At 42.9% G+C, this 112,846-nt stretch overlaps 2 protein-coding genes across 6 annotated transcripts; one reads left to right on the forward strand and one right to left on the reverse strand.

Moving 5' to 3' along the window:
- Nucleotides 1–5,322: 5,322 nt before the first annotated feature.
- nbr1a (NBR1 autophagy cargo receptor a) lies at nucleotides 5,323–67,421 on the reverse strand. 5 transcript variants are annotated; one of them, XM_028818543.2, is made up of 22 exons: nucleotides 67,128–67,421; nucleotides 56,730–56,792; nucleotides 55,831–55,849; nucleotides 54,747–54,769; nucleotides 53,428–53,625; nucleotides 51,274–51,348; nucleotides 47,179–47,387; nucleotides 46,892–47,053; nucleotides 43,615–43,818; nucleotides 37,831–37,990; nucleotides 34,997–35,284; nucleotides 34,099–34,248; nucleotides 33,787–33,862; nucleotides 31,382–31,492; nucleotides 30,099–30,254; nucleotides 27,547–27,669; nucleotides 23,446–23,842; nucleotides 19,769–19,875; nucleotides 12,626–12,704; nucleotides 10,265–10,297; nucleotides 8,512–8,602; nucleotides 5,323–8,116 (listed from the first exon to the last, which is right to left on the reverse strand). In XM_028818543.2, the coding sequence occupies exons 1-22, from the start codon at nucleotides 67,233–67,235 to the stop codon at nucleotides 7,943–7,945; spliced, it is 3,006 nt and encodes a 1,001-aa protein (XP_028674376.2). In that variant the 5' UTR covers nucleotides 67,236–67,421; the 3' UTR covers nucleotides 5,323–7,942. The 5 variants fall into 5 exon arrangements, with proteins under 5 accessions (XP_028674376.2, XP_028674375.2, XP_028674379.2 ...); XM_028818542.2 differs by having other exon boundaries at nucleotides 5,323–8,119; nucleotides 67,128–67,420; XM_028818546.2 differs by lacking the exon at nucleotides 34,099–34,248 and having other exon boundaries at nucleotides 5,323–8,119; nucleotides 67,128–67,420.
- Nucleotides 67,422–84,793: 17,372 nt separating this feature from the next.
- On the forward strand, nucleotides 84,794–111,881 carry psme3 (proteasome activator subunit 3). The gene is made up of 11 exons (XM_028818796.2): nucleotides 84,794–84,962; nucleotides 87,180–87,212; nucleotides 97,618–97,680; nucleotides 99,912–100,016; nucleotides 100,458–100,509; nucleotides 102,039–102,151; nucleotides 103,708–103,776; nucleotides 104,187–104,254; nucleotides 105,423–105,477; nucleotides 109,070–109,156; nucleotides 109,340–111,881. The coding sequence occupies exons 1-11, from the start codon at nucleotides 84,921–84,923 to the stop codon at nucleotides 109,418–109,420; spliced, it is 768 nt and encodes a 255-aa protein (XP_028674629.1). The 5' UTR covers nucleotides 84,794–84,920; the 3' UTR covers nucleotides 109,421–111,881.
- Nucleotides 111,882–112,846: the final 965 nt, after the last annotated feature.

Raw genomic sequence — 112,846 nt, forward strand, 5'->3', positions numbered from 1 at the left:
TGGCTCTGCTGTCCGTAGTATGCCTTTAGTTTTCTGTCACAACAGTGGGCAATCACCAGATTCTCCCCAGCAACTGATGTAATGTGCGCGAAAATAAATCTACTTTTATTTTACACTTTACCGGGCCAAGCTTCTTAATCGCAAATCTGACATCCTCAGAGTGAACACTTGCACAACAATGGGGAAGCTGGTCTCCGCGTCTCAGTACCCGATTGGATTTTTCGTGTTTTCTATTTTAGGTCTTACCTCATTTACCAAAATCTGGTTGGATCTGCCGCACGATATTTTATAGGTTCCGCCCTCTCTGTCTTGTGTGATGCGTCAGGCGGCCTTTGAAGCATGTGCTTTGAAGCGTCACACCGTGCCCCGCGCATGCGCACTTCACCAGAAGATACACGCGGACACTGGACGCACACAGGAGTTTTATTAAAGAGGATGGGTGCAAAAAATATAAGGTAGCTGTTGATTACATTGTGTATGGAAGGATTTTAATATAGCAACTTTAGCACAGTATATATATATTAGGTAAATTAATGTGATGTTTTAATAGCCCTAATAATATACAGTCTGAATGAACTAAGCCGCGCTAATTCCGTGTATTGATAGAAATTATAATGATTTACTTCATGAGGTAATTGCAACACAGACACTGCCTTAATCAGTTTTAATACGAAAAGATGCCGACGGAAGAAGAGAAGAAGCGGGCCGCTAGGGTGCAGAACAGAAGAGCTGCTCAGGACGCATCGACCTCTGAGCAAACGAATGATAAACGTACAGAGAAATAAAGAGGAGGATGAAAACTACAAGTCAAGTGTGTGGAGTGCGCCGTTAACTGGTCTTATATACTGTAAAGCAGACTGTAACAATCCTGCGCTCTTGTATGTCTGTTATCATCCAGTTGACGCTTAGTAACCACAAGGGGGCGCCAGACACAGCGATACAGTCCACAATAAAAAGACAATAAAGAGTTTTTATTCCACAAAGCACCTTCCAATGAACTCCTCTCCAACAATTAGCCACAATCTTATATATAAAGCGAACTGTCACAATCTTGTGGCCTTGTTATCATCCAGTTGGCGTTCGGAACATTTCTGCTGTGCTCCGTAAAAGCAACCGACAGTTTTATTATAGAAAATCCATTGTATTATTAGTTTGTCGTTTAATGTTTGTTTTTGTTAACTCTATTTTCATTTTGCATTATTCTCATCATAACAGTATTGTAGTAGGAGGAGAGAGGTTAGAAGCGGGCGCTGATTCAGCGCATTGTCACATATGACAAACCACCTGAGGATCCCAGATTAGGACCCGAGTGCAGCCCTGCGACGGGTGACACCTCAGCGCCACGCTAGTTCAGTTCAGTTCAGTGCGAGGTTTTTTTTTTATGGTGGCTGGAGGGTTCAGTAGCAATGAATTCAATCATCAATCCATCATCCAACCCGCTATAGCCCTAACACAGGGTCACGGGGGTCTGCTGGAGCACAGGGCACAAGGCAGGAAACAAACCCTGGGCAGGGTGCCAGCCCACTGCAGGGCACACACACGGGACATGCACCTGACCTGCATGTCTTTGGACTGTGGGAGGAAACAGAACATGCCAAAATCACTTCCCGGGTCCTCCCTGCGTGGAGTTTGCATGTTCTGCCAGTGTCTGCGTGAGGTCAGGTGCATTGGCGATCCTAATTTGTCCCATGTGTGTATGTGTGCTTGGTGTGTGTGTGTGTGCCCTGTGGTGGGCTGGCGCCCCGTCCGGGGTTTGTTTCCTGCCTTGCGCCCTGTGTTGGCTGGGATTGGCTCCAGCAGACCCCCGTGACCCTGTAGTTAGGATACAGCGGGTTGGATGATGGATGGATGGGTGGAGGACTATAAAGCAGCACTTCTCACTGTCTCATTGCCTCTCCCTCCTCTTACCTGTAAACGACAAACTTCTTACAGAAACCTTAAAAATTACCTGTCCCTCTACCCTTCCTGGATCCATTTCTGATCTTTTACTATCTTCACCTATTCCATCACCACTAGATAGTCTTGCTGACTGCTATAACTCAGCCCTTCATTCAGCGTTAGATAAAACAGCTCCTTTAAAACCTAAGAAGGTTTCCTTTAAGCGTTCAGCTCCTTGGTATAACTCAGAATTGTGATCTATGAAAGCAGCTGGCCGACGCCTTGAGAGAATGTCACGTAAGTCTGGCCTCACCGTGGACATCCAGGCTTTCTCTGACCACCAAAGAGCTTACAGAGAAGCACTAACTGCTGCCAAGAACACCCAATACGGCAGAATAATAGAAAGTGGCCATGATAGCCCAAGGGTTCTGTTTTCTGTAGTTAATAAACTACTCGAACCCGCATCTGGCCCAACTACCTCTTCTACTGAAGTCTGTGAGGAATTCCTCCACGTTTTCCGTAACAAAATTAAAGATCTAAATAATTCAACTAACATAAATACATCATCTGTTTATATCTCTTCCTGTTCTCCCACTCCATCCAGCTCCTTCTCGAAGTTCTCACCAGTCACACCTGCGGCCGACTACTTGTGTACTGGACCCCATCCCCAGCACACTACTTCAATCCTGCCTTCACGCCTTAATCCTGACTGTTACAACAATAATAAACTCATCCCTTGACACTGGCTCTGTGCTGCTCACTTTTAAAATGGCTTCTGTAACCCCAGTGTTAAGAAAGCCTGGTGTTGATGCTGACAATCTTAACAACTTTCGGCCTATTTCCCACTTACCTTTTCTGTCAAAAGTTCTTGAGCGTGTTGTAGCCTCCCAAATCCCCAGTTACTTAACATCTAATAATTTGATGGAACCCTTTCGGTCGGATTTCAGGGCGCAGCACAACTGTGAAACTGCTCTGCTATGGGTAACCAATGATTTGCTTATGGCAGCAGACTCTGGACAGACCAGCATATTAATTCTGTTAGACCTCAGTGCAGCATTTGACACTCCGGTCAGACGTGACATTCTACTGTCCAGAATGGAGAGCATGCTGGGTATCTCTGGCACTGCCCTCCAGTGGTTCAAGTCCTATCTGACTGATAGCCCAGAGTTTGTTAGTGTTGGCAACAGCAGGTCCAGTTCAGTGCCAGTCACACAAGGAGCTCCTCAGAGTTCTGTCCTCGGCCCTCTTCTCTTCTGTATTTACCTGCTTCCCCTTGGCCATATTATACGTAGCTATGGACTGGGTTATCATTTTTATGCAGATGATACTCAGCTCTATTTCAATGTTAAAAGTGGAACTTCATCAGAGTTTTGTCAGCTCACAACCTGCCTCAGTGAAATGAATACCTGGATGGAGCAGAACTCTTTAAAATTAAATTACAACAAAACTGACCTCCTGCAAATTGGGACCAAAGTGCAACTTAATAAAATGAGCTCCTTCCCAGTCCATCTTATCAGACCTGCCTCTACTGCAAAGAATCTTGGTGTCATTTTTGATTCCTCCCTTTCTTATTCCGCCCACATAAATCACATTAAGAAACGTTCTTACTTTCACCTCCGTCACATATCCTGTGTTCGCTCCTTCCTCTCCTTTTCTAATGCTGAGACACTTGTCCCTACTTTTATCACATCCCACATCGATTATTGTAACTCGCTGCTGGCAGGTGTCCATTCTAATCTTATATCTCAGCTCCAGCTTCTTCAAAACTCGGCTGTAAGAGTCCTGACACCGACCAGCAGCAGCCAGCACATCACAGCCATCCTGCTCCACCTTCACTGGCTCCCTGTGTCCTACAGGATTGAATATCAAATAACCTACAAAGCCTTAAAACGACCTCACGCCAAACTACAGTGCATCCAGAAAGTATTCCCAGCGCTTCATCACTTTTTCCACATGTTGTTATGTTACAGCCTTATTCCAAAATGGATTAAATTCATTTTTTTCCCTCAGAATTCTACACACAACACCCCATAATGACAACGTGAAAAAAGTTTACTTGAGGTTTTTGCAAATTTATTAAAAATAAAAAAACTGTGGTGCACCAGGAGGAACCAGCATAGGGTCTGATGATGGGTCCAAGGAGTTCATTCTGATCCCTAATGACAGTCAAAGTGCCCACCACTGTCTCGCCTGTAGAGGTCTGTGTGTCCCTCCATGGATATGCCTCCCCAGACTGACCATCACTGACTCCCCACCAAACCGGTCATACATAATGATGTCACAGGCAGCATAACGTTCTCCACGGCTTCTCCAGACCCCCACGTCTGTCATGTGTGCTCAGGGTGCACCTGCTCTCGTCTGTAAAAAGCACAGGGCGCCAATTCTGGTATTCTATGGCAAATGCCAATCGAGCTCCACGGTGCCCACTAGAGGATGTCGGGCACCTCAGGCCACCCTCGTGAAGTCTGATTGTTTGAGATGCCAGAGACATTCACACCAGTGGCCTGCCTGCCTGCTGGAGGTCATTTTGGAGGCTCTGCCAGTGCTCATCCTGCTCCTCCGGTGGGTCCTGCTGATGGGTTAAGGACCTTCTAAGGCCCCCCCTGTCGAGCTCTCCTCGAGGAACTGCCTGTCTGTCTGCTGGAATCTCCTCCATGCCCTTGAGACTGTGCTGGGAAACACAGCAAACCTTCTGGCAATGGGACATATTGATGGAGAAGTTGGACTATCTGTGCCAGCTCTCTACCTCATGAGACCAGTAGTGACACTGAGCGTAGACAAATGCAAAACGAGTGAAAAAACAGATGAGGAGGGAAAAATGTCAGTGGCTTCCCTCCACCTGTTAACCCATTCATTCCTGTTTTGGGGGTCTCTCATTGATGCCCCCCACTCTAGTGTACCAAAGCAGCTGAAACTGATGAACAAGCCCCTCTGCTACTTCACTGACCTGATCAACAGCCCCCAAGTGTCATTGACTTGACGCTCTCCTCTCTTCCTTTCATTTTTTGAGCAGTTTATTTTATGAAAACGCTGGTCCAGACTTTGTCCCGATAGTAAGCAAGAAAAGCCCTCACGTTTGGTTAGCGACTTCCCGTTGCAGGACCTTGTACAGTTTCTAGATTACATGCACATTTTAATCCAGCTGCCCACGGGGGCCTGGGTGGGCTCTTGTCTTGAGCCCAATGCTGTGCCTGTGTTCCCAGTGAATGTAAATGGGGGCTTTAGTTTATTTATTTTTATGGCGCTCTCAATAAAAATGTGAGCAGAAAAAGATACAAAGGAAAGAGCGATGGCAGAGCAGGCCGAGGATGAGCTCTGCGCCCGCTGTACTGTACCTACCATACCTCATCGTCTGCCACCCACCTGAATGACCTCACTGTTCAACTCGGCAATATTAGCTCAGCTCTGTAAAAACAAACACAAAAACTCAACAGAAAACTCAAATTCAAATAATCACTTTTTATTAAATCATTTAAGTAACAACCATTCTTCTCTCACATTTGTTGTATCTATAAAGTGCTTTTCCTATATAACATACAAAGAAAATGCTTCATATTTAATGCAATATGTTGATTATTCCATGCAAAAGAAGACATTTCTAAACAGATATTGCTAAAACAAGCACTCGGCATCTTTATATGAAACAAAGTTGAAATCTGTGCTCACTGACAAAAAAAAAGGCATCCCAAAATTTAACGTCTTAGGCCTCCCTATCAGGAGAGAGAATACATTGCCATTAAAAAATGACAGACCTGAAACAGCAAACACACACACACGCACCCATCCCAACGTGTATATCACACACATGGACACTGACGTAACCAAGAGGAAGTGAAATTTTGGATGAATTGGTACTTTTCCTAACCAAATGTTTTCGGTCCCCGTCCTCGTTTACAGGATGGCTGTTATGCCACCCTGTTTACTGTCATCAACAGCCACCAAGGCTGATAAACGCTCGTCTTTCTATCTGGTAGAACGGTGACAATTTCCCTAGTGTTGGTAAAGCTGGGTTGTCCCTGGTTCAGTCGACTGGTGAACCATAATGCATACGCTAAGAGGTTCAAAAGAGCCAAATTATAAAGTCAACATAACCAAATCCGAGCAAGCAGAATGTAAAACGTTTCCGAACACGAACAGTTTGGGGTGCCTTTAGGAAACATAAGGGCCATAACTCAACCACAAAATACAGGAAGGAAAAAGGAAAACAAACAATCAAAACACATGCAGGCCCAGAGAAAATGAAATCAAAACTGGAAATATGGAACACAGCTGCACCTTTACCCAAAACCACAAAGATTATCAGCAAAAAAAAAAAAAAAAGAGAGGCGCAGCGTGTGCACTGAAGTGGGATCAACGGGACAACCTCACCACAAGCTCTCCTTAGGCGTGTAACGTTAACCTGCGGTCATCAAAGCACGTCTGCTGTCTAAAAAAAATCCATCCATCCATTATCCAGCCCGCTATATCCTAACTACAGGGTCACGGGGGTCTGCTGGAGCCAATCCCAGCCAACACAGGGCACAAGGCAGGAGACAAACTATGAAAACGCGGTTTAAAAATAAAATAAAAAGCAGAGTTGAGTTTCTCGTGTTCATCAACTACAAGAAGAAATCTGCTTGAGGGCCCCAAAGAAGACGACAGGCCCTGTATGGAGACATGAGAAGTGATGGGACGCCTCTGTCTAATATTTGAATTGAACACAAAAAAAAAAAAAAGGGAAGAGACAAACGGGGCCCGAACATCACAGGCTGCACTGCAAGCTTTGGTTACCACCACGTTATGACTGAAGTCAGGCGAGGAAAAGAAAGGAAAAAGAAAAATCAGGAGCTCAAAGTCACATTCACTTTCAAGGACTGCGCACTTGGGGACGCCGAGGTCTAGCGAGACATTTAATATGCTCTTATCCTTCCATAATGGATGTTAACCTTCAAAAGTTAAAAAAGCAAATCAATCAGTTTTCTACTTCTGTGTTCCCCGCATACCAGTGTAACACGAGAAACCAAACACACACACAGAATTCCAGTTCAAGGGCAATGAATAAAAGAAGGAGACCCACAGGTGCAGCCATTGAATGAAATGACATTCACTTAGTGAACTACTGAAAGGCAGCACATGGACAGTCAGGGGAGCAAACTACAGGAGGTCAAATGACGGGGCAGAAAGCACAAGAGTGCTGGGAAGGAACGTTAAGCCCAAAACCTAACATGACACAAAAACAGGCTTCCTGACGTGAAAGAAAGACCCGACATACACCCCCGTCTCCAAACACAGACACTCGCACAGACGTCAGTGAATAAAGCTTCTGAATGCTGCACGCCTGGCGCTCCGCCGCTTTTAGCTCTCCAATGAGAAAGTCGGAATGTGTCGAATACTTGAGTGATCCACCCAGCAAAATGCCGACTGGCCAATTTAACATTTTGGATCCCAATGTGCAATAATCAATTATGCTTGAATAGCACTCTATATATTCAAATTGAATCTGTCAAGTAATGTACCCAACAAGAGACGGAGTACCAGGATGAATTAAACATGCATAGTAACGTGTCACTTTATCTAGAGCTATCGCTTAAAAAGAAAAAAGGCCCAGGGCGTCTATGAAAAAACAGATTCAAACAATTGGGTTTCTACAATTCTGTGTCCCAGAGACAGAAAGACAAACAAAAAAAAAAAGACAATCTCTTTACCAGCCCACCGGGTCACTCAGCAGGATGATGCGGGCTGGAATGTTAACCTCAAAGAAGCTCGGCTGGATCTGCAGAAATCGATTAAAAGCAGCATGTGAGTCCCACTGTAAAGACAGAGACGCGCTCTCATCTAAGAAGTCGTCCCCAGATTCTCCTCTAGCCTCAAAGTGCCGTGCGCTGTTGGTGTATTGGGGGGTGTTATACATTATCAGGAGGGGTAGACACAGACACACACACTCACGCTAACAAACACGTACTTCTGCAAATTCAAGAAAGTGCCTCCGCTATTTATCCTATTGTTTATGTCCTTTATATTAAGTCCAGTTACTGTATAGTAGGATATGGCAAGCTGATTAAGAGTTAGCAGCTCTGCAGTGGGGTCAGTACCTATTCGAATACCAGTCACCGTCACTCATCTGAACCAGTTCATTGACTACATCCATGATGTTATAATTATGCTTCTTCAGAAGCCGCTGGTTTAAGTGTCGATCTCCAAACCCCATCTCTAACAACACCGCCATCATGGCTCTGTCCTGGCTTGGACTGTTCACAGCCTGCTGAAGGAGAGGAAGAACAAATAATAATAATTCTTTGCATTTATATAGCGCTTTTCTAACTACTCAAAGCGCTGAGCAATTGCAGATTAAGGGCTTTGCTCAAGGGTCCAACAGAGCAGAGTCCCTATTGGCATTTACGGGATTCGAACCGGCAACCTTCCGATTTCCAGTGCAGATCCCCAGCCTCAGAGACACCACAATAAACCTCTGAACAGAAACGCGGCATCACGTCACTACCCTGTTGAGTGTTGGGGTGGCCGCCTGTGAAGTGCTTGTTTCATGGACAACCTCTCACTCAAGTGGAGCCTACAACGCTTTTCAGCAAAATCAATCTGCTCATAAAGCCAACTACGTCTTAGAATCGTTTCAAAGGCTGCCAAATGGTAACCTACCTGAGCTGGAATTTGCTGACCCGTAAAAAGAGCCTTGTAAGCTGAGGCAGCAACAGACAGAGCACCTTTTACCAGACCCCCTGCAATCCCCCTGTTAGAAAAATTGGGAAAAAAAAAAGATGCAATAAAAAAAAATACATTATACTTTTTTAAAAACAATGAATTGATTCTTAGGATTCCATTATCATGAACACATTGTGAACCAGTAAGACGTGCAGAACTACAGCTTTTCCAAATCAGATCAGAAATCCCCTCCTCAACCCAACTAGAGAGTCAGGAGTAACAAGATTTAGTAAGAAGTAATCGCTCGGATATTGAGTGGTGATGCGTCAGCATGTTCGATTATTTGAGGGCAGCACATATAAATGTCTGCCAGATACAAGAAATTTCAAACTTCTCCTCCCAAAGTTAACAGACTGTTTTCTGATTTTAAGTTGAAGTATCACCAGGATGGAGAAGGAGGAGGTAGAAAGTGGTCCAGAGAAGCCTTTTCTTCACAAAGACCACTAAGGTGGTCTCTAATACCGTGGACCCAAAAGTTAAATCAAGGGATGCCGTACTGACGATGCAGGGGCCACATTCCACCACCAGGGACTGTATTAGGCAGCCAGTGATGGTGTCGGAGCCAAGCTCTAAATAGCACCACAGGACTTTATTAACCCACATCCCCTTCAAGCTGTACAGGGAGACAGAGGCAGAGGGAAGGGATGATCGCAGTCTTGTACAAAATGAAAGGGAAAGATGCAATTTGAAAAAGCTGTCGTCTTATTACCCTCCTGAATGTCAATTACTAGCCAACCAGCTAAATCCGACCATCAGATGGATCATCCAATCAGAGCAGAATCACAAGACAGCCTGGCCATGATGAGATTCTGAGGTCCACTACAATAAACAGGACTGTGTCCACAGCCCTGGAAAGCTCAGACCAGGAGAAAGAGAAGGAGGCCTGCAAAGACTTCTACCAAACTTCAGGGGCAAAGACCATGTGTGGGAAGCCAGGAGCAAAGCTCTTCATGGACTGGCATCTTTCACTCACTGATCTTTTTAACCCACACCATTATATTGGACTTCATTAAGATCCTGGCTGGTTGGTGTGTGTGTTTGTGAGAATATATATATTTCAAATTTTTATTTATGTAAAGAAAATATTGTGTCCAACTATATTCATATATACATGATTTATTATATACATCTTATGCAAATACCCAATTTTATATTTATTTACATATGTACAGTATATATATATATATATATATATATATATAAATATAAAATATAAAATATAGAGTAAGAGACGTGACGCCCCTGCAATGTAAGGATGAGGGAAGGCAGCTTTTCAACTGCCTCCCCCAAAACACTAGATGGCAGCTACTACATGTCCCATAGTGCCCCAGATTCCGCAAGGCATTATGGGACATGTAGTGTAATTCCACAGCCCTGCTGAGCACCATGGGTGCCACCAGGGGACGCTGCAAGAGGACCGGAGGAGTTGTATTTCATCCATAGCCCGGAAGTACTCCCAAGTCACGAGGACGGAAGCTCCAAAGTACATCCGGGCTGAAGAAAACTTAAGTCCTCCATCTGACCCAGACGTGCTGGCAAGTCATGTGGGAGGAAGAACAGAAGTACTTCCGGGTCAAGGACTATATAAAGGACTGCTGTGAACCCAGCAAACGAGCTGAAGTCGGGAGGAGGTGGACAACACTTGCAGAGAGGTGTGGAGGAGAGAGAACTGTGATTATTGAGGACTTACTTGTGTTTATTGTGGCTGTGGTGCTTGGAGGCACTGAAAAGGAGGAAAACAGAATTAAAATACTTCTGAGTGCTTTTACCCAGTGTCCTGCGTGTCTGTCTGTGTGTTGGGTTTAAGGAGGCAACAGTGCCACCTAGCGTATATATACACATACTGGGTGTCCCAAAAGTCACTATACACTTATAATGTGTATAGTAATAATAATACTGTAAATTCCTAAAAATTGCACAAGAAACTGAGTTTATTAATATTTCTAGCACCAACACAGGAGTCGTTGCAGTTTTACTTGCTAGGCTTGCCATCATGTTCCAACGTCTTGAAGACTAGTTGTATACCTGCACATGCGCGCCTCCATTTACGACAACCTTCGGACGCAAGCCTCTCCGACGTTTTGCAGCATCTTTTCCCCGACCTCGCTGCAGGCCGTGCGGATTCTTTGCTCAAGCTGTGACAGGTTAAGGGGCTTAGTGCCATACGCCTTGCTTTTGATATAGCCCCACAAAAAAAAAAAGTCACAAGCTGTGAGGTTGGGGAAGCGCGGAGCCCATTCGAAGGAACGAAGTAGAAAAAAGGAAGTGTATAGTGACTTTGGGGACACCCTGTATATCCTTATATACAGTATCTCACAAAAGTGAGTACACCCCTCACATTTTTGTAAATATTTTATTATATTCTTTCATGGGACAACACTGAAGATATGACACTTTGATCCAATGTAAAGTAGTCCGTGTACAGCTTGTATTACAGTGTAAATAACTCAACGCACAGCCATTAATGTCTAAACCGCTGGCAACAAAAGTGAGTACACCCCTAAGTGAAAAATGTCCAATTGTGCCCAATTAGCCATTTTCCCTCCCCAGTGTCATGTGACTTGTTCATGTTACAAGGTCTCAGGTGTGTTACATTTGGTGTTCTCGCTCTCACACTCTCTCATACTGGTCACTGGAAGTTCAACATGGCACCTCATGGCAAAGAACTCTCTGAGGATCTGAAAAAAAGAACTGTTGCTCTACATAAAGATGGCCTCGGCTATAAGAAGATTGCCAACACCCTGAAACTGAGCTGCAGCACGGTGGCCAAGACCATACAGCGGTTTAACAGGACAGGTTCCACTCAGAACAGGCCTCGCCATGGTCAACCAAAGAAGTTGAGTGCCCGTGCTCAGCGTCATATCCAGAGGTTGTCTTTTGAAAATAGACATATGAGTGCTGCCAGCATTGCTACAGAGGGGGGTCAGCCTGTCAGTGCTCAGACCATACGCCCGCCGCACACTGCATCAAATTGGTCTGCATGGCTGTCGTCCCAGAAGGAAGCCTCTTCTAAAGATGATGCACAAGAAAGCCCACAAAGTTTGCTGAAGACAAGCAGATTAAGGACATGGATTACTGGAACCATGTCCTGTGGTGTGATGAGACCAAGATAAACTTATTTGGTTCAGATGGTGTCAAGCATGTGAGGTGGCAACCAGGTGAGGAGTACAAAGACAAGTGTACCTTGCCTACAGTCAAGCATGGTGGTGGGAGTGTCATGGTTTGGGGCTGCATGAGTGCTGCTGGAGCTACAGTTCATTGAGGGAACCATGAATGCCAACATGTACTGTGACATACTGAAGCAGAGCATGATCCCCTCCCTTCGGAAACTGAACATGGTAACGACCCCAAACACACCTCCAAGATGTCCACTGCCTTGCTAAAGAAACTGAGGGTAAAGATGCTGGACTGGCCAAGCATGTCTCCAGACCTAAACCCTACTGAGCATCTGTGGGGAAGATGGAGGAGCGCAAGGTCTCTAACATCCACCATCTACGTGATGTCGTCATGGAAGAGGATTCCAGTGGAAACCTGTGAAGCTTGTGTGAACTCCATGCCCAAAAGAGTTAAGGCAGTGCTGGAAAATAATGGAGGCCACACAAAATATTGACACTTTGGGCACAATTTGGACATTTACCACTTAGGGGTGTACTCAGTTTTGTTGCTGGCAGTTTAGACATTAATGGCTGTGTGTTGAGTTATTTTGAGGGGACAGCAGATTTACACTGTTATACAAGCCGTACACGGACTACTTTACATTGGATCAAAGTGTCATATCTTGAGTGTTGTCCCATGAAAAGATAGAATAAAATATTTACAAAAATGTGAGAGGTGTACTCACTTTTGTGAGATACTGTACATACATCTATACATATGTATGTATATACATATATATATATTTTAATATTATATATTTTTTATTTTTTTGGCAGTAAGAATGTCATCTTCTATTATATTACTGTTACAAGTGTGTAGGAGACATCTAAGCAGCGTATAACCTCAACAGGACACTTGAGCTTGAAGACAATACTAACTGCAGCACAGCCAGTACCTGTTTTGCTGGTCCCATTCTTGCCTGGTATCTCCATGTCCCGAGAACTCTGCATGGTACTGATGAACACTGGCAGAGCCTGTAATACAGAAAAAACTCTGACCATCCTAATCACTGAATTTAACAAATATATAAATATTAACAGGATATACAGTAATCCCTCGCTATATCGCGCTTCGCCTTTCGCGGCTTCACTCCATCGCGGATTTTATATGTAAGCATATTTAAATATATATCGCGGATTTTTCGCTGCTTCGCGGGTTTCTGCAGACAATGGGTCTTTTAATTTCTGGTACATGCTTCCTCAGTTGGTTTGCCCAGTTGATTTCATACAAGGGACGCTATTGGCAGATGGCTGACAAGCTACCCAGCTTACTTTTCTCTTTCTCTCTCTTGCGCTTTCTCTGATTCGGACTTAGGTGGATTGAGCAGGGGGGCTGTTCGCACACCTAGACGATACGGACGCTCGTCTAAAAATGCTGAAAGATTATCTTCACGTTACTATCTTTTGTGCAGCTGCTTCCTGAAACGACATGCTGCACAGTGCTTCGCATACTTAAAAGCACGAAGGGCACGTATTGATTTTTTTATCTCTCTCTCTCTCTCTCTCTCTCCCTGCTCCTGACGGAGGGGGTGTGAGCTGCCGCCTTCAACAGCTTTGTGCCGCGGTGCTTCGCATACTTAAAAGCCAAACAGCCCTATTGATTTGTTTGCTAGAGATTGTTTTCTCTATCTATGTGACATTCTGTGCTCCTGACAAGCACTCCTTTGAAGAGGAAGATATGTTTGCATTCTTTTAATTGTGAGACAGAACTGTCATCTCGGTCTTGTCATGGAGCACAGTTTAAACTTTTGAAAAAGAGACAAATGTTTGTTTGCAGTGTTTGAATAACGTTCCTGTCTCTCTACAACCTCCTGTGTTTCTGCGCAAATCTGTGACCCAAGCATGACAATATAAAAATAACCATATAAACATATGGTTTCTACTTCGCGGATTTTCTTATTTCGCGGGTGGCTCTGGAACGCAACCCCCGCGATGGAGGAGGGATTACTGTACACCTCAACAAAACTTAACACTTATGAATTAAAAAAACAAAAAGGAAATTCTCATCCCAAAATGTTCACTACTTTACACATGGCTTTGTAAAGAATTCCCTGAAAACACAAAACTACTTTATGCTGTAGAAATGTCTAATGAAGCAGTCGTCACCAGCAGTGCCTGCAAAGCCTCTAGAAGCAGGAATGACCTGCCTGTGCGTTCCTAGTGGCAGTTCTGGTTTTCCCCTTTTGTTTTTGTGCCTGTGTTTTGCATGTAATATTATTCCAACCCAAGAAGCTTCTGGTAAGAGGCTAAAGGCAGTTTCACATTAAAATTACAAGGTCAATGCTAATACAGTAAACTCTTTGAGAGAGAAAAAAAAAAAAACACAGAACTTTAAACCTAATTACTAAATACTTGGTTTAAGTTATACTGGAATGGCACCTTGTCCTTATCCAAGGCAAACGGCATGCAGATGCTACACTCCCATTCTCTGCACACGTTTTTGGTTTGTCTGTAGCACTGATGTTGTGATGAGCAGACAGAACAGGTCAACGCTGAACTGAAAAACACAGAAAAACGCTGCTGCCACAATAAAGCGATGTCTTCATTTGGTGTTCTCTGTTGGGGCAGACTGATTTAACACCAGTGATTCTTGGTCAGGTAATTCTTGCTGTTAACTGAACATTTCTTTTCATTAGACGCACATCTCAGCTGACAGTGTTAGTAGTCAGGGTTTAAATGTTAATCAACTTCACAATTACAGGAATTGAAACAGTTTTTAACAGTTCATTATTTTTTCCCTTTATCCTTTATTGCTCGACACATTGGTGCATTAGTTAGTGCTGCTGCCTCACAGAAGCCAATCCCTGGTCCTTCTCGGTGTGCAGTTTCCCTTCATGTCTCTCGTGTTTTCTCCCACATCAGCCTCATGGTGAACTTGTTCCCAGTGCTAATGGAGTTTTGCCAAATGGGGAAAGAGAAGAGCAACTAACCAGTGGGACTCCCATCCATCCATCTGCACTGTCCATCCAGCAGAACTTCCCAACTCAGAAATGGAGCAGCCATCCTATATGCACACACAGGCACCTGGTCTGGCAGAATGAGAACAGCAATGTGCCTCCTCGTGAAGTTAACATGCTCCTTAAACAGTACCAGTTTGTCTGAATAAAGACCAGGAGCCAACGCACCCTTCTGTTAGAAAATACGAACGCATAACTCCAGTTCTTAAATCCTTACACTGACTCCCGGTTAAGTTTAGGACAGATTTCAAAATCCTCCTTTTAACATATAAAGCATTAAATGGCCAAGTTCCGGCTTACTTGTCTGAACTTATCATGACTTACAAACCTGAGCGCACATTAAGATCTCAAGATGCTGGTCTGCTTAGGATTCCAAGAATTAATAAAATAACAGTGAGAGGTCGAGCTTTTAGTTACAGGGCCCCTAAACTGTGGACTAGTCTGCCTGCTACTATAAGAGATGCCCCTTCGATCTCGGCTTTCAAAGACTCATGACTTCAGTTTAGCACACCCTGACTAGAGCTGCTGATTAACTGTGCAGACTGCATCTCTGTTGTTAGTCATTAGCACTAAAACATAAGTAACATGAGAGTTAGAATTTGTTACTAACCCTCACCTATTCTGTTTCTCTTCTCGGTACTCAAATGTGCCACTTGGTGCCCACGGCCCACCTGCCAAGTTGTTTTGCCTGCCTAAGGTAAAGTCATCCCTGATGGAGGATCACAGGAACCGTGGGGTAGAGGGGTTCTTTCATCGGATTGGCTGGCCCAGCGCTGTTTCAGCAGTGGAATGGCCAAATGGGGGAGGCAGCTTGATGGATGAGGTCTCCGGGACTCTAAACAAACCCTAATCATATTATGGGATATCATCTACTGTTAAATTCTGGTCCGTACTTGTAAAAATTTTATTTTTTATAATGTATTGAGGATTTGTTCTGTTCTGTGTATTGTGTTATTGTATTGACCCCCTTCTTTTTGACACCCACTACATGCCCAACCTACCTGGAAAGGGGTCTCTCTCTCTGAACTGCCTTTCCTGAGGTTTCTTCCATTTTTTCCCTACAAGGGTCTTTTCTTGTCTTCTAAGTGAGTCAAGGCTGGGGGGCTGTCAAGAGGCAGGGCCTGTTAAAGCCCATTGCGGCACTTCTGGTGTGATTTTGGGCTATGCAAAAATAAATTGTATCGTACTGTATTGTATTGTTATACACCAATAAAATAAAGTAAATCATGTTTGCCGCCCCTCCCCCCCCCCCCCAAGCACAGAGAGGGCCAGCTACATTTTCCTCTGAACTTTGCTCCTTCCATGTTTTGAAATCACCTCATGCATTTGTCATTTCCATAGGACTACCACCCCCACCACTGTTAACTTTGCTTTGCAATGGTCATTGAACTTTGCTTTATGCTGTCATTTGCAAAGAACTTGTTCTACTTCTTCAACAACAGGATGCATTTTTGCTGAATCTAGTGGACGCATTGTGCCCTGTTCATGACCTCCTGCTATTAACATGCCACAAACACTGCAGCGCTAACAAAGTGATGTCCTCGTCTGATGTGCTGTCTTTTGGATTGTGGTGTGTCCATTTAATAAATCACTTATTGAGGTGCTCACACTATTACCGTCATTGTAGTTCACAGACTACAGGAGCTTTATCTGTTTCACCCTGTGTTGTGTTGTGCTGTGCACTTCATTTCTGCTTTCAGGTTTGTTGCACTCATAACAAAACCTTTGCCTCACAATGCACTGCTACATTGAAGAACTCTTCATTTGCACTACCTTTGTTAATGTATGATTTGATAGGGGATTGAAAAGTCAGACCTCCTCCTGAAAACAGAAACATAACCACTTCAATTAAAGAATTCAGTTTAAGACGAGGCCATTGCAATGCCTAGACCTAAAAGCTCCAGTCAGACATAATTTGGTTTCAGCCCAATTCATATCTGAACTTTGTAACGTGAAGCAGACTGGGTGACATCTTGGAAGCTGTGACAGCTAAGACAGGTTTGTTCACAACCTGGTGAGGTTTATAGGCTTAAGGGGTCCTTATTGTCCTGTGCGCATAGTCCAGTGAAATTCTCACTCACATGTGCTGTTGCAATGCATTCCCCACACTCTCGGGCCATGATTAGTGCGTTCAGCTATCTTACTAGGGGAACTTTTGCCCTCCTGACTTTAAATGATGATTGGAAAAGCATTATTATGGGGGTTTGACGATGTACATTATTTTGAGCTTCAGATTAAAACAGCAAGAAAAGATTGCACTTTCCTTATAGGTTTATTGCTTATATGTGATTTCTCCTAACCTTCCTCATGCCACCAAGCACACCTTACGTTTATTAGCAACTGACTGACTACCTGCTGGGCTCAAAAATGTATCATAAACAGTAAATGGCCCAGAGCTCCGTTCCTGCCTTGTGCCCTATGATAGCTGGCATAGCCGCCAGCAGACATTCACAACCCTAAACCCAACACTCTTTCTCCTATAGTGCCCTTAATTAGCTACATCAGTGACTTTAGAGTGGACAGACAATAACTACTCGTCTTTGAATACAGAAAAAACAGAAAGGTTATTAAATGGGGGAATGATACAGACAGCAATAATTTTCTATCACTTTTTAACATAGTAGGTCTAAACATCACTATCTTCCCCAGATTAAAAATATTGGAAAATTTAGATGGTTTCTACATATGGAGAACACTGAAAAATGTACGCATTTATTTCACGGATGATAGACTACCAGACTGCCTCATTCACAGGCTGTCAGTGGATTCAAAATGCTGTTTCAAGAACTCTTACTAGAACTAGAAAGTGTGACCACATAACCGCTGTCCTCAAGTCTTCACTCTGGCTTCTAGTTAAGTTCAGGGCTGATTTTGAAATTCTCCTTCTTATATATAAGGCCTTAAATGGCCGAGGCCATACTCAGATATCACGATGCTATCCTACTAAAGATTTATAAAATAACAGCAATAGGTCCAGCCTTTAGCTACAAGGCCCAAAAAGCCGTGGACTCTTGTTTTTGCTAGTATAAGAGATGCTCCTTCAGTCACAGCATTTATAATCAGGATGTAGTCTCACAAATAGGAATGGCTGATTAGCTGTGCTTATTGCATTTCTTCCTGTCAGTCGTTTATACAAAAAATATCACTGTTACCGTAAGTACAAACTGTCATTGACCATCTAAGACTAGTCTACTGTGACACTTTCTGCCACCGCTCTACTTTCAAGCCATTTACTGTTCAGGTGAGAAACAACAGAGATGTTTGGAGCCTTGGAATACATTCTGTCTTCTTACAAGACTGCCAGCACACACCCATAGTGCAAAATGCCCAGTAGGGGGTGGGCCGCCAGCTGACTGGGGTCTTCTGAACAGTAACTGTGATTGACTTTATTAAGGACTTTGCATTATAACTGAATGTGGATCCCCCAGATGTTTATTTTCCTTTCCTCCACTCTCAACGACCCATAACTAAATAACGCACGTGGACATATACTGTTAGGATCATAATTTCATTCTGCCAGTTTGACATTACTTCCTTTTGCTGTATGTGTAAAATAATTTGCATATTTGTGTACACGTATTACGCAATTTGTCAAGTTTGTAATTGTGTTTTAATGTTTGTTACAGCACTGTAAGCCTTTATAAAAATATATTGGACAGCTTCCTTCCTTCCTTCATGCCTGATCTTCTAAAATCAAATAAGTGTGCTAACCAGATGATGCCATTAGCTACAAGGAACTCAAAAAACATGTAAGAACTTTGGAGTTCAAGTCTCTTGATGATTGTTATAAGCTGAATATTTCTCTCTCATATAAAACACACTGTGGTATAGCAGGTCCACGGCTTCTGAAAAAAAGGCCGGGTTTTTAAATCCATATAGCCGTGCTGTTCTCCGTGGGCGCGATCGCACGACCGTGGGGAGTTAGTGAGGTAATTGGAGCGAGTCGCACCTGCACATGTGGATGCAGTCGTTCTTGATTGCCTCATTAGCTTCCTGTGGTGTGTGATTAAGGTGCTGCGCCCATAGAGGCGCGCGAAGGTAGGTGTATATATACGGGTTGACCCCAGAGAAAGGGGGGATGTATAGAGAGATTGATCAATGTAGTTGAAGTAAATCGAGGTTAAAGTAAGTGAATGAATGGTAGCTTGGCAGGACGATCTGGCCACCTTGGATGAGGAGACACCACGAGCTGGGGCCCTGCGCAGGAGCCTTAGCCGGTGGCGCTCTAGGGGCTAGTTCGCCCCACTGAAAACAAGCAAGTGGGGTGAGCAGAGAGGTGTCCTCCCTGGGATCTGAGGAGCGACTGTGGGTGCGTGAAGGATCAAGGGAGGAGTGCTGACCTCGACGGTCTGGCAGTGTCGTCCAGATGGAGGCCAAGACAGAGGTTAGCTGAAGGTGCTCGTGGCTGTTGGTCTCCGCCGGCTGCGAGTAATGGGTGAGCCGGGGAGAAAGAGACGGAGGTGGGCCGGAGAGTAAAGGGAGTGAGAGACTGCATTTTTAACTTCTGCACATTTTAATCTCAGATTTTAATGGATTTATTTATTGGATGGTTTTTATCCCCACTGGACACTTGTTTTAAGGATTTATTTATTGAACTTTGGACACATCACTTTTTCACTTTTTGTTTTGATGATTGTTTTAATAAAAGCACTTTTTGAATATATCCCCTGGCTTCATGTGAGATTTGTCCCCATTTGACGGCTCACCTCGGGGACATTATCAATGAGGTTGGGTTCAGGGCTCCAGGATAGACGTTGGGAGCGTGAAGAGAACCCGCATCGTCACACACACCAGTAACAGTTTCAAAATCTTTCCATATCACACTTAATGTATATTGAGCAACATTTTAAAAGCCAATGTCTCCGGGCTGGTCAATCTAAAAATCAGGCAGACTTAACTCCCACTAGAGTTTCAGCTTGATTCACCATCATTCAAATTCTGTATACGTTTGATTCCACTCTCCCTTGTCAGTGGTCGACAGGCTGCAAAGGACACCACTGCAGGACATCCAAACCTGAGTGACATGGCTTCACCGCTCTACAGCAAGTTATAAAGAGTGTAAAATCACTAGAAATGCATTACCTTCCTTTATATCCGAAGGGGAGGGCTGAGTTAGGACATCTGAAGAGGAAGATTCCTCTGCTAACTCCGGTCTCACAGACTCTTGATTTATAAAATACACTTCCTCACTAAAAACAAAAGAGAGAGAGAGCAATTTCTATTATTTGATCGGTTAACAAAGTAAATTCTTAACTTCAGTTGTGGAGATGCCAGCTGGAGCCTGTTGGGCTTCTCCTTACTGGGCACAAGGCAATGAGAGCTGAAAGATTAGGAAGAGAGGAGCTCTCAGTTCTGAAACTTCACCCCTAGTTGCAAAGGGCTATAAATATATATTAAAATTATGGACTCAACCTAAATATGGTTGGGGACAACTAGGTGATTCACTCATTATGAAACTTCTAAACCAATCCAGGGTCTTGTGATTTATGCAGTAACAGTGCTCTAGGCAATGTTGTCCAACTGACAGAAAGCTTATACTGTAGTTATGATGGATAAACCATCTATGGCTGAAAAGACTCCCAAAAAGACGTCAGTTAAATGTGTGGATCCATATTCAGAGAAAGTGGGTTAAAAACAAACATTACTTATTGCAAGGAAAAATCTGTCTGTTGTACCAGCTTATACTTTGGTATTTGAAGACATCACTGGATTATAGGAAAAAGTGAACCACACATTGGCGTATGTGGTGTCCGTCATTCCCAGATACGACAATACAGTCCATGTAAATGTGAGCCTGGAAGAACTGGCAGCTACGTTCATAAAAAGATTAACTCTAAAGCGTGCATTTGAGTCACACCGAGTGCCTTCACCCCCAGTTAAAAGGAAGTGAAAAGCATTCCTATTAGGAGAGGTCTTGTTGCTGATGATACAAAAGAACAACAGCTGATACAGACTTCTGGAGACAATACAGTCGTGGCCCAGAGTGTTGGTGTTCACAGGGTTTGCTGCTTCCGTGTTTTTAGATCTTTGTGTCAGATGTTTCTCTGAAGTACAATGACAAGCAGTTCAGAAGTTTCAAAGGCTTTGATTGACAATGACATGACGTTTATGACAAGATTCCATATTTGCAGTGATGGCCCTTCTTTCTTTTTCCAGACCTCTGCAATTCGCCCTGACAGGCTGTCTGTCAATCAACTTCTGGGCCCAATCCTGACTGATGGCAGCTGCCCATTCTTGCATAATCAATGCTTGGAGTTTGTCAGAATTGGTGGGTTTTGTTGTTAACATGGCCTTCTCATAACTTCACTGTAATTTAATCCGGATACTCTGTATATCCAATTCATTATAATAACTGTACTAACCCCTACTCTCTCTTCTGTTTCCTTTTCCGGTGTCCTGTTGGTGGTGGCGTGCGCCACCACCATCTACCCAAAGCACCATGATGTTCCAACAATGATGGATGGATTAAAAGCCAGAAGTCTGTATGGCCATCAGCATCAAGTGACTCTGTGAGAACCCTAACTACAAAGAGGACTATTTCATTTATGTTAGGTGGAATGCCCAGAGGGGACTGGGTGGTCTCATGGCCTGGAACCCCTACAGATTTTATTTTTTTTCTCCAGCCTTCTGGAGGTTTTTTTTTTGTTTTTTCTGTCCACCCTGGCCATCGGACCTTACTCCTTTTCTATGTTAACTAATGTTGTCTTATTTTAATTTTGTATTTTGTCTGTTATTTTTCTTTTCTTCATTATGTTTATGTAAAGCACTTTGAGCTACTTTTTGTATGAAAATGTGCTATATAAATAAATGTTGTTGTTGTTTTTGTTTTTCCACCCACTTTCTCAATGGGATTAAGGTCTGGGGAGTTTCCTGGCCATGGACCCCAAATTTCGATGTTTATTCCCCGAGTCACTTAGCTGTCACTTTTGCTTTATGGCCCAGTGCTCACCAAACTGTTCTTGGATGGTTGTCAGAAGTTGCCCTCAGGGGATGTTTTGGTCCCATACTGTATTCCTGGTATGAGATCGGGGGTGTGGGGGCACCACCAGTAGAGAGCTTAATCAGGAATGGCAGCAGGCAGGTGTGAGTGAGGCGAAAACTTTTGGAGGACAGCCTGGTGGGCATCAAGAAGGGCAGCAAAGAAGCCAAGAAAAACATCAGAGACAGACTGATATTTTGAGATTGGCTTGCTGGGCTGAAGTCATTTTCTCTGATGAATCCCCTTTCCAATGGTTTGGGGCATCCGGAAAAAAGAAAAGGTGAGCAGCACTCCCATCATTCTTGTGTCAGGCCAACAGTAAAGCATCCTGAGACCATTCATGTCAGCCAAGGCAGTGGGCTCACAATTTGGCCTAAGAACAGTGCCATGAATAAAGAATGGGACCAAACCATTCTCTGAGAGCAACTTCTGCCAACCATCCAACAACAGTTTGGTGACCAACATGATGGAGCAGAGGGCCATAAGGCAAAAGTGACAACTGAGTGGCTGGGGGGACAAAACATCAAAATTTGGGGTCCATGGCCAAGAAACTCCCCAGACATTAATCCCCATTGAGAACTTGTGGTCAAGAGGTGGGTGGACAAGCAAAAACCCACCAATTCTGATTCTGCAAGAATGGGCGGCAGCCATCAGTCAGGATTGGGCCCAGAAGTTGATTGCCAGCCAGCATGCCAGGGTGAATTGCAGGGGTCTTGAAAAAGAAAGAAGGGCCAATACTGCAAATATGGACTCTTGGCATAAATGTCATGTCATTGTCAATCAAAGCCTTTGAAACGTCTGAAGTGCTTGTCATTCTACTTCAGTATCCCATAGAAACATCTGACACAAAGATCTAAAAACAGTGAAGCAGCAGACTTTGTGAAAATTAATATTTGTATCATTCTCCAAACTTTTGGCCACGGCTGTACACTCAAAAGCCATCCAGCAAAGCCAACTACCGCAGACAAGGCTCCACAGCATCCAGTTTCTGAGTACACGTCTAAACAAACAACTAAAGCAAGTGAAATGACGGTTTAATTGTAAATGCCAATCATGCTGTACCAGAACATTCCAGTGCAGCACATATGAACAATGCTATTGGTTGTTGTTAAGTAGTGATGTAATACCAAAAATGACTGCAAGATACAGAAAGTAACCATTAAACTTCAGGTAACTTGTGTTGCCGAGTGCTTGAAATTTTAACGTTTTATTTTATTTCAGTGTCAAATCTTTTAAAAGGCTTCCTCCTCTTGCTGTGGTTTGCCCTAACTGTGCATAACAATAATTTACGTATTTGTTGAATGCATGAGGAGAAAAAGGGCACAGCAGCTCTGAATGTTTAAAGTGCATGTACAGAGGAAATTAGGGGCTCGGGTTTGGGGGTTTAGAATGACACTAATAAGTGTGTAGCCTTTACAGCAGCAGATTAAAATGCCTTCCCACTGCTAAGATTTTAGCTAGCGGTCTCCAGACGCATATTCTTGTTTTGAGAATTACATCTGGCCCGGATAAGAAAAGACTTTATCCCAAGCTCATAAGTATTCAGCAAACTGCCTGCTGTGAAGTCATGAGTTCAAGAATCTGTAAATGTAATTGCCAAAACTGTGGACTTCTACTTCTTCACCACTGTATCAGGAAAAGACACCGCAAAATGCAGAAGCTACAAAAATAAAATATGCCTGAGTGACACCTACTCACTTGTGCAATAGGAAAGGGAAGCGTGTGAAAAGTTGTTAGTTCCAAACGTTACTTATAACTGATGTCCCTCCAAAACACTTACCACTGCATCCGTGGAGGGGGTACAGAGACAACTTCAGGAGTTAATGGCACGGTGTCCAGTGTCTGTGAAGTGCACAGCATGTCATTAACACAGTTTCCCAGGATGGTAGTGGCATTTGTTTCTTCAGGGGTCTGGACCTCCAACTCCTCAGCATCAGAGTCACTTTCAATGCCCCTCTCTGTTCCAGGCTGGGAAAGGGCAGAGCTGTACATGGATTCACCTATGGGGCGGCTTGTATCAAAGCATTCGGGCAGGATGATAATGTAATCCTCAGATGAAGATGATGAGCCTTGGCTCTGCACGTCATCGGTGTCTTCTTCAGGCTGTTGCCTTTCATCCATCATAACTGAGTCTTCTGTGCACATATTCTCCAAACGTGATTCCGATTCATCGGGTCCTACAAATAAAACTACAAATGAGGCCAAAAGCACAAACACTGAATCCATGACAGAAAAACACACTTCCTGTATTGACAAACATGAAATGTATGAACGTGTTTAAACTTTCAAAATATATACTGTACTATCTGTGTTAAATTTCATAAGACAATGGGCCTTCGTTATAGTGCCACTGGTTAATTGGGAGGATCAAAAGTACTACATGGCGGACTAAGGGCTTCTTGGTACGCAACATTTGTTATTTTCTTTTTTTATTGGCAGGCACTGTGGTGCAGTGGTTAAGGCTTTGGACCTCAGACGTCAAACCATGAGGCTGTGGGTTCAAATCCCGCTACTGACACTGTGTGACCCTGAGCGTGTCACTCCACTTGCCTGTCTCCAGAACTGGAAAAAAAAAAAAAAAAATGCAACCAATCATCTCTCACATGTTGAAAGTCGACTTGATAAAGGTGTCAGTCGAATAATAAGTTCTAACAGTATTATTAGGTTATAGGAGATGCTGACTCTTGAAAATGCTACACACAGTTGTCTATAAGCAAAACATTCCTCCTTTTCCTAGAGATTTGACTTTGGGTGATGATAACTGCAAAACAAAATGTTAGAGGAATGTGTATTTTGAATTGAATTTAAAGTCAGTTATTTCCTAACCCGCTTAGTCCTTAAACGGGGTTTGGGCTGGCGGAGTCTCTCCCAGCTAGCATAGGGCACAAGGAAGAAACAAACCCTGGAGAGGGTGCCAGTCCATCACAGTTGCATTTACCCAAAAATACACTTTCATCTTCCATATTCCTTTTTTCAGGGTGCTGCACAGCACATTAAACTGCCGTGTAGCTATTATCTTACCCCTTACTCCCCATCCTGTGCAGCACTTTGGAACAGCCACACAGCTGTTACCTCACCTTTCACCCTTTGGTGATACCCCCATGGCTACTGAAAACCCACAGGTCAACCCCCACATGTCTTTTAAACACTGCAGCAGGTCTTTGCAGCATTTGATACTTCATGGGACAGGGCACACACATACAACCCCAACCTCTCCTCATCTTGTTGTTCATGTGAGAGGGCTTTGACACTCTAGGAGGTTGGTGAGAACCGTTATGCTTCTAAAAGTGCAAGCAGTCAACAGAAAAAAAAAAGTCCTCGTCAACCATTGAACTTTGGATATTCCTTCAGCTCAGCTGAACTTTTCTTTTCATAGCATGATCATGTTTCTTTTTACCTGTCCAGGACGCCACCCTGTCTTAAGTTGTACATCCACCCTATTCATTTAGCGGTTCTACTCATGTGGCCTGGCAATTGTTTCTGCTCTGTCCTTTATTTGAATAAAGCACACTTCTCAAAGCAGCACAGAGCATGCAAGTTAACATAATATTAAAAATATACACAAAAAAATGATCTGCACATTAAAGAAAGCATGTGTCGGCTATTTTTTATATAATTTCACCAAATTTCACATCAAAAACTTAAAAAATTTGTGATTTTGTGGTATTTAATTTTTCTTTGTGGGGGGCTTGTGGGTTTACCCCTAAATTTTGATATATCAAAATGTCCTTTCTTAGCAGATACCTACTAACCTAGATATACCTTCTGGACAGTGCATGTCTTAATATTGTATATATATATATATATATATATATATATATATATATATATATATATATATCTATCTATCTACCACCCATACAATCAGATTGGAGTAATTACATTCATAGCATTCGTAGACTGAAACACAATCTCCAGTCTGTCAAATAAACAAACCACACGCCATGGTGCAATGTAAAGGGGCTTCGCCTTTGACGCTGATGTCCAAGGTTCGATCCCTGCGAGGGATGCAATGGAGTGTGTACGCTTGATGAGCCCAAATTAGGGTGAAACACGTGTCACGTACTCTTTGCATTATTTGACAGTAAATTATATATATATCTATAATATAGACAGACAGACAGACAGACAGACAGACAGACAGAAAAGATTGGGAACCCCTCTTAAATCTTTGGATTTTTGTTTCTGATTGCCTGAGCTTTCAAAGTAGCAACTTCCTTTTAATATCTGACATGCCTTATGGAAACAGTAGAATTTCAGCAGCGATATTAAGTTTATTGGATTAACAGAAAATATGCAATATACATCATAACAAAATTAGACAGGTGCATAAATGTGGGCACCCCAACAAAGATATGACATCAATACTTAGTTGAGCCTCCTCTTGGCCTCTAGACGCTGTCCTCCTATAGCCTTTGATGAGTGTCTGAATTCTGGATGGAGGTATTTTTGACCATTCTTCCATACAAAATCTCTCCAGTTCAGTTCAATTTAATGGTTGCAGAACATGGACAGCCTGCTTCAAATCATCCCATAGATTTTCGATGATATTCAAGTCAGGGGACTGTGACGGCCATTCCAGAACATTCCCTCTGCATGAATGCCTTTGTAGATTTCGAACTGTGTTTTGGCTCATTGTCTTGTTGGAATATCCAAACCCTGAGTGACTTCAACTTTGTGACTGATGCTTGAACATTATCCTGAAGAATTTGTTGATATTGGGTTGAATTCATCCGACCCTCGATTTTAACAAGGGGCTGTGTGGCATAACCATTAGCCACACAGCATGATGGGACCTCCACCAAATTTGACTGTAGGTAGCAGGTGTTTTTCTTGGAATGCAGTGTTCTTCTTCCGCCATGCAAAGTGCTTATTGTTATGACCAAATAACTCCATTTTTGTCTCATCAGTGCAAAGCACTTTGTTCCAAAATTAATCTGGCTTGTCTAAATGAGCATTTGCATAGAACAAGCGACTCTGTTTGTGGCGTGAGTACAGAAAGGGCTTCTTTCTCATCACCCTGCCATACAGATGCGCTGAATTGTAGAATGATGTACAGATACACCATCTGCAGTGAGATGTTCATGCAGGTCTTTGGAGGTGATCTGTGGGTTGTCTGTCACCATTCTCATAATCCTGCTCATATGCCGCTCCTGTATTTTTCTTGGTCTGCCAGACCTGCTGGTTTAACAGCAACTGTACCTGTGGCCTTCCATTTCCTGATTCCATTCCTTACAGTTGAAACTGACAGTTTAAACCTCTGAGATGGCTTTTTGTTGCCTTCCCCTAAACCATGAGACTGAACAATCTTTGTTTTCAGATCTTTGGAGAGTTGCTTTGAGGATCCCATGCTGTCACTCTTCAGAGGAGAGTCAAAGGGAAGGAAGCCCAACTTGTAATTGACCACCTTAAATCCCTTTATATCTCATGATTGGACACACCTGTCTATGAAGTTCAAGGCTTAACGAGCTCATCCAACAAATTTGGAGTTGACAAATGCAGTGACAGGCATTCAAATCAGCAAAATGACAAGGGGACCCACATTTGTGCACAGCCAGTTTTTCACATTTGATTTCATTTCATACAACTAAATACTGCGTCACTAAAAATCTTTGTTCGGAAAACACCGCAGTACTCCTAGGAAATGAAAGACATACCACTGTTATCTTTTTTGTTGAAAGGAGAGTAAATTATTATGCAGGCTGACAGGGGGTCCCAAACTTTTTCATATGACTGTATATATCTGTATCTATATATATATATATATATATATATATATATATATATATATATATATATATATATATATATATATATCTATATACAGTACTTAAGGAAAAAAATATTACAGTTAAGGTTCAGAGCAAGACTGCTGTCATACCTGGCCATGTCATTTCACTGGCATTAACGTCTTCCATTTCAGTTGATGGGACTTCAGCCACTTCAATGGTTTCATCACACTTATCATCTCTGGAGCAAAGCTGATCTTGCCCTATCAGACAAGCTAATAAAAAACATCAAAAATGTATCAGAATGCCAGTGAATTGTTTGTGCATTCATTTTCAAACCATCTGTATCCCATTTGAGACTGCAAGTGGATTTACATGGCACCATCATAAGAAAACCACATGCAGGAGAAAAATTCAAGCTGAGCAATTTTATTTAACGCAGAGTTATTCAAAAGGAATGGCCAGAATTTAATTTACTTTCATTCTGGTAGTTTTCAGCTTACAATGCTGTGACCAAACTGACAAAGACACAGCAGAAGGCATTTGGTGTCCTGGAGTTCAAGACGTCATGCCCAGTAAATCACAGTGCAATGGGAGTTTCAAAGAAATACCAACAGTGATCTTCCATGTTATAAAAGCATTTACCGGTGCCTCTATAGAGGGAAAAGCTCTGCACGACCATGAGTGTCTAAAGAGAAGGTGCAGAGAATTAGACTGGCTTTCTACAGGAGCCCCATGACACATGGATTGGCGCATTCATCTAATAATTTCATTATTCGCTGTACATGGGACAATAATGACATTCTAAGCTGGAAATTCCACAGCCAACAGTGCAGCACATTTTGTAAATGGAAGTGATGATGAAAGGATACAAGATAGCTTACAGGGTCACTACTCTCATACGCACCGAGTATTCTTACCTGCAAGACGCAGCTGCTGCAGACTCGGAGGACAAAGTAAAAAGGTCTGACTTGTGCACAGAAATGCAAAGGCAAATGGAAGATGAAGCATCTTCACCATGGCTGATGTTAAGTGATAGGTGAACAAGGGGCACATATTGCGGGCTTCTAATGCTGGATAGTAAACTTGGACAATATTCCTATCAGTGGTTATAAACCAAATATAGAGGAGGAAATAATTATTTGATCCTCTGCTGAATTTGTATGTTTGCTCACTAACAAAGAAATGAACAGTCTCTAATTTTTGTGGTAGTTTAATTTTAATGGAGAGAGAGAGAGAATATCAACCACAAATCCAGAAAAGAACACATTACATAAAAGTTATAAAATTATTTGCATGTCATTGAGTGAAACGAGGATTGATCCTCTAAAACCCTGCCAGAATGCTGGCTTCCACAGATTGATTGATTGTAATCTGTGTGCCAATCAATCCCAGATACTCTTGATCTCAACTCGTGATGTGTATGAAGCCTGTCCACAGAATCTATTTCTTCCATTCCAACCTCTCCACCATCATGGTGAAGACCAAAGAGATGTCAAAGGACGTCGGGGATAAGACCTTCACAAAGCTGGAATCTGGCTACAAGACCACCAGCAAGAAGCTTGGTGAGAAGGTGACAACTGTTGGTGAGATTATTCGGAAATGAAAGAAATATAAAATGACCATCAATCGCCATCGGTCTGAAGCTCCATGCAAGATCTTTCCTCACGGGGTGAGGATGGTCATGAGAAAGGTGAGGGATCAGCCCAAAATTACACAGGAGCAGCTTTGTTTATGATCTGAAGGTAGTTGGGACCAAAGTCACCAATGGATTGAAACCTGGCAACCTCCGCAAGGTCCCCAGGTCCAGAAGGTACATGTACAGGCCCGTCTTAAGTTTGCCAGTGAACCCCTGAATCATCACAGGCCTGCACATGTGCCTTATGGAGCAGGGGAGACCTTGCAGGCGCTGTCAAGTTTCAATCCATTACAGCGTAGTGTGTTATCAATTGTGTTCTTTTGGGACTGTGTTCCTAACTGCCTTCAGATCATCAACAAGCCTTTCCCGTGTAGTTTTGGGCTGATGCCACACCTTGCTCATGACCATCCTCACCCCGTGAGGCAAGATCTTGCATGGAGCTACAGACAGAAGGCGACTGATGGTCATTTTATATTTCTTCCATTTCTGAATAAATCGCACCAACAGTTGTCATCTTCTCACCAAGCTTCTTGCTGGTGGTCTTGTAGCCCATTCCAGCCTTGTCACTGACGTCCTCCGACAGCTCTCTGGTGTTGCCCATGGTGGTGGAGAGGTTGGAATGGATGAAATTGATTCTGTGGACAGGTGGGCTTCATACACATCACGAGTTGAGATCAGGAGTATCTGGGATTGATTGATTGTAATCTGTGTTCCAATCTGTGGAAGCCTGAATTCTGGCTGGGTGGTAGGGGATCAAATCCTCGTTTCACTCAATGACATGCAAATCAATTTATAACTTTTATGTAATGTGTTTTTTCTAGATTTTTGGTTGATATTCTGTCTCTCTCCATTAAAATAAAACTACCATAAAAATTTGAGACTGTTCATTTCATTTTAAGTGAGCGAACTTTCAAATTTAGCAGGGGATCAAATAATTATTTCCCCCACTGCATTGGGAAGTTGAGAACTACTGGCCTTAAAATCATTTCAAATCACGACATTCTTTTTGAATAACCTTGTTTCTATAATAACAGATATATAAAGCTGAATGATTGGCACACTTACACTTTACAGTGCTTGGCTTGCTTATCCGTGGTGGCTTGTGGTCAGGTGCCTCCTCCAAAGTGAGTGAGCGTATCACGGTTTCACAAACAAACTGAGTGCTGCTGATGTCGTCTTCTCCGTCTTCCATAGCAGAAGTGTTGTGACTGCCACTATTTTCTACGTTAAAGTTTGCACAACGTAAAAGTTAGAGAAAGAGGAGTCAAAGCATTGAGCTGCACAAGTCCCAAACGTTCTCAAAATGGCTGCATCATTCATCATTCAATCTGAAGCAAGCATACAACGCTGACAATATCTTGTTGACGCTTTATAAATTTCCGTCACATACACACAAATAGGAAGTAAATGTCAACCTGGAGAAAAGTGCGTGTCTGTTATGGAGTGGGAAACAATCACTTTGGACTGCAGGCATGATATTAAAAGCAAGCTGCAACTGTCCTCCGTTTTCAAGTTTGTGCTCAGACGGGCTGCAATGACCTGTAACTGTAAATGAGCTCTCTGGACACAAAGCAGTGCTGTTAAACCCTGGCACTTTGAGAAACATGGTTTTCATTTTATGTACTTTGTATATTTTCATTTTTTAAGTCTATGCACATTTTCATTCATTATTATCTATTCTGTAATCTTAGATTACATTGACCAGATACTCCATAACTCAAATGGTAGATAAGAGAATTCCCCCCCCACCCCAAGGGAACTGGTTAAAAAAAAAAAAAAAACGTATAAAACATATTTAAAATACTCCTTGCAAAAAATAAAAATAAAAAAAGACTTTGACTCCGTTCAAATAAAGGACAGCTAGGGGTACAGTACAGTACATTTGGGCAGTACTTTCTCATACTGTAGTGTAGACATAATCCTAATTTTAAAAAAATGACTAAACACATAAGCAGCACAAACTAATTAGCACAACTTGACAGAGCCAGAGGTTATAAGAATTTCTGTACACTCGCGTTATGATGACATGAGGCTCTGGGAGTCTGCTGGAGCACAATTTAGGGATGCGTTTGCCCTACCATCTGAGATGGGATCTGAATTTGTGTCACCTTGTTAGAATGAATATTCTGATCTTGATCACTTTCTCATATTATGATCCCATTTGGATTAAACACTACCCACCGCATTTAATTCAGGTCTGATTTTGAGGCTTCGTGTGCAGCAGCAGCAGACGTTAAACTTAGAAACAGTGAAACTCGTTTGATGTCACTTTGTACAGTATGATATTTCACTGTGAAACAGCAGCAAACAGTTTCAGATTATCATCATGACATCTGCTTTACTTTTACCAAGTATAGCCTTGAATCCAGCTCCCTCCGTCTCCTCCTCGATCTGTCCCAGCCCTGGCTTCTCTACAAGGGAACCATCAAGAGGCAGTGGAGACATGCATGGAGTCATGTCTGGAGCAAAATAAAAGAGGTCTGGTTATTGTTCAAGTTATTGGAAAATGTGTCTCATTTTAAAGTATGAAATGCTTAACTGTTAAAAAATACAGGACAAGGCCAGTAACTTGTCGGCAACAATCTCAACACCACCTGGCAGGAAACTGTGCCCTCATGATGGTCACACCACAAATGAAAAAGTGGTGACAAACACAAGACACACTCCATTAGTTGTTTTTTTTTTTTTTTTTTTTTTTAAGTTAAAATACTAAAAACTGGATATGCCGCCAGTAGAGCAGTAACAAGACACACCAATAAATAAACTCAAATGGAGTATACTACTAGGGTGTTGTAATTTTGCTTCACTTCTCCCTACATTCATAACGGCTAACGCAATACAATTTTTATTGGCTAACTAAAAAGATGACATCTTGCCTGAAGAAGGGGCCTGAGTTGCCTTGAAAACTTGCATATTGTAATCTTTTTAGTTAGCCAAAAAAATGGAAAGGTCCAGATGACATCCCCATGGAAGCATGGAGGTTGAGATTTAGGAGAGATGGCAGTGGAGGTTTTTAACCAGATTGTTTAATGGAATCTTGGAAAGCCACAGCATGAAGTTACGGGAAAGAGTAGTGGAAGCTCAGTTAAGAAGGGATGTGATGATTAGTGAGCAGCAGGATGGTCTCATGCCAAGAAAGAGCACCACAGATGCCATGTTTGCTCTGAGGGTGTTGATGGAGAAGTATAGAGAAGGCCAGAAGGAGTTGCATTGCGTCTTTGTGGGCCTGGAGAAAGCAAATGACTGGGAGCCTCGACAGGAGCTGTGGTATTGTATGAAGAAGTCGGGAGTGGCAGAGAAGTACGTAAGAGTTGGAGTGACAGAGGTGGGATTAAATCAGGGATCGGCTCTGAGCCCTTTCTTATTTGCAATGGTGATGGACAGGTTGACAGATGAGATTAGACAGGAGTCCCCGTGGACTATGATGATGAAGATGATGACATTGTGATCTGTAGCGATAGCAGAGAGCAGGTTAAGGAGACCCTGGAGAGGAGAGGAATGAAGGTCAGTAGGACCACTAAGAAAGAAAACGTGTGTGAATGAGAGGGAGGTCAGTGGAATAGTGAGGATGAGGGGAGTACAGTTGGTGAAGGTGGATGAGTTTAAATACTCAACAGTACAGAGTAATGGGAAGTGTGGAAGAAAGATGAAGAAGAGAGTGCAGGCAAGGTGGAGTGGGTGGAAAAGAGTGTCAGGAGTGATTTGTGACAGATGGGTATCAGCAAGAGTGAAAGGGAAGGTCTACAGGATGGTAGCGAGACCAGCTATATTATATGAGCTGGAGACGGTAGCACTGACCAGAAAGCTGGAGTTAGCAGAGTTAAAGATGCTAAGATTTGCACTGGGTGGGACAAGGATTACGAACAAGTACATTAGAGGGTCGGCTCAAAGTCAGAGAGGTGAGATGGTGTTGGTTTGGACATGTGCAAAGGAGTGATGCTGGGTATATTGGGAGAAGGACGTTAATGATAGAGTTGCCAGGTAGGAGGATAAGCGGAAAACCTAAGAGAAGATTTATGGATGTGGTGAGAGAGGACATGCAGGCGATGGATGTAACGGAGCGAGATGACGAGGACAGGAAGATATGGAAAAAGATGATCGGCTGTGGTAACCCCTAACGGGAGCAGCCGAAAGAAGAAGAAAAATAAAAAGGTGTCACTTTGCTTGACTTCTCACTACACTAAAATGGAACGAACTAATTCCAACTATGACTCCCTCGGTACTATGTGGAGGTTTTAGGGGACCAGGAGAGGGTGGGAGGCGATTTTAATCTGTTTTAATACTGTACAAACAAATGTAATTCAAGAACAATTATTAACAGATTTCACAAATGTAACCCTTAAAAACCTTGGGCTCTAGTCATTCCAATAGTAAAATTTGGAAGGATTCTATCTGTGCACCTTGCTTTAATGGTATTTCATTTTACAAACACAAACGTGTTTAATTTCTAAGCAAAGCTTTGTTAAGGAGAATTCCTCTCCTACACAAAGCAATTTAAAACGATATTTAAAAATTACTGAGACAAAAAGTAACAACTTGAAGAAAATGAATCATGTTTAACTTGAACAAGGATTTTCTAACAGAGACGGAGAATAAAGCAGTTTGGGGATCCCCAGACTTTCCACTCCTGTTGTCTTCTCTCCTGATCTTATCGGCTAACAACCACCTTCTGTTTTGTTAGACCTTTCATTTTCATCAGTCATTGGAACAACAGCGTACATTCCTACTATGCACTTTCCCGAAGTGGACTCACCAACAGGGGTATTGTGTGGTACTCTCTCCAGCTCTTGGACGATGTTGATGTCCAGGAGTTCAAAGGAAAGAAGGTCCTAAAACATAAAGCACCGCTTGTTATTTAGGTTTTCAATGGAGCACGAGGAGCCATGCATCTCCAAATGTAAAAACTTGCTTCAGAAGTACATTAGAAGAGAAAAATACTAAAGGGGTTTTCACTAAGATCTGGAATCTTAAATTTCAAAGCTAAAGGTGAGCAAGGCACAGAGCCCCAAACAAGCCAGCATACAAATGGATTCACTGAAAGCTGAGATTTGCCTTTTGCTGTTACCTGTGCTGTCAGCAGATCCACTGAAGGAATATAATACTCTCTCTCACAATCCACTGACTTATTCTTTTTTGTAGTAGGAGCAGGGGAGCATGGGATTTCTTCACTACCACAGTGACCTAATTTTTCTGCCTCTACTGAAGAGTTGCTTACCTGAAAGGATAAATGAAGAAGCCTCAAATCTGTTTTTATGCTTGGCAAGTGGTCATTTACTTGAAAGGAGTGTCACAATGTCTACAACATTCAAACGTTGCTTTATTTATTTGATATCTTTCATGGCAGGTACTCTCACACAGCACAAAAGCATTATTAAGGTCAGCTTCTTTGAGTAAGCTGTGGCAACAAATGTAAACGGACTGGCAAAAATCTTCATGTTTATACTGTTTGTGCAGCCAGTTATTAATTGAAAAGTAACACACTGCCAAGTTTGTGTCTGTCCTTAATCTGCTTCATACGGTTACAGTAAGAGAAATTTGCTACTGATTAAAAAAGTCATTTCAGGATATGCAAACACATTTCTGTCTCACTTCACATATTTGCATATAGTTATAGATTTATAACTTTTATTACTGCTATCTGAAACGGCTTGTTCCAAACCTGGAGCACATACAGTACATAGATACGTATTCAAATACAGGTACAGGAATTGGTTGAGCCAGCTCTCCACAAACTCTCCACAACTGAATGTGCAACTTCCTCCAAACCCTAAGCACCTCATCCGCCCATCTGCTTGTAAAATCCAAACATACAAAGTAATAAGAATTCACTCAACATCTTCCTACTTTGTAAAAGATACACATTTATTATTTATGTAGACACTTTATTTGCAAGTGTTTGTTGGCTTCACTTAAATTCTAGCTTTGTACATGGATGTGCTCTTCTTAATGAACTTGATACACACCTTACTGGTGGAAGGGCCCGTCAGACCCGGGCTACTGAAGAGGGCACTCTCACTTAACTCAGGACTGTGTCCGGATGGCTGAGGATCCACAACAATACTGCACCAGACTCTGGGCCCAAACTGTTCCCCCTTGTGAGCAAGGCGCCAGTGAGAAGTGTAGGTGCCTTCCACATTCGGAGCCACAAACACCACCGACACAATACCCACTTGCCCAGGCTGAAGGAACGGCACGGAGACTTCCTTTTTGTCCACTGAGGCCAGAGACAAATTGCCCCACATAAATTTCAGCTGCAGAGGGCAAACACATGAATTAAAGAAACAATACATTTAGGGATAAGTAACAGTTTTTCATAACATTTGTTACACAATAGAAAAGACCATGAGTGTCATGAAGTTAACACTGATACAAAGAGCCTTACTGACTAATTTGCCTGCATAATTTATTAAAAGAGAATTCTTTCCTTCTTAAAAATATCACTTCCTTAATATATATTTTTCACCATCCATGCTTAGAAAACTGAAAAATGAATAAAGCAGGTACTGGGACCTATAAAGATACATTCAGAATAATTGATGCCAAAAATTTTAAAAACAATTTGACAAGAAAAGGCCATTCCAAAAGCAGTTTGTCGGTCTCTAACTCACCTTAATCTTTCATAACAAATGTCAACGTCACGATTTGAACGTACCCAACAATCTACACGACAGTACAAAACTGCTTTGGGAACATATTCTGTGTACCTGTTGTGTTCTGTGTGAAGACATTTTGGAGCAAAATGCCCCCTTATCCATCTTTCACCTACGCACTCCTGTCTTTATTTTAAGGTTAACAGCAGACATCTTTCTGTACATTTTCTTCATAATTTTAAACCTCTCTATCTCTAACCCCTACTCTCTCTTCCATTTCCTTTTCCGGTGTCCTTTTGGTGGTGGCGCATCTACTCAAAGCACCGTGATGTTCCAACAGTGATGGATTAAAAGCCAGAAGTCTGCATGACCACCATCATCAAGTGACTCCGTGAGAACACTAAATACAAAGAGGACTATTTCATTTATGTTAGGTAGAATGCCCCGAGGGGACTGGGTGGTCTCATGGCCTGGAACCCCTGCAGATTTGATTTTTTTCTCCAGCCGTCTGGAGGTTTTTTTTGTTTTTCTGTCCCCCCTGGCCATCGGACCTTACTCTTTTCTATGTTAACTAATGTTGTCTTATTTTAATATCTTATTTTGTCTTTTATTTTTCTTTTCTTCATTATGTAAAGCGCTTTGAGCTACTTTTTTGTATGAAAATGTGCTATATAAATAAATGTTGTCAGTCACGTCTCCTGTTGATCAAACTAAAAAGGCTCAGCTCCTTCAATCCTTCATCACAGTTAACATCTCACATTCCTGCCATTAAGTCCAGCCATTCTTCTCTTGAGTTGCTCTAGCACAGATGCCTTTTTGTAATATGGAGGCCAAAGTTGCACAATTTGTTATATGAGGTGTCACATACGTGCGAATAGGAAGCAGCTGAAGGGCTTGGAGAAGAATGGTAATACATCTGCCCAGGGGGTAGCGGGGTGCACTAACGCTCTTTCTAAGTTCCCTGCAGACCTTTCCTGGGAAATACCACCAGGAGCCACTTCCGGTCCTGGCCCAGAGGACGACATCACTTCCCCCAGACTTCCTATAAAGCCTCACTCTTTTCCCCTGGAATTCAGTTCTGTTTTGGACTCTGTCTTGCAAACTTGACTCAAACTTACACATTTACTTTTTGCAGCCAGGATACAGAATTAAACCTTGCCATGTCTCATATGTCTCTTCTTATCACAGAGGCTACATTAGTTCACAATATAGTTAAAAAATTATTCTTCCCTAGATTGTGGTGTGTGCTGGGTATGCCAGCAACCTATTAGTTTTCTTAATCACTTCTGTAAGCTGCGCGGATGTTGAAAGTGAAGAGCTTGCAATGACACCAAGGTCCTGTATATTCGCACCTTACAAGGGATAATAACATTTATTTTTTTGTTTCCTATATGTAAATCGCTATATTTGGGTAATCATGTGCCCCATAATTGCCTAACTCAATACTCTATCCAAGTCCATCTGCAAGGATTCTGTTTTATGTTATCGGCCAATTCTCTTAGACTAGTGAACATAATAGTCTACAGCAGGGGGTCTCAAAGTCAGTCCTGGGGGTCCACTGTGGCTTCAGGGTTTGGTTCCGGCCAGATTCATAATCAGCGACAACATCTAGTAACACTCATCTCATTTAATTAGTTGCAATTTTTTTCTCTCTTCTCTTATTTTACATTCGGAAAAGCACAGCAGCATGAGTTTTACATTTATAAGACGTGTAGTAATATTTCTATTTTTGCTACATATTTAAATGCTTAACTCTCTTTTGTTGATTTCATTCTGTTTTCTCCCTTCATTGTATCTTAATGATGATAGTTAAAAACGAGCAGAGCAGACACCCAAGCAAACAACACGGAATCATGAAAGGCTGCAACTACTTTAGCGTCTGACCCACTAACTCGTAAATAATGGATTAAACAATTAGAACGTCTGGAAAATTAAAATGAAAATCAAGATGAAAATATTGTTAAAAAGAAAAAAAAACTATTCCCATATATTGCTTTATTTATTTATTTTTTACCAAACTTAGTTTTCTAATTTCTAGATTGTTCCCAAAACACAGAATCTGGGAAATAACAGTCCACGTAATCAGCCCAGGAGTCCAATTAAAAACAGAAGCTGGTTGGAACAAAAACCCACAGCCACAGTTTGAGAGTTTGAGAAGCCCTGGTCTACAGTAAATCTTTTAAATAAAATATGTAACACTTGCATACCTTTGTGTCTGATGTCCAGCTCACATTGCCCGTGTTATTCATTCTCCAGTGTTTGATAAATTTCGTGCCAGGCTGGAGGTGAGTCCCATCAGGCAAATTTTCATCCAAAAACACGGCAGAAAAGTTGGACCTAACAGGACTGCAAGCCAGCTGCGAGTTCCTAGCAAGAAGCAGGGCAAGGACCTTATCAATCAATGTTCCTTTAGCATGCCTCTTAATTATATATATAAAAAAAATTGCTAAACTCGTTCATTTTCTGTGACAAATTCGTTTTGTGTAATTACAGAACCACTGGAAAAGAAAAGCATACTTTGGTAAAATAAATGTGCTGAAATGTTTCTGTTCATCCAGCCATTTTGAAATCTGCTTATTCAGTTCCACTTCTTGAATGGCAGACTTTGCTCAGTGAGACTTTCAAACAGATCTTTTGCACAGAGACTCACTGGGATTAGCAAGCCTCTCTCTTTCTCTCACTTATGCCACATAACTCAACTTCTAATTAGACCTTCTTCGTCAGCATAATTACAACACATAGAAGAACATTAGAACACTCTGGACGAGAACAGGCCATTCAGCACAACAAGGCTCACCAGTCCTATCCACTTATTACTTCCAAAAAAACATCAAGTCGAGTTCTAATAATAATACTTTACATTTATATAGCTCCTTTGTCACTACTCAAAGCGCTCTCCACACAGGGAGGACCCGGGAAGCAAACCCACAATCTCCTTACTGCAAAGCAGCAGCACTACCACTGTGCCACCTGTGAGGATAGGCCTCAGTTCTGAAGGCCCCTAAAGTCCTGCTGTCCATCATACTACTTGGTTGCTTATTCCAAGTGTCTATTGTTCTTTATGTAAAGAAAAACTTCCTAATGTTTGTGCGAAATTTCCCCTTCACAAGTTTCCAACTGTGTCCCCGTGTTCTTGATGACCTCATTTTAAAATAGCAATCTCCAACCACTGGACAAATTCCCTTCATCATTTTAAACTCTTCAGTCAGGTCTCCTCTTAATCTTCTTTTGCTTAAACTGTAAAGGCTCAGCTCTTTTAAACTTTCCTCATAATTCAACCCCTGTAGCCCTGAATCCGCCTAGTCGCTCTTCTCTGGACCTTTTCTTGTGCTGCTATGTCCTTTTGTAGCCTGGAGACCAAAACTGCACACAGGACTCAAGCTGAGGCCTCAACAGTGTGTTATAAAGCTTGATTATAAAGCTTAGTTTGCCGCAATCATTCTTTTGCTCTACATACTGCACCAAAAACACCTTGACTCCATACAACTTGTTCTTCTCAACTCTGAACCCATTTGCGTCTCCCTCAGTGAAACTCCACAAATCCACCTCATACATCTCATGTCATTACATCACATGTACTTATTTGGCCGTTTCCTTTATCCAAGGTAACTTACAACATTTATGATACAATTGGTTCCATTTCTTTTGGTTTTCCAATTGGAGCACAAGCAGGTCAAGTGACTTGCTCAGGGTCACACAGTGTCAGTAGCAGGGATGGCCTTAATCACTACACCACACGGCCTGCAGTTTGTGACAAGATGAACAAAAAGGTGAGAGCATAGAGAATGGCTGCCATTCATCTTTGCATACCTTACCAGAAGGCATATCCCGTATTCCAAGTGCATTACTTAGGTCAGGTTTTCATTTGGTGATGTGGAGTCTGACTTTGCCCAGACCTTCTGATGTTCACCTTAGTATGCTGTATTCCTAAGCCTGAACTTGAGAGGCATTACAGGCATTTGCCCAGGGGTGCGGAAATCCAACGCCCGACTCGTCCGACACGGGTAAATTGACCGTCGGACAAGCGTGTTTTTCTGGTTTCAGTTGTCCGCGGACAAGTGCAAGAGACAAGAGAAAAAAGAATCATATGTGCTGTGCAGGGCACATCTTTACCACTACTTTCAAATTTTAAACATTTGGGTATGTACTTCGTGCGGAAACCGTCTACTTAAGCATGTTCTTCATGTCTCAAATTGGTCTTCAATATTGTTTACAAAATGACGGCTGATTTTTCAAAGGGGAAGCACTCTTACGGTCTTACGTAAGTATTTTACCCTACTGTTTACACGCTTGGAGATGCGGTCATTTTTTTCATGCTGACATTACGATGTAATCTGATGATTTTTCATTATAATCAATAACTTTTATATATTACCAGTAACGGCGTACTGCACGATAACGTGCAGTGAATACACTTGACTTGAGCATTCCTAGTTTTCATCCTCTTTCTCTGTATGTTTAGCATTTGTTTGCTCAGAGGTTGATGCGCTTGCTGCTTCCTGAGCAGCTCTTCTTTTCTCCACCCTAGCGGCTCACTGCTTCTCTTCTTTCGTTGGCATCTTTTCGCGTTAAAACTGATTCAGTTAGTTTTTGTGTTGCAATTACTTAGTACGTTTTCTTTAATTTTTCACTTAAGCTGGCACTTAAGTCTTCAATTTGCCACAAGAATGATTAGCAAAGGTGGTGGGGAATGAGAACGGCGCATATACGCATGCGCCACACGGCCGCCCTGCTCCGTGGAGCTGAGAGCTGATTCAACAATAAAATAAAATAAAAATGAAAAGAGTAATACAAATCATCACCCTGAAAGCAGATAGTAGACGTCACGTAGTATATGTGTACCAAATTTCAAGTCAATAGGTGAAACAGTTTGCGAGCTACAGGTGATTTAAAAGCCTGGACAGACAAACAAACAGCCACGGTAGCATATTATAGAAGATGATTGATAAAATTCATTGTTTCTACATAAAAATGCGGTCATTTTACTTACAATGCAAATGTTTTCACCACATAACAAAGCTTGTTAGGCAGTTAATCTTTCCTGAAATTTGCGATTTCGCGTAGGTTGTCATACATTAAGGAGTTAAGAAATTTATTGCGTGACAACATCAATTTTGATGAGCTGTCTATAGATTGTTTTTGATTAGAGAATTTTTCATATAAAACAAGTTGGTTTCGCGCTGTCAGTTTATTAAAAATAAAGAAGAAAACATTCTAACGGTTTCCAAATGTTATGAAATATCTATAAAAATCTTCACTTAGATGTGATTATTTTTTTTTCTTGTGAGAGATTATTCTCCAATATGAATTTAGTAAAGAGTTCTCTAAGAACCCGCCTGACTCAGGAAAACCTTCAAAACCAGATGCGCATTGTTGTTAATAGCAAACCTTTAGAAGAGTATGACCCACTACCAGCTGTGGAATTCTGGCTGTCATCTGGCAACAGGCACATCACTCATAAAAACCTGAAAAGTCATCAGCAATCCACTTCTGCAGGACCATCAGTCCAGGAACCATGCAGTTCAGCTCAAGCAGACAAGAACAGCATTCAGCCCATGCTGTCTGAGATGGTAAAGATTCTTGGGGGAGAAGATGTTGCAAGACAAAAGCTGAAGAACATGGCAGAAAATGAATCAGGACAGTGTTCTGTTCTGTAACTGTAATATGTGAAACAGAACTAGTGTTGCTATAATGAAGGCATTGTTTATTAGTGAGTTAAAATGATAAGAGAATCTTTTATATAATGTTCTAGAGCAAGGTGGCAAAATACTACTCCCTGAAAGAACTTTTTTCAGTTTTAAAATGGAAGGCAGTTTTGGTATCAATAAAAGAGATCAGAAAAAATAAACTATTTTTCACTTTTGTTATTTGTTTATGGGCAAGTGAATTTAACTGGCGGACAAGTGGATTTTCTAAGTTTACTTGTCCGTGGACAAGTAGAAAAAAATTTGATTTCCACACCCCTGAAAATTTGCCTCTAAAATATTACTTATACAAAAGTAAATCCCTAATGGTATTTGAAGCCATAACTGGTGGATGTACCAAGCACTTTGAAAGACCATTCATCCGGCACCCAATCACTCTGTCTGCCTCGACTCTCTTAAACAAGCAAAGCTTTAAGCAATACCGCTGTACACTGTAATGGGATTTGACTGATTACCTGTGCGGAGTCCTGAATTGCCTGACGCTTTCAGCCTTTTTACTTACCCATATCAGACTGATTTTTACACCATTACTGCATGCTACCCTTTCTGTCTCCTGGTATTTCACTTTCCTGCCACAATGATAAATATGTTTACAACTGCAATATTCTGCTTGCAAATTTTTCCTGCCTCTAAAATTGATATAATAAGAATGTGTGCACTTGTGTTAACCATTTACAGCAAGTCATGACCAAAATTAAAGGTAGATGGAATACAGCTACTAAAATAAAGGGCTTTAGTACGCTTGTAGCTGGAGGGTTAAAGGTTGTTCTGATTGTTCCATACAGCCCTCATGAAAGAGTAAACTGTATATAAGAACTACCTTTGGGACCACCTTCTAGTATGGCCCCTCCAGAATTTTCATGCCAAAAACACCAATGCATAGGCTGGTGAAGACATGTATATATTTGAAGCAGGTAATAATGTGTAAAGTGCCAGTGCACGCCTGAGTGACAATAGCTATAAAGAAGGAAATAAATTTTGAAAAGTCAGAAAGGCTAGAGGAGAGAGTTTAGGAGCCCACCCTGATACAGCGTATTGCCGCACATGACAAACCAACTCAGAATCCCAGATTAGGACCAGAGTGCAGCCATGCGACGGGTGACCCCTCAGCACCACACTAGCTCAGATGGAGTGGAACACTGTGAGGTTTTTTTATGGAGGCTGGAGTGCCAATTCTGCCACCAACCCCCAGGCTTTTCCCGGCAGGTTGACATGCCTACATGCAGGGCTGGATGCAGATTAACAGAGCAATTGCTGGTTAAGGGCCTTGCTCAAGGGCCCAATGGAGTAGAGTCACTTCTGGCATTTACGGGATTTAAACTGGCAACCTTCCGATTGCCAGTGCAGATCCCTAGCCTGAGAGCCACCACTCTGCCCAGAAAGGCTAGCTGAAGTAAATCTGGTGGTTGATACAACACTAAGGTACAACCAGAGTTAACATGGATGGAAATAGAGTGCAGTCACAGCTGTGGGCAATCAGTTGGACATTCTGACGTCAATATACAGGCTGAAGATAGGTGAGCCAGCATCTGAGTGCCACCTTCCACAATGTCCTCTGTCACAGGAGGCTGGGGGACAGACCCAGCCGGGACGCCTGGAAGGACCGGGAGGTGGTGTATACATCCCCCGGGCCACGAGGGGGCAACCGCCCTGGATCGGGAGAGGAGCAAGGAGGCTCAAGCCCATTGGGGCCCGTGGCCACCACCAGGGGGCGCCCCAAGCCTCAGAGAGCCCAGGAAACATGCACATCCACCACACCTGGGATGGTGGAGGAAGATCCTTCCAGCAACGCCTGGAGTGCTTCAGGGTGCAAGTACGGCACTTCCGCCACACCAGGAAGTGCAGCCGGAAGAGAGTCATCAGGCACCTGGAGCACATCTGGGCGAGAATAAAAGGGGCCGCCTCCTACAATCAGGGAGCTAGAGTCGGGAGCAGGACGAAGCTCCCGGGAGGAGAGGAAAGGCGGCCCACAGACATTTGGACGAGAGACAGTGGAGACGGTGATTGGTGCTGGGGGCACTGTGTGCTGTGTGGGACTTTTGCATTCAATAAACATGTGTTTTATGGAAAGTGCTGGTGTTAACCTGATGGTGTTCGGACCCGAGCTCACACCTCTAATAGAGTTTGCTGGTGTAGTTTACTTCTGGAATTTAGCAAGGATCAACTCTTTGTTTGTTGTTCTTAGAGGTGGGAAGAATCAGTAATGTTACAGACTATCAATGACTGCTGCAGAGGTTCCATATAACCTCAGAAACAAGCAGGTGGCATAGCACAATTGTCACTCACACTGGCGAGGTAGCAGGTGCTCCCCTTGACTTGAGGATGGGCGGCTCACAGGCCACCCCAGCTGCTGTGCTCAAATGAAGGCCTCTCCTCTCCAGTTTCAGCTGCTTCTTGATCTCCTTCACTTCGGCCTTTAACTGGCGTTTCTCTGCTTTCAGTCTCTGCTTTTCTGCTTTCCTAAAAATTCTGTCTACACGGGCTTGAGGCCTGCAAATAAAATAATTGGAAATTTCATAATTTGAAGAGTATCACAGTTTATGAAGTAAATTCTATTTGAAATTAGTGAACTTAAAATAAAAATATAAAATAAATTTTATCATACATTTCAAATTCCTGTTAAAAACACATCTTTTCAATGAGTATTATTCATTTTCTTGTATGTGACTTCTATTGTTTTGTTAATGTGTTTATTGAATTGTAAAGTTTCCTTGAGTGTATGAAAGGCACTACATAAATAAAACTTATTATTAAAAAAAGGAATACCAAAGTAGGAGGTTTAGCCAACACTAGGATTAGCATCACTGCAATGGTGGAATCAAAGAGCTCAGCATATTCTTTAAAACAAGCAATACATTTCAAACAGAAATGATTAGAGAAATTAAAATGATCAGACATTTTTAATCTGTAAGTGTAGATTATACAGGGCTAGATTTCAAAAATGTATTTCAAACAAGGGCGGCACGGTGGCGCAGTGGGTAGCGCTGCTGCCTCGCAGTTGGGAGACCTGGGTTCAATTCCCGGGTCCTCCCTGCGTGGAGTTTGCATGTTCTCCCCGTGTCTGCGTGGGTTTCCTCCGGGTGCTCCGGTTTCCTCCCACAGTCCAAAGACATGCAGGTTAGATGGATTGGCAATTCTAAATTGGCCCTAGTGTGTGCTTGGTGTGTGTGTGTGTGTTTGTGTGTGTCCTGCGGTGGGTTGGCACCCTGCCCGGGATTGGTTCCTGCCTTGTGCCCTGTGTTGGCTGGGATTGGCTCCAGCAGACCCCCGTGACCCTGTGTTCGGATTCAGCGGGTTGGAAAATGGATGGATGGATGGATTTCAAACAAACTGTATTAAGGCATTCCGCACATCACTGGATAGAGTAAAGTTCAAAGTTTGGTCCTATGGTCACTGAGGTTGCATGCACTCAACATGAGCACCACGTGTAGGGTGACAAACATCAAAATGGTAGACCATTTTGTCAACTCACACATTAGTCAACTCAACTCAACAAGCTTCCTTGAAGATTAACGGACATAGGTGGAACACACACTCTTTCTTTAATGTACCCCCATAGACAAAAATCACATGGGGTGTAAGGTCTGGAGACCTGGGAGGCCATAGACAATGAGCAAGATCTTGTCTTCCACCTCTTCCAATCCATCGTCCTGGAATGGTGTCATTCAAGTAACGCCGGACCTCCAAGTGGAAATGCTACTGTACTATAAACGAGAAACTGCGCTCGGTGACATTCACTGGGGCTTTTAAACTTTGAACTTTCCTCTATCCCAGGGGTGTCAAACTCCAGGCCTGGAGGGCCGCAGTGGCTGCAGGTTTTCATTCCTGACCCTTTACCTAATCAGGTTTCACTGCTAATTAACTCCTTTTCCCTTCATTTTAATAACCCTGTTTTTAAGGAGTCAGTCCTCTGAATGTATTCCTTTCTTCATTAAATGGCAGCCAAACAGAAATGAGATATGAAACGAGCCGACTGATGACCAGCTAAGCTGGGATTTCAAACTCCAACCAATCTCTTAATGAGAAGCCGATTCTCGCTGTTAATTAAGCCCATTATTTAATTCCATGGCTTGTTGCTGCTCTCATTCTGCCACAGCAGACATTTCCAAAACTGTTGATTTTTCTGTTTTTTTTCTAAGACCACCGTCACAATGTTTTCGGTGACCTGAGAGATTAACCCTACTGAGACCTTCACCTTTCTTTATTTTCAGATAATGTGTGATGGACACAGGGGAGCTGGTCGTGTGGTGCCTCGTTTTGTGTCTCATTATTGTTTGGCTGCTAATTAAGGAAAAAGAGACAACTAAGGGGCCTGAGTCAAGTTAATTAAAACTAAGGCAGAAGAAGTTCATTAGCAGAAGAAACAGGTCACTAATGAAGAAGGTTACAATGAAAACCTGCAGCCACTGCAGCCCTCCAAGTTGGTCTGAAATACATTTTTGAAATCTGCTCTTTCATTTTGAATAGCCAGTGTCACAGATGGTTGGGGTTCTGACCCGGCCGGGACGCCTACAAGGACCAGAAGGTGACCTTTATGTCTTCCGGGTCATGAGGGGGCAACCGCCCTGGATCAGGAGAGGAGGAGAGAAATTTCAACTCGTTGGAACCCATGGCCACTGCCAGGGGGCTCCTCAAGCCTCGAAGAACCCAGGAAACATTTACTTCCGCCAAACTCGGAAAGATGGCAGATGGCAGAACAGCCTTCCAGGGACGTCTGGAGTGCTTCCGGTGCAAAGGGCAGCACTTTTGCCACACCAGTAAGTGCTGCCGGAAGGACGTAATCAGCCACCTGGAGCACATCCGGACGGAAATAAAAGGGGCCACCTTCCTACAATCGGAGAGTTAGAGTCGGGAGTGGGAGCAGGACGAAGCTCCCATAAGGAGAGGAAAGGCGGCCCACGGCCATTTGGACGAGAGACTGTGGAGAGGGTGATTGGTGCTGGGGGCACTGTGTGCTATGTGGGACTTTTGCATTCAATAAACGTGTGTTTTATGGAAAGTGCTGGTGTTAACCTGATGGTGTTCGGACCCGAGCTCACACCTCTAATAGAGTTTGCTGGTGTAGTTTACTTTTGGAATTTAGCAAGGTTCAACTCATTGTTTGTTGTTCTTAGAGGTGGGAAGAATCAGTAATGTTACAGACTATCAATGACTGCTGCAGAGGTTCCATATGACCTCACAAACAAGCAGTTATTACTGTGAAAAAGACGCCCAAAATAGAGGTGATTGGTGCTGGGGGTACTGTGTGTGCTTTTTAGGACTGTAATTTGTGGTTTAATGAACGTGTGATTTTATAAAGATGTGGTTTCCGACTGGTGGTATCCGGGTAAGTCTCACACCCAGTATAAACCGACTTTGAAAATAAGCAGCACAACAAGGATGGGAAGAACATAATAAATATACCATAAGCACAGTGAGATATTTCCCACTTTAGTCAGTACATAAGATATGTTAAATGTGCATAAGCCTTCAAAACGTTTGTGATATTTTACTCAACTGGCTATTTAAGAGATTATAAACCTTACAGTCATAGTGCATGAATTTTAAAATCATTTTATTCTACCTTGCCAGTTCACCAAAACCCACGACTTTATTTTCAGCCGCATGAGTATGTCCAGTCGTCCCAAAAATGACAGGCTTTTTAACTTTTATGAAAGTGTGGCTGGAATCATGGTCAAAGCTCCATAACTCACAGGACTCGCAGAGAACAAACGAGGAGCAGACACTGAAAAGAGATGAACAAGCGGTTTTAATACGACACGTTTAGTGCCTTTATGATGTTGATCAGCAGCAAACTGAGCACAATCAAGGATAAAGTCAAAGGCGCTGTAATTAAGGGATAATGCTGACCTGCACTGGTAGCACATTCCTGTAATTCTTCCATGGCAGGCACTGCAGACTGTCAGCTCGTCACCCAGGTTTCCTGAAGTGGAACTTATTTCTGGTACTTGAACTCCTACCCCAGGAGACATACCCGACCGTGGAAGCAGAATGTTGAGCTTTTCACAGAGCTGCTGGGAAATCGTTTCCACTGCTTCTTCTACAAATTGATGCTTGAACTACAACAACATTAGATGATTCATGGCAAAAGTGAACATATGAGGAATGCAGCAAAGCTGCGCCCAAAATAACTCCCACATTTCTATTTCAGAGTGCAATCTCCAACTGAAGCAGTCAAATGATATTAAAACAAAGAAAACACACCACTTGAAACGTTCAACTTTCCCAAAGAAACCCTTTCTGGCCGAGCTCTTTAATAGTGTGGACTCCCGCAGCTTGTAAGAAGATTTACTCCGACTGCTTTTCTGTCTCACGTGGGCCGTGAAGCAAAACTTCAACAGCAACAAATAAAGCGAGTGTCCATTCTCACAGATTTAGACAGTCTCCGTACACGGCACACAAAGAGAGCAACTTCATTTCTATTACACTTTTCATAATTAACGGGACGTCAAAAATGAATCCAATAAAAATGCATAGCTGACTTGAAAAGAATTGAACCTTCAAAAGGTTAACATGATTGAAATGGCTACCATCTAATATAGCAGAGGTGAACACAGGCAGTACCATTTACAGTTGCAGTGTGTGTTAGAAGAGTGGTTCCCAAATTAAGCCTTTTGCCTACAGCAGAGCCCTTGCCAGACTGGTTTCTAAGGTGGTAGGTTTAGACTAAGTGAGATGACTGGCGAGCAGGATGGGTGGTTGGTTACAGGATCCATAGTGGAAGTGAATTGACAACAAAAACAATATAATGGCAATGAAGAGGGTGGTGGCAGGATGACTAGGCTGGCATGGAGCTCAGGGCAACCACCTCTTCATTCATGTTAAAGACAGCTCTGTTTTGGGTGCCTGTGGCTGCAGGGTTTTACACAAACTAGTTTCACAATGACTGCATCATTCTTACTTTGAATTTGATTTGAAATAATTTATTAATCCTTAAGGGGATTGTTTCTTTTTTATGACCTGGGGTCAGATTGATCTCACTGTTTAGCAAGCTGTCTTTTTTAATTTGCTTATTGCAATAAATATCTGTATTTTTGTCAAAAACAGAAATGCTTAAACTTCCCATGCGATTGTCATTTTAAATTTACCATTTCCTGTAAACTTTGCTATCATAGTTGTATCCAAATACAGATAATTAGTAATGAGCAGCGCAGGCAGCCCTGAAAGCTAAAGGAGATGCAATGACTTCACTGCTCATTAAGAAACATCTCAGTAAACGGAGGAGACCAGTGAACATGGCACTCAAGTCACTGCTGCCTGCAGCTCTCGGCGTTTTTAACATATGGATACAACTAAAAGGAGTAAGCTGTGCTGAAAAGGTGGATTAAAAGAAAACGGCAAAGGAAACTTAAGCATTTCAAGTTAGGACAAAAATACAAATATTTCATAACTTGTTTTTAATTGACACTTTTCAATAGAATTTACTCCCTTTAATACATCTAAATTCTGAGAACAACGAAATCTAAAGGAGAGCAATGACTGAGTGCCACAGCAACTGGGCTGATCATTTGGAAGACACGCTTCTAAGTGAGCGGACAACTGATAAGGCTGCTGAAGTCACTGCACCTCTTTGGCTTTCAATGCTCAGTGTTAATTACCAGCATTTGGGTACAAATAATAATAATAACATTATTAATTACTAGGGGGCTTCACCCCCTGCTCGCTGCGCTCACCAACCCCTTTCCCTCCCTGCCAGTGGCCACCTCTCCAAAACCCCTCTTAAATGGTGACACAATGGGAAATAAATCCATTTTTGGTTTTTAACTCCAATTTTCTCAATTAGCTGCTGGCGTGCTGCTGCTGCTACCGCCACACGTGATCTGCAATTCGCTCGCATACCCTTCCCAGGGGGCCAGCGGTAGGCACCATTGTGAAGAGTGGGGCTGAGCGCACCCCAAAAAGACGCAGCTGCTCCTCCGAACCCCCTCTTAAACAGTGATAAGTTGGGAAACAAGTAACTGGTGTTGTTCTTTTCACCTCCTGTTTGCTCAAGAAGCTGTTGGCTTGCTGCCGCTGCGTGCCGCGTGATCTGCATGCCGTGCGAAGCTTTGAACATTTAAAAGCCTGTACAGCACCTGAACATTCAATCTCTTTTTGCTGTTCCGTTATTTCCCCATGAGTAATATTTTCAGATTTTTTGCGCTAATGCGATCTTTACTATCATTTTTGGAGCTTTTCAAATTTTCCCACATCCATTACCTCTAACCTGCTCTGCATGCGTATCATGGGACTCGTGTCTGAAGGTTGTAAGTATGACGTGACTTGTCCGTCTCGCGGGAAGTGAAAGTGTCTCGGTCTCTCTTCAAAAGATCACGTCTCGTCGACAGGGAAAAAAATCTCATCGCAAGTTTTTTTTTTCATAACAGAGAGAGAATAATAAATTCATTACATTCATACAGCATTTCTCAAGTTACTCAAAGCGCTTTACACCACAAGTGGTGAATCACTTCAGGCACAACTAATATGCAGCATCCACCTGGCGCCAGTACACTCACCACAAGTTAGCTGTTAGATGGTGAAGTGGTGAGAGACAATTAGAGGACAGGGGATGATTAGGGGGCCAGAATGACCAGGCCATGGAGGGCAATTAAGGGAGAAAATTCAACAGAAAAAAGTCAACTTAAAAGAAAAGTATTTGAAGCTGTGGCAAAGAATACAAATATTTAGGAATTTTTTAGAAATATCTGTATGCTAGATAACTAAATCTAAAATGTGAAATTCCCTAAAAAAAAAACTAAAATAAACTAAAATGTGAATTTCCCCTTGGGGATTAATAAAGTATCTATCTAAATAATAAAATCAATTAAAAAGTAAGAATGATACTCTGATTGCAAATTCAGTTGGAATAAAAAACCAGCAGCCATGGGGGTCCCATAGGACTGAGCTTAAAATCATTGTGTTAGAGGCTGAAATGTCAACTCAGTGCACCTTTTTGGATGTGGGATTTGTTGATAGCACAGCAATCACAAAGAGGCACATTTTGTTTAGCTTGGCTTCATCATGGCACTTGGATTACGTGTTTAATTCTCCTCTGCAGCCCCCTGTGCTCATGCTCTCATTGCTCTTGTGCAGGTTTCACACGAAGTCATGCAGCAATATACTGCTATAGACTTACAACTCAAAACTGGCCCTCATTGTGTGTGTGTGTGTGTGTGTGTGTGTGTGCCCTCTGATAAACTAGCATTCCATCCTGCAAGGACTTCAGCATCCGCTACCACAGCTGATTAAGGCTTCCCACGACTCTTTACTTGAGAAAGTGGGTATGCAGAGCTGAAAGATTAAAATACAACAGACTGTTAAAACTCATCAAGCCAAGACAAATGCCCACTCAACAGAGTTTTACAATGCTTATGGATTGAATGTGCTGTAAGAAGACTGTAGTGAAATTACTACTTCATGCTGAAGAAGGGCACTGAAGTAGCTCACTGGGCTATGGATATAACTATGCCAGCTTAAGGTGGTATTTTTTTCCACTCTGTAAAAGGTTTGAATCCCAAGAGCAAAACACTGCCGTACAACAAATGTATGAAAAAAATGTTTAAATGTAACCCAACTTTTAAGTAAATCCACATTCAGAACTGCTGTCTCTTTTAAAATAACTTTCTCAAACCACAGTCACAGTGGAATAGAGACCATCAAGCAAATTGGGTGCAAGGCATGACTCATCCCTTACTGAGGCAGCAGTCCACTGCAGGGCCTATTAATTCCCACACATTGGGCTAATTTAAAATTGCAAATCTTTGGGTGGTTGAAAGTGTACGGTTTGACATCCGAGATAAAAAAAAAAAAAAAAAAAAAAAATTGAAGAGATTAAAAAAATCAAAAAGCTGCAGATTTTTGTTCAGTAAAGAAAAGCAAACACGTGTGCAACAACTGAATGAAGGCATGAACAAGCAAGATGTGTTAAGCTCCTGGGCGAGACAGAGAGCAAAGATGCGTACATACCTGCTCCATGTATGAAATAAACCATTGAGGAGGCTTCTGATCTCCGTCTTTTTTGATAACTTCATTCTTAATTTTCTATAAAAACAGAATGTATTCTTTTGATGTTAAAAATATTGTACTGAATCTATCTACTTACTCTCAAATACCTGATATAGGATATTAAATTCAGTCATATGTTGTAATATATCAAATAAATATCAGTGTATCTACTAATATTCAGAACGTAGAAATGATTTATATTATAATTGTATCAAATTAAAAATGACTATTATATAATAGATTGAAATTATTAAATTATCACTAAAAATGCGTAAATATTGATATTAAATAAGTTCTAACAAAAAATGCATGTTTCAGCCTAACCACTGGTTAAAAAATGTAAAGCCTAAAACACTGAACTATTAAACTCCAAGGCTGTGTCTACACTACCAGACTTAAACAGAATTAAGTATCAATAAGAAAGCAGCATCCAATCCGCCCTAATAAAAGGATAAGCGTCTGTCTGTCTGTCTGGTTGCTATGTCTCCGTCAATCCAAATGATGGCCGAGTCACAAGAACTTTTAGTAATAAAATGCGTTGCAGCTCTCTTTCCAATAGATGGCGCATTGACACTGCTAACAATAATAATAATAATACATTTTATTTATATAGCGCCTTTCCCATGCTCAAGGCACTTACAGAATATAATAAAGAACGGCAGTGTATACAGTATATAGCATTGTACAAACCAGATAAATAAATAAAGAAGATTAAGATAGTGAATTCTGGAAGGAAAAAAAAAAAAAACAGACAACATAATTGATGTTCTAGCGCACACACACACAGGTTACTGTAAATTAGCATCTTGACAGAGAAGTAAACTGAGAGAAGGATAATAAAGTCAAGTAGAGCTAACAGTCTTCCTGAACAGATGAGTTTTGAGTTGTTTTTTAAAAGAATTCATGGAGTCAGCTGACCTGATTAATTTCGGTAGGTCATTCCAGAGTCTGGGCGCTATATAGCTGAAGGCCCTGCTGTCACCCATGGAGTGTAGATTAGTGTGGGGTACAACAAGATTACCAGAATCAGAGGACCTTAGTGGACGGGCAGGCACATAGTGATGGAGAAGGTCACTGATGTAGTTTGGTGCGAGGTTATTTAAGGCTTTGTAGGTTATTAGTAGGATTTTATATTCGATTCTGTAGGACACAGGGAGCCAGTGAAGACTGCTATTACAAATCCAACACAAAATGGCACATAACAGAGACGTATGAATTTACCGGTGCACTGCAAATGTTACCGCTGAGGTCTACATCGATTATTTAGATTTTAAGATGAATAGCACAGCTAGTCTCAGTTAATTGAATACCATGTGGGTCTTTAATAATAGCTTACCAATAGAAATTCGCCAGGCTAATACGGTGGAACACTTTAAGAAACTGCTAAAAACACATTATTGTAACATGGCTTTCTCTTAGCTTCATTTTAGTTTAATCCTGATACTCTGTATATGCATTTAATTATCCTTATCATTATAATTCGTGGTGGCTCAGAAATACGTACTTACTCTGCTGTTCTTTTTCAGGTTTTCTGTGATGGTGATCTGTGCCGCCTTCACCACCACCACCTGATCAAAGCACCATGATGTCCCTACATTGACGGATTGAAGGCCTGAAGTCCACATCATCACCAAGTTCTTCCATGTGAAGCCCGAATACCATGAGGACTGATTGAGGTCAGTTATGTTAGGTAGAATGCCTAGACGGTGCCGGATGGTCTTGTGGCCTCAGAACCCGTGTAGATTTTGTTTGGTTTTTTTTCTCCAGCTATCTGGAGTTTTTTTTTTTTTTTTTCCTGTCCTCCCTGGCCTTCGGACCTTACTTACTTCTATGTTAATTAGCATTGCCTAATTTTATTTTTTATATTTTGTCTTTTTCTCTTTCTTCATCCTGTAAAACATCTACATCATTTGTATAAATGTTGTTGTTGTTTAGTATTTACACCAAAATCTGGTATGTGTCAGATATGTGAAAAAGTCGTACCACTGCAAACAAGGCCTGAGGACCTCGAGAAAGGAAACAAGGGCCACTTGAACAAAAAAAAAAAAAGCCTTTACCTAATGCTGTCCAAGTGAATAATCAAAGCATTCACAACAAACATTAGTCCTGCCTTACCTCCTCTTGAGCTTTTCTACTCAACATCTCCTGGCCAGCCATCTTAGCCAATTTGGTATAATGCTGGACTGGATTCTTTCCATCCTCCTTTGCTTTGAACGTGGGTTTTACTGATCCACTCTGGAATGATGTGCTGGGTTCCAATTCTTCAAGCGCATAAACATTGAGACTGAGTTGATTTCCTTGTTTAGAAGCACACTAAAAAAGGTCAGAATGAGATATTGAATATTGAATTAGCTGTTCAGAAGGGTAGCACTACGACAGCTATAGAGAATACACATTCCAACAGAATGTTAGGTTATCTGCGGTGGGCTGGCACCCTGCCTGGGGTTTGTTTCCTGCCTTGTGCCCTGTGTTGGCTGGGATTGGCTCCAGCAGACCCCCGTGACCCTGTAGTTAGGATATAGCGGGTTGGTTGGATGGATGGATGGATGTTAGGTTATATAGCACCTTGATGTGTGGAGTACAAGTCCAAGGAGGTTCTGCTCAGCTTTATAACGCACTGGTGAGGCCTCATCTTGAGTCCTGTGTGCAGTTTGGGTCTCCTGGCTACAAAAAAGACATAGCAGCACTAGAAAAGGTCCCGAGAACACCAACTAGGCTGATTCAGGGCTACAGGGGTTGAGTTGTGAGGAAAGATTAAAAGAGCTGAGCCTTTACAGTTTAACAAAAAAGGATTAAGAGGTGACCTGACTGAAGTGTTTAAAATTATGAAGGGAATTAGTGCAGTGGATCGAGACGGTTATTTTAAAATGAGTTCATCAAGAACACGGGGACACAGTTGGAAACTTGTTAAGGGTAAATTTCGCACAAACATTTGGAAGTTTTTCTTTACACAAAGAACGATAGACACTTGGACTAAGCTACCAAGTAGTGTGGTAGACAGTAAGACATTAGGGACTTTCAAAACTCGACTTGATGTTTTTTTGGAAGAAATAAGTGGAGAGGACTGGCAAGCTTTGTTGGGTTGAATGGCCTGTTCTCGTCTCGAGTGTTCTAATGTTCTAAAGTAAATATAGCAGCAGTTCTTCACAAGGTCCTGGGGAGCCCAATGTGGCTGCAGTTTGAGAACCACTGAATTATAATAGTGTGGCACTGTATAAATATTAAAACACTTGACATGGCACCCATCTAATTTGACAGTATATTCTTAGATGATTCTGGCAATGAGTATACACAAAACAACACAATATAAGTAGAAACCCTGAATAAAGTAAGCTGGAAATTACAAAACGAAAAGAACATTCTCCAGACGTCATTAACACTGCAATAAGTAAAGGATCATTCTGCAAAGAAGAATGAAATGAAGTAAAACTTACCTTTAGGCCCTCCTTGTATTCTTCTACAACAAAAGGACAAGAAAATACCATTAGCCCCACAACTTAACATGAAATTGTTAATTACTTCCAAACATTGTAGAGTGAGCTGAATACGTTTTAGCCTCAAAAAACACAAACAGTAACAGAAAAGGCCGACTCCAGAGAATGTTCCGAGACTAAGGCAAGTTTGTTCTGTTGTTATTTGGAGGACCATGTGCAGACACAACATTGGGGGGCTGCCTCTTGGTAGTGCAGGAACTGTGCTTTACTACCAGAAGTATTCATTTTCACATGCAGTTTTTTTGTGCTGGGGGGTACATATCTTTTTCCAGTAACATATCATGAGGGGCCTTTGTGCCAGTTGGTGGTTCACTATTTGATTCACATTATTTAATGCCACTATTATTTATCGGCACCCCACTTTTTAACAGGGGTAGCCCCCTTCCATCCCCGCAGCAAGAAACAATGTCAACTACTAATAAAAGTTTTCTACAGGAAACACTACATCCATACATCGATCCATTATCCAACCCACTATTATCCTAACTACAGGGTCACTGGGGGTCTGCTGGAGCCAAACCCAGCCAACACAGGGTGCAAGGAAGAAACAAACCCTGGGCAGGGCGCCAGCCCACCGCAGGGCACATGCACGCACACACACACACACACACACCAAGCAAGCACTAGGGACAATTCAGAACCGCCAGTGCACCTAACCTGCAAGTCTTTGGACTGTCGGAGGAAACCCACACAGACACGGGGAGAACATGCAAACTTCACACAGGGAGGACTCAGGAAGAGAACCTGGGTCTCCTAACTGCGAGGCAGCAGCGCTACCCACTGCGCCACCGTGCCGCCCTGGAAACACTACATAAGCTTACATATTCAGACCGTTTGAACAATAAGGACATCAATCAGTCATTAGGATGGGGAAGGAGAAGCAAATTAACACGAGCAGATCATGTAAACTGCATACAAAAAGCACCCAAGCAAAGAAATGAACCAGAGGACTGTGGGCTGTGACGTGACTGTGCTACTCCAATACATAAAAAAATCTGATTAAAAAGAATAATAAATCACGTACCTTCTGTATTAACTGACACCTATAAAAAGAAAGAAAAAAAAATGACAATGTTGACCTCATTTAATAATTCGCCAAAAGGGCATAAACAGGACAGAAGATATTTGATTTAAAACTGAAATTTAACTCATTTAAAAACTCAAAATAAGTTTGTTTTGGCCCAAGTGAGATGTCAGCGTGTTTATTTCTTGTGGCTATCGAGTTTTCACAATTAGTGCATTACTGAACTGACCTCATTGTTTAGTTTGCAACCTTTTTCAGTTTGCTTATTTCTAATAAATTTTGAAGCATACGTATATATTTGCCATTTTTCTTGAGTATTTATCTACACATTTTTTTTTTTTGCCTTAACTGCACCTAAATGCTGGCAACACAGACTTCTAAAGGAGAACAATGACTCGAGTGCCATATTGGCTGGTCTGCTCATTTCTAAGAAATGTTTCTTGATGAGCTGACAAGTGGAAACGGCACTGAAGTCGTTTGTTTCCCTTTAGCATTCAATGATGTTTGCACCCGTGTCCACGCTGCTTATTATCAGCGTTTGGATACAACTAAAGGAGCGCATTCTACAGAAATGGGTCGCTTTAAAAAGAAAGGTATGCATTTAAAGTTAGGACAAAGAATGTAAATATTTCTGAATGTCTAGGAATTTTTAGCTAAGCCACATAACTAAACAATGAGATCAGTTCAAAGTAATAATCACGCACCGACTGTGACATTGGTTGGAATAAAAACCTGCAGTCAAGGGCTTCCTCCATTGCTGAACCTGAAAACCTCTGACCAAAACTAATATGACTTATCCTAATATCTTAGGATTTGGAAAAAAAAAATAAACTCACTGAGCAAAGAAGACCGCAAATCCCAACAGTAAATGTTATCAACTACTTGACTGAGTTTCTTACCTCCTCATTGTCTTCATCAATGTATTTCACTTGCACACTTCTCAAATTAAAAGACTTCTTCACCTATGAAATGAGAGACACAGTTTAAAATGCACTTTTTAAATTACTTGCATTTCCCCAAGTGTATCCAATGGCCCTACTGCTTGTTCTAAAATGTCCGTATGCACAGAGGGCACAGTAAAAGAACACATAAGTAATGGTGATCGCCATCGTCTCCAGTAACTGTGCTGGTGTTTCATTGTTCTTACTAACAGGTTATATAGCAGCTTCTTCTCATTCAATCAGCGTCATGCTATGCCCTCCATGATTTTATTAGAAAATACGAACACATAACTCCAGTTCTTAAATCCTTACACTGGCTCCCAGTTAAGTTTAGGGCAGATTTCAAAATCCTCCTTTTAACATATAAAGCATTAAATGGCCAAGGTCCGGCTTACTTGCCTGAACTTATCATGACTTACAAACCTGAGCGCACATTAAGATCTCAGGATGCCGGTCTGCTTATGATTCCAAGAATTAATAAAATAACAGTGGGACCCCTAAACTGTGGACTAGTCTGCCTGCTACTATAAGAGATGCCCCTTCAGTCTCAGCTTTTAAATCCCGGCTGAAGATTCACTACTTCAGTTTAGCACACCCTGACTAGAGCTTCTGATTAACTGTGCAGACTGCACCTCTGTTGTTAGTCATTGGCACTAAAACATAAGTAACATGGTAGTTATAATTTGATACTAACCCTCACCTATTCTGTTTCTCTTCTTGGTACTCAAAAGTGCCACTTGGTGCCACGGCCCACCTGCCAAGTTGTTTTGCCTGCCTAAGGTAAAGTCATCCCTGATGGAGGATCGCAGGAATCGTGGGAAAGAGGGGTCCTTTCATCAGACTAGCGCTGTTTCAGCCATGGAATGGCCAAATGGGGGAGGCAGCTTGATGAATGAGGTCTCCAGGACTCTAAACAAATCCAAATCTTGTTATGTGATATCATCTACTGTTATATTCTACTCCTTACTTCTAAAATTTTTTATTTTTATACTGTATTGAGGATTTGTTCTGTTCTGTGTATTGTATTGTGTTGTATTGACCCCATTCTTTTTGACACCCACTGTACACCCAACCTACCTGGAAAGGGGTCTCTCTCTGAACTGTCTTTCCTGAGGTTTCTTCCATTTTTTCCCTATAAGGGTTTTTTTTGGGAGTTTTTTTCCTTGTCTTCTTAGAGAGTCAAGGCTGGGGGGCTGTCAAGAGGCAGGGCCTGTTAAAGCCCATTGTGGCACTTCTTGTGTGATTTTGGACTATACAAAAATAAATTGTATTGTATTGTATTTTCTGAACCCACAATGGAGTCACAACTGTCAGTTTTTGAAGGTAACCCCATATGAGAGGGCAGTCTACCTCAGGACACATTCATATCACAGGCCTATTTAGAGACCCCCCACTGCCCTGACTGTATGCCTCGGGACTGTAGGGTGATACCAGAGTCCCCCAGAGAATTCCTTCGACAGGGTGGGGCATAAAGATAGCCCACATTTCGAGGGAGAACTGTGGGGGCTGTAGTGGGGGTAGGTCTCATTCAGTAGGTTAGGTGCTACCATTTTCAGTACCCATCATGAGTTGGACTGAGGAACATCGGGACGTTGTTGTTCAAGCGCATTATGAGAACAACCGTTCTGTGATAGCAACGCGGAGAGCGTTCCATACACGCTTCGCACTCAGTTGAAATGAATCTGTACCACATCGAATAACGATTTTGCTGTGGACTTCTAACCTTTGGGCGACTGAGTCCACACTGTAAAGAAAATCACCCGGCAGACCGAGGACAGAACATGTGTGGCTTCAACAGGACGGGGCCACAGCTCACACAGCACAGCGTTCGCTCGGAGTGTTCAGGGAAACGTTCCCTGGGCATTTGGATCTTTTTAAGGGAAGACGTGGGGTGGCCAGCACGGTCACCAGATTTAAGCCCATATGACTTTTTTTTCCTTCTGGGGGGGGGGGGGGGGAAACTAAAGGCTTTCAAACATCGTCCTCGATCTCTTGAGGATTTGAAAGAAAGGATCAGACAGGAAATCGATGCCATTCCACCTGAGATGACCCGGAGAGTGATGGAGAACTTCTGGGAATGTCTTCAGCAATGTATTGCCAATGACGGCCGCCTGATATGTCTGATATGATTTTTAAAACCCATTAAAACAAAACTGTTTTTTTATGTACTTTTCAGAAATGTATATCATTTTCTTTTTTAGATAGCTTCGTTCATTTTGTTATACCCCTTCAAAATGTGGGAGATCTTTATGCCCCCACCCTGTGTCATAATAACCTTTCACATTACGTACTTAGTAACTTATTAAACACATCTGTAATTCTTTATGTAAAGAAAAGCCTCTTGACATGCGTGTGATTTGTACTCTTATGTATTCAACTGTGTTCCTGTGTTTTTGCTGAATATGAAAATGTCCTTTATAAATAAATGTTGTTGGTGCTGAATAACTCCTTTCAGGATCCACTCTACAAATACAATTCTGCATCAGAGGGCTCTCCATCTCTTTGGAAGTGTGTATTATTTATTCATCTTTTGTATAACACTTATTCATAATTATGCTTATCTATTATTTCATTTTTTTTTCTTTGGCATACTGTAAAGCACTTTAAGCACATCCTCTGTATGAAAATGTGCTTCAGAAATAAATGTTGTTCCTGTAACACACTTCATAATGTTATACAATGATCCCCCGCTATATCGCAGTTCAGCTATCGCGCCCCCGCTACATGGCGGATTTATTATTATTAACTAATTAATTTAATATACATAGTATAATAATATAAATATTTAATTAATTAATAATAATCACGCCTGGACAAACTGGTGAGGAAGGCAGGCTCTACTGTGGGCACAGAGCTGGACAGTCTGACATCAGTGGCAGAGCGACGGGCGCTGAGCAGACTCCTGTCAATCATGGAGAATCCACGGCATCCACTGAACAGGATCATCTCCAGACAGAGGAGCAGCTTCAGCGACAGACTGCTGTCACCGTCCTGCTCCACTGACACACTGAGGAGATCGCTCCCCCCCCCCACACTATGTGACTCTTCAGTTCCACCCTGGGGGGTAAACATTAACATTATACAAAGTTATTGTCTGTCTGTTATACCTGCATTGTTATCACTCTTTAATTTAATATTGTTCTTTATCAGTATGCTGCTGCTAGAGTATATTTCCCCTTAGATAGACAGATACTTTATTAATCCCATCTATTATTATTACTAGGAGGCTCCACCCCCGGGTTCGGTTTACCAGATAAACAATTTAAAAAGATTGTTATTTTCATGGGAATTGTTACATATGCATTATTTTCATCTTTACTTTAAAACTTTTGTAAAAACAATATTTGTCCTTTATTTCCGGGCCCTGGGCGTAGTTAAATCTTTTTCTCGCGGGACTTAACGCTGCTCGCATTGTGAAGGGGGGTCTGAACGCACGCTAAAGAGATGCGATCAGTACAGCTGCTGTCTTGCTGCCGCCCATCGATCATTGAAAAGCCTGTACAGCAGCTGTCATTGTGCCACTTCGTGTCTCTGCCGCTAGCGTTGTGAAGGACGGGGGGGTTGGGGTGGGGGCTGAACACAGGCTAAGGAGATGTGGACAGATCAGGGGCCTCATGTATAACGCCGTGCGTAGATCTCACACTATAACATGGCGTAAGCACAAAAGCGGGATTGTGCGTACGCACAGAAAAATCCAGATGCAGGAATCTGTGCGTACGCAAACTTTCACGTTCTTCCACAACATAAATCCCGATCAGCGTGAAAAGTTACGCACGTGCACACGCCTTCTGTCCCGCCCCAACTCCTCCCAGAATTACGCCTCTTTGAATATGCAAATCAATATAAATAGCCTTCTGTGAAAAGACAATGAGAAAAGCACGGGGGGAACATATAAGAATTTCAGCAAATACCAAGTGGAGGCAAAGGAAAAACGTACTATTTGTGGGTTTAAACTGTGGGATAATCAACAAAAGAAAGTTGATCGAGTGACAGAGTGTCGGAGAAACTTGAAAGCTCAAGTTCACAAAGTCGCACAGTGCCCGAAATAAAAAAGAAGTCACATATCAAAGTCGGCGTGAAAAGGCGAGTCGTAGCCCACCGTCTGAGTGTCATATGAAAGCTTATTAGGGTAAAAATAGGCACACAGTGGGGAAAAAAAGCACGAAATGTCAACTTTAATCTCGAAATTTCCACTTTAATCACGTAGTTTATTTGGTCATTAAAGTAGAACATCATAAACTTCATCTTAAAATCGTTTATTTTACTAGTTTCTCAAGTAGCACGTTAAATGCTTTGTTCTGTATTTGATCTTCTATGTGCTCTATGTGTGTGAAACACTACGTGCTTCCGTTCTTTCTCTTTCTCCGACAGGACACAGAATCCATTACATTCATGATATTACAGCTCTCTGAATAATTAAAATACTGAGATGTATACGTGATATCATTTTCATGATGATAGGAATGAAAGCATGTTATTAAACATGGGAACACGGTGGCGCAGTGATTGTTCATATCTCACGCAAGAGGCTTGCTGCGCCATGTGCGACCTTCGATGAAATAATTTATCACAGCAGTACTGTCTCTTTCAAACATACTAACCTCCAATTCCTGTCCTTACTTTTCTTTCTCCAAATACCCAATCGCCACACAATCAGCTCTGTAATAGACGTTAAGCCATCTGTAAGCTTAGAACACCGATTCTTCAAAACTTTTAAGGAACATTGAAATATCTTAGTAGTACGTGTTTAATTATTATATCCGTCTATCCTTCCAGTGTCGCGTCAGCACCAGCAAGAATACAACGCAATGCAGGAACAATCCCTGAACTAGCTAGCGCTGCGGCACCGTGTCCTCACATGTTTAATTATTAACAATACAGATTATTTAAATAAAGTTAAAGTTTTATCTGTATACTATAATCAACATATTTTGCTGCATTTCATCTTAAAAATGATATCATCATCATACGTGCTTTATAAAGTGGCGCAGGTTGTGCAGTATTATAACTGTAGTGCAAGTTTACAGTGAGGTGATTGTACTTATAAGTCCAGACAGTTCTACAAGGAGCACTTGATGGACTGATTGAGTGCGTTTATAGTTCTTAGGATGAAACTGTTTCTGAAACGTGAGGTCCGTACAGGAAAGGCTTTGACGCATTTTGCTGTGGCTGAGGTAGTGTGTACTTGAAACTGTATACCGATAATTCTCTTTCTGATCAGCTGCTGCTGTGATTCACACTCAGATACAGTGATATAAATACTCCGAGTGGTGCAGTGAGAGTAATATGGAAAAAGATGATCTGCTGTAGCAACCCTTAATGGGAGCAGCTGAAAGAAGAAGAAGATGCAGTGAGCGTAACAACGCTAAAGCAGTTCTGGTATTTGGAATACTATGGCTATTCCCTGGACCATTATATTGCTGCAGGTTAATTACAATCAGATGCATTACACTAATAAACAATATGCAGTTAGTTTCAGTGTATTTTTAAAGCCGCACCAGGAATGTGGGTCTAAGAAAGAAAGGGTGACCACACAGGAACAGTAGCACTGCTTTGACGCTGGGTGCCGCCAGTCTGCAAAACCGAGCGGAGAACTTGCGTACGCCAGGGTTTGAGTTACCGTGGAAATGTGCATGGCTTTACGCCAAGTTTAGGTTTTATACATCGCGATTTGAGTGTGGAAATGGGAATACGCAACATTTCTGTGCGTACGCACCGTTTATACATGAGGCCCCTGCTACTGGCTTTGTGCTGCTTCTGCCAAGGTACGTGTTCTGCACGTCGCTCATTTAAAATGTGTACAGCAGCTGTTCTTTTGCCACTTTGCGTCTCTGCTGTTACCGCTCTGAAGGGGGGGTTGGGGGCGAGGGCTGAACGCATGCTACGGAGATGTGCTCGGATCATCTGCTGCCTTGCTACTGCTGGCGAGCTGTGTGTTCTGTTTGTCATTGTTTTAAGAGCTGGGAGCACCTGAAGTGTGTCTGCCAAAAGCATTCCAACAACTGCGAGGTAAATGTCCATGAACTTGTTTTAATTGGTTTGTAAGTGGGGCGTGACGTGCAAAAGTCACCGTCACAGGTTTTGCTTCCTAAGGTTGTAATGTCTAGTCTCGCGTGTCGTCAAAGTGTCTCCACGAGATGATATGGTCTCGTTCGCTTCGCTCAACCCCCCCCCCCCCCCCCCCCCCCCCTTAGGTGCGCTACGCTTCTGCCACCTTGCGTCTCTCCAGCTCGGGTTGTGAAGGGGGGAGCTGAACGCACGCTAAGGAGAAGCGGACAGATCAGCTACTGGCTTTGTGCTGCTTCTGCCAAGCTGTGTGTTCTGCTTGTCGCTCTGCACGCCGATCATTTAAAAGCCCGTACAGCAGCTGTCCTTTTGTCTCACTGACATCAAATTGTCTTCTGAGAAGATCACACCTCGTCTCCCTTTTTTTTACAATAGAGAGCTGTTACTCATATCCTTAGCCTGACATCCACATATCATATGTATTTACAAAGTGTGTTTTAATAAGTTTACATGTGTTTAAAGCGTGTAGGAGGGGTATTTTAAGGCTTAAACTATAAAAAAATGTTTATTTATACAGTAGACCCCCGCAAAGTCACGGTTCAGGATTCATGGACTCAGTCGTTGGCAGATTTTTCCTTAGAACCTAACTATTAATTGTTAGTGGGAAGCGCAAATATCCTCCGCAAATTTTTATGGCTTTGTTCGTGGAAATACTGTGCTGTAGAGAGAACAGGAAGCAACCGCTGAGGGAAACGCGGTTTGGGATGGCGAAAGTAGCCACTCCGAGAGCGTTATTCATTTCTCCTTGCTGCTGACTGACTGCTGCCCTGTGACGCGTCTCCAGCCGAGTGTCCGAGTGTTTTCCATTTTGTTATTCTTAAATGTCGTCGAAATGCCCTGCACCTTCTAAGGCTTCTGGAACTGAGCCTAAGTGCCAGAAGTTTAAAACACGCCAGGAGAAGGTTCAACTACTGGATTTGCTACGGAAACTAAAAAGTTATGCTGCAGTAGCGCGCCACTATGGCATTAATGAAAGCACCGCACGCTACATAACGAAGACCGAAGCAGCGATCTGGAGACAATTCAAAGGAATGATGAAGAAATTCAGGGGAACAAATCTTTATGTCAATTAAAATTAATTCAAAAAGAAGTTAATTAGCAGCAAAAAATTTTCTAAATTGTTGATTTTTTTCTTTACTTTTTCGAAGAGCTCTGTTCCAATGTTTTGGGGACCTGAGGAAATCAACATTCCTGAGACCCCCACCCGTTTTATTTTCTGAAATTGTATGATGGTCACAGTTGGCTGGTCATGTTTTGGTTCCTTTTGTATCTCCATATTGTTTGGCTGCTAATTAAGGAAAAGGAAACAAATATTGGGTCAGAGTCTTCAAGAGCGAGTCAAATAAAATGAATTCAAAAGGAGTGGCACGGATCGTGGACTATCTTACAGACAGACCTCAGTATGTGCGTCTCGGGAACTGCAGGTCTGACATTGTGGTCAGCAGCACAGGAGCGCTGCAGGGGACTGGACTTTCTCCGGTCCTGTTCAGCCATCGGACTTCTAATGCAACTCGGAGTCAAAAGTTCGCTGATGACACTGCTATCGCGGGCTGCATCAGGAGGAGGAGTATAGGGACCTAATCAAGGACTTAAATGGTGCGACTCAAACCACCTACACCTGAACACCAGCAAAACCAAGGAGCTGGTGGTGCATTTTAGGAGGACCAGGCCCCTCATGGACCCCGTGATCATCAGAGGTGACTGTGTGCAGAGGGTGCAGACCTATAAATACCTGGGAGTGCAGCTGGATGATAAACTGGACTGGACTGCCAATACTGATGTTCTGTGTAAAAGAGGACAGAGCCGACTATACGTCCTTAGAAGACTGGCGTCCTTCAACATCTGCAAAAAGATGCTGCAGATGTTCTATCAGATGGTTGTGGCGAGCGCCCTCTTCTACGCGGTGGTGTGCTGGGGAGGCAGCATAAAGAAGAGGGACGCCTCACGCCTGGACAAACTGGTGAGGAAGGCAGGCTCTATTGTAGGCACGGAGCTGGACAGTTTGACATCTGTGGCAGAGCGACGGGCGCTGAGCAGACTCCTGTCAATCATGGAGAATCCACTGCATCCACAAAACAGGATCATCTCCAGACAGAGGAGCAGCTTCAGTGACAGACTGCTGTCACCGTCCTGCTCCACTGACAGACTGAGGAGATCGTTCCTCCCCCACACCATGCGACTCTTCAATTCCACCCGGGGGGTAAACGTTAACATTATACAAAGTTATTGTCTGTTTTTACCTGCATTTTTATTAGCCTTTAATTTAATATTGTTTTTTTGTATCAGTATCCCTTGGGATTCATAAAGTATCTATCTATCTATCTAAGAAGTGAATTAGCAGCAAAAACAGGATCACTAATTAAGAAAAGGGTTAGAATGAAAACCTGCAGCCACTGGGGACCTCCATGACCCGAGCTGGGGACGCCTGCTGTATATCACTTGTGGGGGGGTTTCATACCAGGGTGACAGGAGGTTCTGGACATAAAGGGATTCCAAAGTGTTCAGATGTAATTCTTATGAACACTCAACACAATATGCCAAAAACGTAAGCAGAGTTCAAATGTGAGTGCTGGCAAAATAATATGAACAAAACCTGGACAATAATCAGTTCATCTGTGAATAAAACCTGGACAATAATCAGTTCATCTGGCTTAAACTACCAAAAGAACATGGAATGTCTTGCTGTTTGGTGTTATTGCTGTGACTCTTAAATTGCATTTGTATCACACACTGCTAAAACCGAAGTGTATACAGTACAGTGTATAATTGCATTTTCGTTTCTTTTCTGACATGTGCAAACAACAGTCCTGTCTTCATCCATCAATCCATCCATCCATTATCCAACCCACTATATCCTAACTACAGAGTCACGGGGATCTGCTGGAGCCAATCCCAGCCAACACAGGGCACAAGGCAGGAAACAAACCCCAGGCAGGGCACCAGTCCACCGCAGGGCGCACACACACACCAAGCACTAGGGACAATTTAGAATCGCCAATGCACCTGACCTGCATGTCTTTGGACTGTGGGAGGAAACCCAGGCAGACACGGGGAGAACATGCAAACTCCATGCAGAGAGAACCCAGGAAGCGAAACTAGGTCTCCTAACTGCGAGGCAGCAGCGCTACCACTGCGCCACCGTGCCGCCCAGTCCTGTCTTCAGGAACTCCTAAAATTATTCATTTATGAGCAATTTTCAGAGCCACCAATTTAATCCACCAAATTCTTCTTTTCGTCAGCCACTGCTCTTCTAGTTAGACTCCAGCTGCACCTTGGCGCTCTGCTCTTTAACATTTGAGAACTTCGCTTCCTTGGTCTGCTGTTGTTATTTTTTTATTAATATCACTTCTTGTTCTACCACTTTATTGCCGACTCACTGTGGCGCCAGTTCTCACCCTGGCGGCTTTTCTATGCCCCTAACAAGCGCCTTCAGCGGCTCAAGTGTCCCTCGAGATGGTGAAGGTGTGTAGTCGGCTCGACGTCCGACAGCTCAGCCACGGCTCCCGGGCTCATCGCATCTGGGCCTGTACAGATTCCGGTCGGGTTTTTATTAACGTGCACTTTCACGACAGCACGTCCGTGACCTTTGTATGTCTTTTTTTTATTGTCCCTTATTTCTCTTCTGTTAACTGCGTTGCGCCATGACCTGATATACTAAAGTTACAAGTGACTGCGCGATTCTTCTCAAAGACTATTGATTACCACATCATAATTAATCAAAATGTTAAATTTTCGGCAACAACAACCGCGAAATCGGGACGCGTCCGATAGGAATAAGAAAATGAGAGAGTTGACGTAGCACGACCCTCTTTTAGGACACATCAAAAAACTGAATCGACGTGGCTTTTTCAACCTTGCCTGTCACTCTAAAGGTCCCCTCACGCCAAACGATTGTCTTACAGTCAACGGTACCTGGAAAAAAAAAATACCACCATGGACACAAGTTCATATGAAAACACACAAACCGGGAGAGCGCACATCCTCGTCTCCACTTCTGACTTCAGATGCAAACAGTAAATTCACTGCCCAGACTCTGGTGTCGCACGTTAACGACATGGCACCGAAGACAACATTCTCGGCCTAACACGGAGCTCTCGGGATTGTTAAAAGTCTCCCAAGTTCGATTCCGAGGCGAGGAGCTCCGCCCCGACTTATGTAAGTGACCCCCGCTTCGGCTCACCAAGCACTTTCGTCGTGTGTCCCCGAAAAGTCTAACCACGTCAAGATCTTCAAAAAGAAACCCCAGGGGACGCCAGGTCTCTCCCACTCGGCCCTCCCCGTAGTGCTCACCATGGCCTCGATGTCTTTCCAACTCTTTTCCGCATCGCCCAGGAGTAAAGTCGCCGTCTCTCCTTTAAAATTAACCTTCAGTTTCACCGGGAACACCGTGCTCGCCATGGTTTACACGACGAGGGAGAACACCATTCAGACTTTTTGGACGAGTCTATGCCTTCGGAAGCCACTAACGCCGTTTCCTTGATGGTGTTTGTTGTTTGTTTATTTTTTTTTTTCTCTACCGAGCGAAACGTCGTCTGTGCTGTGACATCAGCTGTAAACACCAGCCCACGTGACCGGGCCCGCAGTGCGCAGCCGCAGTATCTCCGGACGTGCGTGTCCGAGCGCGGTGGAATCTTCAAATTAACTTTATTTATACGTAAACAAGAAACAAAGTTACAGAAGCTTCATGTGCCTTAAAAACCGCAGAAGCGAATCTCCAATTGAACACATCAAGAATCAGCTGTTTATACATCGATTACATAGCTGCTTAATGTTAGACGTATCACAAAAATATAAATGGTGCATTCAAAGTACTTTCAAGTGTTATTAAAATTGATAACTGATTTTATAGCAGTTGGAGTTCCGTCCTGGGCATCCAGCCCTGCATGTGGGCCCTCCAACCTGCAGGGAGAAACCTGGGCGTTGGTGACACAATTGGAATTCCAGCCACCATAAACAAACCTGACATTGTTCCACTCCATCTGAACTAGTGTGGTGCTGAGGTGTCACCCATTACCTGGCTGCACTTGGGTCCTAATCTGAGATCCTGAGTTGGTTTGTCATGAGGTGGGTGCGATGATGTGCTGTCTCAGCGTGGGCTCCTAACCTCTCTGTCTCCTGGAGTCAAAGAGAAAGGGTTAAGTGATGAGTGTCTGTGCCTCAGAACTTGACGAGACTGGGTCAGAATCCAACATCCGGTCTTTGTGGACTGTGTGCGGTATTCTTGTGCAATTCTCAATCACCATTTCATCCGTTAACTGTTATACTGTAGCACCGAGGGCCAATGTGGACTCTTTTCTTTTCATATGCCTCGCTATCCTTACAAGGACTGTGCGTCGTTGCCACACTAGATGGAATTCTGTTTGCGATATTTGCAAGTTTGCCTTTTCCAGAGGCACCCCTGCCGCTGGCTCTGAAGCTGCTCGTTTACATGATGGAATGGCAGCTCATATCGTGGGTGACTCCTCCCTGGCTGATGCCACTTGGCAACGTCATTGCCCTTTGAAGTGTTTTTTTAAACAGCACACAACTCTTTGAAATGGCAGGGTGGTCTTCGTTTTCACTGCAGTCGAGGATCAAGGATGAAGAATCTGTTATCGTCATTCCAACGTACAAGTGGCGGACCGTGCATTTCACACCTAGGCCTTCAGTAGTGCGCCGTCTGAATCAACCCGCCCCTCAAAAACTAATTTATGGTTATAAAAACCATCTTAATATGCAGAAATACAGTATAAAGAGCCGTTGCATCGCAGATAGATAACTCCTGTAGCCACAATAAATGCCTTTATTGAACAGACAAACCAGGGGTGAACAAGTTCCTTTCTACTGCAGCTACAGCCGCGACACACATAAAAAACATCAATAATAACTCATAAACTTACAATATTATTTAGGAAAATCGCAACATTTTACTCACCAAAAATTCAGATTATTTGTAAACAAAATCCATCCTCCTCTCTTTCCTCAAAAACAGTTCAATTACTCTGTCGTACAGATTATCTGTGTGCTTCAGTTCCATCACGAAGTCCCTTTCTGTCGCCATCGAAGCCAATGCTGAAAGTCAAACCTGCCCTGTCGTATTTCTGGCATAAGTTTTAATTCGCTTTAGGGCTGAAAATGTCCGCTCGACAGAAGCAGTGGACACGGGAATGGTCACCGCCAAACATACCAATGTGTACAGCTGCTCCATGATGCTCTCATTCAGATTTTTACTAGGGGGCTTCGCCCCCTGCTCACTTCGCTCGCCAACCCCCTGTGCCTGCTTTGCTTCCGCAGTTTCAGATGTGCATTGTAGGCGCCTATGTTCATTGTATTTTTTATTTTCTTTATCCATGCGGGCTCATGTTTGTAGATCCGTTAGTCGAGCTGGTTTGTACAATCCCAAGCAGCACATTATTCCTAACTTCACTCCGCAGTAGTGCCACTCACAATATGGCGGTGACGCCTGCGCCTTCACTCCGCAGTAGTGCCACTCACAATATGGCAGTGACGCCTGCGCCTTCACTCCGCAGTAGTGCAACTCACAATATGGCGGTGACGCCTGCGCCTTCACTCCGCAGTAGTGCCACTCACAATATGGCGGTGACGCCTGCGCCTTCACTCCGCAGTAGTGCAACTCACAATATGGCGGTGACGCCTGCGCCTTCACTCCGCAGTAGTGCCACTCACAATATGGCGGTGACGCCTGCGCCTTCACTCCGCAGTAGTGCCACTCACAATATGGCAGTGACGCCTGCGCCTTCACTCCGCAGTAGTGCAACTCACAATATGGCGGTGACGCCTGCGCCTTCACTCCGCAGTAGTGCCACTCACAATATGGCAGTGACGCCTGCGCCTTCACTCCGCAGTAGTGCAACTCACAATATGGCGGTGACGCCTGCGCCTTCACTCCGCAGTAGTGCCACTCACAATATGGCGGTGACGCCTGCGCCTTCACTCCGCAGTAGTGCCACTCACAATATGGCGGTGACGCCTGCGCCTTCACGCCGCAGTAGTGCCACTCACAATATGGCGGTGACGCCTGCGCCTTCACGCCGCAGTAGTGCCACTCACAATATGGCGGTGACGCCTGCGCCTTCACTCCGCAGTAGTGCCACTCACAATATGGCGGTGACGCCTGCGCCTTCACTCCGCAGTAGTGCCACTCACAATATGGCGGTGACGCCTGCGCCTTCACTCCGCAGTAGTGCCACTCACAATATGGCGGTGACGCCTGCGCCTTCACGCCGCAGTAGTGCCACTCACAATATGGCGGTGACGCCTGCGCCTTCACGCCGCAGTAGTGCCACTCACAATATGGCGGTGACGCCTGCGCCTTCACGCCGCAGTAGTGCCACTCACAATATGGCGGTGACGCCTGCGCCTTCACGCCGCAGTAGTGCCACTCACAATATGGCGGTGACGCCTGCGCCTTCACTCCGCAGTAGTGCCACTCACAATATGGCGGTGACGCCTGCGCCTTCTCTCCGCAGTAGTGCCACTCACAATATGGCGGTGACGCCTGCGCCTTCACTCCGCAGTAGTGCCACTCACAATATGGCGGTGACGCCTGCGCCTTCACTCCGCAGTAGTGCCACTCACAATATGGCGGTGACGCCTGCACCTTCACTCCGCAGTAGTGCCACTCACAATATGGCGGTGACGCCTGCGCTTTCCGTACTATGTCGGGTTTCACTATGCTGTGTAGGCGCCTTTGCCTTTCGTACTTTCCCGCGCCTTCTGTTCTATCTTTGTGGACCTGTGGGCCTCCGTAGCCTCTTCCGTTTGAATCTGGGCTGCAGCGCAGAATCCTCTTTTTTGTGTGGCCGTGTCGGTAGTCGTTAGCTATGGGCATGTTGTTTCTTCATTTCTCATTCACGTCAAGAGCTCTTTCGTGTTTGAGCGGTGACTCCTTCGTGCGCGGTGGATCACACTTCGCTGGCGATTTATGAGATGCGCGCTGTCGGCGCCTGCGCACTATGTCTCCTGCGTCCATCGCCGTGTACCTGGGTCCGTGCCTTCCGGTTTACCATTCTCGGTTAGTAATATGGATATTACACCATCCTATCCAATCAACGGGTCTGAATACGGTGACGTTGCCGTACGCCTGCTAGAGGGCCCTAGTGACACCAACTCAAAATCTGATTGGTTGAAGCAACGGTTTATTCAACATTTATTTTGTGTTAGAGGGCCTGCAGAACGGATTGTGAAGGCCTCCTGGCAGACTTCATTGACTTTGACCCTGCCTGGCAACAAATGATGGCTGAAATGTGATTGGTTAAATGCTTTAATACGAAAATACATGTCTGGAAGCAGCACAGCCATCGGAAAAGCTATGAAAGGGAGCGGACAGACTGTTTGGAATTATTTAATAAGTATTCGTGGACAAAATATAATTAACATCAGTTTGTGATTCAGATATTTTTTTAGGCCAGCAGAGAAGGCCTTGCAGACCCTGACGGCCCACCACTGCAACGTCCAAATGTAGAAATGAAATCCCAGTACAGTAATTCAACAGTACCCACGACTCCATAAAAAAACTTCATAATAAAAAGCAGCCCATAAGTAGCCCCTTAACCCCTAAGTCTTCGTGATAAAGGTACCGCAGATCAACACGATACAATACATTGACACATAAGTAAAGTAAGACAACTGTAGCTATGCAGTATGTCCCATAATTCACAGCAAGTAAAAAAGGCAGCAGCAGATAGTTGAGTTCATGAGGCTACTGAAACAAAATGCAAAGTGATGTTGTATTCATCAGTGTAATGGCATCCAAGAAGAAGCCGCTCTTCAACCTGGCAGTGCCAACCCGTGAGCTGCACAATCTCCTGCCTGACTTGGGGGGCAACACTCCACATGCAGGATGAGTGACACCTTCCAGAATGGAGGAGGCCTTACTTTTGCACCTGCTGAGGTAAATGTCCTTGATGGTGTGTGGGCTGCTGCCGATGATCCACCGGCTGTAGTGCTCTGTTGCCGAGCAGCTGCTATACCACCCCATAACACGGGGCGGGGGTGAGTTTGCTCTCTGCCACACACTTGTAGAAGGAGGTCAGAATGGAGGGGCACAGACCAGCCCCCTTCAGCCTCCTGAAGAAGTAGAGGCGTTGGTGGGCTTTCTTTACCAGACAGGCCCCATTGTAGCTCCAGGAGATGTCATTTGTAATATGCACCCCCAGGTATTTCGATTTCAGCCACTTCTCCATTGGCGTAAAGGGGGGAGAGGAGGGAGGGTGCCAGTCTGCCCAAATTCCACAATCATCTCCTTTGCTGTCAGGTGGCATAGCAGGGATGTTGAGCGGTCTGTGTGTTAAAACCTGCACGTCTGTGTGGTGGTCTGTCAGCTGGAAGTGAGCAGATGTGCTGGTCTCTTGGCTTGTTTTCCTTCTCTGAACTGATGCTGCACACTCATTCCAGGTATGGACATCGGCTTTGATTCTCTCCCTCCATTGCTGCCTCAGTGATGTGCCTCATCCTTTGACTGCACAGTTCTTACCCCAGCTCTGCTTCACACACCTATCCTGGGGGTCAGCGTCAGCACAATCTCTCAAATTGTTCTTCCAGCCCTGCCAAGCCAATGCACATATGGAGATGGAGAAGCATGGGTGAAGCCGCAGAGGTAGCAGTCTCTCAGCCGTCAAACCTGTACTGAGATCTGGGATCCCAGCCTTGAGATTCCCCAGTGACTCCTCAGAAGAGCCAAGCAGGTCTGTTGTGGTTGGCACACTGCAAAACTACGTGGTGGGTCTTACCCTCACCTCACTTCTGACATCATCATAGCACTGGTGACAAGTGCATTGCTTAACAGCGGTTAGCATTCTGGGCACAGGTACCTGACTGACTGGTCAGGAGTACCTCAGCCAAGCTTCAGCTCCATCATGCCTGCTGCACTGGAAGCCGTAAAATCGAATGACGTGGCACCACATCAATACTGGACTGCCAATACTGATGCTCTGTGTAAAAAAGGACAGAGCCGACTATACTTCCTTAGAAGGCTGGCGTCCTTCAACATCTGCAATAAGATGCTGCAGATATTCTGCCAGACGGTTGTGGTGAGCGCCCTCTTCTACGCGGTGGTGTGCTGGGCAGGCAGCATAAAGAAGAGGGACACCTCAGGCCTGGACAAACTGGTGAGGAAGGCAGGCTCTACTGTAGGCATGGAGCTGGACAGTCTGACATCTGTGGCAGAGCGACGGGCGCTGAGCAGACTCCTGTCAATCATGGAGAATCCACTGCATCCACTGATCATCTCCAGACAGAGGAGCAGCTTCAGCGACAGACTGAGGAGATCGGTCCTCCGCCAAACTATACGACTCTTCAGTTCCACCGGGGGGGGGGGGTAAACGTTAACATTATACAAAGTTATTGTCTGTCTGAATACCTGCATTGTTATCACTCGCTAATTTAATATTGTTATTATCAGTGTGCTGCTGTGGAGTATGGGAATTAATAAAGTATCTATCTATCTATCTATCTATCTATCTATCTATCTATCTATCTATCTATCTATTATATAGCGCCTTTCACTCTATCTATCTATCTATCTATCTATCTATCTATCTATCTATCTATTATATAGCGCCTTTCACTCTATCTATCTATCTATCTATCTATCTATCTATCTATCTATCTATCTATCTATCTATCTATTATTTAGTGCCTTTCATATCTATCTATCTATCTATCTATCTATCTATCTATCTATCTATCTATCTATCTATCTATCTATCTGTCTATCTATTTTATAGTGCCTTTCATATCTATCTATCTATCTATCTATCTATCTATCTATCTATCTATCTATCTATCTATCTATCTATTATATAGCGCCTTTCATATCTATCTATCTATCTATCTATCTATTATATAGCGTCTTTCATATCTATCTATCTATCTATCTATCTATCTATCTATCTATCTATCTATTATATAGCACCTTTCACTCTATCTATCTATTATATAGTGCCTTTCACTCTATCTATCTATCTATCTATTATATAGCGCCTTTCACTCTATCTATCTATCTATCTATCTATTATATAGTGCCTTTCATATCTATCTATCTATCTATCTATTATATAGCGCCTTTCATATCTATCTATCTATCTATCTATCTATCTATCTATCTATCTATCTATCTATTATATAGCGCCTTTCATATCTATCTATCTATCTATCTATCTATCTATCTATCTATCTATCTATTATATAGCGCCTTTCATATCTATCTATCTATCTATCTATCTATCTATCTATCTATCTATCTATCTATCTATTATATAGCGCCTTTCACTCTATCTATCTATCTATCTATCTATCTATCTATCTATCTATCTATTATATAGTGCCTTTCATATCTATCTATCTATCTATCTATCTATCTATCTATCTATCTATCTATCTATTATATATAGCGCCTTTCATATCTATCTATCTATCTATCTATCTATCTATCTATCTATCTATCTATTATATAGCACCTTTCATATCTATCTATCTATCTATCTATCTATCTATCTATCTATCTATCTATCTATCTATTATATAGCGCCTTTCATATCTATCTATCTATCTATCTATCTATCTATCTATCTATCTTTCTATCTATCTATCTATCTATCTATTATATAGCGCCTTTCATATCTATCTATCTATCTATCTATCTATCTATCTATCTATCTATTATATAGCGCCTTTCATATCTATCTATCTATCTATCTATCTATCTATCTATCTATCTATCTATCTATCTATCTATCTATCTATTATATAGCGCCTTTCATATCTATCTATCTATCTATCTATCTATCTATCTATCTATCTATCTATCTATCTATCTATCTATCTATCTATCTATCTATCTACATCGACTTTCCGTACATGCCAACATAGAGAGACAATTTGCAGCATTGTTCGGTTTTCCTAATGTAACCGACTGCCCTCATCTTATATACAAACGTCTACGCGTGAAAGTGTGTGCGTCTGTCTGTCCGGCCCGGGGTTGGGGTAAAGGCTCCACCTCAGAGGGAACAGAAACTCACTTGGCCGCTAATACACGAGCGATGCGAGCACGTCGGCAATACGAATCCTCCTAGGAGAGAGACACCCAGAGTCGCTCCTTTCAATTACCTGACATCTCTACATTTCAGTTTTGTTTTCCTGACGATTTCGATAGTTTCTAGGACCCTGGGCTTCTTACAGCGCGGCCTCACACAGCTAGTATTGAAATAAGAGCACCAAGTGAGAGCGACGCTGCTTTTGTTAAATGTAGAAGTTGCATTCAATTGATGCACAAGTCACCTGTGATGCCAAGACGACACTGACACACATCACGTATTGGTGGCCTGGGTCAGCCCGTGACTCATTTGCTTTGAGTAGCTTTGGCAGACATGATGTTGCTACACATTGATGGCTGGCTTGTTGGTGAGGTAACTGGCAGAGCTCTCAGTGTTTCATATGGCCTGTACCAATCATGTCATTATATGTGCCAGGGGATGGTGGCCACATGTTCCAATGCTGGCACCTTGTGTCTTTCCCAGATCCTCAGAATTCAGATTGTGGAGCGCACCACACAACTCCTCAAATGGTGGTGGTGGTGTCTCGATGTGCCAGGTGGGAGGCTGCTCTACCAGCCAATGAAGGGCTGCCATGTTGTGCCTGCATATGCATGAGGTCGATTAGCATAGCCCATATATGGTTGTCTCAGGGCGGCCATCGGGCCGGGATTGAGGTGTATTCACATACGCACATTTCCAAGATGATTGTGATTTATAAAAGTAAATTACATTGAAAGGTGTGTATGCCAGGTTTGATAAATAGGATTTATTTTTAACGCATGAATATTTCCACAGGGCGGCACGGTGGTACAGTGGTAGCGCTGCTGCCTCACAGTTAGGAGTTTGCTTCTAGGGTCCTCCCTGTGTGGAGTTTGCATGTTCTCCCCGTATCTGTGTGAGTTTCCTCCCACAGTCCAAAGACACGCAGGTTAGGTGCATTGATGATCCTAAATTGTCCTTGGTGTGTGTGTGTGTGCCCTGCGGTGGGCTGGCGCTCTGCCCAGGATTTGTTCCTGCCTTGCGCCCTGTGTTGGCTGGGATTGGCTCCAGCAGACCCCTGTGACCCTGTAGTTAGGATACAGCGGGTTGGATAATGGATGGATGGATGGATGGATGGAATATTTCCACATCTGAGTTTTACAGATGAGAACCCAAGTCTCTTTTTTGCTCATAACAATCCATGGACACCCACGTGCCCGTAAAACAGGCATCGACTGCCAAAGATCCAAATGATTCAATGTCGGCAGTGTGGTATACAGTACATCGCTTTTCCTTTCCGGTTAAACAACAGCTCATCAATTTATTCCTTGTGTGGCCTAAAATCACACCAGGAGTGCTGCAATGGGCTTTAACAGGTTCAGCGCAGTGGTATTTCTACTTGAAGAGGCCATCAGACTCTGGAGTGACATAAATGGGACTGACACCATCGATGAACCAGTCAGTGTCTATCTGGGGACTTCCTTACCAAAGGCGCTGATGAAGGGGATCACGTCGCCGCTGCCACTATTTCATTTATGTTAGGTAGAATGCCCAAAGGGGACTGGGTGGTCTCGTGGCCTGGAACCCCTACAGATTTTATTTTTTTCTCCAGCCTTCTGGAGTTTTTTTTTGTTTTTTCTGTCCACCCTGGCCATCGGACCTTACTCCTTTCTATGTTAACTAATGTTGTAATTAATGTATTTTAATTTCTTATTTTGTCTTTTATTTTTCTTCTCTTCATTATGTAAAGCACTTTGAGCTACTTTTTGTATGAAAATGTGCTATAGAAATAAATGTTGTTGTTGTTGTTGTTCCTCGTCACATGTATCATAGCATTCAGCACCAAATGATCTGCGCTATGAATGCCGTCATAGATTTAAATTCATTTTCGCTGCCAGTGTCCCGCTTATTTCATGGAGTAGATAACCAGTCTGCTCTGCTAACAGCCCACTATATAGGTCAGCGTGTTATGATCTCTGATTTTCAGAATTGTATTGGGCACGTTCTAGCAGAGTTGTGTCACACATGTGCGATTGGGAGACAGCTGAAGGGCCTAAACGATAGTAACCCCACGCCAGACCAGGGGGCAGCGGGGTGCGCTGACTGTGTCTCTCAATCTCTTGCAGACCATCCACGGGAAATCCCGCAGGGTACCAGCGCCATTGATGATGTCACTTCCGGTCCTGGCACCGACGAAGACGCCACGTCTGGCCTCCGATGACATCACTTCCAGTTCCGGCCCTGATGACGTCATTTCCTTTACTGGCCTTTAAAGCCTCAATAACATCAGTTCTGTTTTGGACTCGAATCTGTTCAAATGAACTCATTTTTGCAGCCGTGGAACAATATATGGGTGGCTGCCCCAAACCTTCATGATGTCTGTGACTCATTCTTGTGACCCCTGTAAATGCCCGTAACAGAATAAGTTACAAATATTTGGTATCCCTTGCCCTGCGTGTGCCTTTCCTGTGTATGTGTGTGTGTGTGTGTGTGTCTGACCCTCTCCTCACCGGCGCTCCTTTTCTCTTTTGTTCTCCTTCTCAGATTCTCGTTATTTTTGAGATGCCTGCCAACTTTTATACTTCCCGTCTTTGACGGCGACTCTCTCAGCCTGCCTCATATACCGTGTGATGGAAAACCTGGGTGTCAGCGAGCCCCAAACCCGAAACACGAACACACAAAGTGTCCCAGGTTGAAATTATTAACCAAATTTTTCCTCACAATACCTCAAAGTGGCACAAGCATGGGTTTTCTTTCCGTCTCTCTCCACAATACGTCTCTTCTTCTCACCGCACTGCCCTCCTCCAATCGACTGTTGCTCTATTTCCTCCCAGCTCCGACTCGCCTGGATAAGGCAAAGTGGTCCCTTTTATTGAGGACCTGGGAGTACTTCTGGCGCCAGGGCCACTGCCCAATGTTAGCACTTCCAGGGCATGCGGAAGTCCCATTTTAGGGAGCGCATCTCTCTGCGGTACCCCCTTGTGGCACCCACAGACCCCAGCAGGGCTGTGTTGCCGTACTACGCCTCCCAGCATGCCCCACTGGAACTGTACTGGGCACTGATGATATTCGAGGCCGCTACCATCTAGCGTGCTGGGGGAGGAAAAAGTCCCTAGCAACATCTTCCACATCCGGTTGGCTGTCCATCCATCCTTTCTGGCCCTCTTTTCCAGGTCTGATCCCCTTCTCCACCCTGGCCGGGACACCTGTGTGCCTGCTAGGAGCCTCCCAGTTGGGTAAGGAGCCATCCCCTCTTCTGGCCGGGGTGCCCATCCAGCCCATGTGGCATTTACAGCCGTTTCTCCTCCTCGTGTGTCTAACACTTGCATTTCATCAAAGGCAAACTGACCAATCACAGCAAAGCCAAACTGGCCAATCAGATTGCTCTAAGAGACAGGACACACACACACACACACACACAGATCTTAGTGATTTATTAAATGGTAGATTTTGGGGTTTTGAGACCCAAAGATTCCAAATCTGAGTCTTGTTTTATATTTTTTGCACCTTAATAAAGTTTAACATTTCTATAAATGTTCCTGAGATGCCATTTTTGTTTTTTCTCTTGTCACACACATGCGCTTGGGAGACAGCTGAAGGGCCTGAATGAAAGTAATTCCACACCAGACCAGGCGGTGGCGGTGTGCACTAACTCTTTTTCTCACTTTCCTGCAGACCGTTCAGGGGAAATTCCGCCTGACCCCAATGATGTCACGTCCGGTTCTGGGGACCCCGATGATGTCTCTTCCAGTCGCGAACCCATGGATGTAGACCCTTACAGTTCCGCCCCTTTTGATGACATCACATCCGGATCCGAACCAATAGAGGAGGACCCTTGAGGTTCTTCCCTAGATGACCTCATTTCCTGTTCTGGCCTTTAAAGCTGTCATCTTACCTCCATAACTTCAGTTCCGTATTGAACTCAAACCTACGCACATCAGTGGCATAACTGATACCCTTTTGCAGCCAGGGAACATTAGACGTGTGGCTGCCCCAAACCTTTCTTCGACTTTTTTGCGACACTCTGTTCTGTGGATCGGGCAGCACGGTGGCGCAGTGGATAGTGTTGCTGCCTCGCAGTTGGGGGACCTGGAGACCTGGGTTCGCTTCCTGGGTCCTCCCTGTGTGGAGTTTGCATGTTCTCCCCGTTTCTGTGTGGGTTTCCTCCGGGCGCTCCGGTTTCCTCCCACAGTCCAAAGACATGCAGGTTAGGTGGTGTCCCAGATGGATGAGGACCCTACCCAGCCGGGACGCCTGGATGGTCCCCGTGATGGACAATACTTGCCCTGGGGCACAAGGGGGCAGCCGCCGGGTCTGCTTATGGGCCACTGGACCGGACTTCGGACATTTATCCCTACCGGAAGACGTGGTCACCACCAGGGGGCGCCCAGACAGTTGTGAAGTCCCGGATGGCGGCACTTCCGCCACACCAGGAAGTGCTGCCGGAAGAATTCCCAGGGGCACCCGGAGTGCTTCCAGGGACTCTCTGGAATCTTCCGCCACACCAGGAAGTGTCATCAAGGGGAGCACCTGGAGCTCATCCGGGTCAGTATATAAGGGACCGCCTCCCTCCAGAAGAAGAGCCAGAGTTGGGAGGAAGGAGACGAAGCTTGTGAGGAGGGGAGAGGCGGTGAGAAAGAGAAAGAGAAAGAAGAAAGAGTGTGAGGAGGAAGGCATTGTGGTGCGGAAAGAAATAAAAGAAGTGTGTTTTGGACATTCTGGTGTCTGTCTGTCTGTGACCGGGGGTGTGCTTTCCACAGTGGATTGGCGATTCTAAATTGGCCCTAGTGTGTGCTTGGTGTGTGGCTGTGTTTGTGTGTGTCCTGAGGTGGGTTGGCACCCTGCCCGGGATTGGTTCCTGCCTTGTGCCCTGTGTTGGCTGGGATTGGCTCCAGCAGACCCCCGTGACCCTGTGTTCGGATTCAGCGGGTTGGAAAATGGATGGATGTTCTGTGGATCACATTGTCTTGATGCGTCCTCCTGTCGCTGCAGATGTGTTTACAAAGCTCACGACTCAAGGATTTAAAGGTTGGCTCGAGCAACCATGTTTTATGGACTTAGCCTCGAATTACCGAGTGAAGGACTGGTCTCTTTGATCTTTTTCTTAGTTAACAAATCCTTGCTCTTCCCTTTCTTGACTTTGGATTTTTGGTTTTGACAAAAGAACATTTTTGTTGTCTTCCCAGTTTCTGATCTCTTGCTCTCAGTTCTGACTTCTGATGTTATGGTTACATTCCCAGTTTGTCTGAAAGATAAGACTGACTTTCATTTCCAACGTCAGCTTGCTTTTTGACTCTCAGTCCTTACATGAACATTTTTATTGCGTCCCTGTGAGGCGGTACACGGGGATGTCACCATTACCACTTATAAACAGCTTTTGAAGGTACTGATAGGACTAGTAGTCCAGCTATAGCAAGTGCATGGAAAAGTAAACCAGTGACAGGGTTATGGGTGCCCAAGGTGCTCTGATGCACATGCGGAGTGAAGGCCAGCCTGACTGGTCCAACACCACAAAAGAGCCACTGGAGCAGACCATGAGAGAAAAGTATCAGAACACACAGTGCATCGCAGGCCGGTCAGAGTGCCCATGCTGACCCACCACTAAAAGTGCCCACAATGGGCACATAAGCATCAGAACTGGACTGTGGAGCAATGTTGGAGAAGGTGGTCTGGTCTGATGATTTCCGTTTACTTTTAGATCATATGGACAGCCGGGTGCGTGTGCGTCATTTACCAGGGGACGAGATGGCAGCAGGATGCACCATGGGAAGAATGAAAGCCGGCAGAGACAGGAGGATGCAGGCAGTGATGGTGTGGTGATTAAGGCTTTAGACTTCAAACTCTGAGACTGTGGGTTCAATGCCCGCCATTGACACAGTATGACCCTGAGAAAGTCCCTTGACCTGCCTGTTCTCCAATTGGAAAACCAAAAAGAAATGTGACCAATCATAAGTGTTGTAAGTCTTCTTGGATAAAGGCAACAGCCAAATAAGTAAATCTGGGCAATATTGTACTGGAAAAAACTTGGGCGCTGGCATTCATGAGGATGATACTTTAACACGTATCACCTACCTAAAGATGGTTCATGGTCAATCACTGATGGCAGCGGCCTCTTTCAGTAAGGTAACGTGCCCTGCTATGCTGCAAAACCTGTTCAGCTAATAGTCTGAGGAACATGACGAAGGGTTCAAGGGGTTCACTTGGCCTTCAAATTCCCCAGATCTCCATTCGATGCTGGGCAAACAAGTCCTCACCATGGAGGTCCCACCTCACAACTTACAGGATTTACAGGATCTGCTGCTAACTTCTTAGTGCACAGGACTCCATTAGAGGTCTCCTGGAGTCCATGCCTTGAGTAGTCAGCACATGGGGGACCTGCACTACTGTATATTAGGTGAGTTATTTTAATGTCATGGATAATCGATGAAGATGAAAGTGAACAGACAGAGCTGACATTTGTACAATCGTGGCCAAAAATTTTCAGAATGACACAAATCTGAATTTTCACAAAGTTTCCTGCGTCAAGTTTTATGATGGCAATTTGCATCTCTTCCAGAATGTTCTGACGAGTGATCAGATGAATTGCAATGAATTGCAAAGTCCCACTTTGCCATGAAAATGAACTTCATCCCAAAAAACCACAGCAAGTCAACCCTGCCACCAAAGGACCTGCTGACGTCATCTCAGTGATCCTCTCGTTAACTCAGTTGAGACAAGCACAAGGCTGGAGGTCACTCTGATTGAATTACAATAGAGAGGTGAAGAAGGGTCAGGGCGCCCAAGAAAGTCCAGCAAGTGCCAGGACCGTCTTCTAAAGTTGATTCAGTTGCGGGCACCACCAAGGCAGAGCTTGCTCAGGAATGGCAGCAGACAGGTGTGAGTGAGGCAAAGACTTTTGGAGGATGGCCTGCTGGGTGTCAAGAAGGGCAGCAAAGAAGCCAAGAAAAACATCAGAGACAGACTGATATTCTGGGATTGGACTGCTGAGGACTGCTGGGGTCAAGTCATCATCTTTGATGAATACCCTTTCTGAGTGTTTGAAGCATCCAGAAAAAAGAAAAGGTGAGCGGTGCAAACATCAGTCCTGTGTCAGGCCAACAGTAAAGCATCCTGAGACCATTCATGTCAGCCAAGACAGTGCAGGGCTCAGAACACAGCCCTGAATAAAGAATGGGACCAAAACATCCTCTGAGAGCAACTTCTGCCAACCATCCAAGAACAGTTTGGTGACCAACATGAGGGAGCACTGGGCCATAAGACAAAAGTGAGAACTGAATGGCTTAGGGAACAAAACATCGAAATTTGCGGTCCATGGCCAGGAAACTCCCCAGTGGCCAATTGTGGTCAATCCTCAAGAGGTGGGTGGACAAACAAAAACCCCCAAATTCTGACCAACTCCAAGCACTGATATTGATCTTGAATACACAATGGGCAGTCGGAAAATTGAGAGTCCACCTTATGAAAAGGATTTAGGAGTCATAGTGGACTCTAAGCTATCAACTGCCAGATGGTGTTCAGAAGCGATTAAGAAGGCTAACAGACTGTCAGGTTATATAGCACCTTGATGTGTGGAGTACAAGTCACAGGAGGGTCTGCTCAGGCTTTATAACACACTGGTGAGGCCTCATCTGGAGTCCTGGGTGCAGTTTGGGTCTCCATAAAGACATAGCAGCACTAGAGAAGGTCCAGAGAAGAGCGACTAGGGTGATTGAGGACTACAGGGGATGAGTTATGAGGAAAGATTAAAAGAGCTGAGCCTTAAGGGAGAGGAAGAGGAGACCTGACTGAAGTGTACAAAATAATGAAGGGAATTAGTCCAGTGGATCGAGACGGTGACTTTAAAATGAGTTCATCAAGAACACCAGGACAATGTTGGAAACTTGTGAAGGGAAAATTTTGCACAAACATCAGGTTTTTCTTTACACAAAGAACGAAAGACACTTGGACTAAGCGACCAAGTAGTGTGGTGGACAGTAGGACTTTATGGACTTTCAAAACTCGACTTGATGTTTTTTTGGAAGAAATAAGTGGACAGGACTGGCAAGCTTTGTTGGGCCGAATGGCCTGTTCTCGTCTCGATTGTTCTAATGTTCTAATGGAAATATGGGCTGCTGCCATCAGTCAGGATTGGGCCCAGACGCTGATTGCCAGCCTGCCAGGGCGAATTGCAGAGGTCTTGACAAAGAAAGAGGGGCCAACACTGCAAATATGGACTCTGTGTATACTGCAAACTTCATGTCATTGTCAATAAAAGCCTTTGAAACTTCTGAACTGCTTGTCATTCTACTTCAGTCCACCAGAGAAACATCTAACACAAAGATCTAAAAACACTGAAGCAGCAGACTTGGTGAAAATCAACACTTGGGTCATTCTGCAGACTTTTGGCTGCGACTGTACATTTCATAGTCAGTCTTCTTGATAAAGAAATACATTTTACCACACAGATCCATCTTTCATATGTTGGAGACTCTTCAAAGCAACATTTTTGTGTCTTTGCATTTTTACTAATAGCTAAAATAATGCTAATAATGTCATGTCTTATTTTTTAAACACCATGCTGCCATTTTTTAAGTGTTCCATTTTTGAGTTCTTATTTTCCATAAACCATGCTGCCATGTTGTCTCGGGCGTTTTCTAATGGTCACCCACAATTTGCACTTTGTTCAGATGGCCACAGGTGTATCATTGTTGGCTACTGAAGTGTTGATTTGTGACGTCACAGAGTCGCCACTCTAAAAGATGGAGGCTCACTAAACATTGTCATTCAAATTTCTACATAAAGTCGAAAACAATCAAGCATGTGAGCCTCTCAAAAGACCTCTAGAGTATTAAGACTGCTGAAACCTTCCTCTTTGACTTTCATTTTCAATTATGTTTTGGGTTCAGATAATTTGCTTTTATTTTATGATCTCCTGGCTTTTTGACCCTCAGCGGTACTTTGACAATGCTCTCTCTTTCTTCTGCCCCAAAATGTCCTCTTGCTATATTTATAGTCAGATGTTTCCAACTTGCAGTACACACAGTTGGACTTGACAAAGCTGTCGACTTTGTTCTGGTTTCTGGTGCTACGGAGTGGTGGCTCTGAGGCTAGAGATCTGCACTGGCAATCAGAAGGTTGCCGGTTCGAATCCTGTAATGCCAATAGGGACTCTGCTCTGTTGGGCCCTTGAGCAAGGCCCTTAAACTGCAATTGCTGAGTGCTTTGAGTAGTGAGAAAAGCGCTAGATAAATGCAAAGTATTATTATTATTACATGAAGGGCGACCAAAAAAGAGGATAACTTTCTAGTAAATGTTTTGACGTTTCTGGTCAAATTATACATTTAAAAATGTAAACATCTTAAACGCAGAGCAAGAGTTTTGAACTGGGAGGCAGTGAGGAGTCATGTAAAATGACACCTTTTATTGGCTAACTGGGAGGGGAACAGCGGGTCCCTATTCGAGTGGGACTCCTCTGTTGGTTCCATCACCAATTTCAGTTTTTCTGAAATTCCTAAATCCTCATTTAAATATATGGAAAAAGCACAGCCATACAATTCTTGAGTTACATTATGACATACAGACTTTAGGATCGAGTTACATTATGACATACAGGCTTCAGGATCCTAGCTTCTGGCTATGCCAAATATCCCCCTGGTGACAAATAACGTTCTGTCATCATTACTGGACTGCTAGCCTGTTAACTCTGCTCTTTTCACCTCGTCTGATTTCTTTGATATGTCTTGTTCTTTGTTCAAATTCTCGATGTTTTGAGATAAGCGCCTCATTTATTGCAGATTACATCTCAGGACGTATCGATGTCTGTTCCGATGTCTCGCTGGCGGTTTTCAGGATGACAGCGCACAAGTTGAACGGAAGTCCCCGCGCGCGCGTACTTCCAGCCACTCCATCCAACGGGGCCTCGCGTGCGAGCGCGCGCGCGCGCTGCTCTGGTGCACGTGTCCGGCGCAGTCTTTACGCGTCATCTCTTGTTCCCACATTGGCTCCTTGTGGCCTCTTCGCGCTTTCGGGTTCTTCTGCTGTCAGCGTTCCGCTCCGCGCTGTGACTTGACCACAGTTATCCAGTGGTAGGATGTCTTCTCTTCTCAAAGTGGACAATGAAATCAAATCCAAGGTAAACAAAGAGCCGCGACCACACGGGAGGGTAGACTGGTAGCCGTCGATGTTCCGAGGCCCAGTTGAGCCGGCTTTCTTCCCCGAGCTATTCTTGTATTATGCCGTCCATTGAGGGCCGCGTCTTACTCGCGGCGTTTTTGGTGTTCACTGTGTCGGGCGTTGGTGTGAACCTTGGGGTGCCGTGACTGCTTTGTCTCGTTGCTTGTTCCATTGAGTATTAGCCTCTCGTAAGGACGCCGTTGTCTCGCTGAGCATACGCTTACCATCACACTCGCTGCCCACGGCGGTGGCTGGCAGCATGTGTTTAGGTGGACATCAAGTGTGCTCATCCTACCACTAAGCGAATTAACACCGGCGGTGTTTTCAGTCACTGAGGACACTGTATTTTAGCAGTGCCCACCGTGGGACCCCATGGAGTATCGGGCGCCTTGTAAAAACACACAATAAACTGAACTCCTTGTCCCCCTATGAGTTTTGGCCGCCTGAAAACTTTACGTCTGGACCCCGTGGTAGCAACACAACCTACAGAGCCTACAGAGTACCCGTTTAACGGCTTGGCACCGGTGGTGAAGCCAGTAGAGTTTAGCAGGTGCTTAGTGGGGGGGTCAAGCTGAGTGGGTCCATCAGCAATAAACATAACATAAGAGGTCAGCAGCAATGTACTGTAAACTTGTCCCCAACGTCACCCTTAATATGCTCATCTGGGTCCCAGCACTCGTACTCTTCACTTCAATGAGCTGTACTCATCACCAGGAGTGCTAGGCTTTAATTTATGTTTCTTCAGTTGTATCATTATATAACTTTTTATTAATTTTAACATTGCTCGCTTTTATCATGTATTTATATTGTCTCCTAGCCAGAAAACGGTATGCTTATTCACTTAAGTATTAAGGTATATACAGGGTGAGTCAAAATTCTGTTAACACTAATGGTACTGCTATGTATATACTTGTATACAATTTTTGTGGACAATTTATGTGCCGCATATGATGGCGAACAGGTTGAGACATTCCTGTAAATCATCTTGCACATAATGAAGTATGTTTTGTGAATAAATTGTTTCCACCATTCAAATGTTAACATAATTTTGAGTCGCCCTGTGTTATAACAGGGGTCCAGAATTGTGTCACCATGTCCTGTGTGGTTTCTTGTCACAAACGTATGAAGTTAAAATGAGTTAAGTGTGAGTGCTGGTTGTGAAATTCAGGGTCGGCTCCTGAATTATACTGAGATGGGTTTTGTAACCCCCCCCCCCACCCACCCACCACCACCCGGAACTCTGATTTTAGAATGTTATGTTGAAATTGTTATGAACCAAGTCTCATTACGGTATGGTAGCTGTGTATCTTTTCCAAAATGTTTGTGGTTTATTTAATTCAGAAGTCAAAGATTTTTGGATCATTCATGGACCTGTAGACGAGCCCCCTGTTTGTTGCAACGTGTTCTTAAAATAGAAGAATGAATGGGCAGTGCAGTGTAGTCCAGTGAGGGGATTCCAACAAGTTTCCCATACATTGTACAATAGAGAATTGGCAGCCATATGTTCAAGGTTTCAATTTAGTCCTGTTTACACAAGGAACTTGTCTTCTCAGACAGACAGAAATAAAATAAAACCATCGGATAAGAGACAAGGCAGGCCAACATTTACACAGACATACATCTAAAGTGTTTACATCATTTGAAAACAGATTCTTTCCTAAGGACTCCTTGCAGTTTTAGAAGTGTGCTTTATGTAAAATGGTTACATGATTGATAGGAATAACTCGTACATTTCTTGAAATGTATTATCTTTAGTATTCCTTATTAAAAGGACACATGGTACTGGGAAGAATGGGATTTCTAGAGCAATATGTGTGGGTGTTTAAAGCATCCATCCTCCCTGATTTACTGAAGTTAAGTCCTGTGTGTGTGTGTGTCATCAGCTGAGGTGATTTCCACTTCCTTTAACGTCACCCTGTGACACACACTTCCCAGATCATTGAAGTTCGCCTCAAAAACTGTAACTACATGTTTGGTAACCTGCTGAAGCTTTGTCAGATTTCAGAGTCGATCACTTTGTGTTAAAAGGGCAAGATGAGGTCCTTCTCCACTCGGAGTTGTCCGGGTGTACGGAGCAGAAATAAATGCCAATTGCATTTTGAGTATATATTGCATCATATGAGAGAGTCATTAACTTTTTTTTTTTTGTTTGTTTTATTCTAACTTACCCCTCCAGGTTTCTGCATTCAGAGAACGGATCTCCAGTGAAGTAAGTAAAATTGTTTATTCTCTATTTTTGCTATGCTAATTATCTGTTTAACTGTTCTTACTTTATGTACTTTTAAAAATGTGAATATTAAGTTTTCATATTTTTAAAAAGAATTTTTCCTTAGGAGCATTTTAAGAAAATTAGAAGAAGGTATAACCTGCTTTTTGTTATGAGGCAGCCAAGATAAATCAGGTTAAAATTATATTTCAAATCAAGAGTTTTTAAATTATTATTATTACTAGCCGTCCCCCACGGCTCCACCCGCATATTAGTGAAAAATAACAGTGAGGAGGCCCCTGTTTGGCTCTCCACTCCTGACATCACGTGTCCCCCCTCTCCTTGGCCCGCAGACTATGTCTTGGATTAGCGCAAACTACGATTATTAGTGCGATGAGAGAAGTTGATAAATCAACCGGGATGTTCAAAGAAGTTCTAGAAAAAAACCCCAATAAATTCCGTTAAGTAGTTCTCTGATTCACTAGCTAAGCAGAGGTAAGGTACGCCCTGAGGCTGGCGCGTGAGTGAGGAGGCCCCAAAACCTCGGTCCAGTGCATGTCTATTGGATTCACGCAAATAAATTGGAAACCACAAGCAAACTGTGATACTTCACATGATGAGAGAAGTCACCATGCATCCATCCATTTTCCAACCTGCTGAATCCGAACACAGGGTCACAGGAGTCTGCTGGAGCCAATCCCAGCCAACACAGGGCGCAAGGCAGGAACCAATTCTGGGCAGGGTGCCAACTCACCGCAGAGAAGTCACCATATCAACCAGAATGTTCAAGCAAATTATAGAAGAAAGCCAGATCTAAATCCGTTAAGTAGTTTTCTTGTTGGATTTTATATATATATATATATCTATATATATATATATATCACAAATGTGAGTACACCCCTCACATTTATGTAAATATTTTATTCTGTCTTTTCATGGGACAACACTGAAGATATGACACTTTGATCCAATGTAAAGTAGTCCGTGTACGGCTTGTATCACAGTGTAAATCTGCTGTCCCCTCAAAATAACTCAACACACAGCCATTAATGTCTAAACCGCTGGCAACAAAAGTGAGTACTTATATATATATATATATATAATATAAAAGCCAAATACCACTGACTCACTCATCATTACATCTCCCGAACCCTGAGGACTTGGGACTTGAACTTTGGAATGTAGGTTACCCTTGGCCCATAGATGCTCGCTAAAAAACAGTTTTAAAAATTTCATGGTCCATGCATGAAATTTCTTAGTTTTTTAGGCCTGTTCACTCCATTTCTTTCTAAAATAAATTTCTTTAAAGTACATTAAAAATACTTTCATTTTTCTGAAGAGTACAAGTTTTGTTTTGATATTTTCAAATTTCGATTTGCCACTTTTTTTTATCTTTTTAAAATAATTTAGTTAGGTTATTCCAAGGTATATTAAAGCAAAATTTTTTTTTTTTTTTTTTTTTTTGAAGATTTTGATTTTCATACTTCTTTTTTTCTTTATCATACTTTCTTCACAAATTACTCTATTTAAAGTTTATACCTCTGTAAATAAACCCGTAAAACTTATGACCGAGGAAGAAAGGATTTGTATTGTTGAAGTAATGGTCCCCCCACTGTGTGGTGCGAATGAGCGGCTATGGCGCATGCCTGTTCTCCTCGCTGGCCCACCTTGTGCACAGCACCGCCTCTCTGGCTGCTCAGATGCAGGTTGACATTGTTAGCCACATCTGTAATAGCTGGCGGAGGTTCAAGCCATACACCATGACGCAGACCAGTGACCCCTACCGCACCAAGCCTCCGTACATCTCTGAAATGTTCAGACCTGCAACCTATGTATATTTTAGAATGCATTTTTCCTGTTGCTATCCCGTATCGAAGCATGGGTATTCAGCTAGTGTGTGTATATACATATATATATAATAATTACAGTGGAACCTCGTGTCACGACTGTAATTTGTTCCAAAACACTGGTCGCAACCCGGTTTGGTTGTGACCCGAAGTAATTTCCCCCATAGGACTGTATGCAAATACAATTAATCCATTCTGGACCATACGAACTGTATGTAAATATATATTTTTAAAGATTTTTAACCACAAAAATAGTTAATTATACCATAGAATGCACAGTGTAATAGTAAACTAAATGTAAAAACATTGAATAACACTGAGAAAACCTTGAACAGAGAAAACTAACATTGCAAGAGTTCACGCTAACAGCCTTAAGAACCGCTTGCTGTAAACACTTTTTTTTTCATTCGTTTTAAGCACAGAGAAAAAATTTAAATTTGAAAAATCCGTAATTTATACAAAAACTAGCCGTAAACAACCAAGAAAACTAACCTTGCATGAGTCGAGTTCTGGCATGATGGAAGTGAGGAGGAACTGGGTGCAAAGGAGATTACAGTTTTGAGGTAAAGTCTGTGACGATGCGGGTTTGCTGCATGCTCCCATCTCGCTTTCAGGAGCCCTTAAACCCGTCACCGTCGGTTAATGGCACTACTGTACAATGGAGCAAGGGGATGGTGCAAAAAGTGTCAAGTGCTTTTATTAAAATCAACAAAACAACAATCAAAAACAAAGTCCAAATTAAATAAAGTGCAGTGCTTTCAGAATCCTTCAAAAAATAAATAATCCCATAAAAACAGAAGTGAAGTGGAAGTTAAAATCCAATAGAAAAAAGTCTTCGTTAAATACAATGAGGTTAAAACAATGCTCGAATCCATCTCTTTAAAAACAAGCCCGGTGCATTCTTTAACTGGTGACCCCCGCTGCCTTCTTGGCCTTACACAGCCAGCCGTCCTTCTTCTGGTCACTGCACCTTCTGCCCCACCAAGTGTCAGTCAAACACTCCTGCTTGGGCTCACTGTCCAGCTGTCTGCCTGTGAACACGCGCTCGCTCACACCGGTTCTTTCCACACTGCGTCCTGCTTACTTCCTCACTCCGCAACCTCCGTCTTTTTCTTTTTCCTCCCTTTAGCCGCCTTGCGCCTCTATTTATGAAGAGGATGTGGCAGCTGTAGCACGGCAATTATTTATTTAAAACGTGAGCTGTGGACCTGCTATACCACAAAGTCCCTCTGTGCGATACACATCTGACTGAGAACAATGTACTGTACAGGGAGAGACTGAACATGTACAGAAATTGTCGGTGCATACGAACCAGAAGGGAAACTGGCTTGTTCGTCACCCGAGTGTGTGGTCGTGAACAGATGCAAAAGTTTGGCGAACTTTTTGGTCGTAACCCGATTTGTACGTGGTCCGAGATATTCGTGACCCGAGGTTCTACTGTGTGTGTGTGTATATATATATATATATAAATATATATATATATAATATAAGGGAGATAGATATATCTATATAGAGAGAGATTGTACCATTTGATTTGAAGGTACTGTGTTCACCGTGTAGTTCACTGTGTAGTACTCCATTGTAACATATCTGTGTACTTGCAAGAATGTGAGGTGGCTATATAAAGTAAAGGTTACTTTTTGATAATTTCAGTCAATTCATCCAGATTTAATTAGTTTCCACAAATTCAAAGTTTTGGCTTCCTTTTCCACCAGAATAAAATGATTCTAATTTGTACTTAAGTTAACAACATCATTTTTGTCATTTAGAACCCTATTTGAGCATTTTCCAGAGCATACAGCAGTGGTGTATAATCGCCACTAGAGGTCTCTCTAGTTTCCTGCCAGATGCAGCATTTTAGCTTTGGCAGAGTTTTGCTTGCATTTTTCAGAGGCAGAAATGTTTATTTTAGAGAACCCTTAGGAGGTCTTGAAAGAAGAGGGTTTCAGTCATGAGCAAAGAAATGACTTAAACATTAAGTAAAGAAATGGCATTACATGTACATTTACTTAGCTGATGTTTTTATCCAGACTAAATTCCAAATCCATAAAATTTGTGGTCCTGCTGTTGGAGCTGAGGTAGGTGACAAACAAAGTAAAGAGTTACCTCCCACCCCACGCATTTGTTGGCAGTACTGCCTAAAATTAAAGGAAAAAAAGGTATTTGCTGTGTTATTCTTGTTAAAATGAGCAGTGAACTGAGCTGTTTAAATAAAGAGACTCACTGTTTACTTTTCACACAGTGTGTGCCCATGTGCTTCCACATCTGTGAATTTCCAGTGTCGTGAAAAAGTGTTCAGCAGTTTTCAGATTTTATTTTCTGAGACTCTGAACTAAAATATATTTAAGTAAGACTTTTTCCAGGTTATCTACAAAACTGTGTACATCTCACCAAGTCAAAGAAACAAATTGAAAAATCTATCAAAAATTTATAAAATAACAAAAAATTAAAACTGCAATTTTGAAAGTTTTCATACCCTTTGTTAACTTGAGGCACTCAAAAATAATCTCTATCTACAGTATCTGTGCAACAATTTTATGTGACATTTTTACGTCACGTTTTTTGTCACGCTTTAAATCGGACTTATTTTAAAACCTACATATATATGTTTGGAATCATTCTTTTCAAAATTTATCTAACTTTAATGTGATGTTGTTAGGTTTTCAGATTCTTTTTCCATTTTTAAATTATAAACTAAAAAAATATCAAGAACTTGCGTCCTGCGAGAGGAGACTTTGTGCCAAAAGATTGAACCCCGCCTGGGGCTGGAAATAAAAGACAAAGAGTAGGACAGCTGCTGTACAGGCTTTTAAAAGTTCAAAGCGCTGCACGAGATGAAGATCACGAGGCACGGCAGCAGCAGCAAACCAGCAGCTGATCGAGCAAAAAGGAGGTTAAAAAAAAAAAAAAAAACTGCGTTTGTTTCCCATTCTATCACCTTTTAAGAGGGGGGGTTCACAGGAGTGACCGCATCTCCTTGGGGTGTGTTCAGCCCCCCTCTTCACAATGCGAGCAGCAGAGACGTAAAGTTTCTGGCGCATAGCGCAGGCCGGGGGTGTTGGCGAGTGAAGCAAGCAGGGGATAAGCTCCTTAGTTATAAAATAAAATTATGAGAAGCACAGTTCTGGTGAAGGGTACAAGACCACCGCTAAGGCAGTGAAGAGACCTTGGTGCTCAGATCAGTGGAAGAATTTTGAAATGACAGCCAGGCGACCCCTCTAAACGTCTTTGCAGAACAAGAATGGCATTTGTCAGAGAGGCCACTGTGACTGAGTTGGAGAAATCAGTGACTGTAATTAGTGAGGATGTTCACAGCTCAACAATTTCCAAGGCTTTGCACTATAAAGGGACTTGAAGGAACAAGCTGTGGCTGAAGGAAAAAAATGTCCTTGCCTGTAAGTAAATTGGAAGATCCTGCAAAGATGTGGCAGAAAATCTAGTGGTCTGATGAGAGTGGAAGATGTTGTTTTGAACACTCTAAGCAGTAGTGTGTGTGTGTGGAGTAAATCTAGAAGTGCGTATCAGCCAAGTAACACTATCCACTGTGTAAAGATGTACCAGCAGGGACTGGCAATCTGGTCAACATTGATGGAAACAACATCAACATGTATTTCTATCACATGTTTTCATACAAATGATGAAGCTCAAAGTGCTTTACAGCAGTGCTCCGCAACCTTTTCTCACCTACGATACACCAACGTTCTTCCTAGAATTCCGCGGCACATCAAAAGCCAAAATATATAGCAGTGACGTAGCAGGGGGGTGGCGGGGTTTTGTCCGCTCCGAGCGCCAGCTATTTAGAGGCGTCCAAACTACTGTTGTTTCCTTTTTTTTTTGTTACTTTTAGGAGGCGCAAAAAAAATTTCTTTCAGCTTTGGGGTGTCACATTTTTCACCGCTCCGGACAACATGAACTCCAATTTATTTTTCAGCTTTAGGGCGTCACATTTTTCACCGCCCTGGGCAACATGATCTCCAGCTACGCCACTGATATATAGATATTAATTTAATACACAAATTTTACAATAAATTTTCATTTTTTATTATAAGTATACATTTATTATAAGTATACATACATAAAAACTATACTATTTTTACTTTTATGCAATCTTAATAATTATTATAACATAATGACTGATTAATGTGATACCTGCGTTTGTTTCAATGAACACAAAAGTTTTATATTCGGCTCAATATTTGACAGCGCAACCCGAAGTTCTTGGTCAAGATCTTTTAAGCATGACCGCTTATCATTTTTAATTAACACAAGAGTTGAAAAACTTTGCTCACATGAATATGTCGTCGAAAATGGAAGTAGTGTTAGGATGGCCTTGTCAGAAATGCGAGGATATTCTTTCTTAACGGAAATCCAGAAAACATCTAATGGAACTTCGGTGAAATGAAGTTTTAACGTCCCGTCATTACTTAATTCTATAAATTCCTCTCGAATTTGCAGTGACAGTGCTTCCGTAGAATTTATTGCATTGGTTGCAAAAGGATTTCGAATCCAATCGTATTGTTCCGTATTAATAGAATAAAAATAGTGATCAAATTTCTGCTGAAGCATACTTAAATGTTGTTGGGCCAAATCCACAATTAATTGCTTGTTTTCAGTCGTACTATGGTTGGTCCTTTGGTACATTTCTAAACATCCTTTTTGCAACTCTTCCTGCCAAAGTTCGAGTTTTTTTTTTGAACCCCTGTAATTTATCGGAGCACGTCAATATATTCTCATTCCGTCCTTGCATTTTTTTATTAAGTTCATTCAGATGCTCGAATATATCAGCCATGTATGCAAGTTTGGCTATCCAGTAATCATCATCGAGGCGCTGGTATAGTTCGGGCATATTTTGATCTAAAAGAAACTCACGCACCTCGTAGCGAAGCTCAAACAATCTAGCCAAAACTTTGCCTCGGGATAGCCAACGAACTTCAGTATAAAACAATAAGGATTCATATTCGGCTCCCATTTCTGCACAGAGTATTCCAAAGATTCGCGAATTTAGGGCTCTCGATTTAATTATGTTTATGATTTTAATGCATTCATTCATCGTGTTCAAAAGTTCCTCTGGCAAATTCTTGACCATCAATGCTTCTCGATGTATGCAGCAGTGTGTAATTTGTATTATAGGATTTTTTTGTTTTACACAAGAGACAAAACCTTTTTTACTACCCGTCATTGCCGCAGCGCCATCCGTGCAAATAGCAATGCAATTGCTCCATTGAATATTATATATTTTGAAGAAATCATCGGTTACTCGGAAAATTTCTTCACCGGTAGTTCGCTCTGGAACCTCCTTACAAAATAAATAATGTTCTTTAATAAAGTCCTCGTCAACGAAACGTACAATAGCTATCAGTTGTGCTTTATTTTTAATATCGGTTGATTCGTCGATTTGAAGCGCAAATTTTTCAGCCAATATTAGTTTTCTAATCAGTGTTCCTAAAATATCGCTTGACATGTCGTGAATACGTCTTTTAACAGTATCGGCAGACAACGAAACTTTATTCACTTCCTTAACTTCATTGGGCCCAAGCATAAGTCGAACAATTTCCATGCATGCTGGTTTAATAAGTGTTTCCCCGATAGTATGTGGTCTTTTCTGACGTGCAATTAATTTTGCAACATGGTAGCTAGCTTCTAAGGCCTTTTCAGAAACCGTAACGGCCGATTTCATAAATTGCTTCTGTTTTTGATTTTGTTCTAAGCGTCTCTGAAAATATTGTTTGTCTTTTTTGGCGTAACTGGGATGGTTTGAATTTAGATGGCGATTTAGTTTACTGGGTGCCATTGCCTCGTTTGATAGCTGATCACCGCAAATGATGCATTGTGGCTTTGGAGCCGTTTCGTCACCACACCACGAGAATCCATATCGAATGTAGTCTTCGTTGTACTTCCTTTTCACAATCTTCTTTGTTTTTTTGCAACACTTGTGCTGGGTTCTTCATCATCTGTATGTGAAGACGAATCTTTTCCACGTAAATATTTATCCATATTTAAAGGGGTATAAAACTAAATATGAATCACACGAAGAACGTTAACCATACACAATTCAGCAACACAACTAATAGTAAAGAATGATAACTACTGTCGCAAGACGAGTGAATGCCACGTAGCACGACTAATACGTCGGCTTGAATTGAATCTACGTAAGGGCACGGAGCACTCTGCCTATCAAAGCATACTACGGAGTTGTCTGGCGACTACGTAGGGCCTACGTCGTAGGCGACAGGCGCCAGGCGATGGGATTTATTATTTCAGAGAAATGACACATAAAATTATGAAACCTTTAAAAGGTTATTTACGAAAATATTTCATTGCACGTATTCTCGTTATTGTGTTTCTAAGGAGGACCGTTGAAATATTATTTAGTTAGAAAATTGTCTTATTTGACCGCGGCACACCTGTATCGGCTCAAGGCACACCAGTGTGCCGTGGCACACCGGTTGCGGAGCACTGCTTTACAGGATGAAGAAAGAAAAAAGAGAAAAATTTAAAAACCAGGCAATACTATTAACTAATTAACAAGGAATAAAGTACGGTCTGATGGCCAAGGAGGACAGAAAAAAAAAAAAAAAAAAAACTCCAGATGGCTGGAGAAAAATAAAATTCTGCAGGAGCTCAGAGGCCACGAGACCACCCAGCCCTCACTGGGCATTCTACCCAACATCAGTGGTCTTAATCAGTCCTCAGGGTCTTTGGGCTTCATGTGGAAGAATTAGGTGTTGCTGGTCATGTGGACCTCTGACCTTCAATCCATCAATGTAAGGACTGCATGGCACTTTGATCAGGTGGTGATGGCACAGATCGTCACCACAGAAAACTGGAAAAAGAACAGCAGAGAAGGTAGAGGTTCGTATGGATTGTGGAGCCATGGAAAAAAAAAAAAGAATGCTTTTCAATACAGACAAGACCTGAAGGAAAACCTGCTCCCATCTACTAGGGAAGGTCCTACTGCAAAGCCAACAAAACAGTGAGCCAAAGCACAGTGCAGTGCCAGAGCAACACTGACTGGGGTGGCTTAAATGAAGAAAGTGTATTGTGAGGGTCCTAGTCAGAGAGCCCTGACCTTAACACCATCTAACACCTGGGGCAAGACCACTGAATTGCTGTCTGCCACCATTCTCCAACTTACCTGGCAGGGCAGGAGCAATTTTGCAAGTAGGCATCCTCCTCCATTATGGCTGAGGGAGGTGTTTAACCAAGTACTGAGCAAGAGGACGAATGCTTCTACAGTATATTGTTGCGATTTTGGTTTTTGGAATTTTACTTTTTTTTAACGGTTTATAATTTTTTTTTTTTTTGAGGGGAAGCACTGTGAAAAAGAGGGTCATTTACAAATAAAAATTCCCAGTCAGATTGATCAGAATTCTATGTTCCAGTTGTGTGTGAAGAACTGCTGGAATACTTTTTCAAAGCTCTGTATGTCTTACATTGTTGGTGTTGTACTTGATGTCAGACAGTTTAAGGTAGTCGGCAAGTTGTTTAAAATTCCTCAGCCGGACATTGTAAAGTTTTGTTCTTTACTGTTGGGGAATACGGTCTTGTGTTTAATTTAACTGGTCGTATTGCATTTAAAAATGGACCAGAGGAACTATTTTGATCAGGGGTGTCCAACTCCGGGTCTGGTGGGCTGCAGTGGCTGCAGGTTTTCATTCTCACTCATTTCCTAATCAGTTTTCACTGCCAATCAACTCCTTTCCCCTTCATTTTCATAGCCCTGTTTTTAAGGATTCAGTCCTCTGAATCGATTTGCTTCTTCATTAAACAGAAATGAGCCGACAGATGACCAGCTAAACTGGAACGACAAACTCCAGCCTGTTTCACTCCAACCAGTCTGTTAATGAGAAGCCGATTCTTGCTGTTAATTAAAGCCGTCATTGAATATCAGGACTTGTTGCTACTCTCGTTCTGCCACAGCACTCTGTTGATTTCCTGTTTTTTCTTCTAAGACCACCATCAAGATGTTGAGGTAACCTGAGCCGACCAACGTGACCAAGACCTTCACTTTTCTTTCTTTTCAGGTTAGCTGGTCGTGTGGCGTCTTGTTTTGTGTCTCATTATTGTTCAGCTGCTCATTAAGTAAAAAGAAACAACATAAGGGGGTCCGAGTCATGTCATTTAAAACGAAGGCAAAACAAGTTAATCAGCAGCAAAAATGACTCGCTGATTAACAAGATGGTTAGAATGAAAACCTGCCGCCCACCAGGACCGGAGGGAGTTGGACTCCCCGGATTTAGATTAAAAAAATGTAGTTTGAATAAAAGTCCCTGCAGCCATGGGTTGTAATGAAAGGTGCACACAATTCCTGAATTCCATGAACGTTTCCACTTTGCCTGAATTGTACGTACTGCATTTTTCATTTAATTTTAAAGTCTGGAAACTTGTGAAAGGTGAATGTGATCGGTAGGAAAGCGGTAAGTTATACTCCATGCCCTTTAACGTGTTTCACTTTTCTTGTGATGATCTTCCTAAAGTACAATGTAGCCAACACGGTTTGGTGATCAAATGGACTTTTTTTTTTTTTAAGCTCTGGTATTTATATTCTTATTTTTCCTCAGGCAGAAGACTTAGTTGCAAACTTCTTTCCCAAAAAGTTACTGGAGCTTGACCATTTTCTTAAGGTTAGTATACTGTGGTGCTTTATGATGCTGTGCAGGTCTGTCTCTCTTCCGCTGTTCGCCTTGCATGCGTCACTAACTTCCCAGTATGTTTTAGTGGTGGCCAACATGTCGGAGACTGACTTACTGTGTCTGGTTTTTGAAAATTAGAATTGTTATTTGTGATAAGTGTGATGGTCTCAATATGACAATGACACCTAACTTGAAGGTTTCTTTGAATCCCCTGCCTTCTTTGAAACCCCAGTCCTTTTATATGGAACCAGAACACTTGCTGCATTACAAAAAAGCACCTGTCAGCAGTTAAAAAATAAAACAACCCAGCAAAGAGTAACTGGGCATAACGAGATGTAGTCCAAAACTACAGAGAATGTGCAGGGGGGAAAGACTGAAGTGGTGGAATCTTTACAGTTTAAGCCAAAGCAGATTAATTGCTCACATAACCGAGTGTTAATCTGTCTGCAGGCAGTTAATGGTGTAGATGGCGGGTGTTACTTTAAAATGTACAGTAGCTGTTGGACAGGAACAAGGGACTTGGTGCAAACATTTACCAACTTGATAAGGTTATACTTTACACAGAGGGCCAGAAGTGAATTGAATAAGTTACTAAGTAGCATGGCAGACAGGAGTACTTTGAAGATCTCTACGTGCCACTTGGACGTTATTTTGAAAACATTCCAGTAATACAAATTGACCAGCGATTTTGGGAGCAGTGACCTGCTGTTGTACAGATTTTTATGTTCTCCCTATGTATCCATTCCTCTTGAGACACTCAAAGTTTGGTTTATTTCAACATAAGTTGTATTTTGCATTTTATACTTTATAATTCCCAATATATCAATCAAGAAAAAATTTTTTTTTTATGTTTTAGTAGCTGTCACTTATGCCTTTGCCCGTGCAGTAGAGAAACGGGAGAAACTTTAAATATCAATAAACAAACAGCTAACCGGAGGCAAGGTACACTCCAACACGTGGCGACAGGTAGAGCAATTTGAATGGAGGCTGGCGCATGAGTGAGGAGGGCCCTGCCTGGCTCCCCACTTCTGACTTCATACTTCCCCCTCCCCTCGGCTCACAGCCTCTGTCTTGGATTAGCGCAAATATATCACACCTGCAGGCAATCTATGATTCTTGGAGCGATGAGAGAAGTCACAGAATAAACCGGAATGTTGAAGAAAATTGTAGAAAAAAACCTGATCTAAATCTGTTAAGTAGTTCTCTCGTTTGCTAGCTAAGCAGAGGTAAGGTACATGCCCTAAGGCTGGCACGTGAGTGAGGTGGGCCCTCCCTCTCCTTGGCCCACTGTGTCTCTCTCTGATTCGCACAAATCCCGGACCCCGTGATCATCAGAGGTGACTGTGTGCTGAGGGTACTGACCTATAAATAACTTGGAGTGCAGCTGGATGATAAACTGGACTGGACTGCCAATACTGATGGCCTGTGCAAGAGAGGACAGAGCTGACTATACTTCCTTAGAAGGCTGGCGTCCTTCAACATCTGCAATAAGATGCTGCAGATGTTTTATCAGACAGTTGTGGTGAGCGCCCTCTTCTACACGGTGGTGTGCTGGGGACGCAGCATAAAGAAGAAGGACGCCTCATGCCTGGACAAACTGGTGAGGAAGGCAGGCTCTATTGTAGGCACGGAGCTGGACAGCTTGACATCCATGGCAGAGCGACGGGTGCTGAGCAGACTCCTGTCAATCATGGAGAATCCACTGTATCCACTAAACAGGATCATCTCCAGACAGAGGAGCAGCTTCAGCGACAGACTGCTGTCACCGTCCTGCTCCACTGACACACTGAGGAGATCGTTTTTCCCCCACACTATGTGACTCTTCAATTCCACTGGGTTGTGTGTGTTAAACGTTAACATTATATAAAGTTATTGACTGTTATACCTGACTCGCACTCTCCACCTTGCACTTTTTAACTTGTACTGTGGTTTTACCACGCTAATTAATATTGTTTTTATCAGTATGCCGCTGCTGGAGTATGTGAATTTCCCCTTGGGGATTAATAAAGTTATCTATCTATCTCTATCTGTATCACAAGCGAACTGTGATACTTAGCGCGATGAGAGAAGTCACAGAATCACCAAGAATGTTGAAGAAAATTATAGAAAACAACCCAATCTAAATCCATTAAGTAAAGTGGACAGACAGACAGACGTTGGATTTTATATATCTATTATATTTATTGGCTCGAATTTAATCATGCAGCTTTTTTTCTTTCAAGGATCCTCTGATAAATGTTCTCGATTTGAAAGAAATCCATTCAGAAATTAATCTGAGTGTGCCTGACCCTATTTTGCTCACAAACAGCCACGATGGACTAGAAGGCGTAAGTGGAATCTACTTACTTTTTTTTTTTAATTTATTTCTATATTTTAAATATAAGAGTTCTTAAAACTGACAGTTATATTTACAGAAAGACCGCCAGGTCCCCACATCCCATTTCACTGTAAGAGCAAAGGATGACGTACTCTTGAGTTTTAATCTGTCAGGTTAAGGAGGTTATACTGTAAATACTGTAAGAGTAAAGAATAGTGAAGTAGATTTTGTTTTACTTTGCTGGGGAAGTAGGATTTTAAATGAGCTTAGCAATCTTGTTAAGACATATTTGAAAATGATTCTGTTTAAGCTTATTTATGAAAGGATTAAAAGTCAGTTTTATTAGTATGATATGTGTGAAGCGTATTCAGCTTTGCTTTATCGTGTTCTTTTTGTGCCTCCTTATTTCAATGCGTTATTCTTTGTGTGTCTGTCTTTAATAACATCACAGCCACAGAATGCAAAAAAGAGGAAGCAGGAAGATATTGAAGAAAACTGCCAAGGCAAGTATGAGCTGAACTCCTCAGAGTAGATTTTCTTACGCTGCTCATGTAAAACTGGTCTGCCAGCCAACCGAAGACCACCTAAGTCAGGGCTGCAAACTTTAATTATATCTTTAATTCTATGGTTTGTTGCTGCCGTCATTGTGCAATAGCAGACATTTCAGAAATTGCTGATTTTCTCGTCGTAAGAGCTCTGTTAAAATGTTTTGGGGTCCTGAGCAGATTGACATTCCTGAGACCTTCACCTTTCTTTATTTTCAGATACTGTATGATGGACACCAGTTGTTTTGGCTCATTTTGTATCTCATTATTGTTTGGCTACTAATTAAGGAAAAAACACAATTAAGGGTTCTGAGTCCTCAATAGCAAATCAATTACAATTAGTTCAAAAGAAATTAATTAGCAACAAAAACGGGCCACTCATTCAGAAAAGGGTTAGAATGAAAACCTGCAGCCACGGTGGTCCTCCAGGACTGGAGCTGGTGACCCCCTGATCTAGACTGTTGCTGTTTGTTACCATTACTTGTTTTAACAGGAGACCATTCTGTCTTTCAGATCCTTGTTTAGTTTATTTTTTTTAAGTTAGTGTGCCTTAAGCTTTGGCACACTGGTTACTGGTTTCTTGTTCCAGTCATTGACTCCTTAAGCTGGCGTGATTTGCTTAACCTGTCCCTGATGGCGTAGAGTAATTTTGGTGTAGAGTGTGAGGCTTCAAACAAAAATGGTAGCATTAGTATTCAGAGATATGCTTGTACCTTTTATACATATTGTTCTTTATTTTGGTTGACTTCTTTGGTAAGATTTTATTTTTTTTTTTTAATTGTACATAATTTAAGTGCAAACAATGGTGTGAAATAGCAACAAATCCTAAATATAGTCCCTCAACAGCAATCTCTAATAAGTATTTTTTTTGTTTGAATTAAGTGGTAAAGCCTTGTTTCTTCTACACAAACTTTAATGCTTATTTTACAAATGCACATTAACTTACCAGACTCAGGGTGGGTGTGTGCGTGAATGAATCTGTGATGGGCTGGCACCCCGTCCATGGCTCCTTTCCTCCCCTGTACCCAATATTGCAAGGGTAGTTTCTTTAAAATATTGTATAACATAAAAAAAAAAGGGTTTAATTTAACTATATTTCATTTATAACTAATTTCCTTTGATAAAATCACAACCATTATTGTAGAGGTTTAATGTAGATGTGACATGATTTAAATTGACTTTTAATTGCAGTAGATTTATTCCAGTAAAGAAATTGGTTGCAGTAAAAATAAATAAATGCAGATGCAAAATAATGGGGGCCGGGGGGGGGGAATTGGAAGCCCACCTTTCCGATAAAAGGTCACAACTAAAGCTCGTTGAACCCATTATGAGGTTGTCTTCGTGTGTTACTCCTTTTTAGCTTTTGTAAATGGTTTCTTTCCAGGTTTTCTTCCTGCTCCCAGCAGCCTTAACTCTCCTCTTTTTGCTTTTATTTCTGCTCATTTACATTCATTTAAGTAAGGCAGTGGTGTCTCTTACTGCTTCAGGTACTAAAGTCTTTGTGATGCCTGGTGGGATGATGAAGAGTAACAACAAGTTGGTGGAACTCATTGAGAAAGTGAAGCCTGAGATCAGAACCCTCATAGAAAAGTGCAACACAGTGAGTTGCTTTTGTTGTTTTGAATAATTTGTGGTTTGAAATTTTCAGCTTATTGGAAGAAGGAGGGGGGAGAATGGAAGCCCTAGGAAGTATATAAGCAAAAAGGGGCTTAAAAGAGAAATTAATGAAAGGTACTGCATAGTCTTCCTATTCTACACTAATGCCATTCTTTAATGAATCTTCTGAGAAGATTGCACAAAGAACATCTGTATGGCAGGGTTGATGAGAAAGAAGCCCTTTCTGCACTCATGTCACAAACAGTCGCTGCTTGTATGCCAATGCTCATTTAGAGAAGCCAGATTCATTTTGGAACAAAGTGCTTTGGACTGATGAGACAAAAATTGAGTTATTTGGTCCGAACAAAAAGAGCTTTGCATGGCGGAAAAAGAACACCCGCAGTCCAAGAAAAACACCTGCTACCTACTGTCAAATTTGGTGGAGGTTCCCATCATGCTGTGTGGCTAGTTCAGGGACTGGGACCCTTGTTAAAGCCGAGGGTCAGATGAATTCAACCCAATATCAACAAATTCTTCAGGATAATGTTCAACATCAGTCACAAAGTTGAAGTCATGCAGGGGTTGGATATTCCAACAAGACAATGACCCAAAACACAGTTGGAAATCTACAAAGGCATTCATGCAGAGGGGAGAAGTACAATATTCTGGAATGGCCGTCACAGTCCCCTGACTTGAATATCATCGAAAATCTATGGGATGATTTGAAGCAGGCTATCCATCAAATTGAACTGAACTGGAGAGATTTTGTATGAAGAATGGTCAGAAATACCTCCATCCAGAATCCAGACACTCATCAGAGGCTATAGGAGGACAGCGTCTAGCGGCTCAAAGGAGCAACAGGAGGCTCAAACTAAGTATTGATGTCATATCTCTGTTGTGGTGCCCACATTTATGCTCCTGTCTAATTTTGTTATGATGCATATTGCATATTTTCTGTTAATCCAATAAGCTTAATGTCACTGCTGAAATACTACTGTTTAGTTAAGGCATATCAGATATTAAAAGGAAGTTGCTACTTTGAAAGCTCAGCCAATCAAAAACAAAAATCCAAAGAATTTATTTATTTATATATATATATATATATATATATAATATTTATATATATAGAGAGAGAGAGAGATATGTCAACTTTCTACTCAGCCGACAGATAGCACTTTAGTAAACGTTCCAAGTATCAACTGGATGATAACGTACATACAAGAACGCAAGATTGTTACAGTCTGCTTTATATATAAGATAACTAAAGTAATAATAACTAAATATTTTCTCCATGCTTTGAAATAAAGTGATAACAGCCAGTTACCCACAAGAGTTATAACTGTACCAGCTGACTGCCAAAGAATTTCAGAAATGACATCCTGTTGAATTTTACGTCCTCCTTAATCCTGAGCATGATATCTGAAATGAGTTGTCTCAGTTTTGTGATACCAACTATGCAGATGATGAAATAAATGGCAATGGAAGTTTCTTCAATTGTCATTGAGTCAGCGTCATATACATTTCACGTGCAGTGGCTTCAAACCTTTTCTTTTAAAACAGGTTAAAATGTGGGTTCAGCTGTTGATTCCCAGAATAGAAGATGGAAACAACTTTGGGGTATCTATTCAGGTAAGCGATCCTTCCAGTCCAGTAAACCCAGTCAGGTCAGCTTTGTGGCTTGGTTGATCCCTTCAAAGGGAGCACAGCATGTGCAGACATTATAATAGCATGTAAGGTGCTTATTGTGAAGCTCTACAGAGATGTGACACTGCAGAGCTTAAAGCTAAGTAGTAATAAAGACCCTAATAGTTTTAAAACGTAAATCACAGTGGTGGGGCAGTAGAACCATGTTTTTTTTTTATTCATGAAGTAAGAACATTTTTTTGGAGCGTGCAGCTGCACTTACTGTAGATGGTAAACGGTTTTTTTCCTCTTCATTTTGTGGTTTTTCTCAAGCCTCCTCGACTGACTGAGTGACGGAGATTTGATACACTGATATAAAGAATCTCATGAATAACTTGATACTCTGAAATTAACAGGAGGAAACAGTGGCAGAACTTCGAACAGTAGAAGGGGAAGCAGCTTCTTACCTGGACCAAATTTCAAGGTGTGTGCCAAACTGTTAGCTCTCCGATCTTTCACTCTTTGACTGAGGGAGGTAAGTGATTGCACTAGTATGTCACATGTTAAGGCAAATCGTGGAGTGATTACACGGACTATAATACTAAAACATCTGCGTAACGCATACGCTTCTTATTTCACAAATACACTTGCTAAAGGTACATGGTGCGTATTGTCAGCACCTGAAATGCATCAACAATACCAGCGTCACATTTAAAAGAAATGTGGTGTTTCATCAGTAAGGTCTGCACAAAAACACCAAGTAACAACTTACATCCCACATTTTATGATTCAAATCTTGATTCTTTTTGCTTCTATGCATTTATAACAAAAATGTTTGTGGTAGTTTCTCCTATTTTGTGTGCATTATGGGACAAATTCCAGTTTATTAGACAGCAGAGACTATGCCCTAAAATATTCATTGGAGTTAAAGATCAAGTTAAAGAAATATCCTGCTGCTGCTGCATGCATCTGAATTTCCCCATGGGATTAATAAAGTTTATCTAATTTAATTACGAATAGTTTCTGTATCTTGACAAGACAGCAGCAGAACGTGGACTCTTCCGGTATCTTGACTCTTAAAAATCTGATTGTATGATAATAGTCACGAGTGTCTCTGCCGTTTGTTAAGCGCCATTGGGTAGAGTGCGTCAGGATAACTGCACCGCCTGTGTGTGTAGCAGGAGCGATGTTGGTGTGATGCTCTACAAGAAATGTGGTGCACAGTCTAAGAGAGCAGAGGACACTCTTTGTTTTAATTCTTTACTTTTCAGTTGCACACAAATGTAGGAAATGTCTGTTTTATTAATTAGTTTACAAAATGGAAAAGCTGCAAGGTATGGAGGAACCTTTTCATGGTGACTTGATTGTTTTAATCTGCTAATTGAGAAATGAATTTTTAAACTCGACTCTATCAAAGTGATCAATATTTAAAAAAGAATTTGTGTGCATCAAAATATGCAACCGCTTCATTACCTCTGCCCTGCTTTGAATCAACCTTTTAGTTCTAGATTCACTAAATTGCTTCACTTCTGTGATGATCTGGATTATTTAGTGCCGTTATTTTATGGGGGTCAATTCGTTTCGTTTGTCCTTCCTCAGTATCATTGTTTTTTTCTCACCAAGTAACCAGCCATTATTTTACTTTTTTGCAGATACTACATTACAAGAGCCAAGCTCGTGTCTAAAATCGCAAAATACCCTCATGTGGTAAGCACTAATAAACACGGCCATTTATTCAAACTTGGTAAACGGGACTTGGAAAGCCAGGCTAAGTGACCTACACAGTACTGTGTCACTTACTAGGGATGCTCCGATCAGGTTTTTTAAGGCCGATACCGATTTCATGTTATTTAATTGGCTGAAATATTCTTTTTTGCTTTACAGCCTTAAATGAAAACACACAAACCAATATGTCTTCCCAGCTTTACTTACTCAATGCAACCTCTTACATCCCAGTGAAAGATATCACAGCTACACTTCAGAAAAATGATAAAAAAAATCAAAACCAAGACCTGCTGAGATTAATAAAGGATCACCCCCCCCCCCATGTCAGTGTCATTTTGTTGACCCCCCTTTTGCTTTAATGACAGCTTTGACTCTGTTGGGATTCTTCTCTATCAGCTCTGCACACCTAGATTGAGCCCACTCAATATTTGCCCCCCACTCTTCTTTACAGTTTAACTGTTCAAGTTTGGTCAGATTGGTGGTCTGCCATCTTCAGATTTTTCCTCAGATTTAGCTCTGGGCTCTGATGGCCACACCAGGACATTCACTTTTTTTCTCCTTCAGCCCCTGTGTGCTCCATTTTGCTGTGTGCTTCGGGTCGTCATCATGTTGAAAGGTGAACATTCTTCCCATCTTCATCTTTCTGGTAGAGGGTAGCCAGGTTTTCCTTAAGAATTTGACGGTATGTTGCCCCCCCACAACAGGATGCTGCCCCCCCCCCCCCCCCCCCCCTTGCTTTACTGTAGGTATTGTGTGTTGTGGATGGTGAGCTGCATTGTTATACCGTTTGGTATTGAGGCCAGATAGTTTGATTTTGGTCTCATCTGACCATAAGACCTTTTTCCACTTGGCATCAGAATCTTCAAGGTGCATTCTGGGAAAGCTCAAACGAGCCTTAATGTGGCCTTTCTTGAGAAGTGACTTTTTCCTTGTGACCCTCCTGAACAAGCCGCAATTGTGGTGCACTTGTGAAATTGCTGTCACATGCACACAATGACCAGTCTTTGCCATCAAATCCTGTAACTCCTTCAGAGTGGCCATTGGTCTCTTGGTAGCTTCTCTTCCAAGTTTCCTCCTTGCTCTTCCATCCAGTTTGGAGGGTCCTAGTAGTACCAAACACTTCTTTATGATGGACTGTACTGTGCTCCTTGGGATTGATAAAGCCGTTGAGATTTGTCTGTCTCCGTCTCCTGCCTTATGTCTGCCCACAACTCTATCCCTGAGATCTTTTGAAAATGGCTTGCCACCCTAGTCAGTTGTTAGCTGTCAGTGGCACTGCCAAGCAAGGGAATGAATGCTCCAGGAACAGCTTCACTAATCACACTCATTACAACTGGTCACAGGTGGATGTAAGCCAGTAACCGCAATGGAAATGGGGGTCACTGACACCTGATGGAGTTTAGGACGATGGGGGGGCTGATCCTTTATTAATCTCAGGATTTCTTGTTTTTTAGTCAGTCATTCTCCTAACTTTTTAAAATTCTTCTGAACTGTAGCTGTGATTTCTTTCACTTGGATGTTAGAGATTGCAGTAAGTAAGTAAAGCTGGAAAAAATATTGGTTTGTGTGTTTTCATTTAAGGCTGTAAAGCAAAAAAAAGGGAATATTTCGAAGGGGGGGATTCTTTTCTGTACCCACTGTATGTGATTTAGACTGCTGGACAAGTCAGTGGCGGAGTGGTGGCTCTGAGGCTGGGGGTCTGCACTGGCAATTGGAAGGTTGCCAGTTCGAATCCTGTAAATGCCAATAGGGACTCTGCTCTGTTAGGCCCTTGAGCAAGGAACGTAACCTGCAATTGCTGAGCAATTTGAGTAGTGAGAAAAGCACTATATAAACGCAAAGAATTATTATTACTAGCCAACCTGCGGCGTAGCATACGCCACATAATTATTTATTGATGGGTGAACACTTTCTGAAAGACACAGTTGTCCAAATGGGGTGGGTTTGAGGATACGACTGTGAGTGAATGAAAAGATGGAACTCTGGAGAGAGCAACATACAGTTGTCCGTGACTGAAAACTGGTTTTGGCAGATACAGGCACATCTTTCTGAAAGTTTGTCCCTGTGCCTTATTATTAAAAGGCAAATTTGAATCTGATGGGGTGAGGGAAATCTGGGGAATATGGACAGTTTGTGAGGTAGCAGCTGCGATTGTTTTACGCTCTAGCACATTGCGGTGAATGCTGGTAACAATTCGTCTAGTGCCATCACAGAGACTTCTTGCTGGCATGAGGTTTCTGAGAAGCATGACGACTGAACCAATTTTAAGTCTGAGTTTATGGGGAGGCAAGCCAGTGGGAGTAAGACTGCTAAGAAATTCTTCGGGGAATGAAAGTTGAAGTGCAGGATCGTCTGTGACAATGGAGTCAACGCTGGTGGAAGTTACTTCGTCGGTAAGGATAAGTCTCAGTACCTGTTCATTAAGGTGTAGCGAGTCTTCGTTGGTGACGCTTAATATAGCAAGTGAAAACAAAATCAAGCCTGGTGCATTCTTTAACTGCCTTCTCTGCCTTATGCATCCAGCCACCTCTCTCTCGCGCATGCCTGTGTGTGTCGCTCGCTGCACAGGGACAGACTGAACACGTGTGGAAATCATTGGTGCGCATGGCTGTTTAGGTTTAGGGTTAGGTTTCTTTATTTAGTCATGTTTACACAGGAAAACATGACATTTGCCTTCTCAGTTGCATCTAATAACAAGTAACAGACAGAATGAAATAAAACAGACAAATAGAAATAAGAAAGGTTAAGGTAAGGCAGTTAGATAAAACATTTTATACCAAAAAATTGGTGGGCGGGGCTCTGAGTTGGTGGGCGTGGCTGTGTCTTGCGTCCTGCCTGCTGTGGTCGGCTGCCTTAGTGAATTTTATATATTAATCTGTGGGATCAGAAATAAAAGGAAAACAATATGAAGGTAATGTTGCAGGTGTTCTGTTTTTCCCGTCTTACGATATCTTGTTCATGAGGAAGAGCTGTCATATTTGTCATCAGTGTAAGTACATGCATGTGACGCCACAAAGGTTGATTGTTAATGCAACCGGTGATAGTAAGTGCTAGAGTTGGCGGGCGGGGCTCTGTCGTGCGTAACCCATGGTTGGGCAACTTGGTGGATTATATATAGAAAAGTAGTCCGGAACCCGAAAACAACAATGAAAAGTCAACGTGGCTCAGGGGTGCATGTGGACTGTAGCAGAGACGAAAGTGACTGAGGCGGAGTTTAGTGAGGTGCTGCGTGCCTCGAGAGCGAGGGTTAGAGTTGGTGGGCGGGGCTCCATGAGTTGGCGGGCAGGGCTCTGTCGTGCGTATCCCGTGGTCTTAGAGTTGGTGGGCGGGGCTCTCTTGCGTGCGTCTTGCGTGTTATGGTCTGGTCTCTGTCTTGTGTGCCATGGTTGGCTGCTTAGTGAATTGTTGACAGGCGGGGCTCTGTCGTGCGTATCCCATGGTCTTAGAGTTGGTGGGCGGGGCTCCGTGAGTTGGCGGGCGGGGCTCTGTCTTGCTTGCCATGGACTTAGTGAATTATATATATAGATTATTAGTGATGCTTTTTGGTAATGACGCCTGCCCTTCTCCTCACCAGGAGGACTATCGTCGAACTGTGACGGAAATCGATGAGAAGGAATACATCAGCCTGAAGATTATTGTCTCTGAGCTAAGGAACCAGTATGTAAGTTGCCTTCCTGCTTACTGAGAGATGGTCTTGTAGTAATGGCGGCCCTGCAGCTTGAGCCCGTTGCTTTTTATCCTAGTAATGAGCTTGGCAGTGTCACCTTAGCTCTGCCCACTCCTATTTCGTGTCCGATGTAATTTAAGTGCCATCTTATGCTTTGTTTTGTTTTTTTTTTTGCAGGTTACACTGCATGACATGATTCTGAAAAACATTGAAAAGATCAAGAGGCCCCGAAGCAGTAACGCGGAGACCCTTTACTAAGGAGAGGGCAGTCTGTGTAAAGCAGCAGCAGTACTGTAAGCAGAACTAAAGACCGTGATTGCCTTGGTTCATTTTTGAGCAAGTGACTCACCAAGATGAAGTTACCTGGCTGGAACTGTGAAGCACACACCCCGTGTCAAGTTTTATGATAAAGTCCAAAAAAAATTGAAAAAAATTTTTTTTTTTTTTTGATGGTGTATTAAAAATTTTAAACCTCAGGAGGTTTATCCTGAGACCATTTCTTTCATTACGGTAAATGTTCGGTTTCTGAATAATTTACCTTGTTGCACTGGGGAAGCAAAACCCGACCTTTTTATTTTTTATTATTTTTTTTTCGTCTGCAGCTTGTCCAGTTTGTTGTAATTTAGCCGAGTTCTTCTTTTCGGCGGCAGCGCTTGATGTACGCTCACAGCACACGAGATTCTTATTTTGTACAGAAGGCTGCTGTGTCTCGTGTCGAATGTGTGCTCACAGTATTAAGGGGGCTGCAGCTCCAAACCGTTTGTTTTAACCGAAAAAATGTAAAAACTAAGCTTCATCGTTCACGACTTGAGGTAGTCAGAGTTGGCGTTCCAGTGCACTCCCGTTTGCTTGGTGCTGCTTGCCTTTGATCGGCGCACCTTAAAGTCCTCGTTTGGGTTTGAAGGAGAGGCTTTTTGGTTTGCGCTTTTTTGTTGTTTTCCTTTCCTCCTGTTATACTTTTGTGTCTTTTTTTCAACGGAGGAAGCGTCTCGTCTCTACAAGGACACTCGACAGTTACCATCACCAGGCCGACGCGTCCCCACACAGTTCGACTGAAAACGTTTTGAGCCGTTGCTTTCAGACCGTCACAAGTCCGCTTTTTTGGTTCGGATTTCAAACTTTCTATGAAGGTGAAATGAAACAACTGAACAGAACGGAATCGTGCCTGGCACTTCGCGCCAACCTCCTGTTACACGTCTTGCGTTTGTTGTGCATGTGCTCTAACAGCCGGTTAGCAGGAAGGTTTCCTGCCTTCTTTTCTGCCCACCGTTAAGTTGTAAACCAGTGAGCCCCAGACTGGTGCGGCTCCTGTAGTGAAAGGCCTGACCGTTCAGCTTTGAGCACAAACTGAAGACTTCCTCCTGGAGGGGGCAGCACTGCAGTCGTGTAACCTGAAGGACACTTCAGACGAGGTGTCACTCGCTGTCCTCTTCAGGCCTGCCCTCCACGTCTCACGGTGTCCCCCTTAACTGTTTTCCATTTGCGTGTTGTTGTGGTGGTGCACAGAACACCTTTGTATTGCCGAGAAAGCGTTTGGAGAGACGGGGTCTCCATTAGAGCTCGGGACCGACTCGTCTCCACCTGCTGTGGACGGTCATCTGCCCGGCTGTGCTTAGGTTGATGGCTCGCCGTCAGCTTTTCTTGCCACTTCATGTGAGAGTTTAGTCAGGGAGCGGCCATTTTTTAATTTTTATTTTTGGTGCTTCTTCCTAAAGCTTCTCCACAGACATTCCAGAACATCCGATAGAAAAACAGCAGATGTGCCGCTTGGCAGAGTGCCGGCTTCACAGACTCGGTGACCGTTGGTCTTGCGTCCCGCCGGTGGCCTGTCCACTTACGAGTAGCAGATGAGCGGCCCGAGCCGAGTCGTCTCTCTAACGGATGACGTCCTCTCGAGATAATTGGAGTGCAGATCTTCGAGTGGCGTTTCGGGGCCCTCAGAGTGCCTGTGATTTATTTCTAAACGCTGGCCTCTGCTGATGAGCGGGAGTCCCATTAAAGTCTCGACACGGTGCTGCTGAGCATTTCCTGATCGCTTCCTTGGTGCCTTGCTGTCCTTCACATTGATTTTATTCTTCTGTTTTTAAGTTTGGAACCCACAATTAGATTTTATTATTATTATTATTTTTATCTGTGATCTGCAGCCGTCACCCCCTGTGGAAAGGCGTCGTCTTTTTATTTGTATTATTATTTTTTTTTTGGTAATCTTTTATGTTGAAGGTTTTGCCCTCTAAAGAGCACGTTGGCTCATCTCCACTTCCGTCTCTGCCCCAGTTGGCAGGCTCCGTGGTGTGCTGTTTGGCGTTCTCCAATTAGAATGGCGTATTTACGTTTCTCCACAGTCCGTCTGTGTAAATAGTGGCCTGTGCCCCGTTGGCACCATTTCATGTAAGGCCTGCTAGAGAAGGTGCTTCTCGGCTTTCCCAGTTCTCATTTGTATGGAAGTTTAATTATGTGTACATAGTATACAGTTGGCAGTGGGTGCGGAGAGCACAGTGTGGGTACTCGGACCCCCTTCACTTCTGAAACACACACTTTACATTTCTCTTGTTCTATTAACTGTGAGCCAGTTGTTGCCAGGTCAGTGCCTGGGCGTCTGTTCAATTCTGATTCAATTGCGCATCACTGCCTTCAAACACAAGTTGGGTGTGAAACTTTTTTTATATGCGATTAAAATACAAGGCAATGAAAATAAAAACAATTCTAACTCTCTACCTTGTCAGCTGCCTCAAGTTCTTGTCATTCTTCCTCCTCGTGTCGGTTTGTCAAGTAGACTCGGTGGGCACCTCTGTGTAAACCTGTCCGGGTCGCCTACTGAGTCTTTGTGGCTAACAGCGGGTCTTTGGGCCGACGTGTCCGTCTGTCTTCATGGCGCCATTACAACGTGCCGTGGATTCAGTACTACCTGATGGGGTGCCCACCGTGTTACCCCTTTTATGGCTCCATTTCTGACGCCTCTAGTGTATGCATTCCTATCAATTGGCATCTCTGGACTGTATTCTCGTGCAGCTTTCTGGGCATCGTTTACACAGGATGACTGGGCACAAAGAGCTTTGGCACTGCTGCTGGCACCTCTTCGATTTAATTGTGACGCCTCAGGACTGTGACTGGGTGCTGCTTTTTTTTTTTTTTTCTCTTTCATGGTGCCCTGTCATCGATTCACACCTGTGACTGGCCGTGTGTGTCACCCCCCTCACCTGCAGCATTGGCACACGTCACACCGCCATGGGGCTGCAGTCAAACTCTTCATCACATTGAAGGTGCTGCCCTCCTTCTCAGTTTGGGGAATACGGGTGGGCATTGGTGTGAAGCAGGGTGGGCCCTCAAATGTGCAAGTCACAAAGGGTGGCAGGGGTGGGTCTGAATTTTTTGGAGTTCCCACATGTGGCCTTTCACCTTCCCACAATGCCCTGGGAGAAGTGCGAGGTTGCTGTTGATTTGCTAACAACACATCACGACTGTTATGTGCAAACTAAACACGTTAACAGAGCGTGGGGGGTCCACCACTGAATGTCCAGATCCGATCCGGCACGAGCAGGGGTACCGACTGAAGGGTGGCATTTTCCTCTCCAAAACACCCTGCTCAGAGCTCCCACTTCCAAGGTCATTCACTGTGGAGTTCTTGAGCGGGGAAACTCGGCTCTCCTGTCTGACTGATCCACGTGAACACGGCATCTGAAAAAA

Source organism: Erpetoichthys calabaricus, chromosome 14 (genome assembly GCF_900747795.2).
Source record: "Erpetoichthys calabaricus chromosome 14, fErpCal1.3, whole genome shotgun sequence".
Taxonomy (NCBI): domain Eukaryota; kingdom Metazoa; phylum Chordata; class Cladistia; order Polypteriformes; family Polypteridae; genus Erpetoichthys; species Erpetoichthys calabaricus.

Bases quoted from the DNA above. Each gene is read 5' to 3' on its own strand.
- nbr1a (XM_028818542.2), bottom strand. From the start codon at position 67,235: ATGGCGAGCACGGTGTTCCCGGTGAAACTGAAGGTTAATTTTAAAGGA. The intron at 47,388-51,273 runs GTATGTACGCAT...ATGTTGTTGTAG, and splicing joins TTATTTCATACATGGAGCAG to TTCAAGCATCAATTTGTAGA. The intron at 10,298-12,625 runs GTACTGGCTGTG...CCTCCTTTTCAG, and splicing joins GAATGGGACCAGCAAAACAG to TGCCTCCAAGCACCACAGCC.
- psme3 (XM_028818796.2), top strand. From the start codon at position 84,921: ATGTCTTCTCTTCTCAAAGTGGACAATGAAATCAAATCCAAG. The intron at 84,963-87,179 runs GTAAACAAAGAG...TTACCCCTCCAG, and splicing joins ACAATGAAATCAAATCCAAG to GTTTCTGCATTCAGAGAACG. The intron at 109,157-109,339 runs GTAAGTTGCCTT...TTTTTTTTGCAG, and splicing joins CTGAGCTAAGGAACCAGTAT to GTTACACTGCATGACATGAT.